We start from the raw sequence: 138,692 nt of genomic DNA, 5'->3' as shown, positions 1-138,692 counted from the left end.
CACAAAATTTAATCATTCTTTGATACTGAGTTTAAATGTCAAAGCTTAAAAGTTTTAAACTAATCCTCATGCGGTTAAAAAGTATCAACAGGTCCAAGATCTAATCACGCTAAACCTATCAAGCCTAAATGATATTGCAGCCTGTCCCTAGAGTGGAAATTTAAACCCATCAGTCTGCAACCCAACAGTCTGATCAGCACTAGGGAGATGACCTGTATATGACCCCTCCCCTTCCTAAAGCAAGGCACCCTTGTTGGAGCAACCTACCCTCTTAGCTTCCTTTTCCCACCCTCTGTGCCCATAAAGACCCAGTTCTCCCCAGTCAGTCTCTCCCATCAGGAAGTTTCCATAAGCCTCTTATCCTTATCCCTCAGAGGGCAAACAGAATGAAAACCACAAACACAGAAAACTAACCAAACTGATCAAATGGACCACAGCCTTGCCTAATGCAATGAAACTATGAGCCATGCTGTGTAGGGCCACCCAAGATGGACGGGTCGTGGTGGAGAGCTCTGACAAAACACGGTCCACTGGAGAAGGCAATGGCAAGCAACTTCAGAGTTCTTGCCTTGAGAACCCCATGAACAGTATGAAAAGGCAAAAAGATATGACACTGAAAGATGAACTCCCCAGGTCCGTAGGTGCCCAATATACTACTGGAAATCAGTGGAAAAATAACTCCAGAGAGAATGAAGAGACAGAGCCAAAGCAAAAACAACACGTTTGTGGATGTGACTAGTGATGGAAGTAAAGTCTAATGCCATAAAGAACAACATTGCATAGGAACCTGGAATGTCAGGTCTATGAATCAAGGTAAACTGGAAGTGGTTGAATAGCAGATGGCAAGAGACATCAACCTTTAGGAATCAGTGAGTTAAAATGGACAGAAATGGGTGAATTTAACTCAGATGACTGTTTTATTTACTAATGTGGGCAAGAATCCATTAGAAGAAATGGAGTAGCCCTAAATCGGTCAACAAAAGAGTCCAAGATGCAGTACTTGTGTGCAATCTCAAAAACAACAGAAAGAACTCTGTTTCCAAGGCAAACCATTCAGCATCACAATAATCCAAGTCTGTGCCCCAACCAGTAATGCTGAGAAGCTGAAGCTGAGCAGTTCTATGAAGACCTACAAGACCTTCTAGCACCCAAAAGAGATGTCCTTTTCATTCTGGGGACTGGAATGCAAAAGCAGGAAGTCAAGAGATACTTGGAATAACAGGCAAATTTGGCCTATGAGTACAAAATGAAGTTGGGCAAAGGCTAACAGAGTTTTGCCAAGAGAACGTACTTGTCATGGCAAACACCCTCTTCCAACAACACAAGAGGCAACTCTACACATGGACATCACCAGACTGTCAACACCAAAATCAAATTGATTATATTCTTTGCAGCCAAAGATGGAGAAGCTCTATACAGTCAGCAAAAACAAGACTGGGAGATGACTGTGGCTCAGATCATGAACTCCTTTTTGCCAAATTCAGACTTGAGTTGAAGAAAGTAGTGAAAACCACTAGACCATTCAGGTAAGACCTATATCAAATCCCTTACAATTATACAGTGGAAGTGACAAATAGATTCAAGAGATTATATCTGATAGCGTGCCTGAAGAACTATGGACAGAGCTTCATGACATTGTACAGGAAGCAGTGATCAAGACCCATCCCCAGGAAAAAGAAATGCAAAAAGGCAAAATGGTTGTCTGCAGAGGCCTTACAAATAGCTGAGAAAAGAAGAGAAGTGAAAGGCAAAGGAGAAAAGGAAAGATACACCCATTTGAAGGCAGAGTTCCAAAGAATAGCAAGGAGACATAAGAAAGCCTTCCTCAGCGATCAATGCAAAGAAATAGAGGAAAACAATAGAATGAGAAGGACTAGATATCTCTTCAAGAAAATTGGAGATACCAAGGGAACATTTCTTGCAAAGATGGGCACAATAAAGGAGAGAAATTGTGTGGACCTAGCCGAAGAGATTAAGAAGAGGTGGGAAGAATACACAGAACTATACAAAAAAAATCTTCATGACCCAGATAATCACGATGGTGTGATCACTCACCTAGTGCCAGACATCCTGGAAGGCCAAGTCAAGTAGGCTTAAGGAAGCATCGATAGGAACAAAGCTAGTGGAGGTGATGGAATTCCAGCTGAGCTATTTCAAATTCTAAAAGATGATGCTGTTAAAGTGCTTCACTCAATATGCCAGCAAATTTGAAAAACTCAGCAGTGGCCACAGGACTGGAAAAGGTCAGTTTTCATTCCAGTCCCAAAGAAAGGCAATGCCAAAGAATGCTCAAAGTAAGTGAAGTTGCTCAGTCGTGTCCGACTCTTTGCGACCCCCTACCAGGCTCCTCCATCCATGGAATTTTCCAGGCAAGAGTACTGGAGTGGGTTGCCATTTCCTTCTCCAGGGAATATTCCCGACCCTGGGATTGAACCCAGGTCCCTTGCATTGCAGGCAGATGCTTTAACCTCTGAGCCACCAGGTAAATTCCTCTAAGAATGCTCAAACTACCACACAATTGCACTCATCTCACACACTAGCGAAGTAATGCTCAAAATTCTCCAAGCCAGGCTTCAACAGTACACGAACTGTGAACTTCCAGATGTTCAAGCTGGATTTAGAAAAGCTGGAGGAACCAGAGATCAAATTGCCAACATCCATTGGATCATAGAAAAAGCGAGAAAGTTCCGGAAAAACATCTACTTCTGCTTTATTGACTATGCCAAAGCCTTTGACTGTGTGCATCACAACAAACTGGAAAATTCTTAAAGAGATGGGAATATCAGACCATCTTACCTGCCTCCTGAGAAATCTGTATACGGGTCAAGAAGCAACAGTTAAAACTGGACATGGAACAACAGACTGGTTCCAAATTGGGAAAGGAATACGTCAAGGCTGTATATTGTCACCCTGCTCATTTAACTTATATGCAGAGTACATCATGCGAAATGCCAGGCTGGATGAAGCACAAGCTGGAATCAAGAATGCTGGGAGAAATATCAATAACCTCAGATATTCAGATGACACCACCTTTATGGTAGAAACAGAAGAAGAACTAAAGAGCCTCTTGATGAAAGTCAAAGAAGAGAGTGGAAAAGTTGGCTTAAAACTCAGCATTCAGTAAACTAAGATAATGGCATCTTGTCCCATCACTTCATGGCAAATAGATGGGGAGACAATGGAAACAGTGAGAGTCTGTATTTTGGAGGGCTCCAAAATTACTGCAGATGGTGACTGCAGCCATGAAATTAAAAGATGCTTGCTCCTTGGAAGAAGAGCTGTGATCAACCTAGACAGCATATTAAAAAGAAGAGACATTACTTTGCCAACAAAGGTTCATCCAGTCAAAGCTATGGTTTTTCCAGTGGTCATGTATGGATGTGAGAGTTAGACTGTGAAGAAAGCTGAGCACTGAAGAATTGATGCTTTTGAACTGTGGTGTTGGAGAAGACTCTTGAGAGTCCCTTGGACTGCAAGGAGATCCAACCAGTCCATCCCAAAGGAGATCAGTCCTGGGTGTTCATTGGTAGGTCTGATGTTGAAGCTGAAACTCCAATACTTTGGCCACCTGATGTGAAGAGCTGATTCACTGGAAAAGACCCTGATGCTGGGAAAGATTGAGGGCAGGAGGAGAAGTGGATGACAGAGGATGAGATGGTTGGATGGCATCACTGACTCAATGGCCATGGGTTTGGGTGGACTCTGGGAGTTGGTGATGGACAGGGAGGTCTGGCTGTGCTTCGGTTCATGGGGATGCAAAGAGTCGGACACGACTGAGAGACTGAACTGAACTGAACTGATGCTGAAGCTGAAACTCCAATACTTTGGCCACCTGATGCAAAAAACTGACTCATTGCAAAGACGTGATGCTGGGAAAGATTGAAGGCAGGAGAAGGAGGGGATGATAGAGGATGAGATGGAAGGATGGCATCACTGACTCAATGGGCATGAGTTTGAGCAAGTTCTGGGAGTTGGTGATGAACAGAGAGGCCTGTCATGCTATAGTCCATGGGGTCAAAAAGAGTCAGACACAGCTGAGCGACTGAACTGAACTGAACAGTGCCCATAAAAATCTCCATTTTGTACAGCTTCTAGAAGCCTTTCTGCTTGCTAAATGGGATGCTGCCTGATTCATAAATTGTTGAATAAAGCTAATTAGATCTTCAAATTTACTCAGTTGAATTTTTTAAACAATGATTTCTTTTTAAAAAGTTAATTCAAGGAACAAAAAAAAAATGTAATCAGCTCAACACAAAAGTTAATCATTCTTTAGATACTGCCTTTAAATATCAGAGCTTAAAATTTTACGCCATTTCCATGGAGATCAACAACTCTGCATCTTAGTAAATGCAATCAGCTTAATATGATGTCGCCTTTCCTTGATCAGAAGGACATTATGTGGCATTTGGAGCATTTTTACCAACTGCCTTCGCAGTCCCCTGGGCGGAGCCCCACCAAGGGTCCTGCAGAGCTTCAAACTCTCCCTGTTAGGATAGGAACCTGCACTTAGAGGGACCCTGGGCTTAGTCAAATGCTCTGCTGTGCTCGCCTTAAAATACTGTATCATTTTTGAAGAAAATCAAATCATTTTCACTTTGCAATGGGCCCTGCATGAATAAATAAGGGTAGGAAAAAACTGAGGTCATCGACAAAGAGCTACCATACGACCTATGATGTCACTCCCAAAGAAATGAAATACAAAAACTTATTCCCGAATTTTCCAGCAGTGTTATTCACAACAGCCCCAGAGTGGAAACAGCCTAGGTGTCAATGGACTGATGATGGGCCAAGAAAATATGGTCCAGGGAATTCCCTGCGGTCCAGTGGTTAGAACTCAGGGCTCTCACTGCTAAAAGCCTGGGTTCAATCCCTGGTCAAGTAACTAAGATTCCACAAGCCAGGCAGTGGGGCCAAAAAAACAAAAACAAAATGGCTATCCGAATGGTAGAATACTACTCAGAAGTATAAAACGGTGAAGTCTGTCTAAGAAGAGATACCACAGTCCAATGGTAAGAGGACACAAGAAAGTGGAAGGGGGCTCTTGCCAGAGCCCAGATCTCAGATTTCCAGGCTTCAGAACTGTGAGAAATAGGTGCCTTGTTTAAGCCCCCCAGCCTGTGGGGTCTGTTATGGCGTCCTGGGCTGACTAATACATTCCATTTACATGAACTATCCAGAAGAGGCAATCCACAGAGTCAGGAAGTAGGTGAGAGGTTACCAGGGACTGGGGGAGATGCGCTGGGGAGTGATTGCTTAATGGGAACAAAGGTTCTTTCAGGGATGATAAAAATATTCGGGAGTCAGGTAGTGGTGATGGTTGTATAACTTCATGAATGTATAAGAAATCACTGAGTTGTGTACTTTAAAAGGGTGGATTTTATGGTGTAAGAGTTATTCTTAAATAAAGCTACTATTTTTAAAAAAAGAAAAGAAGGGAGATAGTAGAGGAGGTGGGGGAAAACCCCAACTGGGAACTGAGAGGTAGTGGGAGAGGCTTGAAGCGGGGGACTCCTCCTTGCTGAACCTCGAAGTGTCCTCCCATTTCTCCCCCTGCGCCCCTGTTTCCTGCTTTGTCACAGCCCCTGACTCCCAGCCTCTCCCAGGCACTCAGAACCACCTTCCTAAATCTCGGGTTGGTTCTGGTCTCATCACTCCAGCTTGAGGTCTCTGCAGCAGCTCCCCCTGCCCCCAGCATGCCGCCCCTACACTGTACCCCAGCCCCTGCCTGCCCCGCTGCCCGCGTGCTCACTGCTTCGCCCTGGACTCATCACATGTTTCTGTGCTCCCAGGTCTTTGCAGGAGCCACTCCTGCCGCCTGGAACAGGCTTCCACCTTTCACCGGGCTCACTCTTTTCTCCAGGTCACACCTTTGATAGACCTCCTCCTAGGCCCCTGGCTGGCTTGGCAGCTGTGCTGTGAGCTCCTGGATCGCCTGTAACCCCAAGTCAAACACCATGTTACAACATCCAGAGTGTGTGTGTATAGTAGGGGTGGGGGAGGGTGCATTTAGAAAGACTGAAAGTGGCCAAGATGGGATCAGAGCCCAGGTCTCTGAGTCCAAATCCTGAAACCTTGAGGCCCCAGGTGAAGGATGCAGGCAGCTCTCTCTAGGCCTCAGCATTCCAGGTCTTCGAAGTGGGGCAGTTGACACCTGCTGCTTCCCTCTCAGGATGAAGGAAGAGGCAAGAGGTGCCAAGCATCTGTTCTTGTGTGGAGTGCTGAATCACCGCCTGCCTGGTGCCCCGCATCTCACGAAACCCCTGGGAGGCAGCACCCACATTCTCTCCATCGTACAGTCAAGGAAATAGAAGCTGTACCATCACAGAGATGGGATTCCAGCCTGGGCAGCCTGATCACAAAACCCAAGTGGCCATAGCACGGTGCCCTGGTTGGGGCTGTTGGGTAAGAGAAATGTAAACTCTGTGGATGAATTATCTACTCCCAAAGAAAGTGAGGCTTTGCTTTTCCCGGCAGTTGGTTCCAGCAGGTCGCTGCCCAGGCGAGTTTGCTTCTCGGCGTCACCAGGGCTGATCTGCGCTCCCTGGGTGGGGCCTGGGCCCACCTCCCTCTCCGCAGGCTCCACCTGCAGCCTGGCTCTCCTAGGGCCACCTGGTCTGGCTCTGCTCCCACCTGGCCTACCTAGTGGGCCAGTGCCCTCCGTTTGTCCCCGAGGTTTTCCCCAGGGTGGGAGCTTCCCTCGAGCCCCCGAGGGTGTGTCCCGCCTCCTCAGTTCAGCAAGCTGTGCCCACCACCAGGGCGGGCGCGGGGCTCGTTCAGTCCTCTCCCTTGGCTCAGAGATCATCCCCTTGCTGCCCCTCCTCCCGCAACTGCCTGCTTCCAAGTGCCTCAACGCATGCGTGTGTGTCCTTATGAGTGTGTCCAGGGGCACAGGTGAGCTCCCCATGAGGGCCACTGTCTGAAAACTGCAGTTGGGAAAGTGGATCTGCTGGAGGGATCCACTGGAGGTGGGAACCAGGAGGTCTTGCCTCTTCAAGTGGCCAAACCCCCGCTGGCCTCTGTGGCTGCCTCATGCTGTCACCAGAGAGCGCCCCCACCAGATCCCAGCATTTGGGGTCCTAGCTGGGTGGGCTTCAGATTCTCGGACACTCACAGGCTGTCTGTCCCCTGTACTGGTGCATGGTCACGTGATGAGGGGCATGAGTGGGTGCAGGCTTGTGTACATGTGCACACACACCCCATCTTCATCCAGACCCCACTAACATCACAGCCCCCACGCAGGTGGAGTGAGAGGCTGCGGAAGGGTGGGCTCACCATCAGGGGTGCTGACCTCAGTGGGGTCCTTGTTCCTACAGGCTCCATTCCATCCTCTGAGGCATGGACTCCACCTGGCCTCCTTCCCTCCCTGGAGACATCCAGGTGCAACCCTGAAACCCACTGAGGAGTGGCCCCCTGTCCCTGCCGGTCTCAGGAGGTTTGCAGGCCCCAGGAGGGAGGGGAAAGGGCTCTGGGACCTTCCCTGCCTGAGGCTGTGGGCTTCTGTAGGCTCTGTGGCCCCAGGGCTACCCGCACGGCAGGGCCTGGGCAGAATGAATGAATGAAAGTTGAGCTAAGGGATAAAGGTCAGCTCAGTTCCCACTTGCAGGCCAACATCAAAGGCCCCGGAATTCCTCCCACGGTGACGATCCGGGCATGGCACTTTCTCACCCCAACACCCTCCTTCACCTTGTGTGTATTAGTCAGTCATGTCCGACTCTTTGTGACCCCATGGACTGGAGCCCGCCAGACTCCTCTGTCCATGAAGTTCTCCAGGCAAGAATACTGGAGTGGGTAGCCATTCCCTTCTCCAGAAGATCTTCCCGACCCTGGGATCGAACCTGGGTCTCCCACCTTGCAGGCCGATTCTTCACTGACTGAGCCACCAGGGAACCCGCAAGGCCACCAACAGAGCTGGCGTGAACCCGCAGGCCCCATTGTGGTCCCATCCTGAAGACCAGGAGGCTGGGATGGCCAGGCTCTGGCAAGGCCCCAGGAACCCACCAGCCCATCTTCGGGGACATGTGGTCCCGAGCAGCCCCTTAGTCTGGTTGGTCCCCGGTGGATGCAGAGAACCCAGCACGGAGCTGCCGTGTAGGGACCCGGCTCCTCTGCTGGTGCCACTGCGTTGAGAGCCCGAGGCCCCGGACAGCCTGCCCATCCTCTCTTCCGGACACCGAGTATGTGAGCACCAGCCCTGGACAGCCCTGGCCCCAGATTTCACCACACTCAGAAGAGCATATGACAAGGAAACTGTAGTGTCAGCCATGCGCTGGGGGTGGCTGGTGCCCCGGCACCAGAGGATCAAGGCTGTAGAGCCACTGCTGTGGTGGGGGCCAGGCTCTGTGTGAGCTCACTGCCTGAGTGTGACTTTTGCCTTTTAGCACCAACTGGCCTCATGTCTTTATGCAAACTTCTGTCTCTGCTTCCAGCTTTTTTTTGCACAAACATGGTGTCACCCCCCAGGAGCACTTCCCACCCCACCCCTTCCTCACTGGGTCTGGAGCCACCTACTCCTCTCTGTCAGATTTCAGCAGACCCCATCACCTAAGACCCAGGCATGCCTCTCAGATATTCACTGATGAACAGAAAACATGGCCACTGGCCAGCCAGAAGGGCCTCTGATATAGGGCCACACATTTACTCTTTGGATCCTGGGCTGCGGGGATGTCTAGACGGTTCCAGCAGGTGTCAGCACAGCCAGGTGAAGGGCCTTGGGTATTGACAGAGGGTAGCTGAGGGGCCATGTTAATATGTTAATGCCAGTCAGATATGTGGTGTTTCTTTGGGGTCTCACCCAGACACCGATCCCTCCCCTGGGCCCTGGAGCACTGCAAGATGTGCTGTTTGTGACATCCTGAGCCTGGAACCCCTCAGCTGGATGTTCACAGCACTTGCTAAGCCCCTGAGTCCAAGGACTCAAGGCTGACATTTTAAGAAGTGTCACCTTCCTCCCGCACCCTGCTCTAGCCTTGGGACCAAATACAGGCAGGCAGCTTTTCACCCAGGCATTTTGTCAATTTTTCTAACTACAGAATCACCCACCCTCATCCAGGCATTTCTGGAGTCACAGCACAGGCACAGTGGTGACCATCCACCCTGTGGTTGAGGACACCGACTTTGTAGAAGGAGAGATTTGGGCTCACACTTCAGCTCTGCCTTTGATCAGCTCTGTGGCTTTGAGCAGCCGACTTGCATCTGTAAGGCTCTGCTTTCTCTTTCGGAAAACAACAACAAAGGAGTTGTCAGCATGAAGGGATAGTTGTGAAGGTTACACAAGATGCCTAGGGCCATGCCGCGTGCCAAGCTCCTGGTGGACGGCAGCTATTAGACGCGAATACATTCTTCAAACAGGAGGGAACGCTTGCCTATTTGCAGACTGCCCTCTAACTCAATGGAAAAGTGAAAGTGTTAGTCACTCACTTGTGTCCAACTCTTTGCGACCCCATAGAGTGTAGCCCACCAGGTTCCTCTTGTCCATGGAATTCTCCAGGCAAGAATTCTGGCGTGGGTAGCCATTCCCTTCTCCGGGGGATCTTCCCAATCCAGGAATCGAACCCGGGTCTCCGGTATTGCAGGAGGATTCTTTACCATCTGAGCCACCCGGGAAGCCCCATTAACTCAATGGATCATGTGCCAATTAGTTTTTCTCTAAGGCATAAATTTTAACAGCCAGTTTTAATAACATCAGGTCCTTACCATTCTGCACATCTCAGTTGTCAGTGAGTTCTCTTACTGTGAACAAGAACTCCGTGACCACATTATACCTGGAGAAGCCACAGAGAGTTTCTGTGCTGCTGGGGAGGGGGTTGCTGGCTGCAGGACTCCTGGGACACACAGAGGGTATGCACACAGGAAACTGCAGAATGTGGTCTGTCCATAGGCAAGCTAATGGGTGAGCACTCAGGGCAAGTGAGGTGCTCTCTACATAGGTGCTGGGTGGTGATGCCTCTGCCTCTCTGGTGTCTATCCTCTCCAAAAGAGGAGCTGGACCTTCATACCAGCGGGCAGGAGGAGTGGTATAGAGAGAGGTCCCTGCGTGAGGCTGAAGGCAGATTCTAGTCCAGCCGGGTGATTTCAGCACCAGCCAGGAGGACAGCAGTCAAGAGCTCTCGTGGAAGGGAATTCCCTGGGAAGGCCAGTTTGGAGAAGGACTTGTGGGGTGGGCTGGGGGTGGTCCCAAGAAGAGGCAGGGAAATCCTCTGTCCACCACGCACAGTGGGGCCCTCTGTGTGGCTTCCCAGCATTCCAGGAAGCCCCAGGGGGAGATGGAGTGCCCCCTCCGGGGCAGGGGGACATGCCATCTCTTCCGCCGCCCTTTCCCAAAATTCATTCATCCGGGACTCACATACAGGAGAGTTCACAGCAGTGGCATCTGTGATCCCCCAAACTAGAAACGACACAGAAGTCCACCAACAGTCCACCCTGTGTGGACACTTTGCAGCCCAGTCCTACGGTGAAGAGTCATACAGCACAGGGGAATGGATGAGCCGGACAGTCACAGTCAGGCAGATGCCCACCTGCCAGAGTTGGTGGAATGAGCAGGACACAGTCCACTGTACTGGTTGCAGAAAGCACCCGACGGTCACAGCAGAGGACAGTAATCAGGATGTAAGCCAGGGTGGGGGTGGGGCTGGCAGGACGATGGTATTCACACGCCCACTTTATTCATTCGACTGTCATTTTGTATTTTGAGCATGTTTATATGAGTATATTACGTTCCAAAGTCAAATGTTAAAAAAAAAAGAGATTAAGACACTTGGTGTCGTCGGACTTTGTGGGACACAATTCAAGGGCCTGGCTCCTGGATGCTGGACCTGGTGACCAGGAATGTGCGCCCTTTCCAGGCTCCTCCTGGGTTCCTGGGGTGAGGGCTGCGACTCACAGCCTGTGGATGGGCCTGGGGATGAAATCTGCACTTTTAACGCCTCAGAGGAGCCAGGCCCCTGGCCGTTTGGGGGCCACAGCAGGATTCCTGTTCTCTGAGCCAGCTGAGGGGCCCCTTTGGGGTCTCTTCCTGAAAGCTAGCCAAGAGAAGGTGTGCCAGCCATGGGGAACACAGCAGCAGCCCCAGCCCAGCAGGAAGCCTGGGGTCCCTGCTCCCTGGAGCCCCCAGGCCCAGGCCCAGTCCCACTCCTTCACCTGAAACATTCACGTCCCAACCGCAGTCCCAGTCTCCCCGCAGGCACACGCTGCAGGAGGCACTCAATTCTGTACACCCTCCTCTCCAGATGGAAGTGGGGGGCCCCCCAGGGAGTAAAGGACTGGTCCACCCCTACCTTCCCCAGGTCTCTGCCTCATCCTGCGGGGCTCCAGAGGCTCAGCAGGCTAACGGGGTCCTTCCCAGCCTGGCCAGCCTGTGCTCTGGGGGAAGCAGGGGTCCTGGGATTTCTTCTCAGGGGTCTCCCTGCTGGGGAAGCTGCATCAGCTGACTTCAGCCCTGTGAGGGGGGACCAGGGGGGACAAGGGGGGACGACAGGGGGCGGGAGAAGTTGGCAGGGCTGCGTGTGTGTCTGTGAGCACCGAGCACGTCTGCGCAGCACGGCAGCCTGCAGAACAGAAGCCTGTGCCACTGGACCACAGTACCGTCTCCCCCTCCCTCTGTTACCCTGGAGGAGGAGGAGGCGGGGGAAGGCCCCGAGGCTCCTTACCCAGTAAGTTCTCAGCGCTGCAAGTTTCTCCTGGGGGCTGCCTGGGCTGGCGGACAGTGGTCCCGGCTGCCCGCCTGGGGGAATGTTCTTTGGAGAAAGGCTTGTGTGCAGGGGAGGAAGAGAAGGAGGTGGGGGACCCTGGGATGCCGAGGTGGCAGAGATGGGTGAGCCCCTGTCTCTGGGGGCAGGGGGCCTTGCCCATGGGGAAGAGGGGCTTCTGGGAGAGCTCTGGGTTCTCCTCCACCCCCACTCCCCCAGACCCGGGGCTGCTGGCCTCTGCCAGCTGGAGGGAAATGCAGCCTTTGGGATCGTACCGGCTGCTGGGGTCTCGGGGCGAGATGGTCTCCTCCAGGTAAAGTGAAGGGAGGCTCATGTTCAGGAGGGCTCGGGGCTCGGGCGGTGGGGCTCCATGTGTGGGGTGTGGCTGCGGGCGCCCAGGAGCACGGGCACACGGCGTTTTTTGTCTCTAAGCACCTGGGTGAATGAGCGTGGACAGTGTGTGTCTGTAGTTGTAACACAGATGCCCGGGTTGTGAGCAAGCTGTGATGTGCATTTTTGTACCCACGTGTGCATTTGGGTCCCTTGTGTTGCTGGTACGTGTATGTGGGAAGTTGAATGTGAGTCTGTGTCCACGCCAAAGTGGGTACACGTATGTGTGTTGGGCTCTGTGTCGGTGTGTGTTGTCGGATGCGCTGTGCAGGGGGATTTTGTTTCGTGTGTGTTGTGTGTGTCTTGCGTGTGTGCCTGGGTTTCTGTGTGCAAGGAGGGCTCCATTCTGGTCCTGGGTCGATCGCTTGGCCATCAGGGGCCCAGACAGGACTCCGAGGGAGCTGGCGGGGGCCCTTCTGGCCAGTGACACCCGCGGGATTAAAGGGTGGAGGAGTGGGTGGTGTGTGGTGTGCGTGTGTAGGTGTGCTGTAGGGCTGTGTGGGCCCCGGAACCTCACCTGTTGGCCCGAGTCCTAGCCATGACATCATTGCTCCCTCACCCTGTGATGGGTGGAGGAGGGGAGGCTGACTGATGTTTCCAGATCCGGGGGAGCAGAATCTGTGTGTGGCCCCCGACGCCCTGGGATGCCTGTCTCTTTTGTTCTGCACAGCCCCCTGGGATTGAGCTACTGTTAGGGTCTCCAGGTGTGGAGACTGAGGCTCAGGGGAATTAAAACCTTAATGTTAACATTGGGGACAGACTTGGGACAGAGCCAGGCTCCAGGCCCAGAACTCTCTGTGTCTCCTGGTTTTGTGGGGATCTCACTGCATCCCTGAGAAGCAGTTTCACAGACAAGCTGGCCGGGGCTTAGAGATGTCGCGTGGCTTCCTAGTGAAAGGACTGTGGGCCGCCGAGCACCCAGGAGGCACTGAGTCGGGGTGCGACACGTGTCCTTCTGGGTTCAGTCTCCTCGCTGTCTCATGCCTTAAGCACAACCATCTGTATTTATGGCCCAGGAGACTGAGGCTGGCAGAGCTGGCGACTCGCTGACTACATTTACAGCAGAGACTAGAAGGAGCGCCCCTGTTGTGTCCTTCTCTTGGCCAAGCAGTCACGTCCCACGTGCTGGGTCCCTGTGTGTCCCCAGGGCCGGGCTCTCGGGAGAGGCAGGTGTTTGTCCAGTGGCACGAGGCACTAGTCAATAGCGTGGACACCTCCCGGAATCCCCCTGCCCCCCAGCGCCTGAGCAGCCACCATGGAGCATGGAAGCAGGCCGGGCAGCCCCAGCACCGTGTCCCTGGCTCCCAGTGAGGCTGTCCCGGGCCCTGCATACCAGGTGGTCTCCGTCTTCCTGGTGCTGCTCCTCGTGTGTGTGGTGGGCATCACAGGCAATGCCACGGTGGTCGTGGCGGTGCTGACCACCCGGGACATGCACAAGCCCACCAGCTGCTACATGGTCAGCCTGGCCCTGGCAGACCTCACTGTGCTGGTGGCTGCAGGGCTGACCATGTCTCCGAGAGCTTGGCTGGGCAGTGGGTGTATGGCCACGCGGCTGCCTGGGCATCACCTATTTGCAGTATCTGGGCATCAATGCCTCCTCCTGCTCCATCCTGGCACTCACAGTGGAGAGGTATGTGCACCCCCAGTCCCCCCAGCAGGTCAGGACTTCCGGGCTGTGATCCTTGGTAAACTGAGGCTGCTCTTCTTAAATGAAGAGGGGTGCTGTGTGAGACCCTGGAGGAGCCCGGTGGAGCGCGGGCAGGAGCCTGGAAGTGGGTTTCTCATCTCACCTCTGCTGCTGACTTGCTGCAGGATGCCAAGGCAACCTGGCACTCCTCGGGCATGGTGTTCCCCTTGGGGATGTGGGCACTGGACTGGACAGTCTCCTGGGCCCGTTCCAGCTCTGAAGTTAACACCTGAGAGGCAGTTCAGCGTCTCAGGATGTAAATGCTGAAGCCCGCTGACTGGGTTCAGTATCAGCTCTGCTTCTTCCCAGCTGTGTGGCCTTTGGCATATTGGCTCAGAGACTCAGTGTCTCGTCCAGGGCCACACAGACTGGGGACAGAACCGAGGCCTCTGACTTGCATACGCTGGCCCAGTTCTGCCTCTTGCCCGCTGTGCCATCTGGGGTCACAGTGTCCTTGGCCCCTTAGCCCAAGACCTTTGGTGGTGGGCAGTAGGAAGCCCGCCAGAACTTGCACAGAGATCAAGGTCTTTGCAGGAGCACCTCTACCTCGTGGGCCTGGCCGAACCTTAAGGGGCTGTGTGTTCTGACTCGGGCCCACTCTCCCCTCTTGAGACTGGCGCCTTGCTCTGCCAGCCCCCGAGGCTGCCTCAACATGGCCACTCCGCTCCCCAGATCTCCACAGCCTCGCAGGTCCACAGTGAAAGGGCCGGTTAAACCATCACATCACATTTGGTTCCTCATCGGGGAATCTGATTGGCCAAGCACGTCAGGTGTCCCAACGCAGCCCAATAGCCCAGGAGGGCAGGTGGGTCACAGGACCGCCCTGTGGCCTGCAGGTACAGCGCCATCTGCAACCCGATGCGGGCACAGACTATGTGCACCATGGCACTGGCCAAGCGAGTCGCGGTGGGCGTCTGGGGGACCACGTCCATGTACTGCCTGCTCTGGTTCTTCCTGGTGGACCTGGATGCTGGCGGGTGCCGGGGCCTGCCCATCTACCTGCTGGACTTCACTGTCTTCTTCCTCACACTCCTACTGGCAGCCACAGTGCTCTATGGACTTATCGCAAGGATCTTATTCCAGAGCACCCTGGAGCACCTGCCACAGCTTGGGGACCAGCGCGGGGACAGTGAGGCCCAGCCGGAGGCAAGAGCCCTGGGGAGACGGCCCTGTGAGCCAGGCAGGGCTGTGGGGGCCAGCTGCCGCGAGGCCAGAGGCTTCCTTCATCCAGGAAGCAGGTACGAGGTCTCCTGAGGCTGGGGGTGGGTGGGGGTGGTTTGCACAGAGATAGGGCATTTCGGCAAAGGGGTAAATGGATGGGGCAGGGGGTGCTGGCTCCACCCCTGTTCACCCACTCACTCAGCAGGTGTCTCTGGGCACCGATTGTGTGCCCGACGAGGTTCTAGGTGCTGGAAGCTGGGGAGAACAGAACAAGATAAACATCCTGCCTTTGGGGCTCATGGTAAGACAAGTAAACACTTGTTCTGCAGAATACTGCCCAGAAGAGAGGGAGTTTAGGGGAAAGTTCGAAAAGGCCTTGCTGAGGTGACAACTGAATTAAGATCTGAGATTGGCAGCAGGGCAGACCAAGCAGATACCCAGGAAGTGGTCCAGGTGGGGAGAAACAGAGGGGGGGCCTGGTGCACGAATGGTCAGGAAGGATGCGGGGAGTGGGGTGGACACTCCGGGGGCCCTGGAAGCACTCAGCCCTGACTGGGGCAACTCTAGGGGTTCTGAGAAGAGGGACCACATCTCAGGGTTCAGAGGACCTGTACACATTTGCAGCCCAAGACAGGCATGTACAGGCTCCCACGTGTAACCATGATGGGCGCGTGGAGAGGCTGAGGCGGGGGGAGAGTTGAGCAGAGAGGGTCCCTGTGGATGAGCAGCTGAGATGTGAGATGGGGAGAAACAGAGGGGAGACAGAGAGACTGGGGGAGAGGGAGGCAGAGGAACAGACACAGAGAGAGGGAGACAGCGGGAGAGAGTTAGAGGGAGGGACTGGGAAAGAGACAGGGACACAGAGACAGAGAGGGAGACACAGAGAGAGACAGACGAAAGCAAACAGTGAGAGGGAGAGGCAGAGAGAGAGGAGAGACGGAGACACACACAGAGACAGGGAGAGACAGAGGGAAACGGAGAACCAGACGCACTGAGCGGTCGAGGCCTGCTTGCACTCGGGCTTAGCATGGCCCCAGCACAAAGCTACGGACACACAGGCGTCACATTCCTGGGGCAAAAGAGTGATGACTTCATGGGGGTCCCTCACCCCCACCCCCCCATAGACCAGTTCCTGGAGGACACTGCAATTCTCCTGATACCACAAGCAGAGACGGAGGCTCAGAGGGGTGAAGGGGACTGGCCGAGGTCACCCGGCTTAGGCTTGCTGGCCTCAGCACTCACACTCCCACACTCTGCCCCCCGTACTCTGGAGGCAGCAGCAGGCAGAGGCCGAGATAGAGCAGACGAGGGGACCCCCAAGACCTCCCCTCAGCTCTGGGGTCCCCAGGAAGTTCTCTGCATGGATCAGTGATGGCTGTCCCTCTGTGTGGCCAGGACATCTGCCCATTCCCCTCCCACTGACCCTCCTCCCTCCCAGAGATGCCGTGACCCTAGGCTGGCAGTGGGAATTTGGAGCCCAGCATGTCCCTTTCCTCAGCCCGCCTGGTGACTCACTCCTGAGCTGAAAGAACAGAATGGGGTGCAGAACGGGGACATGACTGCGGCTGGCGGGCCACCCAGGACAGTGGCGCGCACAGACGGGCTGCAGGAGAAGCTGGCTCATGGCGCGCACACTGTGTGACCGCTCACTCTGAGCCTCTGCTTCCTCTTACTGTTTTTTTGTTTGCCTCGAGGCTTGTGGGATCTTAGCTCCCCAACCAGGGATTGAACCTGGGCCACGGCAGTGAAAGCCCCTGAGTTTTAACCACTGAACTGCTGGGGAATTCCCTTCCTCTTCCTCCAGGTGGAGGTGATACCAGCACCACTGGGAGGCCGGCTGCAGGGAACGTAACCCGAGTGCCAGCAGCCACGGCGTCCACTTGGGCTTCCCTGCAGCGCCCCCAGCAGATGCCTGAGGCATCGCTCCAGGCAACCAGTCTTTATTTGCTGGGGGTCTGAAAGGTCTGGGGGTGGGGTGCACCACGGGGCACAGGGCGGTGAGCATTTACCACCTGAGGCAGGGCTATTCCATCAGTGTGTCAACCAGCACAGCTTTGAATGCTGGCCCTGGGTTCCTGCATGGGAAACGTTTAGTGTAGAGCCCAGTGGGTACGCTGTAGTAATTTCAGTGATATCACAATTATGTTCTCATTACACGCGCAGCAAACACATCCTGAGGCAGGAGCCACGGCCTCAGCTTGGCTGCTGGCCCCGCTGGCCCCACGGTGTGAAGGGTGACAGCAGCCACCCACCCGGCCCTCCCGCCCGCGGGCCACCACGATGCTGGTGGTGGTGGTGCTGCTCTTTGCCGTCCCGTGGATGCCCTACCGAACGCTGGTGCTGCTCAGCTCCTTTGTGGCCCAGCCCTTCCTGGACCCGTGGGTGCCCCTCTTCTGTCGCATCTGTGTGTGTGCCAACAGTGCCATCCACCCCATCATTTATAGCCTCATGTCCCAGAAGTTCCAGGCGGCCTTCCAGCAGCTGTGCCAATGCGGGGCAAAGGGACCACAAAGGCTCGCGGCCGGCCTCAGCACCGCAAGCTACAGTGTGATCCGAGAGACCCTCCAGAAGGCGCAGACCAGCGGGAGCGAGGTCGCTGGCCCTCAGGCAGCTGGGGCCCCACTCCCACAGCAGGGGCCTGGATTCAGCACGGTCTGCGGGCTGCCCTCCCCTGCCCAGCCCCTCCCGCCTCCTTCAGTTTGCTCCCCTGCTGGATCCTGTCTGCTGATGGCTGGCAGGGCCAGGAGACGGGCAGACACCCCTTTGCCAATGGCTCCCTGAGCCTCCCGTCTCCTCCCCTGTGAGCTCTGTCTCTGAGCCACGATGGAAGAGTGGGGCTGTCTCGGGTCATGAACAGAGCAGAGTGCTGTTTTTTTCTGGCCACTGAGCCATAAACAGGAAGCCTTCCTGTGCCCTCTTGCTCTGAGGCATCCAAGCTCTGCCCTCGAGGAGCCCGCTTTGCGGACCACTGCTCTCTACATCCAGGGATGGAGGGGAGTTCATGGCTTGGGACAACTAGGCCCCAGGCTTCCTCCTCTCAGGCTCCATCACTTTTCTGGGTGGAACACTGCAGCCAAAGGCATAGACAACTCAGGTGGCAGGGGCCAGAAAGAGCCCTCCATCAGGGAGCTGGATGGGTTTCTGCACCAGCTGGTGGGACCGTCGCCCGGCCCAACTCTCAGAACCTCAGGCCAGTTTCTTCCCCGCCAATTCCCTGCAGTTGCTCCATGTGGTGAGTGGTTTCAAGGGATGCAGATCAACGATAGTCACCTCTGCTTTGACACCAAGAACCTGGAGCCTGGACTGAGGGCCACGTGTAGATGGCCAGGACCAAGGACCCTCACACCAGCCGTCAGGTCAAGGACCCTGGGGGTGGCCTCCCCTGTATCATGTGATTTGGCCTTGTACCTGCCCTGTACCACGTGATTTGGCCAGGACCTAGCCTGCTTACCTGCCGGAAGGTGGCAGCTAAGCTGGACAAGCTGATGCCCAGCCTTCTGTTAGTGCACATAGCCGTCCACCCTGCTGATCCACCAATAAGGAGAGAGAGCTGGTGTGAGTGGGTGTGGCCATGGTCACATGACAGCCCTGGTCTGGATTACTGCAGCCCCAAGTGAGCCACTGCTGGGCTGCTCCCCCTCCCCATCCACCGCCGTCCACCCCTGCTATCCCCCCACACCCCCTGGTGGTCCTTACTGATGGTTGAGGGCTCCGGGCCCTGGGCCAGCCCACCATCTGCAGCCCTTTTACCCCAGCAATGGCCCTGTCAAGGGGGACCTCCAATTGTGTCGGTTTTTAATGTATGAGGAAACTGAGGCCAGGGAGAATTTCAGGGGGTCACCTGTGCCCCATGGGTGAGTCACTGAGTTCCTGCCCACAAAGCTCAATAGGACAAAGGCACAGCATCTTGAACTCAGTCCATTCCCTCTGAGATTATTTGCCTTTTGGCCACTGTGATGCTCATTAAAGCAGATTTTCCATGGACATTTGTTTGGGAGGAGGTCAGTGTAAGAGGGGGCCTGAGTGTGACCTCCAGGATGGAAGGAAATGGGAGGGAGTACATTGGGCAGGGAGAAAGGGCATCCTGAAAGCTGGGGCCATGGTGGGACTCTGTCCCCAGAGAGAGCCAAGGGACAGATGGGGGCTGATGAGAAGATGGGGCCTTGTTGAAGGAGGGGTGCCCTCTCGTTGACCTTGTGGCTGAGCTCCGAGACAGGGGCTGCCTGGGTGTGAGCATCTCCCACGGGTGCAGAGGGCCTGCTGGGTCAAGGTCTTGGTGCTGGTCCTGGCCTTTCTCCACACCCCATTTGTCACCCTGCACACCTGGGCTGGGACACCCTGCCCTATCTAAGACAGGGCTCAGTGAGGGTACCTGTCACCAGAGTTCTGGCCTTACCACTGTACCAGTCTTGCTGTCTGAACTGCTCCCTTTCTGTCATTTTTTCACTGACAGGGAGGTTAACTGTTTATTGTCCCCTACCCAGGACACACATAAAAGTCAGGAAATAAGTTAATTTAGGTACCTCACTTCCCTGCAGATGGGAAAAAGGAACTTGTGAAAGTCAGAGAGGACTTCACAAGGCTGCTGCCCCAACTCCCAGAGTGAGCTGTGCTCCTGGCTTAATTTGACATGCGGCTCTCTGGAGCTCTGTTGGGTGGTCCACAGGTCCCCAAACCTGGCATGCATCAGCCCCTCCCTCTGAAGCCCCTCACTGGCTCCAATTTTTATTTCCCGGTTTTCAGAATAGCAGTTCCACCCCCAGAGAGTGTCAAAAAATAACAGAGCTGGGCTGGGGCCAGAGGTCTGCACACATGGAGTAGAGGGATCAGCTTGTTGGTGGGAGCAGTGCCCTGTCTGGGGAACAAAAGCCGAAAGCTCTGACAACCCACTCCACGCTAAGGGACGTGCCAGGTGGGGGCACCTGGGCAGACGATAGTCCTAGCCCTTAGCTGTGATAGCGCCTGTGACAAGCAGCATCCCAATTTAAGGGGCCAGGACCAGCACTGTGCTCTGGATGGATTTCGCACCAGAGGGGCTAAAAGCAGACACTTTGGTGTGTGGACAAGGCACCAGTGGCTGTCTCCCAGCTAGGCCAGGAGGCTGCGGGGACATGTGTGAAGCCGGGCCTGCTGTGGCTCAGAACTTGAGCTGTCCCGGACGACCGGAGGTGCTGTCGCCCATGGGAACAGGTGCAGCAGTTGGAGGTTAGAGCATGTGCTTCCCTGGAACAGGCCCAGAAAACGAGGCCTGGAAAAGGGACTGTGCCAGGGTCCCAGGCCAGGTGTGCCACACAGAGCCCTCGGCGATTGGGACACCAGGTCTGTGCTGTTCGGAGCTGTCCCAAGACTCTGCTCTCTGCTGAGCCCATGTGGCCCTCGGGGTAAATGCCCAGGGGCTGCCAAGGGCATAGTGCCTGGGGCTGGCTCAGCTCCCTCTCCAGACCTGTGTGGACACCCACTCCCTCCCTCCAGCCGGGGCCGCTGTGGGCTCAGGGCAGTGCTGTGCTTCCCAGCTGGGCTGGGCCCAGGGGCCATGGGCTCCCCTGGGAAATGCTGGAACAGCCAGGGTGTCTGGCTGGGGTCCCCTCTGAGCCTGTGCTCCCAGAAAATAGGGGCAGTTAAGAAGCTTCACAGGGGACTTTGCTAGCACCAGTGATTAGACTCCGAGCTTCTAGTGCTGGGGGCATGGATTTGATTCCTGGTTGGGGAAGATCCCATATGCCATGTGACATGGCCAAAAAAAAAAAACCCAAAACAAGAAGCCGGACAAATCTCTTGTTTTTCGAAACATCTTGGGAGATGGTATGCTGCAAAGACTTCCCCGAATGATGTAGATGAAGTTGGTCCACCCTTCCTCAGCAACCCCATGAGACCCCTAGATACTTCCCGGGTTACTTGTCACCAGGCCAGACTTTGCTCTTCCAGCTCCTGGTTCTTTGTCTCAAGTTCAATAAGCTGAAATGAGACTCTCTGTTCCCCTAAAACTAGCAACAGAGAAAAACATTCTCTTTTCAGCTGACTGAGAGTGCTCTTATGGCCAAACAGCTGGAGACCAACCATTTGTCACCTGGAGACCACCCTGTCATCTGCAGACCATTCATTTGACAGGAGACCACCTGCCTGTCACCTGCAGAACACCACCCTGTCACCTGGAGACCACCCTGTCACCTGCAGACGATTCATTTGACAGGAGACCACCCGCCTGTCACCTGCAGAACACCATCCTGTCACCTGGAGAACATGACCCTGTCACCTGGAGACCACCTGCCTGTCACCTGGAGAACACCACCCTGTCACCTGGAGACCACCCTGTCACCTGCAGACCATTCATTTGACAGGAGACCACCCACCTGTCACCTGCAGAACACCACCCTGTCACATGGAGACAACCTGCCTGTCACCTGCATAACACCACCCTGTCACCTGCAGACCATTCATTTGACAGGAGACCACCCGCCTGTCACCTGGAGAACATGACCCTGTCACCTGGAGACCACCTGCCTGTCACCTGCAGAACACCACCCTGTCACCTGCAGAACACCCACCTGTCACCTGGAGAACACCCACCTGTCACCTGGAGAACATGACCCTGTCACCTGGAGACCACCCGCCTGTCACCTGCAGAACACCCACCTGTCACCTGGAGAGCACCCTGTCACCTGCAGACCATTCCCTTGACACAAGACCACCCTGTCACCTGGAGACCACCTGCCTGTCACCTGCAGAACACCACCCTGTCACCTGGAGAGCACCCTGTTACCTGCAGACCATTCCTTTGACACAAGACCACCCGCCTGTCACCTGGAGACCTCTCATCTGACTGGAGACCAGCACCCTGTCACCTGCAGGTCTGTCCCCCCGCATCTACTCTCTGCATAGGAGCCGCGGCAGAGCCACCTGCCAGGACCTCTGGCCCCTGGCCCCAGGAACCCTCCCCTTGCCCTGGTTGGGGTTAGGCCGCCAGCGGAGGCTGGGCGGGTCCTGTGTCTCTCTGAGCCCCTAGCCCCGCCGCTCCGCACTCACGCCCTGCCAGCTGTCCTGGCAGGCCCCGTGCTCCCTGTGTCCGCCTGCGGGTCTCAGGTGCCTCTCAGCCTGCGCGGTGGCCATCAGTGACCACAGGGCTGCTTGGAGCCAGCGGCTCTTAGGGGGCGACCCAGGAACTCCTGAAGTCGCCATCATGCAGGTAAGACACATATTTGCAGTTTCTTGAGCTTTGCGTGTGGACATGAAGGGCTCTTTGCAGTTTTTGAGGCCCCGCGGGTCATTCCAGTGGAGCGACCCCTGTGTAGCTGAGGAGACACTGTTCTCGGCTTCTGAGAGGGCAGCTCACCCTTTGGGTGTCACGTCGTTGCAACCAGCCAGTCGGTGGCCCCCCAGCCCTCCCCCACGCCCCACACCGAACTGGCAGGCCTGTGCAGACACAAGTGCCTTTCTGCTCCTTTAATTGCAGGCGGGGTGGGACAGGAATAACGGGACTCCCCTCCCCTGCTGGGTTCCAGAATGTTCTCAAGCCATGGGTGCAAAGTGTCAGCGCCTGCCTCCCACCACTCACCCCCATCACAGATGCACAGCAGTTTGTCCTCCTCCGACTCCAGGCAGCTTCAGACCTGCCGCCCAAGGCGTCTGGAGCTGCCACTGGTCCTTCTGTGTGTCTTTGGGAGGCTCCTGTCCCCCTGAGCCTGCATCTCCGTCCTCCTCCTCCCTGTGAGGTCAGGGCCTCTCAGGCTCTCCCGCCTCCACCTGACTGAGGAGCTGGGCCCCTGGCCTGGACCATAGGTGCCTGCCGGCTCTGCGCGAAAGGAGGAGAGATGGTGGCGGAGAATAGGGCCCAGGAGGAGTGGCCCCCCTGGGCCAGGCCGCTCTGCTCGGCCTGGGCTTCCAGATGCTCTGTGCAGCTGGCCCAGCAAGGATGCTGATGCCAGGACCCTGGCCCAGACGGGATGCGGTGACTGAGGAGGAGTTGTCTGGAGGTGTGGCAATTGCCACCTGGTGCTGGGGGTGGCTAGCAGTGATACCACCGAGGTGGTCCTCAGAGTGGAGGCGGGGTGCTGAGGCCTCGCTTAACCTTTAACCCCTCCTGTGGCTGAGCAGGGGTGGAGTGTGCCAGTTGGGATACTTGGAGCCTGGTTTGAGCGCTGCTCCTAGCAGAGGAGGGCCTGGGGTCAGCAGGCAAGGGGAGAGGTGTCTGTGGTCCACATGAGCCTCCCAGACTCCCTGAGGTGGCTCCCCAACTTAGAGCTTGGGGGAAGGGAGCCAGGGAGAAGTCAGGGAGGTGGGGGGTTAGGGGAGCTGTGCTCTGGTGAGAATAGCCTGGAGCCTGGGATACCAAGGCCCACCCCCTCATTTTCTACTTGGAATGATCCTCACGCTGTCCCTGAGGGTAAAGGGGGTGAACTGTGCTTTGTCTGCCCTGGAGGTGCCAACTGTGGGGGCTCCACAGACCACTGTGGAAGGGTGCCAATTGTGGGGTTATCATTAGGCTTTGGGGGTATGGAGGGGTGTTACCTGGGACCTGGCCATCTGAGAGCCCCAGTGGAGGGGCAGTGGGGAGGGGGGCCTTAATAGTGGCTGAGGGGGCAGAGAACAGAGAGCTGGGCTGTGTGGAGGGGGTACCAGGGTCGAGAACAGATTTCTGTCCTGCTACAGACAGAAGTGCCTGGAGGGGCCCTGCATCAACGTCACTAAACCTCCAATTTCTTCTTTGGCAAAACAGCTCACCCCCCTGATCCGGGTGGAGGGATGGTGAGGGATTAATGTAGCAGTCCTCAAAGTGTGATGTGTGGAACCCTAAAGGTCTGCCATTTCGAAACCACTCAGACACTATTTGCCTTTGTTGTAAGGTGACCTTTGCTCTGGTGGCCTTGGCCTGGGATGTGCTCATGGTCACCCTGTCCCCACAGTTCACACTGAGGCTGTTTTTGATGAGGCCGTGACAGATGCTAATTTAGTAAATCTCAGCTCTAGAATTCTGCCTTTTTAATGGTTTTGGTGATGAAATGGGAGGAGTGGGTGTGGCTGTGAACAGAGGTGTTCCATGGGGCCGAGTGTTCTCCAGGCCGTGACCAGGAGACCAGCTCAGGGTCTGTGGTGGTGATAAAGTCCAGGCTCTCGTGTGAAAATTAGAATTTTGCACAGCTTGAGCTTTGCAAGGTTTGATGGCTTTCCTGATGGGACTGGTGGGGATGGGCGGAAAGCTGTATCCGTGTTTGATGTGTAATGAGGTGTGCCTCCAGTGAGCTGTCCCTTAGACTCCCTGAGCTTAGATTTTCTAAATGGCCCAATGCAGGATGTTGAGATCATACCTGGGTAAAAGGAGCAACCCTTTCAAAGTGCATAAGAAGCCACTGGATTTTCCTGTAACGGGAGGAAGGGGTCAGGATGTGATAGAGTCCACCTGGAAGCTGGTCTTCAGGCCCTGCTACGTGATCTGACCAGGCTCTTTCCAGTCACATGTCTGTGTGGGTTAGATTTTCTTCGCCTACTTCGACCAAAATAATATACTGACCCAGGTGAGAATCCCACTGCCTGCTATTAAATAGCCAACAGTAAAGAGATTTGAGGGCTTCCCAGGTGACGCAGTGGCAAAGAATTCCCTTGCCAATGTAGGAGACGCAGGAAACATGGTTTCGATCCCTGGGTCAGGAAGATCCCCCAGAGTGGGAAATGGCAACCCACTCCAGTATTCTTTTTTTTCCCTAAACTTTTTATTTTCTATTGCTGCTGCTGCTAAGTCGCTTCAGTCGTGTCCGACTCTGAGACCCCATAGACGACAACCCACCAGGCTCCCCAGTCCCTGGGATTCTCCAGGCAAGAACACTGGAGTGGGTTGCCATTTCTTTCTCCAATGCATGAAAGTGAAAAGTGAGAGTGAAGTCGCTCAGTCATGCCGGACTCTTGAGGTATAGCCAATTAACAACATTGTGATAGCTTCAGGTGAACAGTGAAGGGACTCAGCCATACATATACATGTATCCATTCTCCCCCAAACTCCCCTCCCATCCTGGCTGTCACATAACATTGAGCAGAGTTCCATGTGCTATTCAGTAGGACCTTGTTGGTTATCCAGTTTAAGTATACAGCAGTGTGTACCTGTCCATCCCAAACTCCCTAACTATCCCTTCCCCCCATCCTTCACCCCAGCAACCATAAGCTTGTTTTTTGAGTCTCTTTATGTTTTGTAGGCCCATTTATATAATTTCTTTTCAGATTCCACACATAAGGAATGTCGTATCATATTTCTCCTTCTCTGACTTCCTTCACTCAGTATGACAGTCTCCTGGTCCATCCATGTTGCTGCAGACGGCATTCTTTCATTCTTTTTAATGGGTCAGTAATATTCCAGTGCATATATGTACCATATCTTCTTTACCCATCCCTCTGTTGATGGACATTTAGGTTGCTCCCATATATTGGCTATCATAAACAGTTCTGCTCATGTTGGAGGGTCTCCTGTGGGAGCATGGGTTGGCAGGGGCTTACCGCACGGCAGTGGCAGCAGCAGTCTTCAAAGTCCCCCTTGGCGTAATTCCTCTTGGAGGTCACAATTAACCTTGCCGTAGAGCCTGTAGACCCCAGGGCTGGGTGGTCTCAGGCCAAGCAACTAACAAGGAGGGAGAGCAACCCCACTCTAGTATTACCTGGAAAATTCCATGGACAGAGGAGCCTGCTGGGCTACAGTCCTTGGGGTCACAAAGAGTTGGACTTGACTGAGCGTGTGTACAGAGGTACTGACGTGACAGGAGATTTGAAAACACAATGTCCTTCTCTCTGAATCTTCTCCTTATTTAGGGAAATACTGTTTTTCATAAAAACATTATTTCTTTTGATATGTAATGGTTCAGTTAAGTTCTGTCGCTCAGTCATGTCTGCCTCTTTGTGACCCCATGGACTGCAGCACACCAGGCTTCCCTGTCCATCACCAACCCCCAGAGCTTGCTCAAACTCATGTCCATCGAGTTAGTGATGCCATCCAACCATCTCACCCTCTGTCATCCCCTTCTCCTCCTGTCTTCAGTCTTTCCCAGCATCAGGGTCTTTTCCAATGAGTCAGTTCTTCATATCAGGTGGCTAAAGTATTGGAGCTTCAGCATCAGTCCTTCCAATGAATATTCAGGACTGATTTCCTTTAGGCTTGACAGGTTTGACCTCCTTGCAGTCCAAGGGATTCTCAAGAGTCTTCCTCAACACCACAGTTCAAAAGCATCAGCTCTTCGGTGCTCAGCTTTCTTTGTGGTCTAACTCTCCCATCCATATATAACTACTAGAAAAACCATAGCTTTGACTAGACGGACCTTTATTGGCAAAATAACATTTCTGCTTTTTAATAATGCTGTCTAGGTTTGTCATAGCTTTTCTTCCAAGGAGCAAGCATCTTTTAATTTCATGGCTGCAGTCACCGTTCACAGTGATTTTGGAGCCCCCCTGCCCAAATAAAGTCTCTCACTGTTTCCATTGTCTCCCCATCTATTTGGCACAGAGTGATGGGACCAGACGAAATGATCTTTGTGTTTTGAATGTTAAGTTTTGAGCCTACTTTTTCACACTCCTCTTTCACCTTCATCAAGAAGCTCTTTAGTTCTTCCCTTTCTACCATAAGGGTCATGTCATCTGAATATCTGAGGTTTTTGATGTTTCTCTTGGCAGTCTTGATTCCAGCTTGTACTTCCTCCAGCCTGGCATTTCTCATGATGTACTCTGCATATAAGTTAAATGAGCAGGGTGACCATATACAGCCTTGATGTACTTCTTTCCCAATTTGGAGCCAGACCATTGTTCCATGTCTAGTTCTAACTGTTGCTTATTGACCTGCATACAGGTTTCTCAGGAGGCAGGTAAGGTGATCTGGTATTCCCATCTCGAAGAATTCTCCACAGTTTGTTGTGATGCACACAGTCAAAGGCCTTGGTGTAGTCAATAGAGCAGAAGTAGATGTTTTAATTACTGTTATTTTTAAATAATATGAATATTTTAAAATTCTAAGGTGTGTCTAATCTGGTAAATACCTATAGATACAGCATACTGGATCAAAGCTCCTTGGGGTCCTCAGTAATTTAAGAATGTAAATGGGGCCCTGAAATAAAGTTTTCAACTAGCTTAGGCAGTAGACTTGGATTAATGTTGATCTTGTGGTTTAGTTGCTACATCATGTCCAACTCTTTTGCACTCCCATGGACTGGAGCCCGCCAGGCTCCTCTGTCCATGGGATTTCCAAGGCAAGAATACTGGAGTGGGTTGCCATTTCCTTCTCCAGGGGATCTTCCTGACAGAGGTCTCCTGTACTGCAGGCGGATTCTTCACCACTGAGCCACCAGGGTAGTACCTGGCAGATCTGTTCTTGATAAATGGTCGTTTTCCTTCAGTTTACTTTTGGGTAAACTGAAGTTCCAAGAGGAAGGATTCACCTGTGACACAGGCAGGGCCAGGTGCCTGCCCAGCTCCCAGCTGTGACGTTCCATCTGCCCACATGGCTCCCGTGCCTCCTCCCTCCTGCCCACTTCCCACTGGTGACTCCTGAGCAGGGGGCAGCTTGGAGCCCTCAGAACCCGCCCCTCAGGAGGCCAGCATCAGTGAGCACCACGGAGGAGAGGGTCCCCTCTGGAACTGCTGAGACAGGAGGAGCCCAGCCTGCCTTTAAAGGACCTGCTCCCATGTCCCTGATCATAAAACCACTGCAGGTGTTTAGTTGCAAGCAGTGGGTGCTCACTGTGGAAAACTATAAAGGTAGAAAAAAGTGAAAAGAGCTCCTTTTCATACACAAAGTACCTTCAACTCCATCATCCGAGTGAGTTTTCACAGAGGCTGTAGCCAGTTTTGTCCTGGGAGAGGGAGGACCCATGGAGGCTGTCCTGGGCCACACACATTGGCAGGTCCAGACGCGGGCTCTTTCCTCACCTGCGCTAGCTGTCAGGAAACCCAGGCAGAGCTCACTGAATCACTCTGTCCACTGTAGATCTGTGTGACCCTACCTTGAGAAGGCCGTGGGCACCATTTTCCCAACAGCATTTGCTCACCATGTCTCTATGTCATGTTTTGCTAATTCTTGTGATATTTCAAGATTTTTCATTATTATTATGTTTATTATGGTGATCTGTGATCAGTGAACCTTGGTATTACTCTTGCAAAAAGATTGCAACTGGCTGAAGGCTTAGAGGATGGTCAGCATGTTTTAGCTGTAAAATATTTAATTAAGGTTTAGCATACTGTTTTTATATGTGATACTACTGCACACTTAACAGGCTATAGAACATGCACCAGGAAAGCAAAGAATTTGTACAATAAAGGACCCGCCTTGTTGTAATGCTTGTTTTACAGCCTGTGACGTTCTGGATTCAAACCTGCAGTATATCCGAGGTGTGCCTGTGTAATTAGAACAAAATCTCCTCTGACCGAGAAAACTTCTCCACAGGGTAGAGCAGGGAGGACGAGCTCAGGATTGAGTAAGTCTGACACCAGATCATGACGCTTGTCTCACCACTAGGCCATCGCAGACAGAAAGGGCACTCACCATTTTATGTAGCTGGGGAGAGTCAGCCCATTAGACACACGTTCCTGGGACAGACCAGCATCAGTCCTTACTTAGGAGGCCCTGACAGCACCGTTGGTCACACACAGTTCATGCCAGCTCCCCCTGTAACTGGGGTTTGTGTTAGCGGATCGCCTTTATCTAAAGGGACAATAGATGTTCTGGCCTCTCAAAGGCTCGGGGTTTCAGCCTAGAGCCAGGAACCTGTACCCCACAGAATCTAGGGGTAGAAGGGGAGCCTCTTCCCTAAGGATCACTCTCCAGGAGGTGGCTCCCAGGCCCTGGAGAAAGATGGTCCTGGGTTGTAAACCTGCAACAGGCTTATGGAGCTGTTTATAGAGATGACATCCATTTCAGAGGAGGCAGAGAAAGAATTTACAGGTGTTCTAAATGCTCTAAGGCAAGAGAGGGGATAGTCCCATTCCCTTTTTGCAGCAGGAAGATTAATTTGTTTCCCCTGTTTTAATCTGTTTGCCCTCACACAGCCCCCGAGGGGACCTGAGAAGGGTTAGGAAGTGACGCAGCGACTTGCGTCACAGCATGATTGGCAGCAGAGGTGTCGCAGAGAAACAGGGGGATGAGGTCTGTGTGCGAGCAGGAGCACTAAGCCGGCAGGGGCCTGGCTGGTGTCAGCTGTCTGTCTGAGAGCGCCGGCCCCCCTGGACTAGGGGCTGAGAGCCAAGGATGCTGGTGGAGCTGGGGGGCCACTGGCTTGCGCAGGGGTTGCAGCAACGTGGGTGGATCTAGATGTTACCATCCTAAGTGAAGTCAGTCAGCCAGAGAAAGACAAATACTGTGTCACTTACATGTAGACTCTAATAAATAATACAAATGAATCCAGGAACAAACACATAGACGTAGAAAACAAACTTATGATTACCAAAGGGGCAGGGGGAGGGATAAATTAGGGTGATAGGGTTAACAGCTACACATGCCTGTATACAGGATAGATAAACAGTAACACTTTACTGTATAGCAGGGGCCCCCAACCTCCCGGACCTAATGCCTGATGATCTGAAGTGGAGCTGGTGTTGTAATATTAGAAATAAAGTGCACGATAGATGTAATGAGCTTGAATCATCCCGAAACCATCCCCCACCCCCGTCCATGGAAAAACTGTCTTCGGTCCCCGGCACCAAAATGGCTGGGGCCGCTGCTGTATAGCACAGAGAGCTACGTTCAGTGTCTTATCAGTTCAGTTCAGTTCAGTTGCTCAGTCATGTCCGACTCTGCAACCCCATGAACCGTAGCACGCCAGGCTTCCCTGTCCATCACCAACTCCCGGAGCTTGCTCAAACTCACGTCCTTCCAGTCGGTGATGCCATCCAATCATCTCATCCTCTGTCGCCCCCTTCTCCTTTCGCCTTCAATCTTTCCCAGCATCAGGGTCTTTCCAGTGAGTTGGCTCTTCGCATCAGGTGACCAAAGTATTGGAGCTTCAGCTTCAGCATCAGTCCTTCCAAAGTGTATTTAGGGTTGATTTCCTTTAGGATTGACTAGTTTGATCTCCTTGCTGTCCAAGGAACTCTCAAGAGTCTTCTCCAGCATCACAGTCTGAAGCATGAATTCTTCAGCACTCACCCTTCTTTATGGCCCAACTCTCACATCTGTACATGGCTACTGGAAAAACCATAGCTTTGACTAGATGGAACTTAGTTGGCAAAGTGATGTGTCTGCTTTTTAATGTGCTATCTAGGTTTGTTGTAGCTTTTTTCCAAGGAGCAAGCATCTTTTAATTTCACGGCTGCAGTGATTTTGGAGCCCAAGAAAATAAAGTCTGCCACTGTTTCCATTTTTTCCCCATCTATTTGCCATGAAGTGATGGGACTGGATGCCATGATCTTTGTTTTTTGAATGTTGAGTTTTAAGCCAGCTTTTTCACTCTCCTCTTTCACCTTCATCAAGAGGCTCTTTAGTTCCTTTTCACTTTCTGCCATTAGGGTGGTGTCATATGCATATCTGAGGTTATTGATATTTCTCCTGGAAATCTTGATTCCACCTTGTGCTACATCCAGCCTGGCATTTCACATGATGTACTCTGCATGTAAGTTAAATAAGCAGGGTGACAGTATACAGCCTTGACATACTCCTTTCCCAATTTTGAACCAGTCCATTGTTTCATGTCCGGTTCTAATGGTTGCTTCTTGACCTGCATACAGGTTTCTCAGGAGTCAGGTAAGATGGTCTGGTATTCCCATTTCTTGAAGAATTTTCCCGTTTGTTGTAATGCACACAGTCAAAGGCTTTAGTGTAGTCAATGAAGCAGAAGTAGATGTTTTTCTGGAATGTGCTTGCTTTCTCTGTGATCCAGCGGATGTCACAATTGAGCCCTTCTTTGGGATTGGAATGAAAACTGACCTTTTCCAGTCCTGTGGCCATTGCTGAGTTTTCCAAATTTGCTGGCATATTGAGTGCAGCACTTTCACAGCATCATCTTTTAAGATTTTAAATACTTCAGCTGGAATTCCATCACCTCCACTAGCTTTGTTCCTATCAATGTTTCCTAAGGCCCACTTGACTTCTCACTCCAGGATATCTGGCTCTGGGTGAGTGATCACACCATCGTGGTTATCTGGGCCATTAAGACTTTGTTGATACAGTTCTGTGTATTCTTGCTACCTCTTCTTAATCTCTTCTTCTTCTGTTAGGACCATACTGTTTCTGTCCTTTATTGCGCCCATCTTTGCATACAATGTTGCCTTGGATCTGCAATTTTCTTGAAGAAATCTCTAGTCTCTCCCATTCTACTGTTTTCCTCTATTTCTTTGCATTGTTCATTTAAGAAGGCTTTCTTATTTCTCCTTGCTATTCTTTGGTACTCTGCACTCAGATGATATATCTTTCCTTTTCTTCTTTGCCTTTAGCTTCTCTTCTTTTCTCAGCTATTTGTAAGGCCTCCTCAGACAACCATTTTACCTTGTTGCATTTCTTTTTCTTGGGAGTGGTCTTGATCACTGCCTCCTGTACAATGTCACAAACCTCTGTCCACAATTCTTCAGGTACCCTGTCTATCAGATCTAATCCCTTGAGTCTGTTTGTCTATAGATGGTCTATAGATTATTATCTATACTTCCACTGTATAATCGTAAGGGATTTGGTTTAGGTCATACCCGAATGGCGTAGTGGTTTTCCCTACTTTCTTCAATTTAAGTCTGAACTTTGTAATGTGGGGTTCATGATCTGAGCCACAGTCAGCTCCCAGTCTTGTTTTTTGCTGACTGTATAGAGCTTCTCCATCTTCAGCTGCAAAGAATATGATCAATCTGATTTCTGTGTTGACAATCTGGTGATATCCATGTGTAGGGTCTTCTCTTGTAGTGTTGGAAGAGGGTGTTTGCTATGACCAGTGTTCTCTTGGCAAACTCTGTTAGCCTTTGCCTGACTTCATTTTGTACTCCAAGGCCAAACTTGCCTGCTCCTCCAGGTATCTCCTGATTTCCTACTTTTGCATTCCAGTCCCCTGTGATGAAAAGGACATCTTTTTTCAGTGTTAGTTCTAGAAGGTCTTATAGGTCTTCACAGAACCATTCAACTTCAGCTTCTTGAGCATTACTGGTTGGGGCATAGACTTGAATTACTGTGATATTGAATGGTTTGCCTTGGAAACAAACAGAGATCATTCTGTCATTTTTGAGACTGCACCCAAGTACTGCATTTCGGACTCTTTTGTTGACTCCTCCATGTCTTCTAAGGGATTCGTGCCCACAGTAATAGATACAATGGTCATCTGAATTAAATTCGCCTATTCCTGTCCATTTTAGTTCACTGATTCCTAAAATACCAATGTTCACTCTTGCCATCTCCTTTTTGACCACTTCCAATTTACCTTGATTCATGGACCTGACATTCCAGGTTCCTATGCAATATTGGTTGGCTCCTATCAGAAAACCAGAGAAGTGTTGGCCAGGATGTAGAGAAACTGGAACTTTTGTGCACTGCTAGGGATATAAAATACTGAAAATAGCTGCTGTGGAAAACAGTATGGTGGTTCCTCAAAAAAAATTAAAAACAGAATCCTCACATGACTCAGCAACTCTGCCTCTGTGTGTACCCAAAAGAACTGAACGCAGCGTCTTTAGAGAGATTTGCACACCCCTATTCACAGCAGCATTGTTCACAACAGCCAGGGAGTGGAAGCAACACGAGCATCCACTGACAGTGGATAAACAAAATGCAGTATAACACAGTAGGGTATTATTCAGCCTTAAAAAGGAGCGAGGTGCTGACGGGATGCCACCACATGGACGGACCCTGAGGGCGTTGTTTCTTTCCTTCTAGTTTTGGCTGCGCTGGGTCTTCTTTGCTGTGCGGGCTTTTCTCTAGCTGCAGTGAGCTGGGAGCTACTCTTAGCGGCGGTGCCGGAGCTTCTCGCTGTGCTCGCTTCTCTTGCTGCGGAGCACAGGCTCCAGGCACTCAGTACTTGCGGTGTGCGTACTCAGTAGTGCTCGTGGCTCCCAAACTCCAGAGCGCAGGCTCAGCAATTGTGGCGCGCAGTCTCAGTTTCCCTGTAGCATGTGGGATCTTCCTGGACCAGGTATCAAACACATGTCCTCTGCACTGGCAGGTAATTCTTTACCACTAAGCCACCAGGAAAGCCCTTGAGGTCATTATATTAAGAAAAATAAGTCAGTCACAGAAGGACAAATCCTGTATGATTCCACTCGGACGAGGTCCCTAGAGGTGTCAAACCCTTAAAGACAGAAAAGAGAAGAGTAGGGGATTTCCCTGGTGGTCCAGTGGTTAAGAATCCACCTTCCAAAGCTGGGGGAGCAAGTCTGATCCCTGGTCGGGGAACTAAGATCCCACATGCAATGGGGTAAGCCCCCTGTGCCACAACTAGAGAGAAACCTGGACATACAAGGAACGACCCTGCCTGCTGCATCTAAGACTCGATGCAGTCAAATAAATAAATAAATATTTTTAAAAATGTAGATGGGCAGGTGCCAGGGGCTGGGAAAGTGGAAATGGAAAGTTGGGTGTTTAATGAGGACTGAGTTTCAGTTCGAAGTGTTGCAAGAGCTCTGGAGACAGTGGGATGGCGGTTGCGCAACATGTGAAGGTACTTAATGCTACAGAGTTGTGCATTTAGAAATGGGTAAGATGGTAAATTTTATGTTGTGTGCATGTTACCAAAGTGAAAAATATTTTTTTATGAAAAAAGGAAGCGTGATGAGAGTTGCTTGAGGGGGCAGTGCATCACTTCCTCTGTTCTGAAACCAGGACTGGCCACCCTCAGCGTGCTGAGTGGCTCCGTGGGGCCATTCGCCGATGCTGGCTGTTCATGGGGAGCTACTAGTCACTTTTGAGCCACATGTGCAGGGTGGAGATGGGGCGATGAATAAGACAGGGAGGGGTCCTCCTGGAGTTCCCACCCAGCGAAGCCCGAGTACTGGGGCGGGGGCACAGAGAGGACGCATGCAGACCTGGGGCTGAAAAGGCTGATGACATTGAAATTCTGCTCACAGATTCTGTGTTCTGTGCGCGATACTTCCCCAAGAGGAGAAGGTCAGGGTTTGCAGGAGGAGGTGGAGGAAGTAGAGAGCCGGCCTGGAGTGGGGGTGGGGGGCAGCTGGCTGCAGCAGGTGCAGGAGAGATAGAGAGCAGGGAGTGGTGCCGGGTTGAGGGGACAGACCAGCCCGACGCAGGAGCCCTTCACTCGTGTGTGCGCCATCCGCACCAGTGCTGAATGGGACGAGCAAGCACAGGCACACCTGCCCAGGTGGAGCCTCCTCGGCTGTGTTAGGGAGGCCTGTCCTGGACTGGGAGTGGGGGTCTGGGGGGCCAGCCGCAGAGAGCTGCTGTGGGGTCTGTGGCCAGGACGCCAGGAGCCAGGTGTTCTCAGGGAGCTGGGGTGGGACCAGCAGCCAGAATAAGGAAGAGATGGAAACAGGCCGAGTGCTGGGCCTCAGGACCTGGCCCCTGCAGGAGTCCAGCCCGTGGCTGTAAACTCACTGTGACCACGGTTCCCTTCTCTCCCCCTGGACACACTAGCTGCAGACTACTCCTCGCTGCCCCCCTCCCCCGGCATCTCCACCGCCGGCGGTACAGCCCAGTCTCCATCGTGTCCCCACTCCAGGCCCCCAGCGCTCAGCCTGGCTCCCCCCAACTCCTGCTCTGGTCTCTCTCTACTGGGGACCCAGAGCCTGCCCCTCTCTTTCCCCCTCCTTGGCCCTCTCTGGGTTGCCTCTCACCTTGGGGCTTCCTGCTTCTGGTCTCATTTGCCATCTTTCTCCACTGGGCCCAGGCTGGGGATCTGGTGGTCTCCTTCCTCCAAATGCCTGCACTGCCCTAGGACGATGCCCGCCTGGCCCCCCCGGGGTTCTCCCCACCTGGAGCCTGGCCCCAGTCCTGCTGTGGGACCTCAGCAGGTCCCCTGGGCCATGCCTGAGCATGCAGTCCTAAGACAGGAGAGTCCCTGCCTCGTGGGTCATTGTGAAGCTCACCAAGGACGCGAGTGTGAAGGTGCTTGGAAATCCAGAGCTGTTCCCATGGGTGGGACCGAGTGAGCCTGTCCTGGGTCAGGTGCTGCGGAGGCAGAGCCTCTGGTGGCCGAGGGGCTTTCCGGGTGAGGGTCCGCTAAGGACTCTGAAGGGGGGAGATGGTCTTCGCGTGTCAGGTGGGCCCAGTGTCATGACAGGGTCCTGACAGGCAGAGGCAGCAGGTCAGAGCGGAGGGAAGGAGCTCTGAGCCAGGGACATGGTGCCTCTGAAAGCCAGGAGAGGCAGTGACGGGTTCTCCCGGAGCGTCCAGGAGGGACTAAGCCTGCTAACACCTGTGTTTTCACCCCATCAGGTTGGCGCTGGACTACGCTGGGGTGGGAGTGTGCAGCTGTAAGCCCCGAGGTGTGTGGTCTTTGGTCACAACAGCCATGTGGCACATATGCAGGGACAGAGACCTGGCCTAACCCGGGCCTCTGGGCGACCCCTTCAGACACCCGCCCCCTCCAAGCTGGAGACACCTTACATGCCTGATGAGGCCGCCAGCATGAGACGGGGTGGTGTCCTGCGGTGATGGAGTGGCCATGGCCAGCCCGGGCGGAGGCCTCTGGAAACACTGGAGCTTTCAATGAGGCCCTAGACCTACTAAAGACCCCCACCACCCAGCCCCTCTCCCCCACTTAAGGGAGTGGAGGAGACGGCTTTGAATGCCAGCGGGAGTCCCGGGGGTGCCCCCTCCCAGCACAGCATCCTGTCCCAGCTCTGCAAAGCCTGGGTCCTCCTAGCCTAACTGGAGCCTGCAGACCCATTTCCAGGGAAACCTGACTCGGGCTGTGTCCCTCTGCCCTAATCCCATCCCACTCACTGGGGAAGGTCCTCTGCCCCACACAGCCCCCACCCCCCAGAAATGACCCTTTAGTTGAACGGTGATAAGTTCAGCTTACAGCAGCTGCAATGAGGTGTGTGTGGCTTTACTGGGAGACAAACGTGCCAATCCAAGTGCCCAGTTACCTTGCTCTCCACGGCAGGTTCGAGCCAGGGACGCGAAAGCACCTCACCTGCAGTGCTTGACCTGTGGCTTCAAGAGCAAATGGGAGTTTCCTGGTAGCCTTGTGGTTAGGATTCGGCACTTCCACTGCAGCGGGCCTAGGTTCGATCCCTGGGCAGGGAACCATCCCGCATGCTGTACAGCATGACCAGAATATAAATAAACAAAAAAGAAATATGCTTTAAAAACGAAACGCAAAGAAAGCATTTTAGGGACTTCTTAGCAAACACCCTCTTCCAACAACACAAGAGAAGACTCTACACATGGACATCACCAGATGGTCAATACCGAAATCAGATTGATTATATTCTTTGCAGCCAAAGATGGAGAAGCTCTATACAGTTAGCAAAAACAAGACCGGGAGCTGACTGTGGCTCAGATCATGAACTCCTTATTACAAAATTCAGACTTAAATTGAAGAAAGTAGGGAAAACCGCTAGACCATTCAGGTATGACCTAAATCAAATCCCTTATGATTATACAGTGGAAGTGAGACATAGATTTAAGGGCCTAGATCTGATAGACAGAGTGCCTGATGAACTATGGAATGAGGTTCATGACATTGTACAGGAGACAGGGATCAAGACCATCCCCATGGAAAAGAAATGCAAAAAAGCAAAATGGCTGTCTGAGGAGGCCTTACAAATAGCTGTGAAAAGAAGAGAAGTGAAAAGCAAAGGAGAAAAGGAAAGATCTAAGCATCTGAATGCAGAATTCCAAAGAATAGCAAGAAGAGATAAGAAAGCCTTCTTCGGTGATCAGTGCAAAGAAATAGAGGAAAACAACAGAATGGGAAAGACTAGAGATCTCTTCAAGAAAATTAGAGATACCAAGGGAACATTTCATGCAAAGATGGGCTCGATAAAGGACAGAAATGGTATGGACCTAACAGAAGCAGAAGATATTAAGAAGAGGTGACAAGAATACACAGAAGAACTGTACAAAAAAGATCTTCACTACCTGGATAATCACGAAGGTGTGATCATTCATCTAGAGCCAGACATCCTGGAATGTGAAGTCAAGTGGGCCTTAGAAAGCATCACTACGAACAAAGCTAGTGGAGGTGATGGCATTCCAGTGGAGCTATTTCAAATCCTGAAAGATGATGCTGTGAAAGTGCTGCACTCAATATGCCAGCAAATTTGGAAAACTCAGCAGTGGCCACAGGACTGGAAAAGGTCAGTTTTCATTCCAGTCCCACATAAAGGCAAAGCCAAAGAATGCTCAAACTACTGCACAATTGCACTCATCTCACATGCTAGTAAAGTAATGCTCAAAATTCTCCAAGCCAGGCTTCAGCAATACGTGAACCATGAACTTCCAGATGTTCAAGCTGGTTTTAGAAAAGGCAGAGGAACCAGAGATCAAATTGCCAACATCTGCTGGATCATGGAAAAAGCAAGAGAGTTCCAGAGAAACATCTATTTCTGCTTTATTGACTATGCCAAAGCCTTTGACTGTGTGGATCACAATAAACTGTGGAAAATTCTGAGAGAGACGGGAATACCAGAACACCTGACCTGCCTCTTAAGAAATCTGTATGCAGGTCTGGAAGCAACAGTCAGAACTGGACATGAAACAACAGACTGGTTCCAAATAGGAAAAGGAGTACGTCAAGGCTGTATATTGTCACCCTGCTTATTTAACTTCTATGCAGAGTACATCATGAGAAACGCTGGACTGGAAGAAACACAAGCTGGAATCAAGATTGCTGGGAGAAATATCAATAACCTCAGATATGCAGATAACACCATCCTTATGGCAGAAACTGAAGAGGAACTAAAAAGCCTCTTGATGAAAGTGAAAGAGGAGAGTGAAAAAGTTGGCTTAAAGCTCAGCATTCAGAAAACTAAGATCATGGCATCTGGTCCCATCACTCCATGGGAAATAGATGGGGAAACAGTGAAAACAGTGTCAGACTTTATATTTTGGGCTCCAAAATCACTGCAGATGGTGACTGCAGCCATGAAATTAAAAGACGCTTACTCCTTGGAAGAAAAGTTATGATCAACCTAGATAGCATATTCAAAAGCAGAGACATTACTTTGCCAGCTAAGGTCCGTCTAGTCAAGGCTATGGTTTTTCCAGTGGTCATGTATGGATATGAGAGTTGGACTGTGAAGAAAGCTGAGTGCTGAAGAATGGATGCTTTTGAACTGTGGTGTTGGAGAAGACTCTTGAGAGTCCCTTGGACTGCAAGGAGATCCAACCAGTCCATTCTGAAGATCAACCCTGGGATTTCTTTGGAGGGAATGATGCTAAAGCTGAAGCTCAGTACTTTGGCCACCTCATGCGAAGAGTTGACTCACTGGAAAAGACTTTGATGCTGGGAGGGATTGGGGGCAGGAGGAGAAGGGGACGACAGAGGATGAGATGGCTGGATGGCATCACGGACTCGATGGACGTGAGTCTGAGTGAACTCTGGGTGTTGGTGATGGACAGGGAGGCCTGGTGTGCTGCGATTCATTTGGGTTGCAAAGAGTCGGACACGACTGAGCGACTGAATTGAACTGAACTGAAGTGGCCCAGTGATTAAGAATCTGCCTCGCAATGCAAGGGACTCAGGTTCGATCCCTGGTTTAAGATCCCACAGGATCCCACATGCCACAGGGTAACTAAGCCCGCCTGCCACAACTACCACACCTGTGCATCTCAACTAGCAAAGCCTGCATGCCGCAGCGAAGATCCAGTACAGCCAAATAAATAAAAAGCAGTTTAAAAAAAGAAAGGCGTTAAGAAAGCAGAGGAGATGCTATGGCTGACGGCTCGGGGCCACTGGCCGCTGAAGGCCCTCCTTATCTGTGGTGCAGGGTCCAGAACTCCCTCCCCAGCCATCCGCCGCCCCCAACTCTTTTCCTCCAGCTGTTGCCAAGCGCCAGGCTGGGAGTGTAGTCTTAATAAATGTAGGAGCCTCCTGCCTGACACAGGAGGTGAAATCCACTTATAAATGATGATAATTCACAGGATTAAATACAAGGCCCCCATAAGCTTCATGCAGCTGATAAAGTGCCCCAGGCTGGGGGCTTAAAACACAGACATCTGTTCTCTCCTGTTATGGAGGTGACAAGTCTGGAATCAGGGTGTTCAGAGGCCCCAGGAGGGCCCTCCTTCCCTCTTCCGCTTCTGTGATTGTTGGTGTCCTGGGCTCCTGGCTGCATCCTTCCCATCTCTGCCTCCATGTCTCCCGGCCACTGTGTCTCTGGTCTCTCCATGTCCCGAGCTCTTCTTACAAGGACACCAATCCCTGTATTGGATGCATGAGCCACCTAACCTAGGATGAGCTCAGCTTAACCTTCAGACATCTGCAAAGGCACTGTCTCCAAATAGGGCCTCATCTGCAGGTGCGAGCGAGGTGGAGGTCAGGACATGGGTGTATCTTCTGAGGGGACACAGTTCAGCCCACAGCAGGCCCCTCTTGAGGGGTTTCAGGGAAGGAGTGGTTACTGCGGTCCCTTTGTGGGATCCTTGGGAATGAGTGGGACTTGGGTGTGGGGAAGATAGGAGAAGGGCGCTCCCAGAGGGGACAGCATACGGGAAGGTATGGGGAAGAGAGGGGTGAGGCTCAGGTTTGTGAGGTGGGGGCAGGCAGGGACAGCTCCATCTGGGAGAATGCTGCTGGCCAGGTGTCCCTCGATGGCCCCTGGGCAAGGTCACTGCTTCTTGGAGAGATGACACGGCCTGACTCCTCGCCCCAGGGCAGGTGGGGCTTTCCTGGGCATCGTCTTAGGGACAGTGACAGGAGGCAGGTCAAGCCACACAGCGGGCGGGGGGTGCACTTACACAGCTCAGCTCCACCAGCCTCACGAATCAGAACTGCCACCAGCTTCCACGAGCACATTAAAAACAAAGCCAGACAGAAGCCCCTGCCCAGATGGGGGATCCACAGAGCTCAGCCAATACACATGGCATGTTGACCAGGCTCTAGACACACGTGCAGCACTGATGGCTCTGGGCGCCCAAGGCCGGGGTTTGGGGTTCCACTCATAGGAAGCGTCCAGGACAGGCGTGTCCCTAGAGACAGGGAGCAGAGGAAAGGCTGCTAGGGTGGGCAGATGGGGAGGAGTGGGGTGTGAGGGTGCCTCAATGTGGAAACGGGGATGCTGCACAGGACACTACTGAAGTGTCAGATGCCACTAAAGGGTCCTGTGAGCACCACGTGCATTAAGATAAAGGGGTGGGGGGCTAGCGGAGCCTGACAGATGCCTCTTGGTGACTTAACAACACGAGGTCCATCGCCGTTGACTCCTTTCCCCCTACCCTGTCCTGCCCCTCAAGCGGTTTAGCAGCTCCAGCTCGTCTCACTGAGACCAAACTGGGATATTCCGGGATTCCAGTCTTAGGGAGGTGAGTGGTATAAAGACCGTCTCAGGTCAGTAGATGGCCCCCTGCAGGTCAGTCCTGGGCAGCCTCTCCCCTCTGAGCTTGGAGCTCGGCTAGGGAAGAGGGCCACCTAGTGGTCGGCACTGGTCATTGGCCAGCTGCAGACCAGAAGGCCTAGGCCCTGCTCCCTCGGGGCGCCTTCTGGAGGGGAGGGAGCGCTGGACAAGGAGCGGAGGCGCAGCGAGTGTTTTGGGGAGGGGCCCTAGCGGGGCTGCAGTAGTGTCAACCTCCTTTGTCTTGCCTCACAGCGGAGTTCCCAGCTGACCACAACACCAGGAGGAGAGGACCAGTCTTCACGGGGTTGTTGGGGCTAGGCTGTCCGAGGGCCTGGGCTCTGACGTCTCAGCCCAGCCTGACCTGCCTGGAATGCCCCGTGCCCTCCCCGGCATCAGACAGCTCCAGGAGTTCTTGTTCCCGTCTGAATGAGTGTTCGCCTGAAAACTAAATTTCTGACAGTCTGATGTGGATCCAAGTGACTTGCCACTTTTCTTTTTTGAATGAGCACTTTAAAAATCAGCACCAAAGTATTTTAGCGACTACCATTAAAAGCAGAGCACAGTGACTCCTTCTGTGGGGCTGACACTGATGGGATACCTATCTTTAGATTCAGAAACTGACTGCCTTTACTGCTCTTTGTGCTTTCCCAAGCTTTTTTGTGCTTTCCCAAGCTTTTTGTGCTCTTTGCCATACAAGTTGGCATGGATTCTGGCTAAAATCAGGGTCCCTATGCTGTGACTCAGAGCAGCAGGGGCCTGCTGGGCGCTGCTAGTGACCCTGGGTTTAACCCCTTGATCCTCTGTTTCCTCTTCTGTGAAACGAAGTCAGGGCGGGAAGGTTCAGACAGGAGCAGAGGTTCCGAAGCCCTGATCTGGGACGGGTGCTCTTTGACAATGTTTCTAACAGTCTGCAATCAAATGGAAAAAACTATAGCAAAATCGGAGGTTTCATGAAGTCAAACCTGTTTTCTGTAAAAGACTGCCTTTGTTCTGAGATTATGTCCTCCTCTTGACTTTTTTTTTAAATGTTAGTGTGTTTTTATGAAATACTGAGATGATTAAACAGTAGTTTTAGAAAATGAATGTCAGTACCTGGGAAAGGAAAGAGGGAAGGAAGGAAGAAACAGAGGAGAAAGACTGGAGGCCATTGTTGACAGTTTTGGTTTGTGATTTTCCAAAGGCTGGGGGACCTGCCCTGCGGGGGAGCCTTATCCTCTCCAGCCTCCAGCTCCGAGACCCACCAACGACCTGCTGGGACCAGCCACGTGCTGGGCTGGAGGCCCTGGGGGGAAGCCAGTGGTCCAGCCAGGTTGGAGGGGTTGGTCCATGTGCCAGGCTGGAGGCCCTGGGAAGGAGCTGGTGGCCGAGCTGTTGGTCCAGCCAGATCGGAGGGGGTGGTCCTGGTGGGCAGAGCAGGGACCCTCAGACTGGGCCACTCAGGGATCCATTGGCAAGTGATGCAGCCCTGAGCTTGGGGTGGAGTTAAGGAGGATGCCTGGGGTTCCATAGGTGACACTATGTGGGAGGAAGGGAGCAGTGGCCCCCCTAGGTGACACAGGTCCCCAGCTGCTAGGGCTGGGGGCCTGGAGCCCTTTCTGCCTCCCGTGGGGTAAGCCCCAGCTCTGCTTCTGTCCCCTCAGGGAAGAGTGGCTCATCCCCGACTCCGCCTTCACCTGCTGGCTTCAGGGGCCCGGCCGCTCCTCTGTCTGTGCGTGTGGGGCACGCTCACGCCACTTGGTCTGCCTTGGGTCCAGAAGAACTGTTAGCTCTGCCCTGGGGCTCCACGTGCTTTACTCCTGAGCACCCGCCGGGGCTCATCCTGGTCGTCACCCGCTGTGGGTGAGCCCTCACCCCCCTGGGCTGGCCAGGGCACCGAGGGACCTGGAGGCCTGCCTGTGGCCACATGTCTGGAAAGCACCAGGGTGGGATCCAGTCCAGGCGTCTGAGGCCAGAGCCCCATCCTATCACTTTTAAATTCAGATGACCTTCAGCTTCTTCATTTCAGAATGAACATAAAAACATTGTAGGGGTGAGCGAAGGAATTGCAGAGGCATTTCTCCAGAGATGCAGGAATGGCCAGCAAGGACAGGAAAAGATGCTCAGCAGCAACAGCCACAGGGAAGTGAGCTGGCAGCCAGGCACCACCCACACCCGGAGGATAGAGGTCAGCTAAGCAGGAGGTCTGACGGAAGCAAGTGTCCATCCAAGAGGAGCAGGAAGCAGGGCCTCTCGTTCTGGGGGTGGGTGTCAAATGTGGAGACTGGGCTGCAGGTCCCTCAGAAGCTTAGAGATCCAGTTGGCACAGACCCAGCATCCATCACCCCGCTGTCTGCCCAGAGACACGAAAGCACACGTCCACATAAACACATGTGCGTAGATGTTTGCAGCCACGCTGTTCACGCCACTAAAAAGTGTGCATCACCTAATGAATGGGCAGAACACATCCATCCACACGGGGGAATTCTACTTGGCCTTAAATTAGGCACTGAAGCGCTGACATAGGCTGAAGCCTGAGAGAAGGCTTCAGGGCGCACCTGAGAGAAGCTAGATGGAAAAGGACACCCGTTGAGTGATTCCGTGTATGGCATGTGACCTGTTTCTCAATAAAGCTGCTCAACAATCAGTTGTCCCCCTCACCCCCACCACCAGGGCTGTCCCGAGGTGACTCAGCACAGTCCTTTGGGTGCGGGGCAGCCTGGGTGGTGCAGAGTGGGGGGCTCGGCCGCCCCTTCAGAGGGTGGGGGAGGCAGCCAGCAAGCCCTCACCCTTTCAGGTGGGGGCCGCCCCCAGGCCCTAGGTGTGACCAGCAGCCCAGCCCCCTGACCACACCGTGCCCTCTGCGTGGTCATCTCCAAGGAGAGATTCCCCCAGGTGTCCCCCTCCCTTGAGTGGTGCAGGAAGGTGGGGGGCAGATTGCCTGGGGGGACTTGCAGGCAGCCTCGGAGCCCACTTAGGTGCAGGTGGGGGGCTGTGAACAGAGCCAGGGGGACAGATGACGTGGACACGCTGGCCTGGCTCCCGCCCTGCCATCTCCCTCCACGTTCCATCTCTCTGTGGCTCTTCCTGTTTACCAGGCTCTGCTTTCTCTCTCAGGCTGAAAAAAGGGGTGCCCCAGTCTCCCCTGGGGTCTCAGGGTGTATCAACACGGTCACCGTCACGGTCGCTGCGGAGCACCTAAATGGCTGAACTTGGAGCCAGGAGGTCCAGACTGGGATTGGAGCCCACCTGGGGCCCAGCGTGAGAACAGGCCTGGGACACACTGTGACCGCGGTCCTCAGACCGCTGACCCCTGGCCCGGCCTCAGCTTCCTTGACTGTGTGGCACTTCCCTCAAGGGAAACCAGTGGAGCCCGGAGACAGGAAGGGATTAACTGAGCTGTTCTCAACCCCGTGGGGCCGGGTTGTGGGAAGGTGGCCATCCTGACACTTCAGGAGCCCTGGGGGAGGAGGGAGGCGTCTCCCTAGAGCCATCGGGCTTCGGGCCAGACAGTGTCCTCCAAGTTCATTGCCTGCCTGGAGCCTCCTGCTGAGCCCTTGCTTGGAAGAAGAATCTTTGCAGAAGTGATTAAGGTAAGGATCACACCTTACCTTCACGTGTCACCCTGGGTTAGGGTGGCCCTAGAAGAGATGGAAGCAGAGACACAGACACTGGGGCGAGAGGGCAGCGGCAGGGGTCTGAGGGGAGTGGCCACAGCCCGGGCTCAGAGGGCTAAGCAGCACCCGCCTCGGGGCTAGTCGTCCTGGGGAGCGAGCAGAGTGCCTAAAGGCACTGGGAGACAGACCCTCCCCAGAGCCTCAGGAGGGGTGCCCACGGTGGGGCGGAGCAGGCCAAGGTGGGAAGCAGGCAGAGGCAGAGCGGGTCTCCCAGGCTGACTTTCTCTGGCCCCTCCTCGCCTCCTGCGGCACCCTAGACCTGGGGGTGCGGAGTGCCTGTCACTGGCTGTTGCACCTCCCAGAGCCCCAGGGCTCAATCCTTGCAGGGAGCATGCACGCTCTGGCACAGCCGCCCCATTCCAGGGAGCAGAGTGCCTGACTACCATCCATCCAAGGACACCGCCCCCTCCAGACCCCTCCCTCTCTTGCGTCCCAGCAGGGGTCCTGCAGTTTCTCAAACGCCTGTCAACTCCTCAAGGCTCCAGAACTCAGCGCCTTGGTACTTAGACGGTCTGGTCATTTCTCTCGCCAAGTGATTCCCAGGCGCTTACACAGGGCTCCTTTGCTCTGAGGAGGCAGACGGTCTGCCACCAATGGGCCCTTTATAGACATCACTGCTGGGCACAAGGGGCCCTTTGTGGGAGAGCACTTCTCCCCTCCTGGAGGGGTGACGTGGCAGCGGCGGGAAGACTGCAGCTGGGTGTGGTTTCCATGCGGGTGTCCCCCTCCCTGGGCTGCGGTCCCTCGTCTACACAACAGGATGGCCCCTGGGCCCTGGGACTGAGGCTGCAAGTGTGCGGTCAGCGTCCGTGGGGACAGACGGATGGATGCTCCAGAAGTAAGGCTGAGACGTGACGGGGTCCCTGCTCAGGAGACTCTTGTGGGTGGTTTTGGGTCCCCTCGGGCTGCCGTGTCCCCCCTTCACCACAGTGTCCTGTTATGAGCTTTCTGCCTTTTCAGTTGGGGTGATTTGTACTCAGTGAGTGCAGTTTCACCTATCTGCTGCTGCTGCTAAGTCGCTTCAGTCGTGTCCGACTGTGTGCGACCCCATAGATGGCAGCCCACCAGGCTCCCCCGTCCCTGGGATTCTCCAGGCAAGAACACTGGAGTGAGTTGCCATTTCCTTCTCCAATGCATGAAAGTGAAAAGTGAAAGTGAAGTCGCTCAGTCACGTCTGACTCTTAGCGACCCCATAAACCCTGAGACCTCCCTGTCAGTTTTGAGTTTGACTTTTAGAAAGTTTAAGGCCAGAAGGAAGACGGGGTTCCTGAGTCTCCGTGTGCTCCTCTCCTCCTGTGGACGTGGGTCCCACTGGTGTGGAGTTCCTGCAGCGCTGGGAACGTCACTCTCCACTTCTGTGTGTCTTCAAATGACGCTTCCATCACCGTCCTTGAAGGATGTTCTTGCTGAGTGTAGAGTTCTGTGCTGACTGTGTTGTCTCCTGGTTCACTTTAAACACGCCTTGTCGCTGCATTCCGTTATCAGGGGAAGAGCAGTTGGCGGGTAGGCTCAGCGCCTGCTCTGCATCTGGAGTCCGGTTCTTCTGGCGAGTGCATCTCTTTCGTGGTTCTGTGAGACCCTCCATCTCTGTTAGAGTCATGTGGCCTCCGAAGACAGCACCTTTCATATCACAACCTAGAAAATTCCCTTTCATTAAAATCACCACCGGTCTCTTCAAAACAGTCTTTAAATATTGAGAAGCTGTCAAGCCGACAGTGATGGGCACAACTTCTGATTTCCACTTCCGAGCTCCAGCTTTAACCCTGGCAACAAATGATCATGGGTTTTCCCCACAAGACAGGCTGATTGCTCCATTTTTGGGAATCATGTGCCCAGCATCCAGTCTTCCAGCCAACAGTGTTCCCTGGAATCATCAGGGGGCCCATCTTGGGGACTCTGTCCTCTAGGGTTCTCCTTGGGGCTACCAGCTCACTCTTCCTCCGTCCTCTCATAGAATGTTAAGGAGACGGTGCTCAGTGGTTGATAGACTTAATGCTTTTTTACTGCTCCATCAGGGACATTCTTAGTTGAAACTGGTTTTTGTTGCTTTCTTGAGAGATGGGGCAGGAGGCACTAGGTCAGCACTGAGGTTCACTTGTCACAGCCACCTTGGCTTTCCTGCCACAACTCACACAACTTTGGTCAGAAGACGGCCCTGCTGGCCCTCTGGAAGGGATGGGGGCACCCGTGGGTTCCCTGGCGAATCCTCAGAGCTGCTAGTGTAAAAGCACAGGAGTGTGTGTGTGTCCTTGCTCCCTCCCACCTGCCGTCTGCTGGGTGGCAGGAGTGTCCTGAAAGGTGAGCTCAAGCCGCTCTGCTCCTGGCCCTGGGACTGAGCTCTGCCCACCGCAGGTTAGAGACGTGGCTCAGGGAACCCCTGGGGAGAGGGCTGAGCCCGGGCACGCCCAGGTCCAGACCTGATGCACAGGCTGTGGGTGGTGGTCCTTCTCAGAGTCCAGGGGCTTGCTCTTCTGCCTGCCTGGGCCAGTCTGCCCTGCCGGCTGGCCCTGCTCCCTATGCGTCCTGTCCCCTTGGTGTGGCCTCTCCATCTCGAGGTCATCAGGTCAGCAGCACCTTGAGAAGCCCCTTCACCCTGGAGGGAAACAGGCAGAGGTTCTGGGGGTTAGGACGCAACAGCCTTGTAGGGAACAGGCTTCATTCCTCAGCATTCTTGGACAGATTGGCAGTCTCAGCTGCATTTCTTGCTGTGAGTCTGATCAGAGGGCTGATGATGGTAGAATCCTGAGAGCGGGACTCACTATAGGGAGGGCCAGAATCAGGCTCCAGGGAGCAGCATTGTCAGGGTATAGTGGGGACCAGAGTCAAGCTTTAGTGAGACAAAGTCAGGGTTTAGTGGAGACTAGTGTCAGCGTTTACGAAAAGTAAAGTTAAGGTTTGTGAAGAGTAAAGTTAGGCTTTATTAACGACCAGATTCAGACTGTAGTGAGCACCAGAGTTAGGCTATAGTGAGGGCCAGAGTCAGGCTTTAGTGGGGAACAGAGTCAGGCTACAGTAAAAAGCAGCCTCAGGCTTAATTGAGGCCCAGATTCTGCCTTTAGTGAGGACCAGAGTCAGGCTTTCGTAAAGAGCAGTGCCAGGCTTTGTGAGGACCAGAGTCAGGCTATAGTGAGCAGCAGAGGGAGGCTGTAGTGAGGACCAGGGTCCAGTGCTAGTGAGAACCAGAATCAGGCTTTACTGGAGAAAAAAATAGGTGGATCTGGGAGTCACGAAGGGGCTGCTGGGATTCTTGGGTTTGGGGGTCCTCTGGGGCCTCCTCAGACTGCGGGGGGATCCAGGGCCATCGGGGGCTGTCACGGCCTGAGACACGACACACCGCCTGCCGGGGAGTCGGGCCTCTTCAGTGTCTCCCACTGGCTTCCTTGCGTCTGAGTGGCGACACCCCTGGCGGAGGACCGGGCTCCGTGTCTGCAGGGGAGGACCCCTCCCGAGCCTGTGTGGCCGGTGCCCTGGGGTTTGGCTCTGCATCCTGAGGAGCCTTGTCATGGAGCCCGGGGCCTCCCGGCAGCGGCCTTTGCTTTGATTCTCTCGGAGCTGGGTGGGGGTCCCTGGTGGGGGCCCATCACCCCGGTGTGTCCCTCCAAAACTTGGTCCTCAGTCTCTGGGGGTCTTTTAAAGGCTCTGCATTTTGGAGCCCTTGGAAATACTGGCTGGTGGCCCCATCTCGGAGGTGATGAGCTGGTGTCGTGACACCTAGTTGGACTTGTCCCTGGCCTGCTGTGCAAAGTCCTGCACTATTCTGAATCTCCAGACATGTTTGAATCTTGAGTTTGTTTCTAATTCCCTGCTGTCATCCACTGATGTGACCTGAGAAATTGTCATGTGGACGTCCCAGTGGTCACCTCCCTCTGCAGGTGCTGTGGTCAGCCTCCCTGGGAGGAGGCGGCCCCCACAACAGAGTAGCACAGGACCCTGGCCGCCCTCCGCCCCTTAACACAGCGTCTGGGCTGCCCATGTGGGCTTGAGTGTGTGTGGGGAGGGGCTTGTGCACCTCCTGGGTTTTTAGGGGCATGGGGAGCCAGTGCTCAGGCTGATGCTGTTGGGCCTTTAGGTCTCATGCCGCTGTGCGCCAGGCAGGCCGGGGGGACCCTGTGAGCCGAGGGCAGCCGGGGAGACGCCATCTGTCTCTCCCACAGGGTCAGGGCAGAGTGTGGCAGTGACAGCTGTGTGGCAGCAGAGGGGCCGTGGGCCCGGGCGCTCCCCGAGGGAGGGTCAGACCGCAAGCACAACATCAGAGAAGGATCCCTTCTCTGGATGCTGCTGGGGACCTCCCTCCACGACTGCCACTGGGCGTGGTTCCAACCTGTGAGCCCCTAGTGAACAGGACCCCGCAGAGTCCCAGTCACCTGCCCTTCTGAAGGGTGGAGGTCTGGGCCCGGCCCCTCCTGGCTACGTCCTGCACCAGCGGAAAGGCCCCTCTGTCCATCCCCTCTTCTCCCACCTTTGGCCACCCCTCCACACGGAGCCAGTTTCACCTCCCGAGGCCAGTTGTGGCCAGACGACACTGCACACATGGTATGCGCAGCGTGTGGTCCACATTCAAGGCCACAAGGCCACAGGCCCTGCGGGTCGGCAGGGCAGTGCCTCACCTGTTGGGCTGGTCAGAGAGGCGCAAAGACTGGAGCACCTGCCCTGCAGGCATTTCTCAAACTTGCCAGAGAACAATCTGCTGGCAGCTGATCGGTGCTGATTCCCAGGCCCTGGCCTGTTCAGCAAGTCAGGGGCTCCACCGGCTTGGGTGATGGGATATGGCCATCCCAGAGAAGAGTGCTCTCGGGAACTAGGAGCTGTTCCAGAGAAACTCCCTCCTAAGTGGTCCATGGGGCGGCCGGGAGGCCCAGGGTCTCAGCTGCTGCCAGTGTGAGCCAGGCAAGGGCAAGCTGGCAAGCGAGGCTGGGCAGGGGGTGGGGGAAGCCCGGTTGTGGATGGCGGCCATGTGTGCACTAAGCTACAGGGTTCCCCGCATGAGCTTGAGTATGGCCGGCCGTCCTCCTGTGAGGACAGCGGTGGGGACGAGGCTGTGCCTCCAAGGATACTGCTGGGGCTCTGCCTGGGGACCCCCACCTTCTCCCATGCATCCTGACACGCAGGACCAAACCCTCAGGGCTGCTCCTGTGCTGGCTGGTCCCCTCTGTAGCTGCTTCCCCTTCTGTGGGGACCGTGCAGCTCCAGACTTGGGGCCGCGAGCTGTGCGTTGCCTGTTCCCCGTTCCCTTTGTGCTGGGACCTGCCGCCGCAGCCCACCCCTCAGGAGATGGGGCAGCCAGGCCAGCGGAGCTCCTGTCACCTGGCCTGCTGGCCCACGTAAATGAGTCGCTGCTGACCCCTGGTGCCAGGAACGTCTACATGCAGTGATTCCTGGTGCCAGGCTGTCCCCAGAGGTGTGCAGGCAGCACTGGCCCCGGGGTGCTCAGGGCTGTGGAGAGCAACGACCTGGGTGAGGTTTGCACACATGACTCTGGGTGGGCGGCCCAGTTAGGAGCTGAGGGTGGCCTGTGGCCTTGAACCTGGACCACAGGCTGCGCGTACCGTGTGTGCAGTGTCGTCTGGTCAGATCCGGCCTCGGGAGGTGAAACTGGCTGAGTGTGGAGGGTGGCCAAAGTTGGGAGAACACGGGATGGACAGGCAAGGCTGGCTTTGTGGAGGCTGTGAGGTGGGGGGCGCGCTGTTTTCCCTTCCAGTCCTTTCACTCCCCCAGCTGGTCTGATCATGTGCTCCTCCCTGAGGCCAGGTGCCCAGGAGGCAGTGGTCAAGGCAGGTGAGGCCAGTGGGGGCGGGGGAAAGAGGTAAGAAAATAAAACCAGGAGATCCCAAGAGTGACCGCCCTTCTGGGGAGAGGATCAGGTGTTAGGATGCAGGGTCGGGGAAGGTCTCTAAGCCGAATGACAGGAGCAGATGGTGAGGAGGGGTTGGAGCAGCGTGAGCAGGGCTTTGGGGGATGGCCTGGAGGCTACCTCTGTGCAGCATGAGCCCCAAAGGCCTGAAGCTGGGTGTGCCACCATCTGGTCTCCCAGCCGCTTGTCCTGGCAGTGGAGGGCGGTGGGCGCTGGCTGGGGCAGTGGCCAGTCCATCAGATGGGGTTACAGTTGGAGGCACCCGTCCCTAGCAGCTGAAATGTTTGGAATTGGTGGCTGGGGGAGAACCGAGGCGACCTGGGGGCCAGAACACGCAGAGGTGGGTTTGGTGGAATCACAGTTGCTTCGACAGTGAGGTGTGAGTAGATGAGGGTGCCGCTGCAGGTCTGTGCATGCGCAGGTGTGGAAAGAAGACGCAGGGGTGAGTTCAGTCTTGGATGAGTCAGGGCCCCCTTGAGGGTCACGTAGTCGGTGCACAGGTGGGGCCAAGGGGCATGGCTGGGCTGGAGAGAGGTAGGGTCATGGGAACTCACGTGCCCGCCCATGAGAGTGAATGGAGAGCTGTGAATGGGGGCGGGGTGGCCCTGAGCCCTCCTAGTTGGGGGTTGTTCGGGAGCATCATGGCTCCTGGAGATTGGTGTCCCTGGGTGGCGGCTGTGACAGTGGTGGCAAGTTCTCAGGGAGATGGGGCTGGCTCGAGGCAGGGTGTGGGCAATGGGGGGTCCTAGGAGGGTGGGTGGACCCAGCACTGGGGACCTTCGCTGGGCAGAGAGCTTGGCCTGGTCAGCAGTTCAGGCCTGGGGCAGGAGTCGGAGGTCGGCTCTGGGCCCTCAGGAGGGGCTCCAGGATCCTGCAGCGTACCACACTCAATCTGTGGGCGTGGACCCTGAGGCCCTTTTCCGAGTGGTGCTGTCTTCGTGCAGTGAGGGGTGGGAGGTTGGAGGACGCTGACCCCGTCCTCCCGCTTTGAGCATCTGTGCTCATCAGCACACAGGGACATTCACCCTGCCTGAGGTTTAATGGCCTCTGCCTGAGGTTTAATGGCCTCTGCCTCACGTGGTCCCACTCAGAGGCAGAGACTCAAAGTCTGTGCAAATAAGGTGCTGGGCCTCCCCTTCCCCAGCCTGGGAGGGCAGGGGTGGGATGGTCTTCACAAGGGGGCATCTACCAGGAAGCTAGTTGGCTCCCCGGGGGCCCTGACCAGCAAGTCTGGTCACACCCTGGTACTTAGGGTCAGCCAAGAACAAGTGGGAGGGGGCTCTTCTTGTCCTGACACAGGCTCCTCAGCCTTCCACCCCTGATGACTGGGTGGGATGGAACTTGCCTTGGGCAGGAGAGTGAGTCTGGGTATGTGGCAGGAAGACTTTCAGATATTTGGAGAGAACAGGCCAAAGGTCAAACCTCACTTTTTTTTTTTTTTTTTTGCAGTAGGCTGCCAAGTATGTTGTATTTGAAAAAGACATTGTGTACCTCAAATCAAGGGACACCAGGCTGGAAGAAGCGCACAGACACCCAGCTGCCAAGTGCCAAAACCACGGCCGGACTCCTTGCTTGGGTTTGGGCCAGGTCATGGTCAGCCATGGTACATGCAGCTCCCACAGCACCAGGACAGACTGGGAGTGGGGTGGCCCCAACCTCGTGCCCACTGCAGCCCCCACAGGTGTCTTGTCTGCTGCCCCAGTCCAAGAGCTGGCTCCTCTCACGGAGCACTGTGGGCTCAGGGAGTCGGCTGCCCATCCCCCTTCTGCCCCCATCGGCCTTGGCCAGCACGGTGCTCCCATCCCTGGATGCCTCAGTGGCCTGTGACTGGACAGGTGGCATCCAGCAATCAGCACTGAGCAGGTGGAAGAGCTGTGAGCTGGCCAGGATGAAGCTCTTCTCTTTGGCATCTGGTGCCCAAACGAGAGCTTCTGGCTGGATCCTGGAGGGCAGCAGTGGGCCAAGAAGGCCAGCACCCGCTCTCCCCGTGCCCCAGGGGCCTGGAGCAGTGCCATCAGGCCCGACCCTGGGCGAGATCCAGCTCTTAAGGCCACTAACCATGTGATTCTGGCCTGCAATGGCCCGTGTGTACTCAGGTGTGGTGCTGGCCCTATGTGCGCCCACCCAATAGGGCCCTCTGCTTACAGAGAACTAGGCTGCTCCACCACTGTGCTCAGCAAACTTAACTTCTTTATTAAGTGCCAAGGTCCAGGCGGGCGCTGCCCCCTGCAGCCCCTCTGCCGAGGCCTGTGCGTGATTTCCCGGGCGCCTGCAGGGCAGCAGCAGCCGGGCGCTCACTTGACGTGCTCGGCCGCGTGGGAGGAGCAGTAATACTTTTTGTGGGCGATGAAGGTGGACAGGCTGCTGAACCTGATGTTGCACAGGCGGCAGTACCTGTGGTTGCCGTTGGGCACGGGGGCCGGCGCTCCCTGACTGGGGGTCTGCACACCCTTGTCCGAATGCGAAGGGGGCGCCGGCACCGCCTCCGGGGACGCGGCTGGGGGCGGGCCGGGCCGGGGGCTGCTGGCAGGAGGCTCCTGCAGGTCCTGGCCGTTGAGGCCATCGCGGGGAGCGGCGGGCGAGGGCGTCCGGGCCTCCGCGCCGGGTCCGACTAGGGGCTTGCCCAGCAGCAGGCCGTGCGCCAAGCGGAAGTGCTCGATGAGGTCGCCGCGCACCACGCCGTTCGGGGGGCAGTAGGGGCAGACGACGGCAGGCGGGTCCTCGGGGGCCGCACGCAGGCGGCGCGGGGCGGCGGGGCACGAGAACTTTTTGTGCGCCAGGTAGGCCTCGAGGCTGTGGAAGCTCACGCGGCAAGCCGTGCACTCGTGGTAATCGGCCAGGGTCGCCAGGCCAGGCGCAGGGCCCGGGGTGGCTGCTGGAGCCTGGCGTCGCGGCTTCTTACTTAGGTCGATAGGGCCTTCGGTCGCGTCCGGGCCACTTCCGCCTCCACTTCCGCTTCCGGGCCGCGGCGATGCGGGCGGTGTGGGGGCGGGTCCGGGTGGTGTAGGGGCGGGGCCTGGCGCGGAGGGAGGGGCGGGTCCGGCCAGGGGCGGGGCAGGTCCGGCTAGGGGCGGGGCGGGCCCGGCCGCGTGCAACTCATAGAGCTTGCGGCGCCTGCGCGTGCGCACTGGTGGCGCCGAGGGCGCAGGTGTCCCGGCTGGTGCTGGGCGGCGCGGCGGCGGGTCGTGGCGCGAGGCGCAGTAGTAACGCTTGTGCACTGTGTAGGTCTCGTGGCGGCTGAAGCGGATGTTGCAGGCCTCGCACAGCGTCCGGCGGGGGTCGTCGTCCTCATCCGCCCCGCTGCCCGGGCTAGGGCTGCCCTCGCTGCCCCGGCCGCTCGCGTCAGCCTCTGCCTCGGGCGTGGCCGCGCTCCCCGCCTCGTCCTCTCGTGCCCCGGGGCCCGGCGACGAGCGCGGCGCCTCGGCCTCTGCGGATGGCGGGGCAGGGGTCACGCGAGGCGGGGCGGGGGCCGCCTTGGGCCGGCGGGCTGGGGGCGTGTCGTCGGGCGGCCGGCGGCCAGAGCAGTAGAGGCGCTTGTGCACGTAGAAGTTGTTCACATTGTTGAAGGTGATGTCGCACTCGAAGCACGTGGCGCCCTTGGGGGCCCCCGCGAAGAGGCCTGCCGGCGCGCCCACCCCCGCACCCGCTTGCAGCCGGCTGTGCACCAGCTCGGACATCTTGGCCAGGATCTCGGAGGCCGGTGGCGCCGCGGGCAGGTGCGGCAGGAACAGTGCGCTGGGCCCCGGGCTGGAGCCGGGCGTAGGGCTGGACAGCTCCGCTTTTACCCGCGCGGGGCCAGGGCTGGGTGGCGACGGCGTTCGTGAAGGGGCGAGGGGCCCTGGCTCTGCCTCGGGCTCCTCCGCTGCCTCCACCTTGATGCTCCTGGGGGCCGCTAGGGGCTCGCCGTCGCCCCCGTTCTGGGGACCCGCTCTAGCCTCTCCGTTGGTAGCCTCGGCCAGGGCCTTCCTGTCCACTCCTGGCGAGGGGGCGGGCGCCAGGCCTAGGTCGGCAGAGGCCAGGGGGCTGTGCAGTGCCGTGTGCTGCTGGAAGGCGGCCAGACTGTCTGTGGGGAGAGCCCAGGGGCCACCTGTCAGGGCTGGAGCAGGACCTGCCTGGGGCAGACCTGAGGCGGGGAGGGTGGGAAGGGAGAACCGGGCTAGGCAGACGTGGTACAGAACCGAGTCTGAAACCGCCACCCCTCTTCTTGGTTCCCAGGGGCTCACCTGTGGGGAGCTTGGCAGTGAGGTGGCCCGTCCCTGGTGAATAGATCTCAGCCTTAGAGCCTGGCTGGCAGACCATGTGGTTGGTCACCAGGTGGCTGTAGAGGATGTCCCTTGTGGTGGAGATGAAGCCACAGCTGTGGCAGACTCCTGCAGGAGGGCCTGGAGTCAGGGCCCTGGGCAGCTGGGCCCCACCAACCCTGACCACGGCCTCCAGCCCCACCCTGCTTACCCGTCAGCGTGTCTGTGTGCACCTTGAGGTGCCGCTCACAGTTGGCCTTGGTGGTGAAGGCAGACAGGCAGATGAGACACACGAAGGGGCGCTCCCCTGGAACACAGGTCTGGTGAGGGAGCCTCACTGGCCAAAGACCCCTAAGCTCTGCCTCCCAGGACACTGGGGCCCGTGGGAGGCAGCAGGGAGTGGTAAAGAGGACCACCCAGACACACCCGTGGCTGGCATGCAACCCCAGGACAGGCACGGTGAGCCTGGGTGGGAGGACATGGCGTTGGAAGGGGGTGCTCACCACTATGGCTACGCATGTGGATCTCCAGGGAGCTGGCGCTGGGGCAGCTTTTGCGGCACTGGGGGAAGGGGCAGACCCGCTCGTTGGGGTAGGTCTCCTTGGGTTTCTCATCCGAGGCGGCCACGGCAGGGGAGCCGGCACCCTGGCGGCTGGCACAGTAGTAGAGGAGGTGGGCTTGCAGGTTCCGCTCGCTACGGTACCAGATGCCACAGTCTTTGCAGGGAAACACGTCTTCTGAAGGGATGAGAAGGCAGGGGAGAGTCGGGCCCAGCCTGAGGGGGTGCCCCGGCAGCAGTGTGGCCACCTCCCACCCAGGGCAGGCATGGCCCTCTGCAACATGAGGGCTGTGCCGCGGGGTCCTCCAGCTCGAGGGAGCGAGGCCTGTGACCTGGGCTGTGCCTTCTCAGGTGTCTGTTGATGAAGCTGTGTCCCCTTTCTGTGGATCTCCAGGATGCCATGGGGACACGTGGATGGGGTCCCCCAGGATGGTCCCTGCACTGCTTTCCAACAGTGAGCCCTGTAAGGAGACGCTGGGGTCTCGTGGGTTCCCATGGAAGGAGTATGGTCGGTAGGGATGATAGGACATGGGGGACGGCCTGGAGCCGGGTGCCCGTGGAGGAGGAGACAGGTGGGTGGGCATCCAGGTGCACGTGTCCCCAAGCGCTGGGGGTGGGTGGAGGCCAGGAGCTGCGGGGGACGAAGAACGTCCGAGTCAAATACACCCCCAACCTGATGGCTCCATGTGTTACTGGTCAGACTTTGCTGACTCACCACACTTAGCCGTGTGGGCTGCCTCTGCGTTTTTGGTTTATGGAAGTGTGGCCTGTGGGGGTGGACCTGCCAACTGGTGAGGATTTCTCTGATGGGCGCTTCAGCAGCCCTCAGGTTCCCAGAGATCCCTAAGGAGCGTCCTGTCGTTTCTGCCCTGCTCTGTGGCTGAACCAGCGAGGGGGAGGCTTTGTTCTGTGTCCCGACCTTGATGTGGGGTGGAGCCTGGGACCCCATCTTGGGGTTTTAACTTCTGTAGGTTAGGATGTGTTCCTCACTCCGCTGGTTGGCAGTTACTTAAGCAGTGGCTGCCTCCCCACCGCCCATGGATGCCGCCAAGTTCCCACCTTCTGCCTCCTTTAAACCAGTGCTCCCCAACCTGTTTGGCACCAGTGGCCAGCTTCACAGAAGACAGTTTTTCCACAGACGGGGGTGGAGTGGGGGTGGTTTGGGGATAATTCAAATGCATTACATGTATTGTGCACTGTTAACATCACCTGCATCTCACATCATCAGGTGTTAGATCCCAGAGGGTGGGGAGCCCTGCTCTAAGGAATTTAGTACCTGTCTGTGGGGTGAGGTCGTCCCCTCATGCCCAGTATCTGCAGTTTTTCTGGCCCCAACCTTCCCACTGTGTTACCACTGGTTTTCAAGTTCCCTTTTATTTGGGGGCCTCAGGGCAGCTCTGTTCTCTTACCAGCGGAGGCCTGGAGCTGGGATCCAGATCTCTACGGCCAGCAGTGGGCTTTTGGTATCTGCAAGCTCTGTGCTGGGGGACGGGGGGCTGGCTGTGGCACGGGGAGGGCATGGGAACCTTGGAGCCTCAGGTGAGCCCTAGCCCTGAAATAGCGAGGATGGTCACGGCCCCACTGACCCAGGGTGACCCGAGTCCTGGCTGGACGCAGCCCCGTGACCTGGACAGATGCCTCGAGACGGGCATTAGCTCCACTTCTCTCACAGGTGAGAAAACAGAGGCTCCCAGTGCTGGAGTCTCAGGAATTAAACTGGGTCTGATTGACTTTGGAGCTCAGGGTCTGAGGGCCTTTCTAGACCACCAGCTGGAGACCCACTTGAGGCTGGGGTGGGGTTGGTGTAAACTTGATAGCGAGCCCACCATGGCCTCACAGATGAAACATCAAACTCAAGGGGAGGGAAACCGAGGCCCAGAGAGGCTGCGTCTGGGCTGGCTCGAGAGGAAGTCCTCCAGCACTGGGGCTCCTGGCAGGCCCCGCCTTGAACACAGAGGGGAGACAGGCCCTGCTGGGCAACGGATGCCATTTCCTGCCCTGGTACAGTGGCCATCCTGGCCCCTTAGAGACCCTTCCATTCAGCCTCCCTCTTCCCTGAAACTTTGTTTAGATAAGACCCCTCTGTACTCACCACCGCCCTGAGCCCCCTGCAGGATCCGTTTTTCCTGGAGCAGTGGCCTTGCCCTGTCCAGTACAGTCCCTCCACGCAGGCTCTGGGCACGGGCCTCCTGCCTGTGCTTGTCCCCTCCCCTCTGGTGACGCCCACCTCACTTGGCTGCAACTGTTTGGGTCATGGTGTCCGTTCCAGTGCCCACAGATCCTGTCTCTCCCTGGGGGCTCATCCCGCCCAGAGCTCCCCACTCTGACCACACCCTGAGTCCCAGCACATGTCCACTTAGTGCCCAACAGGCTGCTGGCTGGGCCCTCCTCCCTGCCTGCAATGGACGGACAGTGCACGGTCGCGCCGCTGCCTCCTCCCCCAGCAGGCCTTCGGGCTCCCGCTCCTCTCCAGCTTCCTCCTCGGCACCTCCATAGCTGCAGGCCACCGTCACATTTAACCTTAAGAAGAAGGCCACTCTCCTCTGCTTAACAGCCATGCAGTTGAGAGCTGCGCTGGACCCGACTTGGCGACTGCACAGACGCTGCTGCCTGAAAGCCCTCTGCTGCGGTCATTTCTCAGGAGGGACCCCAGCCCTCACATGGGACCACCCTCGGAATCTTGCTCTGGCCAGGGTCTTGCTGGGCCGTCTGCCTGGCTGCCCTCCCTGGTCTGCGGGTCTCCCAGGCACCCCGACTGAGGCAGCCCCGGCCAGTGCCCACGTCACTGCTTTTCTCCCATTGTGAACCGGCCCGTGGCCACCAGCCTCTGCCTTGGGAGTGGTGGTGGTTCCCTCAACACAGGCAGGGCCCCACTACTTGGTCTGGCGTGGACATCAGGCAAGGATTTGAGGAGTAAGCAAGTCCAAGACCCTCTGCTGGTCATGGGAGGGGTCCCTCTGCTCCAGCTGGTCTTATCGGTGGCTTTGTCCTAGGGGACACAGCTGTGTCCCTCGCAACTGGGAGGCAGGGGCTGGGCCAGCACGTAATGGGTGAGGGCAGGGCTGCTGCTGGGCCTCCAGGGTGGGTGCATCAGAGACCCCACCCCAGCCCCACGAGGCTGCTCCGATTGCTGGCCAGGTAGGGGCTGCAGAATCTTTGTGTGCCAGACACACCGGGTGAAAAGCCCCCTCATCCATGGGCTGCATCCTGGGGCTCTCCCCGAACCCCACTGTCAGGCCCCCGGAGCACATGCCCTCTGGTCAGCTAACAGACCAGGTGACTGGTCCTTGCAGATCTTCAGCTGGGCACCCCTTGCAGTCTAGAGGGGGGCGGGTGGCAGTGGGTTACTCACTGTTGACGACCGCGGTTGCGAGGATGGACGCCATGCCGGCCTGCTGGGGCAGGAGCTGGATGTCGGGGTGGGAGGGAGCTGGGCTCTCGGGCTCCGCCGGCTCCTTCTTCACAGGGTGGCTGGGGTTGCTGGGGGGCTTGGCCACCAGAAGCACTTTCAGCTGTCCACCTGCAGGCACCGGCCTGGTGAGCCTGCACCAGAGGGCTTCATCTGCGGGGGAGGGCAGCTGTGACGCGGCGGCTGGCAGCTCCAGGCCACGACGGCCGTGCCTCTGCAAAGACCTTCCTCACCGCCCCAATCTTATCCTCCTGAGTGCCTCTGCATGGCCCCATCTTAAGACACCTCGTTCCACAGCCGGGCATGGGGGCCGGAGAGAAGCCACACCAGGTGGGCAGCTGTGGCCAGCTGGTTTCCATGGTGCCCCCTGCCTCCTTGGGGTTCCTGAGTGGTCCCCCAGGGTGTGCCTGCTCTTTGGGCCTCCTTGCGCAAGCCTGAGTGGGAGGGCCCTTTTCCAGGAGAGGGGAATTGAGTAGACCGGAGCAGCCAGGAGGGCTGGGTAGCCACTCACCAAGCCCTGGAAAGGCCTCACAGCTTGGCCGGCACGGCTGTTTCCGCAGCGGCCTGCAGGGGGCAGCCTCGGCTAACAGGACTCGGTCCAGCTCAGAAGCTGCCAGGAGCCTGCCTTCCCTAAGAGGCAAGGCCCCAGGCCACCTTATGACAGCATTCAGTGCCCCAGGGACCCTTGTCCTACCCGGGCCGATGCGCCCTGCTAACCAGGCCGTTTCCCAGTCAGGTGTCCAGGCCCCTAGCTGGTCGCCTGCTGCCAACCCGGGCCCTCCAGTGCTCTCTGGGCCCTTAAGGGTACCCTCAAGCAGGGAGGAGGGGTGGGGGTCCTCTGGAGAGGGGTACATGTGGCCATGTTAGCCAGGCCCACGGGGTCAGCACAGGGCAGAGGGGAAGCTCAGGTCCCTGGGTGCTGCTGGGGACGCCACATGGGGAGGGGCTCAGGTGGGTGTTGGAGCGGCAGCCCAGGCTGGCCCCCTCTTGCCCCAGGACACTTGATTCATTGTGCCCAGGCGATGGTGAAGGGGACGCCCCCAGAACATTCTACCAAAGTGGAGCCCCCTGTCGGGGAAGGAGGTGGGTTTCCTGTGATCAGCAGGCACATGGCCCTTCCAAGTGGCCACGCTGTGGTGGATGGCCCTTGCTCGGGTGTAGAGCTTGTCACGAGCCTGTCCCCCCACCCACTCTGGGACCAGAGCCTCCATCTGTAATGGGAAGTCCCCTGCCTTGACACCCAGGTCGTCACACACTGGGAAGGCTGGTCTGGGCAGAGCCGGGCAGGCAGGGCCAGGACCAGGGGTGCCGAGGACCCAACCTGCCCCCCTCCCTCGAGGGCCACTCCTGGACGGCACAGGAGGGGCATGTGGGCAAGCGCTTTCCTTGTCCTCACAACAGAGGCCCCACATGGACCCGCCGGCCCCTGCCAGACCCGGCAGCCCACCAGGCCTGGTTCCTCTGCTGCCCTGGTGGTCTCCCAGAGGTCCTGAGGGCAGTCCTGGCCTCCCTGGGGGGCTGCTCCCCCATGCCTGGGCACACACCTGTCCAGCCCCAGACTGACATTGATGGGGGCATGGCAGCAGTGGCCCAGGCAGGCTGGTTTGCCTTTAAGGGCCGCCCCAGGAAGAGCACGACCCCCCTCCTCCGGAAGCCGTGAGGGAAGCGCCAGGATACCAACCCTTCCGGTAGATCTCCGCGTTGGCCTCGGCCTCGGCCAGGGGCTGGGGCAGCGTCCTCAGCCAGCAAGCCTCATCCTCCAGCAGCAGGGTCAGGGCCGGGCTCTGGGGGCAGGAAGAGGGGTCAGCAAGCACTCAGTCATGCTCCCGGACACAGCAGAGAGAGATGTAGGCCAGGGGCGTCTCCAGGGACCACGTGGGCAGAAGCCTGAGAGTCCACCCCATGGGTGTGCCAAGCACCATGCTGGCAACAGGCACTCTGCAGGGAGCCAGCGCCTTCCATGGGTCAGGCGCTGGGTTCACTGGGGAGCTGAGGCCCAGAGAGGTCGAGCAGCTCACCCAAGGTTGCACAGCGAGACCTCCATTCACTCCAGCCACCCCCTCCCGAGTGTGCTGCTACCCCAGGTGCAGGCTCCTGGTGCACAAGCCCCCGGAGTCAGCAGGGGACTGGCCCGGAGGAGGTGGCATTGTCCCTGTCCTCCCAGCCCCGGGGCATGCCAGCACACCTCTGTCCGGTCCATCCTGGGGCCGGCAGGTGGCGGACACGTGAGGAACCTCTTCCTGGGTCCAGCAGCCCCAGGAGGTCCCTGGGCAGCAAGACCTCCCCCTGCCTTGCTGGCTGAGCACCCAGCCTCCCTGCGGCTCCCTGAGCGTGGTCAGCCCCCGCCCCCACCTTGCTGGTAGCACCCTTCTCCTACCTCACAGGTGAGGGAAGGGAATGGGGGCAGCTCACTCCCCCAGTGGCCTGGCCTGAGAGTCTGGCCTTTGAAGCGCCCAGCGGGGAGCAGTGCAGTACAGAGCTCGCCTTGCTTGGCTCCAGGAGGTTGGGGTGACCACTGCCGCCCGTCAGGCTGCAGCCCCAGAGCTGGGTGGGTTCTGGACTGCTTCTCTCCAGTGGGGTGGCCAAGCTCAGGCCCTGGGTGCCGTGTGCAAACTGTGTTGAGCTAACTGTAAGACCGTGTTATCTGCTGCCCCCTGGACGGGGACGTTTGTGCACCCTGGGGCACCTGTGGCAGTTGGCCAGGATGCTATGTGGTGGGATGTCTGGGGCAAGTAGCACTTGGTGGGGGGCGGTCCTCTGATGGGTTGTGGGCACCACCATGCCTGGTCCCATGGCTTTACTAGGCTTTGCTTGCAGGGACCACGTGGGCTCCAGAGCTGGGTACCGGGGTGCAGTCCAGACTCCCTGACTGGGAGACTTGGGAGGGCGCTGGCCCTCAATGCACAGCGGCCTCACCACAACCCTCTGCACCTTGCCCTCATCCTCTGGTGGACTCGGGCAGCCCAGCCAGCGGACCAGCTGCACGGCTCAGTCCTAACAGTCGGCCGGTGGGTCACAGGAGTGGAGCTGGCCAGCACCATGCCCTCCTGCCTGGGCCCCAGCATCTCTGCAGAAAGGGCGATGCCCAGAGCCTGCATGCCCCCTCGACCGACCTTGTGCTGCCGCCTGCTCTTGGGGTGGGTCACGTCCCTCTCTGAGACTTGGTTTCCCCTGGGGCACCAGGCAGTCACCATCGGTGTGGAGCCCACCCTCACTTTGGACAACACCTGCCTGGCAAGTGAAGAACAGGAGCAGGGCCACCCTTGTGCCTTGGGGCCCAGGAGGCCACCAGGCCGTCAACCGCCAGATGTCAACTGGAGGCGATGGGCTCCGCCAAGGAGCTGGCTTTTGAGGGCCAGCCGCAGAGCTGGGGATCTCCCCGCTGGGAGGTTTTGGCCGCCCATAGCTGGGGACAGGCTGGGGCCAAAGCGGAGCGGGCGCAGCAGCGAGTGGCCGGCGGCTCCTGCATCCTGGCTGGCCCAACTTGGGCCAGCAGCTCGCGGAGGCAGGGGCCTCTCCGAGTCTCTAATGAATATTAATAAGTGGAGGAGGGAGAAAAAAATTAATCTGCCTGATCCTCAGATGGGTGCTGCGGTAACGATATGAAATCTAATTATTCGTCCCAATATTTCTAAACCCTCAAACTGAGACTGACAGCCTCCCGGTCGGTTTAGTGCTTATCACTCCCGGGAGCGGCGTGTTCGCGGCATGATAAAAGCACAGCCCTGCTGACGCTGCAGAACCCCCGATTCTCCACGTCCGTCCACGCGGAGGGCAGGAGGCAGAGCCATGTTCCTGGGGGCTCTGTGCCTCCCGCCAGGAGCAGCCCCTCGCCTGGTGGCTGCCCTGGACTGGCTGGGCGCCCATGAGGGTGGGCGAGGGGCAGGGGACGTGGGGACCCCATGCCTGACTCCCAAGAGGGAGAGGGGCCAGGAGATCCAGGGTTAGGACCCTTCCCCCTCATTCCCTTGGCCCTTAATACTCTGGGGGAGCCTGGCCCCCACTTACATGGGCAAGGCTGAGCCCACCAGCCCTGGCCTCCTCTCCTGCACTTGGACCCTAGGGGTGCAGGCACCAGCACCCCGCCACAGTTCCAGGGAAGGGAGCACGCCTCCACCCACCCTGTCCCGGGAGCTGCAGCCTGCCCTCCACCCAGCCCTGGGCGGTGAGGACAGATTTCAGTCTCTGCCCTCCCTGCTGTGAAGGGGCAGACATGGTTCAAGCTGCTCTATTCTATCTTTTCTTCTCCCCCTCTGCCCCCACCCTAATTCCAGGCAGCCTTGGGACAGAGCCCTTTTCTCTGGTGGTTGAAGGTCCTGTGGGCAGCAGGGTGTGAGCCTGGCCCTTCTGCCAAAACCATCAGAGACCGGCTACCTCCCCTCCTTGGGCATCCCAGGCTCACTGCTGAGCTTGGGTCTAGCTCGCTCTGGACAGGCTTGGTTCCCCACCCTGCCTTAGCCGTGGGGGTTGCTTGGTTCCTTTCTGCTCCAGCATAGCGGGCGGCCCCTTTAAATTCTCTGGGTGCATCTGAGAACCCTCCTTGTTCCCCCAACAAAGAGGTCAGTGTCTGGGTTCTGTGCCCGCTGATAACCATCAGAAACCCTATCTCTACCGCATCCGCTGTGACAGCCATATCTCAGGCTGTTCCCAAACCTGGCGTTGCGTCCGTGAAGCAGCATCCAGGGGTGGCGGGGTCCTGGCTCAGGGAGCCAGACGGCCCGTGGAAGGCCTCCCAAGGCACCACGGGCAGGCTCACGGGAGGTCAGGGGCACAGGCTGTGGTGGGCTCTGATCAGGCCTGCACCCCTGTCTTGTCAGTCTGTCCCACTCACCATTGCCAGAGGCATCCCCACCCAGGGGGTGGCTCAGGTGTGTCAGGTGAGAGAAGCACAAGGGACCCACTGTGTGCCATGCCCAGGCTGGGCATCTTCCCTTAGGGATCATTCCCTATGGCAACCGCAGGAAGAGGAGCCTCACCAGGAGGGCCTTGGTCTGGTGCGCTGCAGCACCCCACCCTCTGGCCAGTGCTCGTCCTGCTGAAAGTTTGGCTCTGCCCGGCCATGACCACTGATGACAGCCTTTGGGGGAGTTCCTGTGGGGAGAGCCGCTCAGAGCCTGTGGTGCCCGAAGGCCCAGCCCCGTCTGCGTGGAGCCAGCTGACCTCATGTCAGCCTCATGGGCCGGGGCTGCCTGCCCAGACCTGCTGCTCCTCCAGAGGGTCCCTTCTGCCTCTCACTGACGTCATGGTGGCCTTGCAGATAAAGTGGATGAGCTCTGGGAGGGCAGCTGGACAGATAGATGGATGGGCCAGGTTAGTGCAGGCCTGCTTGTTCATTCATCCATCCACCATCCATTTACCCTTTCACATATTTACATACCCACCTATCTATCCACTCACCCACCCATCCACCCATCTTCTACCTGCCCACAGATTCACCCACCTGTCCATTCTTCACTTGTCCATCCACCTTCCATTTATCCATCCACTACCCACTCATCCATCCACCATCCACCTGCCCATTCACCCGGCACTCAACCTTCCATCTGACATCTAGCTGTACACGCATCCATCCATGTATCCATCCAGTGTCCACTCACCCTTCCATCCATCCTCGTCCATCTACTATCTTTCTCTATTAACCATCCATCTTCTGCCCATACATCCAGCACTTAACCTTCTAACATCTATCTGCCTGTACACGCATCCATCCAGTTATCTAGCCAGTATCCACTCACCCTCCCATCCATCCACCAACACCCTTCCATCCACCTCTGCCCACCATTCTACCATCCAGGTCATCTGTCTACCATCTGCCTGTCCACCTATCCATCCATCCCTCTACTTATCCTCCACTCTTCATCCTCTTACCCGTCTACATATCCACCCACCACCCATCCTGAACATTTCTTCTGCATCGGAGTACAAGTTTTACACTGCTGGACCTCCAGCCCCTGGGTTTCCAGTGAAGGCCCTAGTTGCATCCTGGGGTATCTTGAGGTCCCACAGCGAACCAACTCTTGACTCCTAGCAGGCTCTGAGGACTGTGTGCTTTCCTCAGTCCCATCGCCAAGGCCTGGCGTGTGCGAGGACGCCACCATGCCTCCCCTCTGCTCTGCAGGCGGCCTAGGCCCAGGGTGATTGTGGGAAAGTGCTGCCACACCCCAGAGTTGCCCCTCTCCCACTTCGTCCTCCAAACAGCAAAGACAAGCTGCCTGGCGGGTGACGGGATGGTCTGGGGTGGGAGGTACACAGAGGAGAGAGCCGGGCCCATCAACTGAGCTCGATAAGGGGCCCGCTGGAACGCTAGCAAAAATATTTAGACAATAAATGAAGTATCGGAGAGGCACGCGTATCTTTAAGAAATCAATCATCTTGTACGCGTGTCTGGACACTTGGCGCCAAGGCGGAGATAGTGCCTGCTGGGAAGATAAGGGTTAATCAAGGATTTAATTCTGCAGGAGATAAAGCCGCAGGCCGAGCGGGCTGCCCTTCCTCCCTGGGCTCCTCTGCAAGCCTCAAAGGAGCGCTCCCTGGACACTATCTCCGGCCTGGAGAGGGTTTCCAGCCTCACGCCAAGTCTCCCCAGGCTGACCTGTGCCCTGGGCCCAAGGAATACAAGAACCTCCAGAGGGGAGGCTGCCGGCGGGAGGGGAGGGTCTGGGGATGGGGGGGTGCAGTGGGGATCCCGTGTCTCCAGTCCCCCAGCCCCACCTTCAGGGGTGTCTGCTCTTTGGTCCTGGTCACGTTACCTACCCTCTTGGGCCTCAGTTTTCTCATCTGGACATTGGGAACAGCAGTGCCTCCCTTAGGCAGGGCTGGAGAAAATGAGGGGCGAAGTCTAAAGATGGGCGCCTAGCAGTTGCGTCTGGAACACACAGCTGTCCCTTGGAAGGGGCTGATCTTCCCCAAGGAAGGAGCGGAGGGAGAGGTGGGGTCCTGCTCAGGACAGACGGAGGGCGCCAGTCAGCCTGCCTTGGTGCCGTCACCACTACAGCTTTTCTCTGCACTGAGAGTTGAGATGTAACAGTCACGGAGCTCCCATCAACGCCCCCCTAACAGCTACCCTCTCGAGGGTAGGCTGCCACTTGCATCCCTCCAGTGACAGGGAGCTTCCTGCCTACGGGACTGCGGTAAGCACCACAGCCTAAACCACACAGTGGAGCCAAAGGCTGGGTCCTTCCAAGGAGCTGAAATCCACGCTGGAGCTCTCACTGCTTGCTACCTGCCTGGGGCCATGGGACAGGAGGGTCGCCCTCCACAGGGTGCTGGCCATGCTGCCCCGGAGGCGTGGCCTGGAGTAATCGCCGCACGGGGAGCCGGATGCCCTGCCTCCAGGACGAGCCGCTACTCCGCCACCCTCCTCACTGCCGGCAGTGCAGGCTCAGGCCTCAAGGACCCTACGGGACTCCTGTGTGTCCCCTGGAGGTTCCCTGGGCTGAGGAGACAGTGGCTCAGAGAGGCGGGGCACACGGCAAAGCGGCCACAGGGTGGGAGACTCCAGGGTCCGACCCTGTGCCATGGGGATGGCCTGGCCTTGAAGGTGGGCACCCTGCGTCCTGGGCCAGCCTCCCACCACCTCGCTGAGCCGTCTCCAAGCTCCTGAAGCCCGGGTCCTGATTCTGAGACCTCTGCCCCAGCGTGACCCACAGCCCAGGCTTCACTTCTCACCAGAGTGGCTAGGGGCCGTGAGCCACCGTCGGAAGGGCATGCCTGGGGATTCTGCCCATGCTCCCTGCCAGCCCTGCTGCAGGCCCCGCGCCTGGGCCTGGTTTCCTCTGCAGAGAAACGGGCTCTGTCGGGTTGGAGCTGATTAGAGCTGTGGGGAGGGGGAGAGGGGCAAGCCCACCCTCGCAGGCCCGCACTGGCACTGACCAGCACTACAGGGCACCTGCTAGCACCCTGGATCCAGCCTCACCTGAATGCCACACTAGCAGTCGCAAGGGCCCGGGCCATGGCTGCGCCTGCGCATGTGGGGTGCCGGGCCCTGGACTTGGGGGTGCCAAGCTGGGTGCTGCCTGGCCTTCGAGGCCAGCGTCACCACAGCTGGAGGTGTTTCCTGAACACTCATCGTGTACAACCTCCCTCCCACCCCATTCCCATCACAGCAGGTGCCCACCCCACCGCCCATACACCAACCCACACAGGCTCTAAAGTGAGCACTTGTGCCCCCTGCGAGAGGACGCCGCACCGACTCGCCTCAAGGAGAGGGCACCTCAGAAGTAGCCCTGAGACAGGTGACATGTCCCCCAGTGGTCATCAGCCCGCACTGGAGACGCTTGGGCACCGACAGTGCCCTCTCCTGTCGTCAGGAGGACCCACATGCATGTGATGGGACGCATCGCTCACCCTGGGTCGCAGCTGTATCCAGAAACCCACCTCCCTGGCCACTGGGGGTGGCCCCACCCGTGAAGCCCAGTGCCGGGCAGCGCCGCTCGCCTGCCTGGGCACAGGCCAGGCCCGGGCCCACCACTCGGTTCCTTGCTGCTCCCTCCCCTCAAATGCCCTTCCCTTTCCCTCCCTCACCAACATCTACTCCTTCACCAAAGGCCCGCTCAAAGAACCTTCCCCCAGGCAGCCCTTCCTTGGTCACCCTGAGGGCTATAGCCCCACACCACCTCCCCCAGGCAGCCCTCCCTGTGCTCCCACAAAGTTACCTCTTCCCTTCCCTCCTGGTCCCAGCACCTTACATCTGTACCTCCTGACCTGTTTCAAGTCGAGAGGCAGGAGCTCCTGGGCGAGAGTCTAGCCCAGGCCTGGTTCAAGGATTGAAGGGCCGGTGCCCTGGGCTGGACACTGCCTTGGCCCATGCGGCTGAGATTGGGCTACTTACCAGTTCTGCCTGCCCGGGGGACGAGGCTCTGGTCTGGATGCTCCCGCGGAATGGGCCCCAGGATAGGCCTTCTGTGAGGCTGCACCGAGCCCGCACGCACCTCTGTCCGTCTTGCAGCAATGGCTCCAGCTCGTCTACAGGGAGAGACATCAGAGGTGTGAGGAAGGCCTGCTGCCCAGGTTTAGTCCGTCCTTGCAGCCCCCCTCACCCGGGAGCATTCAGGGGACTGAGGGCAGAGGAGGGCGGGCGACGGGTGGGTGGCCCTGTGGCCTGGCCCAGGTTACGAGGGTGGTGCTGGGTCCTGGGGGCCAGGCCAGACCCTGTGCTCAGACCTTTTAGGGGGGATGGGCAGGCTGCAGCAACCAGACAGAGAGGGGTGCCTGCCACTGGATCTGAGCAGGTGGCCACACAGCTTGGGGACCATGGCTGCCGTGTTGGGATGAATGTGCCTTGCACAGCTCAGGACGTGCACACAGAGCCAGGTCACCCCCTCTGCCTTACATGGGGGCAACACCGCCGAGGACGACGATGCCGACAAGACTCACCTCCCGTCCCCCCACACAGTCCTCCCAGCCCCCTCCCATCGGCTTGAGTCCCGAGTTCTGCAGAGCACACACGTGCAGGCAGCTGTGGAAATGCTGGTTTCCCACTGTGAGTCAGGGACTGCATACCTCCCACCTCCTGGGGTTGGGGTGAGGTTGAGTGAGTCAATCCTCTTAGCACCTGAGCACAGGGCCCAGCAGGGGAGCCAGGACAGGAGCTAAGTGTCCTGCCCCCGAGGTCCTTGGCACAGCCAGACCGTGTGCACCCAGGTGGCACCATCACTCCCTGAAGGACCCCCGCCCACTTTCAGGAAAGGTCTGGACCGGATTCCTGCTGTGGCCCTTGGTCAGCAGCTGCCTTTCTGAGTAGTCTGCTGTGCTACTGGGGGTCGAACGCTCTCAGGCTGAGGCCACCTGTGCTGTGGCCAGGGCGGCCACCGCAGGACTCTGTCCCGTGGATGTGGACTGCTGGCCTCTGCCAGGAGCACCCCCAGTCTCTCTCACGGGGCAGGACTTCAGGGTTGCACCGTGTCTGCAGTCAGGCTCCCAGGCTCAGCTGGGCCTTGCCGCACGACCCACATAACCTCGTGGGGTGGACTACAGGGCGGCCCCTAAAGACACCTGTGCTGCAACCTGGGGGTGGGCCCTACAGCAAACGGCAGGTGTCCTCGTGAGAGGGACACAGGAAGAAGCCCCTGTGAAGAGGCGGCAGGGACGAGCATGACAGCTGCGGGGACACTGTCCCTGGAGCCTCGGGGAAGAGCGGGACTTCCAGCTCCAGAGTTGTGAGAGTAGATTTCCGACATTTCAAGGCACCAAGGTTGTGCGATATTCCCTGGGAGAGACACACGTGGCAAGTTACCTGCCCACTAGAACCGGTGTCCTCACCAGGGAGGGGATGATGGTGGCCACGCCCCCACAGGGCGGTCCCTCCCCAGGCCACACGCCCTCTGCCCTGGAAGGCAGGGCCACCTCATCCCTTGGGTGCCACCTAGGCCTACAGAAGCCTCATGTGGCCTGGCCTGGACCCCGAGCAAGCACTGCTGTGTCGGCCCCACTTCCTGGATCCCTGATCGGGCAGGCTGTGGCCTTAATGGGCCCGATTATCAGATAACTGCCGGCCTAATGGCACAGATAAAGTGCAAATACGCCAGGAGGCCTGGCTAAAACGTTCTAACTGGGTCCTTGTCTTCCACGGGCCTGATAAGGTGGCAGGGGACCAGGACGAGGCCAGGCGGCGGTGCCCTTTATCGGCCCTGTGGGGAGGGGCAGAGGCCGCCCCGTTGCTCTGTGGCCTGCCCACAAGGGGCTGTGAACTCCACCGCACACCAGGATGGCCTGGGTCCTGGCCAGGGCTCCGCAGGGTACTGGCCAAAACCCGGTCACCTGTTCCTGCCGAAGTGGCCCTGTGACATCAGCCCTCCCCTCATTCCCTCCCCCAGTACGGATGAGGAAACAGGCCCCGAGAGGTGGTGAGGCTGACAGAGGGAGGTCAGGATCTGAGCACAGCCTCCTGCTCTCCAGGGCATACCTGGGTCTCTGGTGCTCCACTTGGATGGCCCCAGGGGTGGGAATGTGGGGAGCAGAAGAGGCTGCCTAATGGAGAGCTTGCTGGGCCCTTGTGGGTGCTGCTTCTGAGGCTAGGGGGAGCCTACCAGGGTTAGGGTATACTGCCCATCCCTCCCATTGCCCCCACTGGAGGCAGGGGTCAAGGAGGAATCTTTCCAAACCCCGATGTGCGGACAGCCAGAGCCTTCAAGCCTCGTGGGGTCTGCATGCTCACAGGCCTCTAGAGCAGGGAGGCCCACGCCCCTCCTTGGGCTTCAGTTCTGCTGCTGGGGCCACGGACAAGCCAGGGACAGTCCTTTCACTGCCCGGGGCCTGTTCCTGGTTTGTCAGGCTGGGGAACCCTGTAGGAGACAGTGCTGTCCATCCGAGGCCAGCACCCACCTTCCCCAGGGGAGGAGGAGCAGGAAGTCGTTTCAGTCTTCCTAAGAGTGGTCGAGTCCCACCGAGACCTGGGGACACAGCGGGGATGGGGGTGGTTGGCCCAGGTCCCCCTCCACGGGCGGGAAGGGGTGCAGCCCTGGGCCCCCAGTTGCCCCTGACTTGCTACAGCTGTGGGATCCTGAAGCCCCTCTAGCCCTGGCGGCCTCCTGGAAGAAGGGGCAGAGCACCCACCCACGCCGCACCACAATAAACTGCCAGCTCCCTAATCGCGCCCCAGGGCTGGCGGCCCCCACTCCCAGATAACAGCATGGCTGGTGCTTCCCGTGGCAGCCGCTCCATCTCCTGGGTATCACGCACCACCAGAGAGGACAGCTCCTGATAAAGGCAGCCGTTCAGCACAATGAGGTAGAACTCACCACTTTGGGCTTGCTGGGGGCAGGCCCAGGCCTGGGAAAGGCATGGAGGCTAGGGACCTGAGGGATGTGAGCTGGGGATCAGGCAACAGTCAATCAGAACCCACTTCCCTAGTCCTGAAAGGCTGGGCATTAGAAAAGGTACCCCATGTGGGCAAAGTCAGGGCCACAGCAGGTACCTGGCTGGGTGGGGCGAACGTGGCTAGATCTCAGCCTCAGCTCACTCAGTGTACTCGTGCAGTCCACAACCTATGCCACTGTCCACTGGTGATGTTCAGCATCCAACCACTCAGATAACCTACTTCCAGCTCCCAGGTCCTGCCTAACCCCAAGCACAAGTCAAGCAGGTGTTAGAGCCCAGTTAGCACCTATCAGAGACCCTTCCCAACCAGAAATAAAACTGTATCCAAAAAAGTGGGGTGAGGGTGGGTGAGGCCACCTACTTCTGGCAGACTAGGTACTCGGTGAGAGCTCCATTCAAAGCTGAGAATGAATTAAAGTATAAATGAGCAAAGGGGCTGGGGGTGGCAGCTGACCAGGTGAGTGACAGACAGGAAGACACAGCTATTTTTAAACGGCCCCTAAAGCTCCAGAGGATCTAGACACTGGTGGCCTTGGAGATGGTCAGCTCCCAACCGCACTCACAGGAAATGTGGAGCCAAGGAGGCCCAGGAATGCTCAAGCCACAGTGTGAGGCCTGGCTGGGTGGGACTAGAACCATCTTTGGACTTAACAAAACCCCAGGCAGGTACCTGGGGCAGAGCTGAAGGTGGCACATCCTCCCAGACGTGGATGGCAGTGGCAGCGCCACTGGTGGGCCAATCAGGGTGGGCTTCCAGGTGGAGGTGTCCTCCGCCCTGCGAGCCTCCTGTGACCATGTCTCCATCTCCTCCTCCCAGCTCCAGAGAAGCTGGAGCAAGCAGGGCGGCTAGGACTCCAGCTCCAGCAAGGTCCTGGCGGAGGCCTCCCTGCCTTACCTACCACGGCCCCATCCCCACAGCTGGACAGTGGGGGAACGATGCCATCTGCCCTGAGAACTAACGTGGTCCTAATGGAGGGTCCGCCTTCTGTTTATTGAGCCTTAGCCCAACACTTGCCATAAATCACAGGGATTCCTCCCAGCCATGCTGAAGCTGTCCACCCCCAACCCCCACCCCAGGCGTACAGGGGGAGAGAATGAGGTTCAGAGAGATTAAAAGACCGGCTCAGGGTACACAGCTGGCTGGTGGGATTTGACCAGAGCCCTAGCACGCTCCCAGTCAGGGGCCTGACACCCTTTTCTGGGTGGGAGCAGGAGGCGATAGAGAAGAGAGGGCGGGGAGAGGCTGCTGGGGGCCAGTGGGCAGCCCCTGCTCTCCTGTCGCGGGCTGGCTCCTCCTGGTGTGGAGGAGGGGCAGTCCTGTGTGGCCTGGGTGGGCCTCCCCAAGGGGGTTGGGCCATCACTACCGGCACAGTGTCAGGACAGAGACTAATTTATTCTGGCAAACAACCCCACACACATTATTTCCAGAACAAACATGCCACGCTGGGATTCAATTTCACTCCTAAAGCATGTGTGAGAGTCCCGACGAGAAAATTCAGCCTTTGCATATTTACATGATTTAAACATCTATTTAGGTCTCAAACCACTTCAATGGCATCCTGAGGGGCCAGAGAAAGGAGGCAGGACTGGGCATGGCTCCCCAGGCCCGGCGTGGGAGCCCAGCAGATGGGGTGGCGGCTGGGAGCACTGGGGTCTGGAGCCTACAAACAGGCCAGTCCAGCCACTGCCTGGCTCTCGCTGAGCCTCGGGTCACCTGCTGGGCTGGTGGCTCCGAGAGTAAAGATGGTGCCGGCCAGCACATGGGCCTGACACGCCCCCTCCCCTGCGCCTGGGTGTTTCCACACCTCTGGTCCTGCCAGGGCTGTGGAGAGCTGTCCTCAGACTCAGCCCTGCCCCCAGCTCTGTCCCACAACCTGGAGTCTTTGGCGGCCTCCTTCAACAACAGGCGAAACAAACAGTGAGGAGGCTCTGGTCTGGCTGCGCTTCCTGCTGGAGTGGCCCAGAGAGCTCAAGCAACCTGCTTGAGGCTGCTCAGCAAGGGCTGCTGCCACCTGGCCAGACCCGAGCTCCTTCTTGAGGGAGGATTCGGGGCTCCAACCCAGACCATCTGGCTCCGGAGCCCACAAGCTCAGCCACCCCCAGGTCCGGCTGAGCCACGGCCTGCTGGCCGCTTGGCAGTTCCGACCGAAGGGCCCTGATGTCCGCAGGAGTGTCTGAGCCCAGGCCTGCTCCGCGCCCTGCTGGCTGGCCCCTCCTTCCAGGGGCCGGGCTCCATCTGTGCTAATGGCCAGTGGCCTCCAGGGTACAAAGGCCAGCCGCCCGGCAGTCCCCGCCCTGAACGGTGGGCTCTGGGATCGGTGTGTGGGTGCCCACCCTGGGGTCACTGCCAGAACCTACTTATCTAATCGGCCTCATCGCTCCCGCCCGGCCCCGCCCTGCGGCTCCCGGGGGCCAGCTGGCCCCGGCTTTGTCGGGAGCGGCCCTATCTCAGGGATCACGCTGTTTGCCTTTGATAAAAGTCACAGAAAAGGGAGAGGAGTGAGAGGGAGATGAAGAAAACCCCAGAGTGAGCAGGCTCCGCCCTGGCGGGTTCTAGAAGTCTCCAAGGGCCTGGTCCCAGAGCAGCATGTCCCACACCAATGTGCAAGCAGGCCCAGAGGGGGCGTGCACCTCCCTCAAGGTCACACAGTAGGCCAGGCGGTGGGGTTAGCCTGACCAGGTGGGGTGGGCACCACCAAGGCTGTGGGGGCCCATCTGGACACGCAAGACCCGGGGCTGGTCACCTTCCCTCCTGCATTGTGGCCGTGGAGTCTCTGGGCTGGGAGGGGAGGGTGTGTCCATGCCGGTGCCGAGGCCCTGCCCGTGTGCGGCTCTCCTGCGATCTGGCTGGAGAGGCAGACTGGACTGGTGGACCGCAAACTCCCATCATCTCCTCGGAATGCTCCCAACCTAGGTCCTACCTCCTGGCCTACTTTTGATTCCTGTTTACAGATGCGGCAACATGGCCCAGAGGAGGGGACTGGGAACAGGCCAGGAGGGGGACCCAGGTCCTGTGGCACAAGCAGCACTGTGGGATGTGCCCAGGTGAGCCAGCGAGGTCAAAGTGCACGGTGGGCAGCCAGCTGCTCAGCAGGAGGCCCACATACCTGCTGGAGCCATGTGGCTTCTCCCACCCAGGCTGGTGCCCCAGGCTGGGTGGCAGCAAGACTCTCACCCTGGCTACTGACAGGCTTGGTGGCTTTCTCTAAGCTTTCCCGCCCTCTAGGCCTCAGGACCAGATGATGGCCTGGATCAGGCCACACCTGAATTCCACATCAGGAAACTAAAAGGGGCAGAGCTTGATCCTAACCCTGCTGTCACCAGTGACCATGGTACCTTTTGGACAGACTCAGGCTCCCAGCTGTGACTCACGAGAACAAAGTGTCAAAGGGACATGGTTAAGCTTTGGGGTAAAACTGATGGAGTCTCTTTCTGCCACTCATTGCAAGGTGAGGAGAACATGTCTTGAAGAGGTCAGGGGATGGTCTTAGGTCACAGGGCCAGCAAGCAGCACAGGAGGGTAAAGCCCAGATCTCCCTAACCCCAGCCCGCAACCCCACGCAGGCAGTATGTTCTCGCTTACAGCAAAGCCAGCACACGGAGAGGCTGAGCACCCCGGGCCCTAGGCACGACCCTGTCTCTGTTCCACAGGGGAGCTTGCGGGGTGGGAAGCAATACTGACACCAGTCCTGCACACAGGCCCAGCCCTGGAACACTGGGCCCACAGCCGTGGCATAGCCAAGATGGAAGGGATAACCTGAAGCGTGCCTTCTAGATAAGACAGCTCGGGGAGACACTGGCTCAGAGCAAAGCCACTTGAGTGCTTGGAGGATCAGTGGCTCTTTGGGGCTGGGTGAGGGCTTCCCCTCTGCCTCCAGCCTGGGTGCCCCCAGGGAGCCCCTTGGAGTACCTGGACCCTGGCAGGAGAGCCTAGAACCAGCAGAAACAGCTGGAGGGGCTGGGACCTGGGGGCACGTATGAAAACGGTGACGGGCTGCAATGAGTTAAGAACTATATGGCATACACCAGGGTCTCTGGCATCGTGGGGGTAACTGGATGCTGAGACAGAGCCAGGCTCTGGTTCCCATGGGACCACGACCTGCTGGAGCCCAGTGCTGCGTGCGCCCCTTGGCCTCAGATGCCACCCCATCCTACACCCACTCTAGGGGCTGAGCTCCACCAGATCTCCGCTGTGTAGTTCACGTTAGCAAGGGCACAGGTCTGGAGCTGGAGCTGTGACCAAGATGATGCCCAATTCACTGACAGGGAAAGTCAGATGAGAGGACTCCTGGGAGCTGCCCCCGTGGCCCCTGCGTGCCACGGGGCGCACTGCCGCTTGGGGGTCTCCCACTTGTCTGCCAGCACCCCTGAGTTCCAGGCTGGGCAGAGGCTGAGCCTCCGTGGAATGAGGTGGCCTTCTCATTCCAGGCCAGAGGTTTTCAAAGGGCTTCGAGCCCAGAAGCTCCTTCCCAGGAAGCTGCCCACAGACCCTGCACTCACAGTGGCAGGTGGTGGGGGCGGGGCTGGAGCTCAGACCCAGAGAACCCCTCTCAAGCCCCTCCCTTGGGGTGGGGCACACCTGCCCCCACACCTGCCACCTGGGTGGCTGTGTCTCATGGGGCCTGCCTAGCGCAGGGTGGAGCCGGCAGGCAGGCAGTTTCCCCAGAGCCGACGGCAGAGGGGGCTGGTGGGGCGGCATGGAGGCCCGTCCATTGTGGGCCGGTGGTGCCAGGCACCACAGGGCCTGGGCCAGGGAAGGCCCTTCAGGGGGCAGGACCCTGGATACTCTGGCTGGGGGCCTCTGTTCCTAAGTCCCCTCATGCGTGCAGCGGGGGCGCCTCCACCAGCTCACTGTGCCCTGAGCTGCCTCCAGCGCCAAGGGGCCCACGTGTGCATTTTAGTGACTCTCAGTCTCTCCCTAGAACGTACCCATTGGGCAGGGGCACTGGCAGCTGGCTGTGTCTGAGAGTGCCTGGGTGCAGCCCACCCTGTGGGCATCTGTCTGCAGGACGGTGGCAGGGGGGTGGACCTGGGGCTGAGCACCCGGGCCCTGCTGATGAGCCACAGGCCTGGGAGAAGGGGCAGCTGGTTGTGTGGGGCCAGGGGGGTGAGGCGTGACCCCCATGCCTGCCTGCACCTGCCTTGAGCCCCCAGATGCATGGAGGCCCAGAGCCACCTCTGGGGCTCCCGCTTCCCATCTGTGAAGATCTGGCACCTGGGATGGGTGAGGAGAAGGACATGCTGGCCCCTGGGCCTGGAGTCCACTGTGGACTGGCCCCACCCACCAGCGGGTGACGCCAGCCCCCAGGCGCTGAGCCCCTGCCCCCCCACCCCGCCCCCGCCAGCTGGTGCTGTGAACTTCTCTTCCTATCGCTGGGACATCGCTGGGATTATTGATTTTTTGACACAGAACAACAGCCTATCTCTATCGGGCTGAACCCTGGCCCCGGCTAATGGCAGACTGGGACTGCCTGGGGAGAGCCAGCAGTGCAGGGCGGGGCGGCCTCACACCAGATTTCTGACGGACCCCCTCGCCCACTGGTCCGTGGGGCCCCACGGCCTCAAAGTAGGTGGCCGCATGGTCTCTCCAGCCTTCCCAAAAAGCTTAAAAAAAAAAAGAACTGTCCTGGTCTCCAGGCCTCAGTCTTCCCACCTGCGGAGTGGGCAGAGGGCCTCAGCAGCTCTGGGCCCTGGGACTCTGATCTCGGGAGAGACCCTGTGGCCTGAGAAACTGGGTGGGCGGGGGTCCCTGGCTCTCCCTAGCCCTGCCTGGTCCTGGAGGGGTGGGCTGGAAGCAGGACCTGTGATAAGGTAAGGAAAATACCTCCTGTGCAAACAGCTTATCAGGCTCCTATCAGCCTGGGCGTCCTGGCCCCGGCCCTGTTTTCCAGGGGCCAACGCCACCCAGGGCCTTTCTTTCCGGCCGGCTTCCAGCTCACCACCTCTCAGTCGGCCCGGCTGGCCCCGCTGCCCCCTGTGCCCCCGGGGCCCCACCCAGCTGCCCCTCGGGCGCTGTCTCTCTACTGTGAATGGGCAGGAGTGGTGGGCATGAAGGCAGCTGAGGCTCTAGGCCAAGGCTGGGTGGTTGGGAGGGTAAAGGGAGGGTGCCCAGGGTGCCCACCCTGCCACTGCCAGGGCACCACCCCAGCTTGGCAGGGGCCCACTCTGGACCTGAGGGCAGTGGTGGGCACTGAGGTTGGCCAACATCATCGAGGAAGTTGCCACACCACACCACCCCGCAGGGCCGGCCCCTAGGGAGTAAGAATCTCCCTTGGGAGAAGTGCTGGCAGACCCTGTGTGAGCACCCTTGGGCCACTCCGCCTACAGAGGAGGCTGAGCCTGGGGAGGGCTGTGTCACCCAAGGTCCCAGGGCTCTGGGGCACTGGCCCGGGGCCCCTGAGGATGACCCAGCATGAGGCCGGTCCCGGGAACTGTGAGCCCCTCTCAGGAGCAGTGCGGACCTGCAGACGCCTGCTCCTAGGATGCGGATGACTCAGCCCTCAAGCTACCACATGCCCTGGGGGTGGCGATTCTCTGCGTTCACAGAGGTGGAGACCGAGGGTCAGAGGGGATCTGGCCATGCAGTGCGGTGGTGACTGAGTTCAAGCCCAGCCCCCGATTCCTGCCCAGCGCTCCGTTCTTCCCGCCCCTGTGTGTGTATGTGCACACGGTGGGGTGGGAGGGGCAGCGGCTAAGGAAGAGGAGGCTTAGAGGACAGAAGGCCCTGCTTCCTGCACACAGCGGGCCCCAGCCAGCCCCAGCCAGCCCCAGCTCCAGACACAGAGCCCTTCTCTAAGCCTCTGCCCAGGAGCCTCCAGGGCACCCCTGCTGACTCTCCACAGAGCACATGTGTCTGCACCCCATGGCTGGGCTCCACCGGCTCTCTGCCTCGGGACCCGCACCAGTCTCATCTGTCGAGGCGACGGCTCCTGCCCTCTCTGTCAGGTCCCGGGCCCGCAGGGGAGGCAGAAAGGCCCGGGACCGGGGAGGCAGCGGTGGCAGTAGGCACACACACAGCACAGCAGAGCATCTGTGTGCAATCCGTTTCTTTGGGAATCGTTTCTCCCCTTTCGTGTGGACATTTTGCAGAGCAGCAGAAATAAAAACATTGATGGCTTACTATCTTCCGCACGCGGCGATGACTATCCACACCACCACACCACCCTACGCCTGTCTGCGTTTGAGATTATTTTTTCTGGGGTAAATTCCTAGAAGTTGAACTGCTGAGTCAAGGCAGGGGCATCTGAGCACCCTGAGGGGCTTGGGCAGCTCTGGCCTGAGCACCTGGATGTGTGTGAGCATTCACAGGGCTGCGGTGGCCAACTTGGCACACACTGCCCCATGGAGACCACAGTGGACCTGGGACCCAGGCTGGCTGGCTAGATGCCAGGGCCACCTAGCGGAGGGGCGTGTGTGGGGATGGGGTCGGGGAGGGGTGGACACAGAGGCTCTGTCTGGAGGGGGAGGGGTGGCCAAGGCAGCAGGACGCCTCCCCTTACACACAATATGCCCCGATAGCATCGTTCATTTCAGGCCCCGCTCAGCCCCTTCGGGCAGGATATGACCAGCCCTCGAGCCGATGGCAGCCCCTTTGTCCCATCTCCAGGCACCGATCTTATCGGTCGCGTCCACTGCCGTAGTAATGGAAACACGCGGTGAGGAAATAAAAAGTTAGCGCGCAGACAGAGCAGTAACGATAAATAAATAAATAAGGAGCCCGGCACCACACGGGAGGGACGCAGGGACACTGTTAGATCGGGAAGGCCGGGTGGGCGGCTCCGCTCCTGGTCTGGCCGACCCTCTGCAGCTTGCCTCCCTCACCTGTCAGGTGGGCCGGCCAGAGTCGCCTGCTCCCTGGGCTGCGGGGAGATCCCGAGACAGACAGAGCCGGGCATGAGGGCGGCCCTGCCCCAGTCTCCCCTGGCCCCCAGGGCCGTGAGCCCCAGGTCACCCCAAGGTGCCCCCGTGTGGGCTTGGAGGGGGCCCCACGTCACACACACCGCTCTGCCGCCCCGCCCGCTGTCCTCAGCCCTCCTGGCTCCTCCAGATGGCCCGAGTGTCTGGTCCCCCGTCCCACAGACGCGCGGCCCAGGTGCCAGGCCACACACCCCAGTAGGAGTGGGCACGGCGAGAAGTCAGTCTGTCCTGATGCCCGTGGTCAGTGGGCCCCCCCAGCCAGGAGTAGCTGGACAGTCACCAGTGCTGGTGGCAGTAACCGCGGCCGTGCAGGTCCCTCGCCAGCGAAGGTGCTGACGACAGGGAGCGGTGCGGCCCTGACCGCCTGCCGTGAAGCTGGCCTGTGCATTACACAGGAGGTGGCGGCGGGGGGAGGCGAGCTGCGGTGCCCCAGGACACGGTGGGCCCAGGAGGATGAGGAAGCACACTTCCGGGAGGGGCCACCCTCTCCAGGGGCTCCAGCCAGGGCCCGGTGGCCCCGCACCCCCGATGTCTGGAGGCCCTGGCGGGACAGGCGGATGCTCAGACGCCCGGCCTCGGGGTTGGGGGCAGCCAGGGCAGGAAGCGGGCAGGAGGGCGGAGGAGGAAGCCGGCTCGATTAGCACTCGCGGCAGAGATAGGCGGCCCAGCCGCAGATAGCCACTCCCGGAAGGCGGTGAGGTCAGCGGCCAGGCCTGGGCCCCCACCCGCAGCTGGGAGAGGGGGATCTGGGCCTGGCCACACACTCCCCGAAGGGCACCCCGCGCCCCCTCCATCTCCACCAGCACAGGGTCCGCACCTGCCCACCAAGAGGCCTGGAGAACCCTGTGGGGCTGGGCTGGGAGGTGGGACTACAGGGCCCAGCCCCGGTCAACCCGCGTCTCTCTGGGTCTCAGTGTCCTCGCCTGAAACACGGGAGCACGGTGCCTGCCGCCACATTTCGGGGTGAGCCTTTTCACGGGTCTCTTGTGTCCACACCAGAGCCCCTAGAGTCCATTCACCACAAAGCCGCTGGGCCAGCCCGAGTGGTCTCCCTGCCAGGCCCTGCACCGGCCACGCGGGTGGGCCGTCTTCCCCGGTGTCCATGGAGCTCCCGGTGCAGACCTCCGAGGGAGAGAGGCACGCACCCCTCACCACACGTGCCCCTTCTCGGTCGCCTTCCCTGATTAACTTCTGGGCCCCTGCTGACCGCTCTCTGCATAGTCTGCGGCCCCGGGAGGACTGGGGCTCCCCCAGGGTCCGTGACGAAGACTGGCACACAGTAGGTGCTCAATGAATGAAAATGGGAGTGAGTGGACAGGCTGTGTGGCAGGGAAAGTCCAACGGGATGGTGGGCAAGTCTTGCTAAAGAGTGGTCCGTGGATTGCCGGCCCCGCTCACGGGTCCGGCCCAGCTCCGAATGACCCGAGGCCCGGGCCTTTGTTGGGGCGGAGGCTGAAGTCAGAACTGGGCCAAAGGGTGGCTTCTACTAGCCGGTGAAGGACCACTGACCACAGAAGGGGCTACTCAGGGCTGAGCAGTCAGCAGCCTGGTCTGGGGGGGATGGGCCATGGCCTCAGCCCCCCTCAGGGTGGCAGGGGCGCAGGCCCTCTGCTCAGGGCCCTCCTGGGGTGTTGTGTGTAGCCTGGCACCTGGGCCTCTGGTGCCCGCTGGGCTGCACACGACGTGGCATCCAGCCAGGAGGGACCTCGGGCTCACGGCCCCAGCTCAGCCTTGGCCCTGGGGCTGTCCCACAGGGCCCCGCTGGCCGGGGATTCAGGCCGCTCCCCTAGCCTGGGGACTGATGCCCTGGGGAGGGGGCTTGAGAGGGGGTCAAGGAAGAACTCAAGGGGGCCCGTCAGGGTCACAGCCAGCCAAAGCCCAGGACCCTGAACCCCATTTCCACGGAAACCACCTCAGAGCGGGATCCTCCTGCTCTCTGAGACTGTCCCGGTCAGGGGTCCCCGGATGGCAGCCGGCTCCCCTCACTTTTCTGGTCTTTGCTCAAACGCAGCTCAGGCCGCCCGACTCAGAACTGCCCCTCAGTTCATTCCAGAGCCTCACCCCCTCAACTCCCCTGGACATGTGACGCCTTTACTTCTTTATTATTTAGTCTCTGTCTCCCAGATCAAAATAACAGTCCCCTGGGGGGCTGGGATGATGCTGGCACTGAGCAGGCGCAGGAAGCACGGGTTTGCTGAGCGAATAAACGACCCCCTTCCCTGGCCCATTCCTGGGCTGCAGACCCCCACTCCATGCTCCTAATGGCCCATGTCACACCTCCCCTTTCCAGCTGGCGGTGTGTGGTAAACATTTGGGAAGGATGGTCGCTGCGGAGACCAACGACCCCCTCCTCAGAGCGCCCCCTCCCTGCTGCTCCAGTCCTTATCCACTCAGCTGTGAAGGGGGTCAGGATGGGTGGAGGGCCCTCTGGACGGGGGTTGGGAGTGGTCTCAGGGAACACGTCTCTCTGGGGACATCTGCTGTGGAATGGAGGTGGCTCCTGACGGAGCTCCTGGCTCTGGTCTCTGGAGCTGACCCCAGGCTGACCCCCACCGCCCGCCGTCGCCCCCTCCTGTGCCCCTCCCCCCCGCCCGCTAATCTAAGATAAATGGGCCTATTGGGCCGCAACGCCAGGCCCAGTGATAACACAAAATAGCTGAAATGATTTTTCCCACCCACACATGCCGAGCGGGTGGGAGGGGCCATGTGGCCAGGCCGTATCAGCCCATCTCCCCGCTGTCCATCAGGACGGGCCGTCCTGCCTCAGCCGCCTGCCCACCACCGCTGCCCGATAACAAACCTTGAGGTCTGCAGAGAAACTCCAGGCGCCAAGATTAGTCCACTGAGTGCACCCAGACGGCCAGTCCGATGCCCTTGCACACGCTTCTGGGCGAGAATGCCGGGCTTCCGGCAGACCCCTGGGGCCCTGCACAGAGAGGGAGCAGCTCCGGGGCCCAAGTGGAAAACAGCAGCTGCCATACCCGACCCTGCTCCCAGAGGTGGTGTCCATTAGCCCACTCTCCATGCAGCAGCCAGCCAAACACCCTGCTTCACACCCACCCCGTGTTACGGCCAAGGCAGTGGAGGCATCTCACTACAGTCCATGGCCTTGAGCCCAAACCCTGACCCATCCATGGCCTGGCCTGTCCTGTCTCTCCCCAACCCCGTTCCGGCCACGCCCATGCTGTCCAAACCTCAGGGCGTTTGCACGTGCCCGCTCCTCACCTGAACACCCTCGGCCCACTCCAATGTATTCTTTAGGCTGCACCTTGGGGGTGGGGCACACCTATGGTGCTGTCCTGGCCTGACCTCCTGGCTGTCCCCTCTGCTGACCTGCAGTGTGGTGGGGACATGGCCAGCCTTCCCATCTCGGCCTCAAGGGCCCGGGATGAAGCTGAGAACCAAGAACGTGACACCTCATGTTTGGTCATCTGAATTTTGTCTTGTAAACAGAGGTCACCAGGAAAGAGTTCCAGGCCCCGATACACTTACAGGTGAAGGGACCCTGTTCTTGGGGCTCTGACCACACTGTCAGGTCACAGGCCTGGCCATCTGTGGAGTGCAGGCCACCCTCAGGGCCACTTGACTAGCCACCAGAGCTGGTGGGGAGCCCTGGGGTCCCTTAGGTTCACCCCTTCACTCCCCAGATACTCACTGCCCCTGAGGTGGACAGCCCTGCACTCAAGGGTGTCTGGACCACGCTGCCTCCTGGACAGGTGCATGGAGAACTGGACGGTACGTGCTCACGTGGTCTGCCCCAGGCAAGTCCCTGCGGGGAGGGGACCCCCACGAGGTCTGGCTGCAGAGGAGGCTCTCGGGTCCCTGGGGGCCCAAACCCAGCCCAGCCTCCACTCACTGCTCCCTCTGTTTCTCATGCCCCAGCCAGGAGGCTGAGGCCACGCCAACCACCACTGCAATGGGGGCCACAAGGTGGGGGACAGGGCCAGGACCCTCCACAGTTGAAGGGGACCCTCAGGGCTCACAGCCCTCTCGGGGGCTGCCTGTGTGCCCAACCCTCTGCTTTTCCTTCACGTTAACTGGGGAGGCAAAGGGGGAGCCTGTCGCTGGGGCCACGGAGCAGAGGCAGGGCAGGGCCGTCACAGATGCGAGGTGGGGATTTCAGATTATAGCTCCCAGCCATCTGCATATCGGAATTCTAAACAGCCAGCCCCTTGCACAAACAAGGTCATTTCAAAGATAAAAACACCCGGCTCCCCGGGTCCCTGCCGTCCGCCCCTCTCCTCTACCCTCTCACTTGGGCTGGTGGCTCAACGGGAAGTGAGAACAGTGCCAGGCAGGGCAGCCCCCTGCCCAACACCCCCTCCCCATTGCGGACTGTAGCCACGCCACAGACTCAAAGCCAGGGGTAGGTCCCTGCTCTGCTCTCATTCACTTTCCCAGTGGCAGCCCCAAGGGACCCCCTCTCTTGGGACCAAACCCCTGCCCGCCGCACCCTGCTCAGCACCCTGGGGTCCTGGCGCGGGCTGTGCCTCCAGCTGGCGCTCTCCTCTCCCACATCCACGCAGACCTGCTGACCTCAGCACCTTCGTGCCTGTGAGCCCCTCAGGGTCACTTTTGTGGCGAGGACCCTCCCCTCCTAGACAGTCCACAAAGCTGGTGGTGTCTGGGTTCCATGAGGATGGGGGTGCCCCTGCCCACCTGGTATGGCCTCCACACCAGCCTCACCCCCAGTGCTGCTGCCCCTGCCGCTCGGAGGAGGGGAGTGACCTCTCTGCGGACCCAGTCCAGACCCCAGGCTCCTGAGGGTCAGCGGGGACCCCTGGCCAAGGTGCCCGTTACCAGCAGGGGCTCCTCCCTGCTCCATGGTCTTACACAGCGGCTTCTCCCCCAGACTCCCCCTGACCCAGAGGCCCGGGCCGCCCTGGCAGATTGACAGCACCGAGTGGGGAGCTGGCTCCGCTCTGTGTGCTCATAAAGATGAGGAAACCAAGCCCAGAGAGGTCAGGCAACCTGCCACAGTCACTCAGCAAAGCTGGCTCCAGGCCTGGGCAGGCAAGTTCCGGGCTCTCAGCACAGCCAGGGCTGGACGGGGTTCCAGCCTGAAGCAGCTGCACTTGAGAAGTAGCCGCTGGCAGCTGACGACGCTCGCGACGTCTGAAGTGAAGCGACATCCAGAGTGCCTCCCCACCTGTTTCTGGAGCTCTGGGGTCGTGGTGGGGTGGGGGGAGCCGGCGTGGGGAGGAGGGAGCTGGTGTGGGGCAGTAACGAGGCTGGAGCTGACAGGCCCCTCACACACCCTGTGGCCCAGACTTCGCTGTGTGTGTGGTACATGTCTAGGCCCCCCCGGGAAGAGAGGCTGGAAGGCCTCCCTTCTGTCTGGGCTGGGGGTCTCCTGGAGTCTTTGCTCAGGGCCTGGACCCCTGCAGGAAGGGCAGCTGCACCAGACCCATGCATGGCTGGAGAGAGGCGTGAGGCCCAGCCTTTCTGCTGGGTCGAGTCACCTGCCTTGGGACCTCGCGGTCTCGGCCCCCACCTGGAATGGGTCTGACCCAGGAGCTGTCCTGGCTAGCAGAAGACAGTGGCCGGAAAGGCAAGGTGGTGGGGGCAACCCCCTGCTAGGGACACACCAGGTGTGTGCAAGCCCTAGGCCTCACATGGGAGACCGAGACTCAGGGTCCAGCCAGCGGCCCCCAGAGCCAGGCAGGACAGGGTGCGCGTGATTCCGGCTGGCCTGACAAGCCAGGTCCCTGGGGTGGCAGTCCTCACATGGGATGGGGCAGGAGGAACAACTGGATGTCAAGCGATCCTCAGATGGGGAGGGGGAGACGAGCACAGGCAGGGGGTCAGCGGGACCGTGCGGGAGGGGCCAGGGAGCCACCAGAGCCCCAGGACCTGGCGAGGCGTGGCTGCACACCCCTGCCCCTTGGCTGGCCGGACCCTGGGTTGGGCACTGCCCTTGGGGACACCGATCCAGCCAGCCCCGGCAAGGCCTGCCTCCCATCGCCAGCAGGACAGCCCCTATAAGATAAGAGCCCATGAGGCCTCTCTGGCTTCCCGGCCAGGCGATAAGTGTGGCCTGTTTAGGGTCTGATAGAGGACGGTCACCACGGCGGTTGGCCAGCGGCCGCTTATCGGCCCATCGCTGCCCACTACACAGAAATTCCTATCTGCGGGGGCCGACAGGGAGCCCCCCGGTGGCCCCCAGAAGATGCAAATAGCTCAGGAAGCTCCTGGGTGCACCCATCCGAGCCACGGCCCCCACAGTCACCCTGGGGCCAGGCCCTGATCTCCAGGGGCCTCTGCCTTCCCATCCGTAGAACATGGATGCGGATGCTAAGAAGGCCGTGAGGTGGGCGGGGGCCGACGCAGGACAGCTGGGCCGGCATCCACATACGCACAGCCCGAGCTCCAGAGCCGGGCTGGAGTCTGGTGTGCTGCCTCCAGGCAGTGACGTGGACCGGCCCCAGGGCTGCTCTGCACCTGCCTCAGGGGCTGGTGTGAGGACGGCCCATCCCCTTCGTCCCCATGGTCCTGCTCCAGACTGCAGCCTCAGGGTCCAATCCCTGGACTGGTGATGGTCCCTGGAGTGTGGGAGCCATGGGGCCAAGGCAGGGCTGACTTGGAGTCTGTAGGTGCCCTGTTGTTACCTTGCCCTAGACCTGGGGAAACTGGGGCAGCAGAGTGGGCCCCAGCCCCCCAGCTCTGTCCCCTGTGTGTGGGGAGGCCTGGCCCCGCAGGTGGGGGTCCAGCTCAGCTGTGCCCAACCGGTGGTGTGGGCCGCGTAGACGTGTGGCCTGAGGCCTGTCCCTGGCCAGGTGCTCTGTGTGTGGAGAGGGCATGCTGTGGGCACGGCCGGCTGGGGCTCCTGGGGCCCCTCCCCGCCTGTCACTGGGTCACCGAGGTGATGTGGGGGCGGCCAAGGAGTCCTGATGGCAGCGGGGTGGCTGTGCTAACACTCCTCCCCGCGCTGGGCTAGCGTGGGAGCCCCAGCCTGTCTGGCCCAGGGTGGCCTCTCAGTGAACTGACTCAGCCCTGGTCTTGAGTCTGTGGTCGTGTCTCCCATCCTGGTTGTGCCCAGCAGCCAACCCTGCCCTCTCTGGGCCCCAGACGCGCACATACAGCAAAGGGGCCAGCAGGGAGCCCGGAAGACACACGAGCCCCTCATCTCTTTGGCACCCTGCAGACATCACTAAGCAGTCCAGCCCTCTCTCATCGGCACCTCGGGGTCACGATGAGTTTCACAGGACTACTTGAGCTGAACTGCAGGAGAGCATCTCTAATACTCCTGGGAGACCATGGGGGTCCTCTCTGCCGGGGTGAGGTCTTCCCAGCCCCCACAAGCTGAGGCCCTTGCCGTACGTCCCCCGCAACCTCCCTCCCCACGCTGCTGGCTGTGCTGGTGTCAGTTCCCCAGGAGCCTGTCTGCTCAGAGTTGATGTCCAGTACACAGCAGGTGCTCAATACATGCTACGTGGCTGCGCGCCTGCCCCGGGAGTGCGGCCTCCATCCAGGCCCTGCATTCACCAGGGCCATGCCCACCCTTCCTCACCTAGCGGCCCCCACTCGGGGCCCTGACGGCCAGCCACGCTGTGCCCGGTGAGCTGCCTCAGCTCCGATTAGGAATCGCAGCAACAGGCAAAGCCCCCAGCCCGCCTGCGACTCAAGCCGGTGGAAATGCACGCCTCGGGGAGAGCCTGGTGGGCCCCGAGCTCACAATTCCAGCTACAAATGGGGTGGGGCGGGGCAGCGCTGGGAGGCACAGAACCGCTTCAAAGACACACCCTTCATCCAGGAACCTGGGGGGCTGGAGCCGCCTCCTGTCTCCCCTCCCAACCCCTCAGGCCGGAGCCCCTTCCTGGCTGGCAAGGGCCTGGCAGACGGGCAGCTCCAGATCCACACCCCCACCACCCTGCCTTGGCCCTGCTGCTCCTGCCTGGCGGATGCCCTTCCCGTCTCACGGCTGCTGCTCCGCTGTCCCCGCCAGACCACACCCTGCCTCCAAGGAACCCTCAGAGGCCCGTACACTGCACAGGGCCCCGGTTTAGCTCTGAGCGTCGGCACAGTTCAGTGTCCCCTCCAGGGAACCTGTGGACCCACAGGCAGCTGGACTTTGGAACAGACGCCAGGCTTGGGCCCAACAGTTCACCACCCACCTCCTGGCCAGTGTACCTGGCCTGTCCACCGTGCTCCACCCCGCACCGTCAGGTGGCCGATTCTCAGGACCCCCCACTGGCTGGGCCCCAGGGCCACCCTGTGAGGTGACGCTGCCGGACCCGGCCGCAGGCGCACTTACCTGGCCCACTCCAGGGGCTGCTGGCTGCCTCCTCCTCCGGCATCATCTCTGGCTCCCGATGCTCCGGCTCCTCGGGGCCTCCTGGGGATGTGGGGGCCGGCGGCAGTGGAGGGGGTGGAGGATTAGCCTCTGTGGAAAGGAGAGCAGTAGGTTCCCTGGAGCCTCAGGACACCGAGGTGTCTGCCCACCCCAGCCCATGGCCACGAGGGATACTAAAGCCAGGTGGGTGAGCGTGTGGCCGCGGTGACCCCCTCTCAAAGGCTTCTTCAAAGTTGGGTGGGGGTGCGATCAGACATCTCAGTTTCGCCCCCCCGGCCTCTTAAAAAAACAAACCCTCAGCCCCTCATTAACTGCAACAGTGATAGGCGCCCTCCCCGCTGCTGTTAATAATTAGAGTGTGGATGGCCTCTCGGCACGCCCTGGCCAGCGGGCACACGCACGGCCCGGCTCCCGGTCTCCTCGGCTGGCAGCTGGGGGCCCCTCCGCCAAGCCCCGCACCCAATTCCAGCCCAAAGGGCATATTTGCCTTCCCTGCTGGACCGATAACCACCACGGCCCCCAATCAATGAGGTCCCATAAAAGCCCCCCCTTGGTGACGTCACGCACCCGGCAGATTATTAATACCGCGATAAGGGCTGTGATTAACATCGAATAAATCAATCACACGGTATAAAAGTCCTATTATTTTTGGCTATAAATCAACGCGGCTGGCATCTGAGCTCCAGCCACTGCGCGGGAGCCACGCTGGGCCCGCCCGACAGGCAGACATTGCTCCTGCCGCCTTATCAACGCCCATCAGCGCGTTATCACCGCAGTCTGTGCCAGGTGCAACCCCGACTGTTTTTTCCAGCTCCTCCCCGGGCCCGCCCCCACTCCATGCAGCTCAGCTCCCAGATCAGATAAGGGACCCGACTCCCCGGGGCAAAGTCCACCAGGAACCAGCCGCTGGCCCTCTGGAGAGCGAGGCCCCCGTGAGCTCACAGCACCTGATGGTGATGGAGGTGGTGGTGGAGGCCCCTCGCCACGCCCTGGGCCACTGAGGGGCTCAGGCCCAGTTACAGGTGTGGAAAGCAAGGCTCAGAAAGGGCTGAGGCTGGGGCCAGGCTGGGGCCAGGCTGGGGTGGGCGGGGCGGGTGCAGGCTGCAGTGCTAAGTGACTGATGGAGATGATGAAGGCAGAGACAGCCACGAGCAAGAGTGTCAGAGCCCAGGCCTGCGCCCCTCTGCTCTGCCCGCTGCCCGGGGAGCTGAGGATGACGGGAGCCCTGACCCTGGGTTCGAGTCCTGCTGGCCTGGCCTCACTGCAGGGGCCGGGACCCCAACGGGCTGTGCTGGGGAAAGGCACACAGGCCGTAGGTCTCAGAGGATGGGGCCTGTTGTGGTTATGCCGGGGAGACTCTGACACTGGCACCTTAGTGGGGTGGGGGGTCCACACTGAGAAGCCCCCCCACCTTCTGTCTGGAATCTCAGCCCCTCAGTCCCAGCCCTACCGGGCTGTCTTGCTGTCCTTTTGCGTCCCACCCCAGGGCCTTTGCTCGGGCGGCTCCACACATCCTGCACGTCTGCTCACGGCTGCCCCCACCCATCTCGCCTTCACTCCCGGTCACAACACCACTCAGTCCTGTGACTGTCTCCCCCATCACACTACGGCCTGGGGGTGACTCTGCCTCTGTGCACGGGGCTTCATGGCACAGAGTGGGGATGGGAGTGAGGTTTCCACCCACGGCCAGCAGGGCAGAGGGGGTGGGGGTGAGGTGAGCAGGACTCAGAGCCCACCCCCAAACCTACTAACCACCCCCCAGTCTCAGGTCCCTTTTCTGGAAAACAGGGGTGAGGGCGCTGACCTCCCCCAGGGCTTCCACCTCAGGGAGGCCTCTCCTCCTGGGGGTCTCTGGGGCAATGTGAGGACGTGGCTGGGCCAGCTTCGAGGCCCTTCCAGGGGCCTGGCCAGAGGAGCCTCCTTGGTGTCAGTTAATCCACCGCTGGGTGTGTGTGGGAATCTCTCCTCCCAAGTCCTGTCCTCAGCTTTAGAAACGCATCCCCAACCCCTAGGACGCTGCCACCAGGAGGGCCCAAGGAAAGGGTCCAGGTGCCCAGGGTAGGGTGGGGAGGGAGGAAGCCGGCAGAGGGCTGGGGAGTCCACCTGAACTCAGGCCTAGGGTGGGATCCTGTTTGGGAGTTTACAGGCGGGGTGACCCTGGGCAAATCACTCAGCCTCTCGGGGCCTCGTTCTCTCATCTGTAAAGGGAGGCCCACAAGTGCTGAGGCAAGTGTCTCTGTTTCAGAGTCTGGGAGGTCACTCAGAGCCCACGTGACCCTGACTCAGCCTGGACTAGACCCTCCCCCTCTGGCCTCGCTCTCCCCATCTGCGCCATGAAGGGCTCAGCTTTCCAGACCCCCATCCCCGACCCCCTCCACGCCTTCTCCTGGCCCTGCCGGGCATGGCTGGCCCGCGGGCACTTCTCAGCACAACGCCCATTTCACACTGTGGAAACTTGAGTCCTCGGTGGGCACTGGCTCATGTGAAGTTGCGAGGATGGGGGGCAGCCCAGGGGGCCGGGGCCAGACCTGCGGGGCCCACCGCCCGACTCACCTGGACTGGAAGGGCTTGTGGGCTCGGGCTCCAGCACTGTGGCCTCCTGCTCTGGGAGGCTGGTGTCCGCGGCCTGAGCCTCTTCTTTGGCCTCCATGTCTCCGAGGGAACCTGTGGACACAGCCCCAGAGGAGTCGTGAGGCGCTGCCCCCTCACGGTGCACCTACCACCGGCCCCCTGGCCCTCCCAGAACTGGCGCAGCACCGGGGGCCGGTGCAGCGGGGACCAGGCAGAGTCTCAGCCCCTCACGTGGCCAGAGGCCTCGAGGGGGTGGCCATGAGCAGGGCGTCCCCCAGGGATGCGCGTACCCTGCCCCTGTACCCACCCCAAGCCCCGCACCAGTTCCCACACCTGGGGGTCACCCAGCCGCCCGCTGCCCAGGCCTGCCCGCTGGGCCCCCCAGGGGAGACATCGCCCTGGCCTCTGTGCAGTCACCCCCATGCCCGGGCCCCCTCCTGCAGGGAGCCCTCACATGTGGGGTTCCGAAGTCTAAGGACATGCCGAGGGTGGGCCCCAGGGCAGGAGGAGCTCGTCAACCCGATTAAAGCAGCAATGGCTGATGAGGCAGAGGTGGGCACACAGATGCCTGCAACCAGCCCATCATCTTCCCTCAGAGGCTCCTGTGGCAGGGTCGGGGGGCAGGGGGGTGGGTGGGCGGTGCCCCGCAGGGGTCTCCTGACAGCCGAGCAAGCAGCCTGACCCCAGACCACCTGGGAAACCTGCCAGGGGCCCCTACGTGCAGGCCAGGGTGGCAACCTCTGCCCCGAGGTTAGGACGGTGCCTCTGTAGGGGGCTCGAGAGCTGTGGAGAGCAGCTGTCCCACCTCACCCTCCGCCAATCCCCCAGACCCTCGCCCCACCCCCTTCCTAGCTCCTCCTCCAGATACCTGCTCCGCCCCACCCACTGCTCGGCTGCACCCCTGGATTCTAGCTCCGGGCCCCCACGGAGCTGTAAGGACAGGAGATGGGCCGGCAGGTGCTCACCTCTTGTGGCCATGGGGCTCAGACAGAACCAGCCCCGGGTTAAACCCTCATGGCATGGTCTCTCATCAGTGCGCCCACACGGGAGGCTCCACAGCAGGCTGGGAGCACCCTAGACTCATGCCCCTGGGATGAATGGGCGGCCTGATCCTCTGTGACCTCCCCTGCCCGTGGGGTTAGCCGGAGCAAGAACTGCTGGTAGCCTTGGTGGGGTGCAGCACACAGGCCTGGGGCCAGCCCATTTGCCGGCCTCTTTCTAGAAGTCCAGGTGCTTCGGCAGCTTACTCAGAGTGGAGAGGGGGCCCTGAAGCTGTGCGCCCTCGTGCAGATGGCAGGGACTTCCTGGCCTCAGTGGCCGGCTCCAGAGAAGGGGTGCGAAGCCCCTGCTTTCAGGGACTGCTGGGACCAGAGTCCTGGGGTTGGGCATTTGCCTCTCCCCAGCCCACTCTCCCACCCAGGTGGGCCTCAGCCACCCAGGGAGGCCCGAGCTCCTGGCAGCTCCATTTATGAAAGAACAAAGGCATCCGCTCGTCACAAAGCGTGACAGGAGCGTGAAGAAAGAGGCTGCCGGCCGCAGCAATTTATCCTAATGGCGCTAATTCATTCTAGCACAATTAATGCTCTGATAACGCAGGAGACAATCGCCAACCAGCAAATGGCTCCAGGCCCACAAGAGGGATGTGATGGGATGTGATGCTGTGAATCGCGCCCCATGAGACCTTGGAGCTTCTGCTGGAGCCTCCCTGCCGCTGTGACACCCCAGGGGCCACCTGGGTCCCGGCTCCACCTGAGGGGGTGGGGGGGCAGGAAAGTTTCTCCACTGACTGGAGGGACACTGCTGCTTCTCCAAGCGCCCTGGGCCAGGAAAGACTCCACTTATCCCTGAGGAACCCTTTCTGCCCAGACACCCCAGCAGCTGGGCCAGGCCAATCCTTGGCCAGGCAGGCAGGGTCCTTGCTGTGTGACTTTAGGCAAGTTGCTCCACCTCTCTGCGCTCAGGAATTGTAATAGCTCCAACACCGCATCACAAAGCCTCATTTCATCTGCATGGAGCCGTGATCAGGTCCTGACACACAGTAAGTGTGCAGGAAACACCAGCATCACCAGCATCAACATCACACCAACATTAACAGTTGCGGACGCCCCATACCCAGCAGGGCCTGGGAAAAGGGGCCAGGGTGGGGAGGGGCACTGCTCCTATGGAGCTTCACGTGTCTGTGAGCCCTGCACTCAGTATCTACAAATGTCTCCCCCTTAAGCCCTCCCTGGACTCACAGCCCAGGGGTGGAGGACAGTGGGGAAGGTGTGAATGGGGAGCAGCAGCGGGAGGCAGGCCCAGATGTCAGGTGCTACGGGCAAGTACCTGGGGGCCTCCCAATGCCCCAGAGGTGAGCCCCAGTTGTGGCCACTTTGCAGGCGAGTCAATAGAGGCCCTCGGCCAGAACCCCTCAACACCGCACCTTCCTGGCTGCTGCTCAGGCCTCCCCCACCCTGCCCGTGATCTGGGCTGAGGGTGACACCAGCCCCGTTGCCTGGAGGGGTGGAGAGCTGGGTCCAAGGCCGAGCACCTGTCTGGAGGCATCCACGGGGGATGATGCTGGTCACCCGCGCTGGGCGCAGCCCCCGCTGCCCGGAGCCCCTCGGTTATCACGGCAAGCAGACGCCCCGTGAGCCGATCTGTCTCCTGCTCATTAAGCCGGACGCCGAAATGGAAATGAAAACATAATAGCTATTTGATTGGGGGTGAGATATTTTGCATATTGGCTTGGCGCTGATAGTGGAATTTCATCAACTCCCTTTTTTCATGCTTTAAAACTGAATTACTGAGACAGACTCTGTGTGGAGGAACGATCCCTGCTCCTTCCAAGTCCTGGGCTACATGGTCCTCCTGGCTTTGATGGTGAGACAGCTGGGGGTCCTTTTGAATGACTGCCCAGAAGAAAGCCGGAGCTGGTGGCTGAGGGGGACAAAAGCCCCCGAGGTGGCCCCAAGGGGGCTGGCGCAGAGTCGGGAAGTCCAGAGGCCCCGGGTGAAGCCCGCCGGCCCCTGCAGACTGTGCTTGCCCCCCAGGCCACTGGGAACATTAAGTGAAAGAATTTGGGCCAAGTCCAGTGGCCTCGTACCTGGACTCTGTGCATGACCCAGGTGTGGGCCTTTCCTGAGACCCCCCACACGGCTGCTGTGTTATACAGTCATTCACAGCTGTGGGGCGCTCCTCTGTGCCCCAAAGCACGGAGGAGGAGGGGAGGTGGGATTTCCTGACCCCACTCAGTGTTGGGGCCGGGGCCTGGTCATGCTCACAGGCCCACTGGCCCTGGGGAGGGGTGGACGCTGATGGGCATGCGACCCTGCTCAGGTCCCCACCTGTAGTGTGGCGGACATGAGCGCCCACGGCCTCCTGCTCAACCGCTGTTCACGTCCTCGTTTGCCATTCACTCATGAAACCTCCCCTGAGTCCACCTTCCTGCACCAGGCCCTGGGGACCCTGCAGCCAACACATGCCCCGCCCCCCACCCCCCAGGGAAAAAAAATGTGAAAATGCAAGTGTGGCCACTGCCACCAAGGAGAGGTGGAGAGGCCAGTCAGGGAAGGCCTCCTGGAGGAGGTGACAAATAAGCGGCGATCTGGTATGGGACAGAGGAGACTGCCTGCAAGTGGGGCTGGGAAGAACACTCCAGGAGGAAGGAAGAGCAGGACTCGAGGCCTGGGCCTTGTGTGCTGCCCACCCCTCCAGCCCAGGTTCCGCACAGAAAGCAGCTTGTATCTGGGGCTGGGGTCACGGTTCAGTGAGGTGGTGTCTATGGGTGCTGAGCACAGGCCTGACTTTATTGCAAGTGTTGCTATGACTTCAGCTCCCCAGGGAGGGCTCTATGGGCTCCTCTGGGGGGTGATTTCGGGGTGCACAGGGGAGGAGACTGAGGGGCACAGCAGAGGGAGGGGTGTGAGGAGCTGGGGGCTGGGCAGGGCATCGTGGGCGGAGGAGAAAGACTGCCCCCAGGCTGGTGGAAGGCCTGGCCCCCTATCCCGCTGGCTCCGGTCAGCTGGCGGGCAGGAGAGGCATGGGGCTGCCAGGGAGAGACCCTGGCCTCTGCGCGGCAAGTGACCAGATAAGGGCCCGATAACAGAGAGAAAATAGCAACAGATTCAGACTTTCCCATCGCTGGGCAGCGGGGCAGCTCAGGCCACGGCGGGGACAGAAGGCGGTGGGGATGGGCCCGCTCTCCCTGCGGGGCTGTGCTGTGTCCTGGGGGCTCGGGCCACACTCGCAGACCGAGTAGGTCTGAAGCCTGACCCCTGGGGAGCCCGTGGGACCTCTGGTGACCCGCCCCCAGCAGGAGGGGCTCTGGCGCAGCTGTGTGGAGGAGGGAGCTGAAGCCCTGAGTGCAGAAGCTGCCCAGGCCCCTCGGGGCCACATGACCCCTCCTTCACCCCCAGTTCTCACAAGGAGCCAAGCCGAGTTGGATGGAGTGAAGCGAGTGAGAAGAGGAGCCCTTGGCTGGGATGGGCGAGCAGGGCGGGCCTGGTGCATGGGGTTGGGGTGAAGGGCAGGGCTGTCCCACGCCTCGGAGCCTGGGCAGGAAAGGGGCACAGGGGTAGGCAGCAGGGTAGAGACAGAGTCTCAGCCCCAGGAAAGGTCACCAAGGCCTTGGAGGTCCCATTAAGTCAGGACTTCTTACACCTCTGCCGACACTCAGCAGGGAGGTGGGTCCTGGCCCCTGAGCCCTAAGAGGCTCGCTTAGCACAGGGGTACAGGCCCCTTGGAGGAGGCTGGGGGTCTGGGAGGTTCCCTGGGTGCCCGTGGGTCCTCTCACACCCACCCTCCTGCCAGGGGACCTTAGCCACGCTGTCCCACCCCCGCCCAGCTGAGGCCTCCTCCTCCCTCTGTGAGATTCCCCTCCCCCCCCACCCCCAGTCCGGGTCCATCCTGCAACCTCACATTTGTCTGCAATTCTCCCCAGAGTGGGGTGCTCTGATGCTTTACTGCCCCCCAGTGCTCCCAGTAGGGAGACCCCCGCCCCTGCTGCAGACCACTTCTCGGAAGGCGTTGCCGCAGTCGGCCCAGCGGGCTGCTGCTCCCTAGGCTGAAGGTGCGCCCATAGCTGCGATGATGGGACAGCTCCCTGGGAATGCAGAGTGGCCTCTGGTCCTCTGGAGGCTCGGACTGGGAGGGGTGCACACACCCCCGTGGTGACCCTCATCAACCGAGGATCAGGCCCCACTGACAGCCAGGGCGACCACAAAGAGGATGTTGGAGAGATAATCTTGGCTTCTTCGAGTGGGCAGCCTGCCCTGCGGAGGGGACAGTGAGGAGCTGAACCTCTGTGCGCTGGGGGTCTGGGCCCAGACGCCCTCCTGCCCTGGTCCTGGTGCGCCCAGACCCCTGACCTGCCCAGGAAGGGCATGGCCCTGGGACAGATGAGACAGGGGTGGTCAGGGTGACTCCTGCTAAGGGTCAGCAGGATGGTGCTCAGGCGCACCGCGCACTGGGGGGCTCGTGACTCCTTGGAGAGAAGCAGGTGTGGGCGAGGGCCGCCCTCGGGCACAGCCTCCCCCCCATGGCTGTGGTGGGGCTGTGGTGGGTCACCTGCCTTTGCTTCTAGGCTGCGAGCTGCACTTGACCTCCTAGCCCCCGGGCACCCAGACCGACCCGGAGGGTGCTGGTGGGCACGGTGTCCCCAGTGAGCCAGGCCCAGGCTGGCTGCTGTCACAACTCACTCTGGGTCACTAGACGGCAAGAAGGGACTTGGGTGCTCAGAGCCGAGCCCAGCAGGACCACACTCTCTAGGAATGGGGGCCCCACACTCCTAGGAACAGAGTGCTGTGATCTATCCCAGCTTCTAACAAATTGAAACATTGTAAGGAGATACCCTTCGCATTCAGTGACACTCGTCCTTTGGGCATCACTCAGCTTTTGGAAGCCTGTTCATTTAAAGACATGTTTCCCTGGTGGCTTAGAGGGTAAAGCGTCTGCCTGCAATGCGGGAGACCCGGGTTCGATCCTTGGGTCCAGAAGATTCCCTGGAGAAGGAAATAGCAACCCACTCTGGTACTCTTGCCTGGAAAATCCCATGGACAGAGGAGCCTGGTAGGCTACAGTCCATGGGGTTGCAAAGAGTTGGACAAGACTAAGCGACTTCACTTTTCCCTTTTCCCTGGTGGTCCAGTAGCTAAGACTCCATGCTCCCAAAGTAGGGGGCCTGGGTTTGATCCCTGGTTAGGGTACTAGATCCCACATGCCACAACTAAGAGTTCACAGGCTGCAGCTAAATAAAGATTCCTCAGGCCACAGTGAACAGGGAAGATCCCGCATACTGCAAGTGAGACCCCTTGCAGCCAAAGGAAAGAAAGAGAACAGGACAGTCCTACGTAATTCAAATGAAACCCAGGCCCCCGTGGCTCAGGCTCGTGCAAACAAATACTCCAGCAGCCCAAATGCCCACTGGCTTCTCCCCAGAGCTCCGCAGGGGTCAGTCAGGATCTTAGCCCCTTTATGGCATCGGCCACTTTCTCAGTCACTTCTGCACCCCCAGCCGACCCAGCGCCTGGCCGTCTGGTCCTGATCCCAGCTTCCTTGTCCCCATGCCCAGGACACCCCAACTTGTGTGCTGACTTCCTCACAGGAGGTCTGCAGCTGGGCTCCCAGCTATGGAGGGAAATCCTAGGTGCCCAAAAGGCAGCAGAGGGGGCAGGCGGGGGGTGCAGAGTGAGCCCAGCAAGCACTCCTGGGTATCCCCTGTTCCCCAGACCCGGACACGGGAGCCCCGGACACGGGAGCCCCGCTGTCCAGTGTAGCTGCTGAGCCTGGGGGACCACCTTAGCCAACTGGTCAGCTCCCCCAGCCTCTCTCTCGGGGCTGTCAGCACGGATGCTGAGTGACTGTCTCCACCGTCCCTGGTTACTGGTGATGCTCACCCAGACCCCCCATGGACCGTGGCCCACTGCAGTCACACCAGTGCCCGCCGGCCCGTGGCTCTGGCAAGGCGGCACTGTCTCCTCATGGCACACTCGCTCCATCACCCCTCCTCTGTCTGCGACCCAGCACCCTCAGCTCGGGCCCACAGTCGTTGCTCAGGGACTCTGGTGACCACGTGATGGATGGAGGAGGGGAACAGGCTGGGGGCCACTGGGCCCCCAGGAGAGGAGCTGGGGCACAGAGGTGGGGCAAGGGGGAGCCTGAGCCTACTTGTTGGGGGGCGTGTGACCAGGGAATGAGCCCCAGGAGCCCTGAGCATGCCACCTGCCCCCACTGGCAGAAGATAAGCTGGCCGGCCCTGACTGGGTCTCTGAGGCCTGCTGAGTGGGGGGCTCCTGAGCTGTGGGAAACAGGACACCAACACCCATGGGGCCCTGTGCCCAGCCACCGCCACTTCCTCCTGCAGCCAGCCCGGAGCAGATGGGTGAGCTTGAGGGGTTTAACTGCCCCAGCCTGAGGACCGTGACTGGACCCCTCCACACACATCACCCCTCAAGGCTGCACTGGGCAGGCAGGACCACAAGCAGCTCTGGGATCTCTGCCAAGCAGGAGCAATGCCACAACCATCGTGACTCTTGTAACGACCCTTGGTGTGACCCCATCCTCCGGGGAACCAGGGCACAGAGAGGTAAAAAAACTTGCCCAAGGCCTCGCAGCTGGGGGAGTGGACAGGCTGCCATCTAATCTCCCTTCCAGAGCCTTGCATTCTCCCCGAGGCCCGTCCCGCTCAACCCGCTGTGCCTGTTTGTAGAGACAAGGGGCCACTCGTGGACCTGGCAGAGCTACCATGAAGGTGGGCAGGCAAGGGTTTTTCAGGAGATAAAGATGCCCCCTGGATGGGGGTGTCCTTCCCAGGAGCACTGTGATTCCACCAGGCCTGCCACATGTCGGGTCAACTGTGAGCAAACAGGTCCAGACTAGGGACACACCTCGGATACCACGAACGGCCAGGAAGGGTGCAGGATAAAGAATGGTGGGTGGGTATGGAGTGGTGACCAAGGGCTTCTTGGAGGAGGCGACATTTAAGCTGTGACCATGAACAGGGAGAACTGCCCATGCAAAGTCCCGGGACTGGGGAAGAGTTTGGTGATTTGGCTGCTGCAGCTGAGGATGGAGCACCAGGCCGAGAGAGAGGCAGAGAGGCTGGCCAGCCGGGGTTTATTCTCAGCACCGTGGGACATAGCAGAATGTGGACGCTGGACTGCAGGAAGGACCCCAGGGTGCGGCTGCAGTGGCCCGGCCGCCACCTCCTCAGGCTGGCTCCGGGTTCTTCCCTGCCCTGAACCTGTCCCGTCTCTCAGATCAGGGCCAGCGGGCTGGTCCCCCACCTCGGTCCCTGGGGGCAGAGGCCCAGGCGGGTGAGGCAGAGAGAAAGGGGAGGTGGAGGAGGCAGGAAAAAAGCGCGGGGCCTGAGAAAGCCCAGCCCGGCTGATAGGGGTGAGATTGGTTTCAGCCGGAGTCGAGCCTGCCAAGTCTACATCCTACCAGCGGCCTGCACTTACTCAACATTCATCACTGCTGAGCTCGGAAACTTTATCAACACTAGAGGTTGGCGCCATCTCTGGGCCTGGCCACTCCCGGCCCTCCGATGGGCCCGATAGCCGCTGATAGATTACGCGAGATTGTTTCACTCTGGAGAACCGATTACAAACGCTCCTGGGGGAGGGGTGCAGGCCACGTGGCCTGGGGGTGAGGGTGGGGCGAGGGCCAGGGTTTTCCAGAATGCACTGGCGCGTGTGGCAGAGACCCCACGGATGACTGGTGGAGGGGAGGAGGGTGTGAGGCCACTCGGGTGGGAGCGGCGGTCAAGGCCATCGCGCATGGCAGGGCGACCGATGCTGTGGCACAGCCGTGAGTGGGCAGGGGGGCCGGGGGAGGAGGGGACAGGAGGAGCGCCCGAGGATGAGGACGGGGCTGCGGAGAGATTCTCTCCAGATGGGCCGATAAGGCTGACAGATGGAGAGGGGCTGCGGCTAATGGAGCCGTCGCCGCGTAGCCTGCGTCAGACGGATAGAGGCAGACTACTTTCCGGCCGGGGCTCCGTGTGACAGGCCCTGCCATCTGATCGGGGGCTGGAGACCTGGGGGTCACGGGCTGGGTGCCGAGCCCTCCTCAACTCTCACCCCTGGGGGCTGCAGCCCCAAGGGGCCCATGGCCAGGCCTGCCCCCAGGCACGACTGCCTCGGTCCCACACTGCAGAGGGCCCTCTCACCCTTTCACGCCCACTTGGGTTCTGGGTTCCATTCATGCCACGGCCCTGGAGGGCGGGCGGTAGGTGTCTCCTCCTCCAGGCAGGCCCTCCGGATGCTCGGAGAGCCAGGACCAGGACCAGCATTGGGCCTGTGAGACTCTAGTGTCCAGACTCGAGGCCAGTGCTGTGGGTGTCTCTCCAGCACCTGGGGACAGAGTGCAGGGAGGGAGGAAGGAGCACAGTCATTTGGTGGGGGGGCCTGTTTTCCTGTTCGGTGTGCCTGGTCAGAAGCAGCCAATCCCCTCTGCCCCCACCACACAGACGGGGAAACTGAGGCTCGAACTGGCAGGGATCTGGGGCCCACGGGGAGTTGGTGGCTGTGCAGGGCCTGAGCCCCGACCTCCTGGCCAGTGCACCCCTAGTCCCTGTGGGGCCTGGAACCACAGCATCCAGGAAGCTGGTGGCAGGAACACTGGAAGGCCACTCACCACCCTGAGCCCAGCTCCTCAGGTGTAAACTGGAAGTTAACCATCAGCTTCAAGTTCACAGATGAAAGAAGGAGGCTGCGGGGGCTAGGAGACTGGGTGGGGGAGTGGTCAGGGTTCAGTGGGACAGAACCTCGTTGGGAAGATGGAGAATTTCTGGAAATGGACAGTGGTAATGACTTGTGAATGACTTACTGCCACTGAGTTAGTTGAAGTGGATAAATGGTGTTTCATGTTACGTGAATTTACCAAGCACAGACACACACACACACATACATGTGGGTCTGCCACCTACGACCACAAGCAACAGTGGAGGCTCCCTGAGTGCCCATTCCCTGCCTTAGAGATTCAGACACACACCCCTCCACAGCCTGCCGCACCATGCTGCCCCAGGCCACTTGCTAGCTTGGGAGACAGGCCGGGGCTTGGCGAGGTCTGGGCCTGTGTCCCTGGGTAGGGGCTGGGGATGCTGGGGAGGGCATCGCGTCCACGAGGGTGGTTGGGTGTGCTGACCGGTTCTGGGCAAATCTCCGTGGCCGGCCACGGCCCAGCCCTGCTGGTCTCTTCTAGAGGGGCCCGGCTCCCCTGGCCCGGCTCCACCCCCTACAGCCAGCAGCCTCTCCCCTCAGCCAGCTTTCTCTCCCTGTAGGGCTTGCCTCTGCTATTCCTTCTGCCGGGAACGCTCTTCCCCACACACACCGTCCACCTCTGCTTGTCTCTTGTCCATCCCTGTCTGTTCCCGGGTGTCCTGAAGCAGTGAGCCTCAGCCCTGCCCATGACCCACGTGTCCACATCCCAAGTGGCCATGACCCACGACAGCTCCCTCTTCCAGCTCTGTTTCCTGGGTTTACTCTGCTCCCCTGGGACAGGGGCGCTCAGCTGAGGGAGCATGTATGGAGTGCCTGTTGTATGCCCTGCACAGTCGGGGGAGACAGAGCAGCTCTGCCGCAGTCACCCGGCGGCACTCCAGTTCTGGTCCGAAGGCCCCCTCCCCACTTCCTTCTCCTTGATCTCAGCCCAAACTCCTTCCCTCCTCACCTCTCTGCTATTTTCCACATCAGCATTTTTGAAAAACGCCCACGCCTGTGGCTGCTTTTCAGGTCATGGAGCCCTGTGGGTGCTGTGGGAGCCGGGGGGCCTCAGCCAGACTCTGGGCCCCATCTTGCCAACGAGACATCCCAGGGGATGAGACATCCCAGGGGACGCAAATTGCCCTCAACATGCTGAGAATTCCCTAAAGTTTCTTGACTGCTTCCTAGAGACACAGTCCATTGTCATGTAAATTTATAGGATGGGAGCTGTGGGGAACCCCAGTTTCCAGAATATACTCAGCCACAGACAGAAGAGGAACCCCCACCCCAGAAAGGGTATTGTGTGGGCTCTCGCTGTGTGGACAGGACAAGCCCCAGGGAGTGCACAGACACTCTGGAGGCAGCCAGGCCAGGTCCTCCTGCCTTACGGAGCACTTGGCAGTTTTGGCCAAAGGGTTGGTCTGTGACGATTCAGGATGATGCCGAGGTTCCCGCCTCCAGCCTGCGGCTACACGGAGAAGGCAGAGTGAGAGTCCAGATGAGGATCCCAGTGGGCAATGCGGAGGGAGAGGGGGCAGCTCGCACCAGGTCTGGAGGTGCCCCAGACACATGCCACATGCAGTGGGGGGGGGGGTGGGGGGGGGGGGGAAGCTGGCCGGCCTTGAGCTGGCCCGCCCTGCTCTTGAACTCCGTGTTCCCATCCAGGAGTCAGGGCTGGCTGCCCTGATTCCAGGAACACCCAAATCCTGGGCCCCCAACTCAGGGTGTGGGGGTCTGGGCTCTGTGGGTCAGCAGGAGATCACCCAAAGGCCCGCCTGTCCATCCCCCTCCACGTCCAGACTAATGTGAGGCCTGGACTGGGGTTTCCAGCACTGAGGAAAGGTCCTGCCCAGGACAGTATTCCCTATACTAAGGGCTCCCCTGGAGGAGGCCCCGCCCACTCTGAGGCCGCTCCTCCCACAGTGCTCAGCCAATCCCCAGCGCTCAGTCCTGCTCATTTGCATGCCGCGTTTCCATTGGCGGAGGACACACAGGTTAGGATCTTGGTTACCTGATTGTAGGGACGGGCCGGGTATTGGGGGACCCGGCAGGATGGAGAGGGGGCTACCTCTGGGGGAGACTGTCTCTGCCGGGCCATTCTGGGGAGCCTGAGGGCTAAGGGCTGGGGCTCTGATGGGGGTGGGGGAGCAGGCTCTAGGCAGGGTGGGTGGGTGCTGGGCTCAGGGTTGACCTGCCTTAGCCTCAAGTCTGGGTCTCAAAGGGCCACCTGCTGCATAAGAACTCTGGTTATGGAGCGGGCTCTTCCTTAAATCCTCGTGCTCCTACCCATTACGATGACTCAGAGCAGGAAAGATACCTACCCAAGGTCACACAGCCAGGACACAGCAGCACAGCTGGGACCTCACTTCCAGTCTGGCTCCCACCACAAGGCTGAGTCCTTCCCTCCAGGGAGGCCCTCTAGGGCCAATTCTTATTTTTAGCTGCCTCGTCTTGTCTCGGGGAGGGCTATACTTTGGCTTCCTTGCAAAGTGGTGACGACACTGATGATGGTTTTACGAGGACCCAGTCCCCCGGCTTTCACCTTAGATCTAGTGGCACCTTGTTTGCGGCTTTGAGTTGCAGGGTGGTGGGCTCACGGGTGTGTGCGTGTGTGTGAGTGCGTGTGCACAGGCTTTGTTCCTGGCATTTTGGTGGGTGAGATAAGAGGAAACAACAGAACCGCTGGGAGCGGCAGGCAGATAGATAACGAGATAGGGCTGCTCTACCACCAGGCCTATCTGCTCGTATCGCAGTTCCCTTTTCTTTCTTTCTGCTTGGGGGGCAGGGCGGAACACACCCCCACCCCACCCCCATGCTGGGGCCTGAGCTGGGGGCCTCCCTCTCAGGCACACTCCCTCTGTATCTTTAACACACCCAGCGCCCAGGCCCGGAGCCCCCGGCTGGAAGGGGTGGGGGTCCCCAGGGTCAGTGTCAGCACTGAGGTGGGTGACAAATGCAGGGGAGCACCCGCTCTCAAGAGAGAACCCAGTTCGCTCTCATCAGCCACGCCAAAAGGGCCCCGAGGAGGCTGACCCCCATTCTAGGATGAAGGAAGGGAGCCCGGAGAGATGACACGGCTGTGCTGTGCTGGGGCCGGGATCTGAACCCGGGCCCCGGATCTGGAGAGTGGATACAGAGTTCCTTCCTTGAGAAGTCCTGCCAGCCCCGGGAGGGTACGGCTGGGCGGGCACAGGGGCCCTCAGGGAGATGACCAGAGAAGCCACTGACTCCCAGCCCAGTGCTTGCAGGGCAGGCCTTAGTGTCTTCAGCCTTGTTTTTGTAGACGTAGAAACAGAGGCGCTGGACACGGAGCTGCCTATGAACACAGCGATAGGCAGGCTGGACCTCCTCCCCACCCCCACGTTCTCTCTGACCCTGGTGAAAGCAGACGGTCCGAGGGGAGGACTGCTGGGCCCACAGGACAGACGTTCTGGAACCCCTCGGCTGCTGTTGAGAGCACCCCGGAAGGATGCTGGTGGGATGGAGGAGGAGGTGCCGCCAGCAGGGAGGCTTCGGGGACCCTGGCCCCTGCAGGCCCCCAGGAACCCCACGTCTGGCTGCATGGGACCCAGGATGCTCTCCCTACCTCTCTCCCTCTCCTCCCTCGAAGGCCGAGGAGGCTGTAGTGCAATCCTGCCTGTCGCACGGGTGAGGAAGCAGTGAGTCACCTGCCCATGCTCCCCATGCCAATCCGGGGGCAGGGTTCAAACTCAGATACCCCCCCCCCCCACTCTGGGCCCCCTCCCCCACACATGCATCCATTTTACTGGAAACAGCTGACTTCCTTTAGAATACTGAAACGAAATAAAACCCAATGACAAAAAGAAACCAACTTTGTCACCAAAGGAGCCTATTTTCTGAGGACAGATGAAATGACCCCCATGTGTAAGCAGGAGCAGTCACCCCGCCATCCCCCACCCACTCTTGGAAAGGACTGTGCGGCCCTCACCCTCTCTGTGCCTGGGCATTTTCCCCCAATTAGAGGACGGTCCCCTTAGGGCAGGTGGAAGCCCACGGGTGCCAACACCCCGAGAACCTACAGGATGGAGACCCAGACCTTGACCAGGCCTCTACCTCAGGTCTCTACAGTTCCCTCCTCTGCTGTGTGATCTTGGCTGGGTTACAGAACCTCTCTGAGCCTCGAGTCCGCCAAGAAAAAAATGAGGTCGCTGGTGCCCCTGCAGGATGTTGGGAGGATGTTATAGGAGAACAGGGGTCACGTCCAGGCCTGATGTGCAGCAAGCACTCAGTGAACGGAGCTGTCAGCTAACACGGGTTCTACTTGGATGGGAAGTGGGGAGCCCCTGACCCACCGAGGAATGTCACTGACTGTCCTGTCTGGCCTCCTGCCTCTAGGATCTCATTTCTCAAGAGTTGCTTAAAAAATAAATGCAAAGAGGAGGGAAGACGGCCAGCTGCCCTGCACCTGCCAGGAGCCCCAGGCAGCCCCTCTGCTGGTTTTCTGCGTGGAGAGGGCGGGGTGCCTGGCTGCCTCTCCCCCTTTCCCCTCCCCCACGATTGCCACATCTGTCCCTCAGCTGGAGGATTAGCCCCATGGCGGCCCTAATCGCGCTCATCGCACCATCAGCGCTGGATCTCGGATCAGCTGAAGGAGCCAGCTTTATCCAGACAGACGCGGAGATAGCACCGCAGCCCTACCTGGGCGCCAGCTGTCACACGCGGCAGCCGGCGGGCCTCTGAAGGCAGGGCAGGGAGACAGCTGCCCCTCTGGGTCCCTCAACATTTACGGGGTACCTACTGTATAACCAGGCACAGCCTGTTCCAGGGGTCGGGGAGAGACAGCAGAGACCCAGACAGGCAAATTTCCCACATTCTCACCCCACACCTGGCCCACTGGATGGGGGAGGACACTGAGGCCCAGAGATCTGTCCCAGGTGTTATCCCAGGCGTTGGCGCCAGGCGGCCAGTCTGGACGCCCAGCTCTGGCGAGGAAACTGGTGAGGGCCCCGTCCCTGTGAGGGCGCCCCTTGGGCCTCATGGCCCCCAATCCCACTCCTGCTGTCCTGACCCCGGGACACTGTCTTCACACAGAGGCCTGGGAGGTGCAGGCCGGACATGCCAAGGTTCATGGCCCGCCGGGGGTGCCAGGAGAGGCCGGGAGAGATGGCTCCCACCCTGCCCACCCTCCTCCCTACCTTCTTTTTCAAAAACATAATTTATCTGTGTATTATCAAGAAATCCAGACACTTTAATCAGTGAGCTATGAAGTCAGAATTTCCATTCTTATCTGCGGGAGGAGTGGAAATGGAGGAGATAGCGCGGAAGGATCGCTGGTGGGGAATGTTAATGGGTGGAGAGGCTGGGCTATTGGCCACGGAGACGCCATATCTCCCCCATTATCAAGGCCGTATCTCCCCAACCATCTCGGCGCGGTAATGGGGCCAGTTCAACTTTCTGAGTTATCACAGGAGCTGAAACCTGCGCCCGCCAGAGGCCTGGACCAGGAGACAGTTCGGGCAAACCAGGCCCGGGCCGGCAAAGCCGGGATGGAGAGGAGGGCCTGGCTGGGGCCCCCGGGGACCCCTGACCATCAAGGTCCCTGCAGTGAGTGGAGAGGGTTCCTCTGCTCTCTGGGAAAACGTCCGGTTTTCGTGGAGCAGAACATAGACATCCTGTGCAAGAGGGGAAACTGAGGCAGCAGGCTACCTCAGGGTCCCAGTGGGGCTGGGTGGCGTCGGCCCTCCTGAGCCACACCAGGTCTATGACATGAAAAGGGTGGGTGTGTGGAGGCATGGCAGGGGGGGACGGGGTGCGGGCAGCCTGCCCTCCTGCCTGTAGCCCTCCGGGTCTCCACCCCACCCCCAAAGCCTTCTCCAGGTCCCCAACCCCAGGCGCAGGAAGCATCAGTAATAAGACAGCCCTGGTGGGCTCTGCCCCTGCCAGTCCTGATCTGGGGTTCAGGGTATGCTCAGCATGGCCCTAAAATGTTGAGGACTTGCCACCTGCCTGCAGGTCCCGATGTGGGACACCCTGGGGGATGGGGCACCAGGGCTCATAAACAGAACACCTCTGCCCATTCAGAAGCAGGGGTCCCCATGGCCACTCACTCCTTGGGGAGCACTACAGCTGAGGTGTGGAGCAAGGGGCTCACCTGGGGGCCCTGTGTGACCAGGAACTGCCCCAGGCGGGCTCAGTCATCAGATGCCAGTGCAGCCCTGGCTCTAGTCTCCCTCCTGCAGCTGGGGGATGGGCTGCGGCCTCTCTGGCCCGGGAAGGGAAGGGACTGGCCCAAGGTCACAGAGCCAGCAAGGAGACCACAGCTGGATGCTCTCTGGAACTGCAGGAAGGCCTCAGTTTCCTGGACTTCAACATAGTGGCACCACACCCAGCAGGGACAGCTCTGGACTGGGACACCACAACTGTCACCATCCTCTGCTCCCTCCAGGGTGGGAAACTCGAGCTGCTGTCTGGAGTATGACCTTTCAGCTCTCTAAGCCTCAGTTTCCCCTCCGAACACTGAGCTAACTGATGAGCCCAGGTTGTGAGCTCACGGCTGCAAGAGTTGGGCACCCAGCAGGGGCATAGTAGGTGCTCAGCTAACGCCTGCTTTCATGACCAATGCCCACACTCACTGGTCTCAGGATGAGCTTAGGTCACACGGGGAGGCTGCGGCTTTCTCTCTCATTGCATGGGGCCGAGTGCCTGATGCCAGGGCTGCCTGAAGAACAGAGGGGGGCTGAGAAAGCAGCAGTGCCCTGGATAAGCCTGTGGGAGCCCACAAGGGCTTGTTCCAGGGGCGGGTCCTCGGAAGCTCTTCCCCGCTGCCCACCGCAGGACGGAGCCGAGACCCCATCCGGTGGCCCCTCCCCCTCCCGCTCCCGCTCCCGGGGATTCCCAGGACTCCACTCCTGTTGCATATTTCAGGGTGGAGAAAAGGGAGACTAATGCAGGAGGCTGCGGCAGGTGCACGCGGCAGGTCAGGAAACCTGGATGGCTTTAAGTGAGACGCCAAGAGGAACTGGCAGGAAGCAGGGCAAGGGAGGTGGGAGGATGTCGTCCCCCTCTTCATTTTAACTTTGCCAAATGACACAGACGACGCAGGGGCTCTGGCCCAGGCTGGACCTCTGCTGTCGGGTCTTGCCAGCCTCACTGCCCTGTGAGCTCAGTATCACGGTTCTACTGAAACCTTGCAGGGAACCGAGGCTGGGGGCTGGGGCTGGGCATGCACCCAGCCCAGCATCTCCATGACATCCCCGCGCTGCAGAGGTGGAGACTGAGGCTCAGGAAGGCAGCATGATGTCTGTGGACCTGCAGAGCCTAAGAGCCCCACCCCCGGGGGTGCTCCTGCTGCCACCCACCACCCGTATGCAGAGCCCTCACCATGGCCGGCCCCTCCTGCCCAGGGTGCAACACACACCCCAGTTCTGGGGGTGCCCAGGAGCTGGCATGGGGTTACACAGACTGCCCCTCCAATCCCCTTTCCACATCCTTCATGTCCTGTGTGACCCTGGTGCAACCACCCACCTTCTCTGATCCTCCATTTTCTGGTGCAAAATGGTTTGAGAACCCCAGCTGAGTCTGGCTGGCTGGGTCTCTGTCCCTGGACCAGCCTGGGGGCCTGGGCCAGGGCTGAGCTCCAACTGTGTGGGGCTCACGGAAGCTCACATCACAACCATCACCTGTTTCACGGGAGCAGAAACCATGGGCCCCCAGCCAGCAGGCCCAGGAGAGGCAGAACGGAGGAACAGAAGGGGAGGGGAGGGGCCTGCCTATCTGCCCGGCTCTGGCCCAAGGTCAGCCACCACATTCCTGCCCCAGCGGGCACTGCCTTGTCCCAAACAGAAGACCAGAGGAGGGGGAGGCAGGGCTGGGCCAGGAGGACACAGGACAGCTCAGGAGGGCAGGACGGGTGGCTGGTGGCTGCATGGGCACTGTCCAGAGAAACCTGGGCCCACCTCTGGGGTCCAGAGACCCCAGCTCCTGGGTCACAAGGTCTTGAGCATGTCACTGCCTCCCAGAGCCTTAGTTTTCTTGCCTGTAAGATGGGTCAATCCATAAGGCTGATGATTGTTAACATCAGGTAAGATACCTGGGCTGGAAAGGGACTGAGGGGGTCTGAACCAGCCCTGTCCTGCAGTCAGAGCACATGGCCCATGGCTCACTCTCAATGCAAAAAGTAATACGTGAAGGAAAAGAAGGCAGGAGGCAGGACTCTGTGTGACACATCCAGCCCTGGGGAATTCTGGCAAGATATCAGCACCGCAGCCATCAGCTCCCAAGGTTGCCACATCCACCCGGGACATGACCCCGGACAGCACTTAACATTTTGCATCTGGGATCTCACGGACCCCACATACAGTCCCCAGGAGAGAGTACTCTTATGAAGCTCCCACTTCAAAAGCAGAAACTGAGGCAGGAGACAGGCCTCTGGCACAGGGTCACAGCAAGGCCAGGACTCAGGCCATGTGGCAGCTCACGCAGAGTCAAGGGCTGGCCGGTGGCCTGGATCTCAGAGCGCCCATGCCCTGCTGTGGGGCACTGGGTGGGGTGGGGTAGAGATGGAACCCCTGGGACCCGGAGCAAAAGGGGTTCAGCCCGCATGGTGGCCTCAGGGACGACTGGGGTGGGTGGCAGCAATATGCCACCCAGCAACAACAGCCCCCCTCTGATGTGGGAGCAAAGTGTGCCCCAGACGCGTTGCTCATCACCTTTGTGTCCCAGCCTCGCGAGAGCACATTCACACTCCTTCCATAGCTAAGAAAACACAAGATGCCTCCTGAGGCCCCTGGGCTGGCGGCTGTGATGCTGGAGCTGAAGGCAGACCCACAGGGCTGGAATGGAAAGTTGGGGAGCAAGGCAGGACTCAAGGCCCAGCCTCTTGCCATCTTCATCAGGGCACTGGACTGGGATGTTCCCATTGAACCAGGAGGCAAACTGAGGCAAAGGTGGGACACCACACTGAAGTTGAACAGGTACCTTCGGCAAGACCCTGTTCACTCCAGGCCTCCAGCTCGTCATCTGTGAAGTAGGTACAGGGACGCAGGAGGCCCTAAGGTCCTCTCATTTGGCCACCTGATCCCACAGCCCTTCAACTCTGGGCTGGCTTGGTCCAAACCCATCCAGAGCTCAGGCAGGGAGGGGAAGAGGAGGTGGGAGAGAGGGGGAGGGGGGTCGGGGAGAGAGGAATGTTGTTGCCAACTGCCTAATGCAGCCCTTCTTCTCTGATGGTGAAACCTCAGCTCAAAGAGGGCAAGTGATACCAGGTTTGTACAGCCTGGGCAATTGCTTGGCAAGCTGTCATTGGAATGGCTGGAGGGAAAAGACTAGGCATGAAGAGGAGTGATGGGAGTGGGGGAGGTTGGGGTGCCCACTTCCTGGACAGGGTCCTTGTATGTGTTTTACTCTCTGGAGACAGTTTGGGAAAAGAGATTTGTCCCTCATAGATAAACTGGAAACCACAGATCTGACTTGACCAATGGACCACAAAGATATCTCGGAGAAGGGGGATGGAGACGCTGGCAGCTGTCTGAGGTGATGTGTATTTCATGTCGATGCCCAGGGACCACCCGTGTCATCATCCCTATTGTGCAGATGGGGAAACTGAGGCCGAAAGGGGGTAAAAAAGGAAGCCAGAGAGAAACCCTCCAGGTCTCTGCTTGAGCCCAGGCCCCTGTGAGGGATCAGCACTGTTGGGGGCTGGCCCTCCCCTCCTCACAGGACCACACACACTGGAGCTGAGAGCAGCTGAGTCCTTACACGTGGGGCCACCTGCCTCCCGTTGCCATAGTCGAGGACATGGAGGCCCACTTGGCAGGTGTTGGCTTTCACTTCTACAACCCTCCTGGGGCCAGGTCACTCCTGCCAGAGTAGGGAACAGCGGGCAAGGTCCAGAGAGCAAATATGTGATGGTGGCCTCAGTCTCCCCCTCTGTGAAATGGGGACAGGGCTGTTGCAGGAAGGGGGAGCAGGGCCAGGACGACCAATAGGATGGTGGCTGGTGGGCAGCAGCCAGCCAGGCGCCCAAGCACTGCCCAGCCGGCCTTCGTGCGAGGCCAGGCCTGGGTCTATTTGGGGGGGGGGGGGTGGTGATACCCATCAGCGAGGCAACAACTGCCTCCAGGAGGAGGCCTGTCGATGGCAGATAGGCTGCTGGGAGTATTATTCACGAGCCCGTCAAGCCCCAGGAACGTCTGGTTGGCATAGAAACAGGAGATAAGGGGTACAATTAATGGCATCGTGTTCCCTCCTCCTTTCTTCCCCAACTGACCCATTTAAATCCCTGGCGGTGCTGGTGCCATGCTGGGCTCCCAGTGACCTCTGGGGAGGGGCTGGTCAGGTGGGCGGGATGAGACCAGGGCTCAGGCCCCGGGCAGGGCTGGCTAACGCCTCCTGGGAGCCCACTCCTGTCAACGTGAACATCTCAGGAAGGAGCCGGAGACTTGGCAAGGGCAGGGCTAGGGAAAGACTGCTGGGCACCTCTACTCCCAGGGGCCCATTGCACAGCTGTGGAGACTGAGGCTGGGAAGCCCAGAGGCAGACAGAAGTGAGGAACTGTGGTTCCTTTCTCCTCTGAGCAGTGTGCTGCTCAGAGCAGGGCCACACTGCCAGCCTTCCAATCCCAGCTGCCATTTCCTCGGGTGAGAACTTCTCTGCACTTTGGTTTCCCCACGAGGTAAACGGTAAGAACGGGACCCGCCAGAAGACACCGTGTGGCCTGGCTCAGAGTGAGTAGTAGCTACTACTGGTATCACTGTTACTGCCTAATGAGCAAAAGAGCTGTCTTCCCTCAGACCCAGGGATGCAGGAAAACCAAGAACCACTTAGAGCCAGTGTGAAAGCCCAACCTTAGGGCCTGCAAGCCCAGCCCAGGTCACAGCCCACCAGCTGGGGCTCGAGTCAGAGGCAGCTGTGTAGCCAAAGCCCCCTCTCTCCCTGCTTCTCGGCCATCATGGTGTGGTGGTGGGCGTTACAAGGTGGCCCCTAGAACCAGGTGACTCCCTCCGCCTCTCACACCTGGAGGGGATGTGCATGGCTCTGTGAAGATGATCCCTCTTAAGTTCCAAAAAACTGAGATAGGGAACACCTCAGCCCCTTCCGGCCCCACCCAGGCTCTCCCTGGAACTAGCTCAGCCAGAAGACTCTGCCAGCCCCCAGGTGGGCGTTGGGCTGCTAGGGGGAGCGGGTAGGTAGCTTAAAGCTCGGAGTGAATGAGTCATCCTGTGACCACCAATAATTTGCTTAATCAAACTCTGAGGATGTGTGAAAAACACCCCCACCTTCGATGGAGTGGCTGCTGGGGCATGGACCGGCTGCTGGGGCATGGACTGGCTGCTGGGGCATGGACCGGCAGGGCTTCTTCCGGGAGCCCCTTGCCTGGCTGTCCTCGGTTTCCACTCGCCGTCTGGAATCATGGCCCCCGGGGGCCCTCCCACTGCAAAGGGGCTCAGCACCCCCAGTCTGACCTGGGGGCTTTCCATGTCCCCACTGTTTAGAGCTGGAAACTGAAGCTAGCCCATTGTCCCTGGAGGCACCCCCATGCTAGGCTCTTTCCTGACCCCTGCTGGAGGTCCCCCCTTGCAGGCAGAGCCCCATCTGCCCCCTCCCCCATTTCCCACAGTGCTCACCCTCTGCCTCTGGTTAGCTTACCCCACCTCTGGTTCCCAGGGCAGTAACTGTGACCAGTGCTTGCATACAGCAAGTGCTCAATCAAGAGCTGCTGAATGAATCAAGGCAGATCCGCATAGACCTTCCCTTCTGATTTTCAGGACTCGCTCAAAAAAAGCTAGTACACTGGGCTCCCCCCAACCTCAACCCGGCAGTGGAAGCCACTTTGATTCTTTTTTCAAAAAAACAACTGTAAGCAGGTTATATACCTACCACTTGCTAGGAAGACCCCCAACCCCAACGTGACTCAAGGGGGAAAACATCCTCTCTCCTTCCGCCTCTGACTGTATCTCACACCATCTAATAGGAATCAGGGTTGGGTGTCCCCCACCTCCTGACCGCTGCAAAGTCAGTTTTCTTTCATTTTGACGGACTGTACCACCCGCAGGGGGAGGATCAACTTCTTGGCAATGAAGTGTGTTTGGGATGAAAACTCGCCCAAACGGACCCAGGCACGCATGCCCTTCCACTCCTCCCCGGCCTTCAGAGGACCCCACTGGCCCCAGCCGCGCCGCCCCCGCGCTGCTGTTGCCTCCAACCCTGCCGGGCCTGGTGGCCGTAGATAAGGCCTCTTATCGCTGTTGGAGATCGCCATCCAGCCGACCGGCCCGGCGCTTATCTGAGCTCCCATCGACCCGGGCGGGAGGAAACCTCGGCAGGCCGGGGGCGCCGGGGGTCCCTAGCTGCGCTCCGCCCTGTGTTCCCCGCCAGCGCGGCCCGGCCTATCGGCACAGCCATCTGGCCGGCCAAGGCCGCGCTCCCGCCTCGCCCTCCCCCGCTCCCACGTTTGAAGTTAATAAATGGGAGCGCCTATCGCCTCCGCCATCGGTTGTGCGCCTTATCAGCGCGGCACATCTATCTGCGCGCGGAACAAAAGGCGTACAGAGGCGCGGGCAGCTGCGCCCCGGCTTTGGTGGGGGCACGGGGGAGGCGCCCCAAGCGCTCGCGCCCCCCCCCCGACCCAACTCGCGGCCTGGTCGCAGGTGAGGCCAGTGGAGCGGGCATACAGCTGCGAGGGCCCGTACGCACAGCCCGGGGGCAGAGGGCGGGTGTGCGGGCGCCGCCGCTTGGTGACAATCAGCGCTCGCATCTTAACGCGCCTAGATCTGCCCGGGGGTGGAGGCGCCCCGGGCCGCAGGCTGAAGGGACGGTTCCCCAGCTCCACCTCCCAGGGTCGGCTCCCTCCCTAGCCTGGTTCCCGGTCGCACTGAAAATGGATAGCAGGGCTCGCCCTCCCACCCGCTTTGGTCCCTGTCCATAACGCGCTCCGCTCAGTCCACCTAGCCGAGCCCGGGCACTCGCCCCGCTCTGGGCCTTATCGGCGCTGGCATCGGCTCCCAACCTGCAATCTCCCTGCCCGCGTTATCTGCATTTCTCATCACGCTGAAACACAGACACACGCACACACGAGAACAGACCCAACAGAGGCACACAGGGGAGGAGGGGAAAAAGAAACCAGAGAACCAGCGCAGATCGGGACCTGTGGGTGGTTTTAATACTTGAGTTGACTTGATAGAAGGCGACTTTCGGAAAACAGTCCCGCTTACACGCTGAGGAATCAGGTTACGGGAACCCGGATTCACGCTTGCCTTCCCCCGCTATGGGATCTGATCTGGGGACTAGACACTCCCCCCAGGAGTACTCACAAGGGGTCTTGAAGGCAGAGCTCACGTGGACAGAAGAGGTAGTGCTCAGGAGCATGGGGCTGGCCACCTCTTTGCCTCCTGGGCAGCCCCAACGACTTGCCGGTCTGGCCCGGGAGATGTAACCCAGGTAGAAAGCCTTGAGCCCTTGCCCTGGCTGCAGAGGCGTGAAGTTATTATTGGCGTGGGGTGGGGATTCGTGCTTCCTGCGCACTGCCCTCTTTCAGCCGAGTGGCCTCAAGAGTTTAGGGCACTCTTATCGCTGGGGTAGGGGGTTGGGGGCTGGGCATCAGCAGTGACTGCCTGGCCCCCCTGGGGAATGGCCTTTGGTCCCGATGGGGGAGAAACTTGGACGCCTGGCCCAGGACTGAGTCCTGGGAGACCCCTCCCTGACTAGCAGCAGCTCCTCGGATAGAAGGTGTGTGACCGCAAGCCTAGGAGCCCAAGAGCCCCTGTGGTTCTGGCTGGGACACAGGGAGAAGGCCTCCAGGAGGCTGTCCCCGGCAGGGAAAGCTGTAGTTGGAGACCCGGGAGACAGGGCTGGAGCCCAGCTCATGGGCTGTGGTAGCAGCACCCCTGACCCCCCCAGCCAGGAGGTTCTGTGACTAGAAGGCATGGTGGTGGGCACCCGCGGTCTCTGTCACTTGGCCGGCACTTCCACATGCCCTGGGTGCCCCTTCTCCCTCTCAGGTCTCTTTCTCCCTCTAGATACAAAGCCTGGGAGAGTCAACCGCGCGAGATAAGATCACAATTTCAGCCCGTCCCGACAGAACGATCTTATCAGGATGGGACTTGCAGAATGGAATATTTTAAACTTTATCTGAGCCCAGATCGGGGCCGCCTTATCGCTGCACCATCTCTGGGATGCGGGGGAGGGGCAGGCCGCGAGGTGGCCGCGCCCCCAGCCACCCCGTTCCGGCCCTCTGGGCGGACACCCCCTCCAGGCCGGACCCCCGGTGCTGGAGCCCAGACGCGGGGGCCCGGCCCGCCGGCAGAGATTAGATTACGGCGCGCTTGGCACACAGCGCGGGGGGCGCGGCGCGGGGTGAAGGTCGCGGGCGCCGCGGGCAGAGCGGGGCGGGCCGGGGGACCGGTAGGGAGGGCGGCGGGGGTCGGGGCCGGCGGGCAAAGTTTGACTCACGCTTGATCTGCCGGGGGTTGCTCTGTTTCCTCCTGGACATGTCTCCGGCGCCGCGCGCCCTCCCGGCGGCCGCCTCTAGCCCCTGGTGGGCGGCGGCGGGCGGCGGGGGCGCGGCGGGGCCGCGGGGCGGCTCATGCCCCCGGCCCCTCGGCTCCAAGGCCGTCCCGGCTCGCGCCCCCAGCCCGCCGCGTCCGGCCCGGCACCGCTGAGGAGGCCGGAGTATCGGCCCTGCTGTGCGGCCGGGCAGACCGCCGGGGGCGGCGGGCGGCGGGCTGCTGCCGGCTTCTCCGCTCCCGCGCAGACGCCGCCGCCGCCGCCGCCGCCGCCGCCGCTGGTCCGCTCTTCTCAATGGAACCTGCGGGTAGCGCGCGGCGGACCTGGCGGCCTCTGCCTGGGCGCTCGGGGCGTGCGGGCGGGGCGTGCGCGTCACGGCGCCGAGCCTCCGGGCCCGCCCCGCCGCTGGCCCCGCCCCCGCCGGGTCCGGCCCTTAGCCCCGCCCCTCCCCCGCCTCCTGACCCTCCTCTGGCTCCGGTCCCGCCTCCGGCCCCGCCCCCAGCGCCGCGCTCCGCCCCCGCCCGCGGTGCGCGCGCCGGCCCCCGGGGCGGTCTTGCTTCCTCGCGGCCTTGGCCTCTCCCCGCCTCGGCTGACCCCGCCCCGACACCCTGGCTCGCCCTGTCGCTTCCTCGCTGAAATGGTCCCGCCCCGCCTGCTGGCCCCGCCCCCAGGGAGCTGGCCCCGGCCCTGGGTGAACCTGTGGCCTCCTCCACACCTCTTTTGGCCCTGCTGCTTTGTCCCCAGGCCTGGCTCAGACTCTGCGACCCAATATACTCCGCCGCTCCGAATCACCGCGCCCGACCGGGTTTAAGCTCTCTCTGGACCCGCCCTCCGATGCCAGCCCCGCCCCCAAGCCTGACCTGACCTGGTTCGGCCCCTAGACTCCGAGGCCCCGCCCAGAGCACTCCACAAAGCCTGGGCTCCACTCACCGCTCCATCACTCCGCCCCGCTGCTCTATAACCCCGCCTTCAGGGCCTCTGACCCGCCCAGAACTCCTAGGCTCTGCGACCACCCTCCTCGGCCGCCGGGTAGGGGACAATGAGGGCCGGGTCAAGCAGCCCGAGGCCTTGACGTCCCACATTGCCTGGGACCAGACTTGGAGTGTGGAGCCGGCTCTGGCACGGTGGGGATTTCGCCCAAGACTGGTGGAAGCAGCATCCGCGGGGTTCCCCACCTTCGGTGACCATAGCCCCCAGTGGAGAGCAAGGGACTTCGGGCCCTCCTCCCTTGGGCTCAGATCTGGCCGGAAATCCGGGAGGCCGCAGAAGCCAGCGGCCTGTGCCTGCTCCCCGCCCCCCCACCCCCCGCAGAAGCCCGCAGGCGTTGCTCCTCTGGGTCTCTCCTTCCCAGGCTGTGCCTCTCCAGGACGCCCCTGCTGGAGGCCCAGGAAGTAGAAAGGAGCGAGGTTCCCAGGGTCAGTACTGCCTGTTCCAGCCGTGGACACGGAGGCCAGCCCTTCTGTTCTTTGGAATATGTTCATGGGATCCCAGAGGCCCCCCACTTTCCAGGAGGCTCAAGGTCACACAGCATCAGAGTCGTCCCTGGGAGCTCAACTGTATTCCTTTAATATTCTTGGCCTGCATTTGGTGCCTGCCCTCACCCCGCAGTCCCCAACCCCATATTCACAAGAAATAGGAAGTTAGCAGGGGCCAGAGGCTAAGGGGAAGAGCTTTGCAAACAGGGTGTCTGGATGCCTGTCCGCAAAGCTGGACCCACCCACCTGATGGCAGGTGATCCTCACAGTGATGGCTGGGTGCTGAGCACTCTGCCCTGAGACCCCCTCATTCTGACTCCTTTTGCCTTTGCCCTTCCCCATAGAAGATGAAGAATTTCCCCCCAGGACCTGGGCACTCTCCCCTGCTGCTGCTGCTCTCAGGAGGGCAGGAGGTTGGCAGGTGGGGCAGAAGGTTGAGGTCCCCCCAGGATAAGCCACTGCCCCCAGACAGGCCAGAACACTGAGGCCAGAAGGCCAAGAAACCTGTCCGGAGTCATGAGCTTGCCCACTCTTCCCACTCCCTGCCCAGACCCAGTGGGTACAGCCTTCCTGCTGCTGCCATGGCGTTGTACCCCTTCTCTGCAGAGTATGCAGCCCATAGTTGACTGCTTCACTCAACCCAGGGCTCCCACTATGTCTGTCAATGAGACAAGGGACTCCACCTGTCTGGGTTTCCCATTGGGCCTGCTGCCTTCCCAAAGTGGGGAGCCTCTTTACAGGATGGGCACCTGGCAGTCAGGGGGATCCCTGGAAGAGGTGGCCACGAACTGGACTTCTGCCGTGTTTGAGGCTCCATGCACAGCAAGTGGCACCAAGGTTGGTACCACTGCTGGAGTGGCTGGAGGTCTGTGTGGAAGAGGGTTCTGAGGGTCAGCAGGAGCAGAAGAACCAGGACCAGTTAGTGATGCCTGATCCCTGAGGGGGTGGGGGTGGGGCGTCCCTTGTGGCCCAGTGGTAAAGAATCTGCCTGCAATGCAGGAGCCGCAGGAGACACTGTTTGATCCCTCAGTGGGGAAGATCCCCTGGAGGAGGGAATGGCAATCCACTCCAGTATTCCTGTCTAGAGAATCCCATGGTTAGAGGAGTCTGGCAGGCTACAGTCCATGGGCTTGCAGAGAGTCAGACACGACTGAGTATGCATGTTGAGGGTGAGGGGAGAGAGGGCTGACAGCACTTCAGGCTACTTTAGGCTCCCAAGACCCTCATTGCCCAGGGACTTAGGGGCAGGGGCAGGTCAGAAACAACCTGCTGACCAGGACCCACTTCATAATTCTCAGGGCTCAGTGGAAAGTGAAAATGTGGAGCCCCTTGTTCAAAAATTAAACATTTTCATGCAGCCTCAGAGGAACCTTAAACCAAGGGTAGGGTTCTGTGCACCTGTGCCAGTCACCTGCCTGTGAAACGCCATGACAGCCTTGATTCAGGCCCGCACTGGGGAACTTTGCTTCCATGCTCTGCCCACTCTGTCTGCCTTGCAAGGGCTGTTATTCCCACCACTGCAAAGATAATGACACTGCAGGTTGTTCGTGACCGATGGCGGGGCCACTGGACCTCACTCATACAGGCCATGACACCCTCCACAGAGCTCTATTGATCACGACAATAAACAGGAAAGAGGAGCAAGGAATGCTGAAGAAAGGAAGGCCTGGCTTAGCACAGAGCAGGAGTCACCACCTTTGCCTGGGGAAGTCAAAGAAGGCTGACTGGAGGAGGCATCATCTCTGTGGGGTTCAGTAGGAGTCCCTGCTCAGATGGGAGAGGGGCTGCCGCGGGGTCCTACCGGCCACCTGCATTCCTTGTGGGAGTGTCACAATTCACATCCAAACATCACTGGTGGAGGAAACAGAACTGCACTCAGTCCACGTGGGTGTTTGCAACACGTGCCCTGGAGCTGGGAAGGGCTCGGCGTGGAGCTCAGCTGCCCTGACCACGGGCTGGCTGTTTCCTGCTTTGCTGGATTTCAAGCCCTAATAGCCTGAAGGCCCTGGAGAAGGTACCAAGGGTGTCCAGGCCCAGGAGAGGCTTCTGGGAACAGCTCTGGATGCCCACACTAGGGGGCCATATCATTATCAGCATCACTAGCCTTTCCCCGGTCCTTTTTGGGGCCGGTTCATGGTTTCTCATGACATCCTGTCCTAGCAACCCTCTGGTATACAGCATCAAGGCTGTCGCGGTGGTAATGACACTGAGGCTCAGAGTAGCCCTACAGCTCGGAAATGGTCATGATTCCTGTATCCTGGGGAGTCCCAGGGCAGAGCCCACGTTCTTAACCCTGGACGGGCCCTGGGAGAACATGGTTCAAATCTTGGCTCTGCCACACAGGAGGCTGTGGCCCTGAGCGAGTCCTTAAGCCGTTAGGCTCTTGGTTTCCTCCTCTGTCAGTGGGGTGGGCAGGACCCTCTAGTCTCGATGCCGCTGTGGCTCCGGGCTCACGTCTGCTCCACCTCTGCTTTGTGCGCTGGCGGTCTGGGGGCCTGGCTTTGCTGCTGGGCTTGCTCTGTGCTGCCCTGTCCCAGGGGGACTGCCCGGGAGCAGGCAGTGGCTGTGGGTGGGGAGAGGGCTGATTGTGGCACTTCCCACATAGCAGGCTCTGCACTGGTTGTTAGGCGATGACCAAGGGAGCCACAGAATGTTCTAGAAACTTAAGCTGGACACTGAAGGATGAAGATGATTCAGGAAAGAGTGGTGGGAGAAAGGCATTCTCGGCCGCGGGAGGAGCAGGGACAAAGCCTGGGAGGGTTGGACAGGCTGGGAGGAGCGTGTCCCTAGCCCAGGCCAGGTGAGGGGCTCTGCCTGCCAGGCTGCACTGGAAGTCCTCTTTCTGCCTCACTGTCTCCCCCAGTGTTCCTGACTGGGCCTTCCTTATAGCCCTGAGAGGCCCCTTGGGGACTCTGCCATCATCCCCACCCAGCTCCAAGCTTCCCTCACCCACCAGCCTGACTGCTGCCGGCCCCACAGCCACTCCTGCCCCCACTGTAGGCTGAAGCCAGTGGGACCTCCCCAAAGCAACCGCGATCATCTCAGCCCTCCCCGCTTAGTACTCCTCTGAACCTCCCTGAACAGGTCCAGGCGTCCTGCGGCCCCACACGCTGTTCCTGCCACTAGACGCACCCTTCCCTCCCACTGCCCGCCTCTTTTCCCTCCCTTGGGGAAACCCTGATTGCTTCTGGCCTCTCCTCTCTGGTCCAGCCTGCAGGGCCCAGGGTGCCTTTTCTGCAGTTCTCAGCACTCTGTGGCCTCACACGTGGGGTGAGGGCAGAGAGCGGCAGAGGGCTCCTCAGTGCCAGGCCTTGCGCCAAGCACTGTCTGAAGAAGGGACTCTTAGAATTCCTATTTGCCAGACAAGGAAACTGAGGCTCAGAGAAGTGAAGTCGCCCCCACCCCACCTGCCACACAACAGGTGAGCAGCAGAGCCCCCCTCGGAAATCCACAGCTGCTGCTCCAGCATGGCCCCTGGTGGCTGCCCTGCAGGGAAGGGGGCCCAGGCCTTGCTCCCCCGCTGCCCGTCAGCCCCAGGCCCTGGAGCCCTGGGCAGCCATGCTAGGGGCCCACACCGACACTTGTCAACACTGGCTCTGTGAAGGCTTTAATTAAGTTCCTGTTTCAAGGGGGGGGCGGATAATGAGTTTTAAGCAACACGTGATACCACAAGGCGGTCACACAGCAGCAAGGATGTCAAAATAAATTAAGCTAGGGATCAGAGGCAGCCTGCAGGACGGGTAGGGGAGGAGCCGGGGCAACACAAGGGATAGCTGGATGCTACCCTGAGGTGTCGGGGGGCAGGCTGCTGTGGGGGGCTGGGCTGGCTCCGGCCTGGGGGATGGGCTCAGGTGTTCCCTGTCTGAGGGGAGCAGAGGGTGGGACTCAGCTGGTCCCCTCTGGGCTCAGCCAGACTCTCTGAAACAGCATCTCTAACAAGCCACACCCTCTGAGACCCCAGGACTCACGGGTTCTGCCTGGACACTGTCCTGAGGGGTTAGTGACCCACCCCTTCGTGCAGCTGCCCAGGTGTGGCCTATTTACCAGCCTGGTGCAGACAGGAATTATTATCTGAACATTTCCGAAGGAAGAGAGTAGGGTTCAGGAAGCTCACACTTCCCCGGCTGCCTCCTTCCTTCTCCCTCCCACTTCCTCCTGCTCCAGCACTGGCGGTACAACTGTGGACAGCATACAGGACAGGCACTCACAGTCCAGCGGCAGGGGAGCAGCCAGGATTAGTGAGTGGGCCGTGGGCACCCCAGGGCAAGCATGTCTCAGCCCCGCGGCCTCGGGCCTGGGCACTGGGGGGCAGCTGTCATCTTAGCAGGTGGTTAGGAAGGCTGCAGATAGGAGGTGCTACCTGAGCAAAGCCCCTAAGGAGGGGAGGGGAGGGAGGGAGCCAAGTGGACGGCGTGGGGAGAGGCTCCGGCCAGAGCCAGTGAGCCCCAGCACTTAGCCTTCGGAGGGAGCCCAAGAGTCAGGGCTGGACGGGTTTCTGGTGACCGCTGCACCCAGAGGGGAAGATGAGACCCCTGGCACTCGCCCTCCTGCCTGGGCCCAGCAATGTGCCTGAGTCTCTCGCAGCTGAGACCAAGGTGTGTTTAGGCCCAGCTAAACCTAGGGAGGGCCCTGTCTGCAACCTCTCTCGGCCAGGGGCTCCAGGGAGGAGGCCGGTGGCCTTGAGCTGCAGCCCACAAGGCCAGGCCATCTGGTCAGGGAGGCAGACATTGGCCCGTGGGAAGGGGCTGTGGCATTGGGTGCCCAGGCCTAGGCGGGAAGGCTTTGCGTGGCTGCTTCTGGGCAGTGGTCCTGCAGCCATAGCAGCGGGACCCTGGGCCCGCTGGCCACCCACCAGACAGGCAGAGAAATGGGATCTCGCAGGGTTCAGCCTCAGGCTCAAGACCAGAGCCCACCACGGCACATTTCGGGTGACACAGACAGGACCAACAGCCTCCAGGTCCTGTGCCCCCACGGCGGTGCTTAGAGGGATCCCAGTGACGCGGACCTGGCCCATCCCTGGTGGCCTCTCTGTGGGACCCCGGACATACGGACTCTTCTGCCTGTGTGAGTGTGGCCTTCTACACCCTCTCCCTGGGAGGCTGGGTTCTCTGAGCCATCTGTGGCCCCTGCTGCTGCTGCTAAGTCGCTTCAGTCGTGTCCGACTCTTGTGACCCCATAGACAGCAGCCCACCAGGCTCCCCCGTCCCTGGGATTCTCTAGGCAAGAACACTGGAGTGGGTTGCCATTTCCTTCTCCAGTGCATGAAAGTGAAAAGTCAAAGTGAAGTTGCTCAGTCGTGTCCAACTCTTCGCGACCCCATGGACTGCAGCCCACCAGGCTCCTCCGTCCATGGGATTTTCCAGGCAAGAGCACTGGAGTGGGGTGCCATTGCCTTCTCCCCTTGCCTTGGCCCCTAGGCAAGCCCATCCTAAGGACGTTCTCCAGCCATTCCCGGTGGATGTGCCCTCTGGCCGCCCAGGCAAGCCTCCCCCTTCACGGGGTCTGGGGACAGGGCCCGAGGACGGGGCCTGCCGCCTGCTCCACTGCCGGCTCTTTCCCTCCTGCAGCCCTATCCCCCGTGCCCGGGCAGACCCCCGCGTGCTCCCCCGCCTGTCCCCGCCACCTGCCCCTCCTCACCTGGTCCCAGGCACCATCTTCTCTCCGGCCCCGTGTCCAGACTGGTGGGGCCAAGGGGTCACTGGGGTCAGGCTTCGGGACCTGGTGGAGTGCAGTTGTCAGATACAGCATTCACCTTGCTGCTGACCCTCAGACTCCCCTACTCCTTGCCCCCTGCCTGGCAGCTCTCGGGGGCACTCTGGCTTCCTAGAGGGGGCGAGCCAGGCCCTTGGGGCCCAGGCAGAAGGGCCTGTGGGGGCCAGGCTCTGCCTCCTCGGGTCCTCAGGGAGCCGTGGCCCCTGAACAGGGTCTGTGCCCACCAAATCCTCTCCCACTCTGTCCGGCCCGCTCTCACAGCTCACATGGGGCCCTTCAGGACGCCCACCCTGGACCCCTCGCTCAGGCCGGTTCCCATAGATGTGCCCAGAATCAGTCAGATGTGTGGTTGTGTGTGGTTGTGTGTATGTATGTTGTTGTGTGTGTGGCTGTCTGTGGTTGTATGTGTGGTGTGTGTGTCTGTGGCTGTGTGTGTGGGTACTTGTGTATGGTTGTGTGTGGTTGTGGGTGTGTGGTTGTATGTGTGGCTGTCTGTGGTTGTATGTGTGGTTGTCTGCATGGGTGTCTGTCGTTCTATGTGTGTGGCTGTGTGTGTGGGTGCTTGTGTGTGGTTGTGTGTGGGTGGTTGTATGCGTGGCTGACTGTGGTTGCGTGAGGCCTGGGAACAGTGCACCCGTGTGTGCTGTGAGCGTGTCTCAGGCTGTCAGTGAAGACGAGGGTGCCCCGCGTACCTGTGACGTGTGCGTGTGTACCTGAGCTGCCCCGGCCTCGCTGAGCTGGCGAATGCTGCCACCTGCTGGCCAGGCTGCCACTGTCCACACACTGGGGCTCGCAGCCCCGCCATGGGCTCAGGACCCAGGAGGGAAGGTTCACTCATGTCCCGCCCCGAAGACTAGAGGTGAGGGGTCCCCGATGTCATGCGCCTCTGCACCCATGGGCACCTGACCGTGCAGAGCGCCAGGCTCACCCCTCCCCCACCAATCACAGCCTGTGGCAGGGCCTGGACGCCCCATCGTGCTTCCAGCGATGAGGAGGCCGGCCTGAGGCTGGCCGAGGCATGGCGAGCTGGGCAGGGGCACCCAGTGCTGCAGACCTGGCTGGCCCCACAAGGTGTCCACCACCAAGTCCCGGGATGGTGTTTCTCAAGTGCGGCTCTGAGCCCACTGATTCCACCCACTGCGGCCCCAACCCCCGGCTGGCACCCCTTGTCAGCTGTTGGTTTGTTCTGCAGCCCACAGAAGGTGTGTAAGTGCCAGACAGAGGAGGCAGCCTGCTGGGCAGGGGGCATCGATGAGAGGGGCTGAGGCTGAGGGCAAGGACCTGGGCAGGGTGTCCCTGGTGGATGGAAGTGCGGGGCCAGGGCCTGGTGGGACGAGGGGAGTGGTGGGATGGGTGGGGCTGTGGCAAGGTGGTCCCTGCACCATGTGCAGAACCTGTCTCCCTGTGGATGGCGCGGCTCCCCCCCCCCCCCCACTGTCCAGCAGGTGTGGTTGGGGGCCTGCTCTGAGAGATGCACCCCCACTCTGCCCCCACCAAGCCCAGGCAGCTGTCAGGGGCTGGACAGGGATCTGCTGCCCTCCAAGTACTTGTCCCTGACACAGTGGTCTCTGGAGGCATCTTCAGGACTCAGGGTCCCTAGGGGTCAGAGCCTGTAGTGGGGGAAGGTCTCTGGGTCTGGTGCCCCCTGCTGTCTCTGTTGCCCTCTGGTTCCCTAACCCAGAGGGCCCTGCAGCGCTGAGGCGTTATCTTCGCCGGGTTAACAGGTCTGGGACCTGGTGGGACCGCTGCACTGCCAGTAGGCTCTGCAGGGCCACGTGACCCTGGGGCAGGACAAGGGTGGCAGCTTGGCGGGGCAGCAGGGTGGGGCTGGCGGGAGGACAGAGGCCACGGCGGAGGCACCCTGTGACAACAGTGGGCATATATTTGACAGCACGGATTGCTACGGTTTTTACAGTACAACCTCAGAGCCCCCCCGGGTTTATTCATCAGCACTAAAGAGGCACTCTGAGTGGCACACACACCTTTTACAAAAAAAGGCAGTTTGGGCTTGATTTGGTCTCTTTCGAAATATCAAAATTAGAACTTTTGACATACACACTGTACCTAAGGTTAAAATGAAGAAACAGAACAAAACAAACCACAAACCTCAGAGACACCTAAGGACAGAAGGTAGCCTCTCCCCACCTCCTGCCCCCGTGAAAACACGATTCTGTAGAAAGGACATGTGTGCCGGCCCCTGGGTCGGGTCAGTGCGTGAGCCGGCCTTGAGGGTCCCATCTGGCTGCTCCGACCAACCATGGGGCTGGGGCTGCACGCAGGCGGCTGGGAGCCAGTCAGGGCTTCTTGGGCCGCTGGTGCCTCGGGCAGCCTGCATGACCCCTAGCACCTCTTGGTCCGACCCCATCCCCCAGGTAAAACAAATCAAGGAAGCCTATATTCACATTACATGAAAATAGCACCAGAAACTTCAGAGTAAAATTGCTCATACTTGCAGCAGAGAGCTCCGTGTAGGAGGCAGGCTCTAGAGAGGGCAACTACGGAGGCTGGGATGGAGGTGGTGGGGGTGGAGACAGAGGACCAGGAGTCAAGGTGCACTAGAGACCAGCTTTTCTGTCAGCAGCACAGACAGTGGCCGGCACAACCCTGTGGTCAGAGGCCTGTTGTGCTCTGTAGGGCTGGGCAGCTCAGAGATGGCTCTTTGGCCCCCATCTGATTTCTAGGGTCGCTTTGGAATTCCAGCAACAGCAGCAACGACACTATGATGGAGGCTGTCACCATCTGACCGGTGGCTGCCTCAACTTAACTCTTGTTAGATGACAAGGGTTGGGGGGCCCTGTGGAAACCTTCAAAGCGAGGGGTTCTGTGGCATACTGGGCCTTAACTGTGGGGCACATGGGGCTGAGGGGATGAGCCACTCTCTCCTTAACTTCTTGGTACTGGATAAATAGCTGCATGGCCTCAAAGAGGCTGCAGCTGGCCCAGCCCTCACCCTCACCTACCAGCTAGAAAGGGATTGCTGTCCACCCCAGGCTCTGCTCAAGGCATCAGAGTTGCAGCTCTAACACTAAAGTCGGAGCATTTTCACGGTACATCAGATGAATTAAGATGTGGCCACCAGGCAACTCTCAGATGACTGGAGCTCCTCCAAAAAGAACAGCGTCCCCCATTTGCGAGTTCGTCCCCAATCCCACTACCAGGCACTTGCTGGCTCCTATAAATTACTCAGAAGAGTCCTTTTTCAAAGGGATCTTGAAACTGGTTAGTCTCTGACCGAACAGCTGGCTGAGGAGGTGGCTCTGGGACTCAGCTGTGCGGCAGGCCTGGGGGTTAGGGGGTTCCACACTGTGGAGAGCCCCACCCTTCCTGGGGGCCCTGTGTAGAGGTCTTGTCTGGGGGAGGGCCTTGCTCAGCCCCTCCTTTCTGCATCTGAGGTCCCCGTGGGCATGGCTGGGCTCCCGCTTCTGTACCTCTGAGGGCTGAGGGAGCATCGAGCTGTTCTGGCTACTGGGCCTGAGCTTGGGCTTGGGCTTGGCGGGGATCACACGGCTGGGAGTTGCCTGCTTCCGGGGGGCCCGAGGGGGTTTTTCAGGGGCCGAGGGGCCTTTGCCCAGGCTCCCCACACCTTCGCTCCTGGCTGGCTCCGGGGCCCGGCCTTTTCTCTTCTTCTCACTGCTGTCTGTGTCCTCCCTGGGGCCCAGGCTCCCTCGCAGCCCCTGGCCACCAGCTTCCCTTGGCCCCTTGGGGTAGCCTTTGGCTAGGGCTCGAGGGAGCGCCTTGTCTGGGGCGGGGCCCTGGCCTGGGCAGTTGGGCTTGGCTGGGGTGGTGGCTGTCTCGCTTTGGAGCTGCCCACTGGCTGGTTGGGGCTGGCTGCCGCCCACTGCTTTGGTGCCCTGCCGGGGGCCTCCAGCACCCTGGGAGCCTGGCTTGGCTTTGAGGGCGGTGGGCTTCAGCCTCTCCTCAGTGCCACGGGGGGGTTCTCTGGGCACGGGGCTGGCTACCGCCTTCTTCAGTTGTCCTGGGATCTTGGGTGCTTTGTTGGGGGTGGATGAGCTTGACCTGTCCTTTGATAAACTCCCGCAGCCCCTAGGCTTGGGGGCACTGCCTCTGTGGGAGGGGCCCCCTGTTGCCCCTGCAGGCACCAAGAGACACGTGGATAGCTGCTTCTCCTTCCAGAGCAGAGAGGGGGCTTCTAGGTGATGGTCAGGGGCACATTTTCCAGGTGCACTTGGGGTCCTGTGTTTCCCTGAGAATGGGCCAGCTGCCCTCTTTTCTACCTCTTGGTCTGCGGTCCCCAGCCGGGGCAGAGAGCCTCCCAGCGGGAAAGCCTGCTGGAGGAGGTGCTCAGGGCTGCCTGGGGAGGCCTCATCCTCAGAGCTCTCCAGGGCCTGGTCCGGCTTGTGGCCATCTTTGTGACCAGCCGAGGCCGCTGGGAAAGGAGACAAGGATGGGGGCAGGAGCTCCTGGAGGCCTAGAGGGTCTATGGGCCTCTCTGCGGTCCCGGCCTGCCCGGCGGTGGTGCTGGGAGCTGCCTGTGGGCAGGGCTGGAGCAGGGCTGGGAGGGACCCCTCACTCGGGTTGGGGCTGCTGCTCTGGGACAGAGGCCCTTCCGCGCTGGACCTGGCGGGGCTGCTGGGAGCGGCCACCCTGCGCCGTTTGCTAGGCAGCGTGCCCTCTCGGGCCGAAGCCTTCCGCCCGGGGGCGCCGGGCCTCCTCACGCCGCGAAATGTGAAGGGCTGCTGCCCCTTCCTCCGGTGTTTGTCCATGTGCCGGTCGAACTGCTCCTTTTTGGCGAAGGTGTAGTTGCAGGAGCTGCAGACGAAGGACCGCTTGCTGATGTGCGTGACGTTGGCGCAGAGCTCGCAGGCGTACAGCGGCGTGTGCGCCAGCTCCAGCTCCCCGCTCAGCCCGTGCTCGCCGCCCAAGTGCGCGCGCAGCTCCTGGTGCTCCGAGTAGACGCGCGGGCACTGCGGGCACAGGTACACGCGCTGCGGGCTGTGCACCGCCAGGTGGCGCTGAAGCTTGAAGGGCTTGGGGAACCGCTTCCCGCAGTGGTGGCAGTCGCGGGCCGGGTCCTTGCAATCCTGGTGCACCGGGACGGCCGGGAGCTGGGGCTCGCCGTGGGGACGGGCTTCGGGGGACGCGCCGCCGGCCGGGGCGGGGCGCGCGCAGGCGGACGGGCTGCCCTGCGCCGAGACGCCGACCGCGTCGCAGCCGCGGCTGCGGGCCTGGGGCCTCGGCCGCTCCCTCGGGAACGCCTTCCCGGCTCCCGCGTCCGGCCCCGACGCCTCTGCGCAGCCCCCGCCTGCCTTGCCGGCGACGGAGCGCTTGCCCCGGCGGGATCTGGACGCCTGCCCCGCGATGCCGCTCAGGAAGTGCGTGACCACGCCGCCGCCGCCCTCCCAGCATGCGGGCAGGTCCCCCAGCGACCGCCGCGCCTGCCCCTTGCGGGCGAAGCGCACGGCGTGTTCCCGCAGGTGCTCGTTGTACATCCAGACGTCGGCCACCTCCCGCAAGCACATGCCGCAGGCCCACAGCCCCGCCTTGCTCTGCACGTGCTTCTCCAGCAGGTGCTCCCGGAGCAGCTCTCGGGAGCCGAACCTGCGCTCCACGCACATGTAGCAGGTGGGGGGCGGGGAGGGACTGTGGGCCAGCTTGTGCAGGTCCAGCTCGCCCAGGCCGTGGAAGCGCTGGAAGCACACCCTGCACTTGTAGGGCGCTCTCCTGGCCTTGGCACACTGGCCTTCGCCTGCGGCCCTTCTTGCTCCGTCCGCCTCCTCTGTCCTGCTCCGTGGGCCCTGGGAACCGGCCGTGGCCTTGCCATCCAAGAAGCTGGTGCTGGGGAGACCCACAGGGTCCTCACAGGGTCCCAGGAAGCATGGGTCCTGTATCTCCAGTTTGGTGCCCAGTGTGTCCAGGTCCGCAGCACTCCTGGGCACCCCGCAGTCGTAGTGTTCTCGCTCCAGGTTGGGAGGCTCAGGGCTTGCATCTCCTAGAGAAGAGGTGACCTCGTCCGCGGGGGCCTGAAGCTCCAGGCCTCGCCAAGCTGCCGGGACCATGTGTAGCTTGGGGATGTTTTCCGATGGGTGGTCCTCGGCGCAGCAGGGGTTAGTCTCCAGGTGGGGCTCTAGGGCCCACAGGCTGGGGCCTGGGGCCCAAGGGTCAATGCCGGGAACCTTGCTGTTGAGGAAGCCCTCCAGGAGGAAGGACTCAGGCAGATCGGTGGCCTCATCACCCCATGGGTCCTCGTGGGACAGGCAGAGCGAGCCAGAGTCGCTGAGGTCTGTGGGCAGGCGGGCAGAGGGCAGAGTGACACTGCCCCCTACGGGGCCATTGGGCTCCACCCGGGGTGGGGGCTTCGACTTTTTACAGCGCTTCCCATAGACACGGGGGTTCTTCTTCCGAGCCAAGCGGTCTCCCAGGGGGAAGAGCTGGGAGAAAGAGGCCTCATCATCCAACAAGCTCAGAGGGTCCCCGTGCTCCGGGCTGGGAGGTTTAGGAGCCGTGCCCTCCTGCTCTGGGACCCCCTCTGCTGGGCTGTGTGGGGGGGCCTGGGAGCAAGGACTGCTGATGGTGCCACCTGCTTCAGAACCACGAGTCTCAGGGGGGCCCCGGGGGCCCCAGGGGGGCCCGTGCTCCTCCCAGACACTGTGCCCTGATCTGCTGTCAGCCTCTCTGCTGTTCCCTGCAGGCTTAGGCCCAGTCATCCTCAGTGGCTCTTCACAGATGACAGATGTCCTGGTCTCTCTGGGTCCCCCACACCCTCTTGCCAGAGCTGCCTTCTGCTCCCCTGGCCCTTCCCCTGGAGGCGCTCCCTCCGCCATCCTTGGACAGGCCACCCAGTCCCCAGGTGGCTTCTGTGCAGGTGTCTCCTCCGGGTCCGTGGCTGCGGGAGGCAACTCCGTGGCCTTGGTCTCTTGCTCTGTCTTGGGTGAGAGACGGCAGCAGTTGGCAGCGGAGGTGGATGGACTCCAGCAGCTTCTGTCTGCAGTCACATCAGCAGGGACCTGGGGATTGCTCTCCTCCCGGAACCTTCTCACTCTGGGCTTCCTCACTTTCTTGTTAGATTTCCCCTCTGACTCGCTGGGGAAATCTGTGGGTGGTCTGCCGCGCCTCTGGCTCCCACCTTTCTCTGCCTGTTTGGGTCGGAGCTCTTCCCTCCCCAGCCGGTCCTGTTTCCTAGGCTCTGTAGGCCTCACGTCCACCCCTTGCCTGATTGTATCTGGGGCGTGTGGCTCCCAGCTTGGGGGACAGCCTGGAGCTCCCAGAAGGCTGAGCCCCTTGGATATCTCGGGACCCAGGGCATCCTTAGGAGCTGTAGAGCCACAAACAGGGGGCGGCTCCCCAGCCTGGCTGGGGTCTCCCACCAAGCGCCCAGGTTCCTCCTTCCCCAGTGCTCCGCGACTCTCCTTCCCGGGGCGCTGGCACGTCTGGGGAGCAGGTGAAGGCGCTGGGCTTGGCTGGGACGCAGCACCCTTGTGCAGCCCATGCTTCCTGGCTCGGTGGCGGCTCAGGCCCGGCCCGGAGCGGAAGGAAGCTGAGCAGACCTCGCAGGTCACCGGCCGCCCGCTGGGGGCTCCGCCCTTCCAGTGGCCATTCTCAGTGAACACCGGCTTCTTTTTAAAGCCACGTGGCTTCTGTCTGAGGTCCTGGGGACTGAGGGCATTTGCCTGGGGTCTCTGGTGGAGGGCACTTTGGGGGAAGTGGGCTCTGGAGTCACTGGTTGTGCTGCCTGGGCAGAGCTCTGTGGGAGGACAGGTCACTGGTACACCCCTGGCGCCAGCCTCGGACGCCTTGGTAATGGCAGGGGGCCTGGCCCCAGGCGTCTCCAGGCTCTCCTGTCCTTGGAAGCTGGCCAGAGCCTTGCCTTCTTGGCAAGTGTGGGGATCTGGCCACATGGCCCCACGTGTGGAAGGGTCAGTGGGCACAGTGGTGACACCCTGGCCTTCCCTGTTGCCTAGGGTTTCGGAGGAGGAGCCTGTGGGCACCCCATCTGGGTGGGTGATGGGCAGAACTCCCCTGGGGTCTGGCCACTCAGCCCTGGGACCTCTGAGTGCCCCCACGCCATCTGTGGTGGGGACACTGGGCAGGGCAGCAGCCTTGACAGTCATTCCCGGGGTGCTGACTGTCATTGGGTGGGGAGGGGTGGCATGGGCAGGGGAGTCCCCTGGCCTTTCTTTTCTGGAAGCTTCTAGGGTTTTTGACACATGACCTCCAAGGCGGGCCCCTCCGTGGGCAGCACTGACGACACTGACGAAGCTGGGCTCCGTGGGAGGGTCTTCCAGGGGGCTGCCGTCCCCTAGGAGAGGGTGGTGAGCTGGGCTTTCCTTGAGGCCACGGCGGCTTGTCTTCAAAGAGGGGGACACTGCCAGGGGTGCCGCAGTGCCTGTGGGTGCTGGGCTGCGCTCGGCCCCTTCTGGAGGTGTCCAGGTGGGAGAAGCGGCCGACAGAAGCTGAGAGCTGGCAGCCCCACCGTGGGGTGGAGATGCTGGGAGCAGTTCCCGGAGCTCCCCTGAAGGTGCCGTGGGAGGGCCTTCCTGGTGTAGGGGCTTGAGGCCACCGGGATCAGAAGGGGCTGCAGAGGTGGACAAGCGGGTGTGGCTGGCCAGGTTCCTGGTGGGCGGCTCTGGGCTTTCCCCAGCGAACAGCAGATGCTTCCTAAGGCCTGGGCCAGCTGCCACTGCCTCCAGAGTCCAGTCCCTGGGCCTGTCTGGGGTGTGGGCTGCCACTAAGGCTGGGACTGCAGAGTCTGCCTCAGAGGAGGTGGGGCTTGGGGTGGCCTGTGCCTCGTTGCAAAGGCCCATGGCCACCCTGCTTCCCTGGAGCTGTGCCCCCGGCTGGTCTGCAGCCCCGACCAGCCCGGCCCGTGTGGTTTCAGGGTCGGCGCTGGCCATGGTGCAGCTGTCCGGTCTCCCTGGCCTCCCTCGGTCACCTGGCTTCAGGTGGCCAGCTTTGGCTTGGCCCCTGGGCTTCCTGGCCTGGCCATGTGTGCCTGCATGTCCATCTTCGTCTGGCTCCAGCTGACGTCCGGCCACAGTGGTCATCTGCACATCTCCCAGGGAGCCCAGGGCAGGGCTGTGGGCCATTGTCTCTCCTTCCTTGCCATCGCCTCCCAGATCTGAGGGGTTGCTGTGCAGAGGGCTCTGGGCATCAGCAGTGGGGGTCACCCTTGAGCCCCGGGCATCATCTCCCCTCTCAGCTGCTCTGGCCACCAGGAGCTGCAGCTGATGAAGTGGGCTGGAGGCTGGGTTCTGGAGTCTCCTGCCCAGGCTGGGGTTGGGTGTGGAGGCACAACTTGGAGAGACTCCCACTGGCACAAACTCCTCCTTGCCCTCAGGGCCAGGCCCAGCCGCAACAGGGGGCAGGAGCTCTGTTCCTCCTGGCTCACCTGTGCTGCTCACAGAGTGTCCCCTGGGGGCGCTGCTATGAATGGCGGCAGAAGGTGGGATGGCGCCCAGAGGCAGAAGCTCGGCACCCTGAAATGCCAAGCCAGGCGCTAGATGGGCAGTGGGGCTGCTGAATGCCTCCAGCTTCAGAGGATCTTGACAGGGCCCAGGTGCCTTGCAGGGTCCCGGGGAAAGCCCCCCTCTCGGTGGGCGGGGAAGGAGCAGCAGGAGGCCTTGGCCATGTTGTGTTCCAGGGGCCCCATGACCCTTAGGAAGCGAAGGTTCCAGGCTTGGGCTGCACTTTGCTAAACACCCCACATCTGACACGGGGTCCGGTATGCAGACTTCCCTGGGGAGACTTGTCTTTGGGACTCTGGCTTTCTGCACTGATTGGAAACTGAGGCTGGCCCCCATGGGGCTGGAAGGACCCCCAGGAACCATGTCCTTGTGGGTGCTGGGGGCCAAGGGTGAGGGCCACTCCTCCTGGGGGCTTGCCAGGGCGTCCCCCGTGGTGTCTGCCCCCTCCCCGTGTGGACGTGGCTCCTGGGGGGCAGTGGTGCTGGCCCTGCACGGCTCTCCTGGGGCCCTCTGCGGGCCTCTGCTCTGCAGCTGACTCTCCAGTTCCGTGACCAGCCGTTTGATCTCCAGCTCCTCCTCGGATGGGTCGCTGGTACTGGCGGTGCTACACTCGACAGCCCTGGTGGGCAGAGCGCTGAGGCTGGCAGCCACGGGCCCTTGAGTGGGACGCTGCTGACTGAGAGTCTTTTCCGCTGAGAGGCCGGGAAAAAGGTCTGGATGGCCAGGCGGCACCGGGGACACTTCGTCCAGCAGGGACCAGCCCCTTTCAGGCAGAAACGAGGGGTACGGTGGGTCTAGCTGGGGTTTCCTCGGGGGAAGAGCAGCACACGCACGCAGCACAGGGGTGTCCCCATGCCCAGAGAGGCTGCCATAGGTCGGCGGGTCGAAGTTATCCCTGGGCAGCCCCAAGGGGAGGGGCGTGGGCTCCAAGGCCAGTGCCGATTGGCCTCTGCCTGGGTCTGTGATGCCTGTGTAGGGTGGGCTCCTGGGCGGCTTTGGCTCTGGGGAACTGGCATTGTGGTCATCCTGGTGGAGGTGTGCCCTAATGGCCAGTGGGCTGTCTAGGGCTGAGGACCGGGAGCCGAGGTCTTCATGGAAACAGCTGGCCAGGTCTTTGGGTCCAAGGAACAGCTCACTGCGGGGCCTACTGTAGGGCTGAGGCCCCTTTCTGGCAGTTGGAGCCTCCATGGGGTCTCCAAGACCAGGGGTCTTCACAAAGAGAGTGCTGGGGTCTGAGTGGACCGTATGGACAGCATTAGCAACAGGCACCAGTGATTCTCCGGATGGAGAGGCAGGTGGGCCCTCTCTGTCCTGGGAGGCGACTGGCTCCGAGCACCGACGTGCACCCAATGTGGGTGAGCTTGCGAGGGGCAGCACTGTGTCCTCCCCGTGCAGCTGTGGTCGCTCTGGGGCTGAGGGGCAGGGGCCACCTCCCCTGCAGGGAGCTGGAGAGGAGCCTGGAGCCTCCTTGTGAAGTTCCGTGGCATCAGGGGGAAGGTCGTCAGCGATTTCAGGGGTCTCAGTGTCTTGAGGGAAGCCTGGAGGTGGATGGCTCTCCGCTAGGATCTCGGTGCCGGTGAGATCCTGCAGGAGATGCTGGGGGCCTTTCTCCTCTGGGTCCACTCCAGCCTTTGGGCCGTGCAATGGGCCCTGGGCCCTGGGACTCTGGCTGGGGCCTGGCCCAGGCCTGCCCGGCTCCTCGGGGCCCGGGTAGCCCCTGGACCTCGCAGCCTCCTGCTTCACCACCTTCCTGGGTTTCTGCTGCTGCCCGTCCTCTCTGGGGCCTGGGGTCAAGTCCACTTCCTTCCTCTTCTCACCCCGGCGCCATCGCCGGCCGCTGGGGCGGGGCCGGCCTCTGAAGCGGGAGCCAGGGGGCCGTGGTCCGTCCTCCTCCTCAGACTCGGAGGCGGCGGTGCAGTCGTAGTGCTGGGGCCCGCCGTCTGCGGCGCCGGGGGCTGGGGCCGGGCCCCGCCCGCCAGCCCGGTTCTTCTGCTGCACGATCTTGTGGATGAGCTCCTTGCTCCAGGTGCCGCCCCGCGCCCGCCTCCGCCTGCAGTCCTGGCCGGGGGACAGCCGGAGGCGCCGGGAGCTCCTGGTCTCCACCAGCGGGGCCCGGCCCCCGGGGTCCGTGTGGCTCTTGGGGGCCTGAGTTCTGAGAGCCCGCGGGCGGGCCTCAGCCCGGCCTTTCCTCCGTGGCCTCAGGCGGGCGGCCCTGGAGCCCCTGCCAGGCCTCTTGGTGGTGTTAACCGTGTCCAGCTCTTTCCGGAACAACTTGAACCGCTTTCCTCTCCTCTGCTGGCCAGCCAGGCTGGCCTCATCTGTCTCTGCAGGAGCTGGGCCCAGGGAGCGGGTTTTGGGCCTGGGGCCGGCCGGGTTGCCTCCATCCCCGGGCTGGCGGGGCTGGGTCTCCAGCGGGACATCCACTACTGGGAGCAGGGCTGGGGCTGGGGCTTTGTTCTCTGGTGTTGCCCCCAGTCTGGCCTTGGGGGGCTGCCCAGCAGCGGGGCCCTTGGGGCCGGAAGGTTCCTCGTCGGTGAAGACGTCAATGAAGCTGCTGTCGATCTCGGGGCTGTCGGACTGGTCCTCCAGGCCGTTGAGCGCCTCTGTGATGAGGCTGTCCAGCTTGGCAGCGTCCTCCAGGTCCAGGTCCCCTGTGGGGAGTGGGAAGGGGGTGGCGGTGGGGCCGGGCAGGAAGCTCGTCCGCAGGGGATCGTCTCTGCCATCCGGCCGGAGGTCTCCGCCCAGCAGGAAGGGAGCTGTCCTGGTGTGGCTGAGCGGGCTCGGGGTCCTGCCGGCTGGCACTCTGGGGGGCGCGGGGAGCCCCGGGGGCTGCTGGTGGCTGTCCTGGGCCCTGGCTGGCAGCAGGCCGCAGAACTGCCGGTGGCCCAGGAAGGCGGCCAGGCTGCTGTAGTTCCGGTCACACTGCCTGCAGGTGAGCAGCACGTCCAGCTGGTCCAGGTTGGCGCTGCTGAGGGGGAAGTGGTGGGCGGAGTACGGGGGCGGCCCCTGGGGGAAGCCCTCCAGGCCTGCACTGCCCGCCTGGAGCCCCGAGCTGGGGAATGGGGTCTCCTCCAGCCCCTCTGTGGGGAAAGGGAAGGTCTTGGCTGGCTCTGGCTGGTAGTGGATGGGGAGGCTGTGTGAGGGCTCGGGGGACGGGAAGGGGCTGCCAGCCTCCTGTGGGTGAGGGGCTGGGTGGAAGAAGGCAGAGGGCACGAGCGGCCCGGGCACCTGGCTCTCGTCTGAGCTGGGGTTGGCTGGGCTGCTGGACAGTGGGGAGAGTGACGAGCAGGTGCTGCTGGCAGTGTGGGTGGCTGGCGAGGGCAGGGGGGACTCACTGGGGGAGGCTCCCACCACCCTGGGCAGGGGCAGGCCAGGGGGTCCCCGGGTTGAGGCCTGGGGCTGGGCTGCCCCAAAGAACAGGGGCTGGGCTCCTGGGTCCTTCAGCCCATTGTAGGCAAACAGGCCAGGGGAGCCACTGCCGTGCTGGCCCGGGCTGTTTCTCAGGACGGCCAGCTTCTCACCCGGCCCGGGAGTCTTGCCCACAGCACCCAGGGCTCCCTGGCTGCCCCCCTGCCACTCGGGGGCCCCCGGGGGGAAGGGCAGCCGGTTCAGCATCTCCATTTGGTGGGGGCCGGGCCCGGCGGCCGGGAGCACCTGGGGCCAGGGCAGCGGGGGGCTCTGGGGCAGGCTGAGCCGCTGGCCTGGGCTGGGCTGGGCTTCGAAGAATGTGGTGGCTGGGGGACCCAGGGGAGGTGGAGGGTAAGGGGCTGGGGCGGGGTCCCACAGCGGGGGCAGTCTGGCAGTGGGGGGCCCTGAGGCGGCCAGCTCTGTGTCCCGAGGCCCTGGGCTGGTGCCCACCCCGCTGGCTCCAGGGCTTCCATAGGCCTGCCCGGGAAACTGCCTCTGGGACAGGGAGTTTGGGGGCCCCCTGGGGCTCCCCAGCCCTTCGTGGGCCGAAGGAGGTCTCTCAGGGAGCACTTTGGTCATGTTCTCGTGCAAACCATCCTGGAAGGTGGCTGCGCTCTCCGAGAAGGGCTTGGGGGCTGGGGGAGCAGTACTAGGGGGAGGGGGCACACCGCCAAGGTCGCTGGGGGCCTCGAGGCTGCCGGGTCGGCTGGAGTAGCAGGGCGGGGGCGGGGGGACCGGGCGGGCAGGCAGGGGGTAGGCTGGGCCCGTGCCCACCGCCTCCGGCCATGCCCCCCGAGGCTGGTGGAAGGCAAGCACCAGCGCCCGTTCAGGGTACTTGGGCCCAGCCATGTCCTCTGGGAAGGGTCTCCGGCTGGCCCCGTGCAGCTCCGGGAAGGGGTACTGAAAGGCCGCTGCCCCAGGGCTGCCGCCTTCGGAAAAGGGCTCCGGCTCAGTGGGGGGGACCCCAAAACTAGCACCTGGGAAGCTGTTCTCAGCTGGGGGAGGCCAGGCGTCGGCCCCACTGGCCTGGAATTCCAGGTAGGAGGCCGGCCGACAGGGGCTAGTGCCCCTGCTCTGGGGGGCCCTGAGGGGCGGGGGCCCCGGGGTGGCACTCGGTGAGGTATAGTTGGTGGAGGTAAAGCTGGAGGGGGTCTCCTGGAAGCACTTCTGGAAGCTGAGCTCCTCTGGGGCAGGGGAGGCCTCGGTCCTGGGATGGCCAGGCCTGAGACCGGCTCTGGTCCCTTGGCTTGGGGGCGCTTCTGCGTCTAGGGGCTGGAGGGCCTCGGGCTGCAGGCTCTCAGGGGTCTTCCCATCCAGGGTGGGTTTGGGCCTTGTGCTGGCGATGCTCAGACTGTAGAGCTGCTGGGGGCTGCCGGCCACCCTGCCTGCCCGCCGGACATGAGCCTGCATGAGGTTGCTTCCCGCTGGGGTTTGGGGGCTACTGCCCTTGCTGGGGACGCTGCTCAGGGCCTGCACTCTGGGGAGAGGGGCCTCGGCCACCCCTTTCCCAGCCTGCTGCGCCTGGGTCTTGGGGTCATCCATGGCCTGGGCCCTGCTGCCCATGGCCTTGGTGGTCCTGTTGGCCAGGGCACTGATCTCTCCGGGGGGCCGCAGGGGGCCCCCTGTGCCACTGGCCCCCGGGCAGGGCTGCAGGTCTCCAGTCATGGTTGGGGGTGGCGCTCCGAGGGGCTGCTCCCCAGGCATGGCCCCTCCGTCCTGGGCGCTAGGAGGATGCTGTGGTCCGAGGAGGGCCGCAGAAAGCGGGCTGGGCGGCCATCGTGGCCCCTCGAGGAGCCCTGGAGAAGCCTGCTTGCATGGTCCTGACTGGAGCCTGCAAGGAAAGGACAGAGTGAGTGGGGGACAGTGAGCTCTGTGGCTCTCCTGGTGGTGTGGCAGGCTGGAGCAGAAGTGGTGGGCACACAGCCTTCCCTTTTAGTAGTGGTGGCTTGGCTCTGATGGTCCCTCAAGAGGTGAGGGAAAATGAGCTCCTGCTAGACTGAGGAGAGGGCTTAGTTGGTGGGGGTGGGCTGGAGGTGGGGAGGAAGAAGGAAAAGAGAGCGAATGCTGCTGGGGGCTAGATGTGTGTGAAGACCCTGGCCACCCCCGAGCAGCCCTGCTGGGCGCCAGCCAGGCCCTGAGCAGGAAGGCCCCATGTGGCACGTGGCTCCCAGACCTGCAGAGGCCCCACGGTGGGGGTAACGGGCACCAGATGCCATGGTGGACAGCCCAGGAAGGACAGAGGGCGCGTCTGGACGAGGCTCCCCTCTGCTGCCCCTGCAGCGGACACCCAGCCTCTGGAAGGTGATGGCTCCTTTTCCTGGGCCCTGAGTTGACCTGCTGTTTGGGGCAAATGTGTCTGCCGTGTGCTCATGACCCTCACACGAAGCTCAGTATGAGGTACCAAGAGACACTTGGTAATTATGAGTTTAATCCACAGGCCTCTGGAGAAAAGCCCCATCCCCAACACTGAGCTTCTGGAGTGCAGGGAGACGCTGTGTGAAGGGAGCCCCAGGCCCCCTTCTTGTCTCTGTGACCCCATGACCCCACTCCCACCCCAGCGGCTCTGGGTGTCTCATTCTCAGAGGAAGCCTGGGGCTGGCTGGCTGCCTCACTTATTTCCTTGGCTTTCTTGGGGCAGTCCAGGGAGGTCAGCCACCAGCTCTGAGGTTAGGGCAGGGACTCCTCGACTCAGAGGGTATGGTCCAGGTGCTGGACAGCAGAGGGCATCATGTCGCCCACTCTGCCCCTTCCCCAGCCAGGCCAGTCCTGCCTACTGAGGAAGCCCTCCCTCCGAGGTGGAGGCCTCCCCGCTGCTCTGGGCTGCATTGCCCCAGGTGAGTCCTCAGTTCCCCTTCCAAGGGCTCCAAGGGCTGAGAGCCCATGGGGGCAGGGCTCCTGGGTGCCGTGTGCTGAACAGATAATGATGGCAGAACAGAGCCCTGAGCTTCTATGGGCCCTGCTGTGGGCCAGGGCACGGAGTGCTTCCCATCACTCCTCTCATCCTCTCACTGGCTCGAGAGATCAGAGCGTTATCATCACCCCTGATTTATGGGTAAGAGGCACTGCCCGAGTGAGCGAGCAAGATGGAAGCAGATGGGGCAGTGGGGCAGGTGGGGGCTGAGCCAGGCAGCTCCGGTGTCCACGCTGGCCATCCCCTCTACCTACCTGGGAGTCGGCCCTCAGCTGGGTTGCTGCGCAGCTTCCTTGTGGGTGGGGATTTCTTGGCTGCAAAGAAAATGGGGAGTATGTCAGCATCGCTCTAGTGCTTGGCTGGGGACCGAGAGCCCCAGGGGAAGCTGGCGAGGGAGCATGGAGACTGCAGAGCCCCTGGAAAGCCACTGAGGACAGGGCCGTGGGAAGCTGGGTGAGCTCGGGGACCCCCTACCTTGGTGGGGCAGGGGTAGGGCTGGGCTTCAGGGCTAGGGTCAGCTGATGGCCTTCGCACTGGGTTAAGAGTGATTTTACGTTCTTTATCGTGGTATTTCATGTGCATAGATCTCAGGTTCCTGTGGTTTGAAAGTCTGAAGTGAGAGGTCTTCACAATGCCCCCATCTCCACCCCCAGCCCACGGATGCTCTTTCCCTGCCTTGCTGGGTCAGCATAGGAAGCAGCTTCTTGTGTTTCTTTCCAGAGTTTCTTGATGCCAATACCAGCAAATGTAAATAAATATTTCCATCTCTCTCCTTTCTTCAACAAGATAGTCCACTGCACGCACTGTGCCTCACTTTTTGCATTTAACAGTGAACCTTGGTGGTACCTCCACAGCACCCCATAGAGCAACTCCTGGTTGATATCTGTCTATCCACCTTTCCACCAACACATGGCTACAGAACATTCTGTGGAACAGCTACGCCTACACCCAGACCCTTCTGGGTGGACGGATGCTGGGTTGCCCTCTCTGGGCCTTTATAAGTAGTAGAGCAATGAACACGTATAAGGAGACCAGGAGAACAAACCCAAAGAAAAAACAGCTCGGTCAAGGGCAAATGCACTTGTGATCTAAAGACACTGTCAGGTAACCACTGTTGTGGTTTCAACATTTGGCCACAAATGCTTTGATCCTTCACCCTCCAAAAGGTGGAGCCCAAGTCCCTCCCCTTCAACAGGGGCTGGACGTGGCGACTGGCGGCCGATGAAAAGAATACCTGCCCAAATTCCGGACCCACAGAAACCCTTAGATTTCAAGCTGCTGTCAGTCATACAGCATTAGGGAACTACTAGGACAACTCTTGGTGGTTGTGCTGACGTGCATCCCCCCCAGTGAGATGTAGAGAACCCTGAGATGTGGAGGTTTCTGGGATCACAGGGTGGAAAGCGTACCCTTGCCTGGAGTGGGGCAGGCCAAGTCCTGGGGAGGGCCTACAGGAGGCAGCTTCCCATTCACTCACTCACTCATTGATTCATTCAGCCACTCATTGATTCATTCATTCACTCATTGATTCATTCAGCCACTCATTGATTCATTCATTCACTCATTGATTCATTCAGTCACCCATTCATTCATTCAGTCACTCATTCACTCATTCATTCAGTTACTCATTCATTCATTCACTCATTCATATTCAGTCATTCATTCACTCTCATTCATTCATTCAGTCAGTCAGTCACTCATTCATTCATTCAGTCACTCATTCATTCATTCACTCACTCATTCATTGATTCATTCATTCTCTCACTCCTGCATTCATTCAGAGGTCAGACACTAGGTCAGGCGTCTGTCACATGGTGGTGAGTGACTGACTCTGCTGTGAAACGTCAACAGGAACCACAGAGGAGGAAACTGAGGCTCAGAGAGGTCATGTGACTTGTCCAAGTCTCACAGCATGCAGTGAACATGGGGCAGTGTGAGGCAGGCCTCCGGGGACTGTGCTTGCCCTGTGCAGGACCGAGTGGCTCTGCACTTCGGCCCCACCTCAGGGCCCCTCTCTTCCTGAGGTGGCCCTGCCTCCACGTGCGGACCTGTGGGCAGAGCTAATGGGCCCCACATTCTGCCTGCAGCACTCAGGGCACCCCAGACTGGCTGCCCCTTCAAGGACTTGACGGCCCGTCCTGGGTGCTCAGAACAGTGGGGCAGGCAGGGGGCAGTGTATACCCGATCTTGGGTTCCCATCCCTGCCCAGGCTCTTGGCAAAGGCCCCTGGTTCTGGCTGGTGTGGGTTTCAGCAGGCCTGGGGCCCCTTTGAAGTGGGGAGATCCAATCCCCCAGACCCTGGCCTGCCCCCGGGAACTCCAGGAGTGCAGGCGTCTCCTTTTCACTCAGAAACACCACCTGGCCCCAGCCTCTGGGTAACTCAAGCCCACGGTGGTGCTGGCTGGCTCCAGCTGGGTGTGGGTGGCAGCTCCTGGTGAGGGGTGTCCCGCTGCAACCCTGGGCCCCTGCCCTCCGTTCCCCCCTCCCCATGGACCCCAGGCCCCAGCAGGGAGTCCAGGCTCTGCTCCTGACCCTCTGCCTTCAGCTCTCCTTTCCACCTGCCCTGTTTCAGCTGTGGCCTCTCGTCCTTGATCTTGGCCCTCCTGTCCACTCCCGCCCACTCCCCCAGACCCCCTCAGGCCTTTGTCTAAGCAGTGCCCCTGCCCGGATGCCCCCGCCTCCTCCCTCACCTTTCCGATTCCTACTCACTTCTAAAGGGAGACCTTTGGCAGGGGGGTCAGCTGGGCCTGGATTTGAATCCTGGCTGTAGCACTTCTGGCTATAAAATGGGGTGATCACAGCTCTGGCCTCAAAGGCTTGTGGCTGGGAGGCTGGACAGAACCGCACACACTAAGCCCGCAGACGCTGGCTCTGAATGAAGTCACTGCTCCTCCAGGCTTCTCTCTAGCCTGCCTCTTCTGAGAAGCGCTTTCAGTTATGTGTGTGTCCACTGGTGAAGCAGGAATGATTTTGGGAGCCCTCGCTGGGGGGCTGTCCGCCAA

The 138,692-nt window shown here is 59.8% G+C and overlaps 3 protein-coding genes across 3 annotated transcripts; 1 reads left to right on the top strand and 2 right to left on the bottom strand.

Moving 5' to 3' along the window:
* The first annotated feature begins 13,329 nt into the window (after positions 1–13,329).
* On the top strand, positions 13,330–23,855 carry LOC128063423 (thyrotropin-releasing hormone receptor-like). The gene is given in 8 exon segments (XM_052656173.1): positions 13,330–13,576; positions 13,579–13,620; positions 13,623–13,704; positions 14,598–14,949; positions 17,167–17,609; positions 18,143–18,154; positions 22,003–22,105; positions 23,763–23,855. Coding segments are annotated over 8 exon segments (1,374 nt in total).
* Positions 23,856–51,974: 28,119 nt separating this feature from the next.
* On the bottom strand, positions 51,975–112,766 carry ZFPM1 (zinc finger protein, FOG family member 1). Its single transcript, XM_052656254.1, has 10 exons — positions 112,709–112,766; positions 88,599–88,709; positions 86,007–86,135; positions 66,849–66,982; positions 59,700–59,802; positions 57,962–58,171; positions 54,554–54,787; positions 54,262–54,357; positions 54,033–54,179; positions 51,975–53,872 (listed from the first exon to the last, which is right to left on the bottom strand). Exons 1-10 carry the CDS (start codon positions 112,746–112,748, stop codon positions 52,104–52,106), a joined length of 2,973 nt encoding a protein of 990 aa, XP_052512214.1. The 5' UTR covers positions 112,749–112,766; the 3' UTR covers positions 51,975–52,103.
* A 10,362-nt stretch (positions 112,767–123,128) lies between these two features.
* On the bottom strand, positions 123,129–134,483 carry ZNF469 (zinc finger protein 469). Its single transcript, XM_052656925.1, has one exon. The coding sequence runs from the start codon at positions 134,481–134,483 to the stop codon at positions 123,129–123,131; it is 11,355 nt and encodes a 3,784-aa protein (XP_052512885.1).
* Positions 134,484–138,692: the final 4,209 nt, after the last annotated feature.

The sequence above is a fragment of the Budorcas taxicolor genome, chromosome 18 (genome assembly GCF_023091745.1).
Source record: "Budorcas taxicolor isolate Tak-1 chromosome 18, Takin1.1, whole genome shotgun sequence".
Taxonomy (NCBI): Eukaryota; Metazoa; Chordata; class Mammalia; order Artiodactyla; family Bovidae; genus Budorcas; species Budorcas taxicolor.
The sequence above is the reverse complement of the archived record's forward strand: the minus strand, read 5'-3'. Positions and strand labels throughout refer to the sequence as shown.

Excerpts from the sequence above, each read along its gene's own strand:
- ZFPM1 (XM_052656254.1), bottom strand. The coding sequence starts at position 112,748 with ATGTCCAGGAGGAAACAGAGCAACCCCCGGCAGATCAAGC. Across the intron at positions 88,710-112,708 it reads CAACCCCCGGCAGATCAAGC|GTTCCCTCGGAGACATGGAG; the intron begins GTGAGTCAAACT and ends CTGTGTCCACAG. Across the intron at positions 53,873-54,032 it reads CACTGCCAAGCTCCCCACAG|ACAGTCTGGCCGCCTTCCAG; the intron begins GTGAGCCCCTGG and ends CTCTCCCCACAG.
- ZNF469 (XM_052656925.1), bottom strand. The coding sequence starts at position 134,483 with ATGCCTGGGGAGCAGCCCCTCGGAGCGCCACCCCCAACCATGACTGGA.